This window comes from Drosophila eugracilis, unplaced genomic scaffold, assembly GCF_018153835.1.
Source record: "Drosophila eugracilis isolate 14026-0451.02 unplaced genomic scaffold, ASM1815383v1 contig_2171, whole genome shotgun sequence".
Taxonomy (NCBI): Eukaryota; Metazoa; Arthropoda; class Insecta; order Diptera; family Drosophilidae; genus Drosophila; species Drosophila eugracilis.
The window spans coordinates 195,430-335,606 of NW_024573057.1; the positions used below are offsets into that span (position 1 = coordinate 195,430).

The following is a 140,177-nucleotide window of genomic DNA, read 5'->3' on the forward strand; positions in this document are numbered from 1 at the left end:
TTAAATTTAACACCCAAAGCGATTCACTTTTTTATCTTAATATTTATGATGGGCCAAATTAATTTATAAAAATGCCACAGATTAACTTTTAACTTTAAACATTCTATATCTGTATAGCCGATTCCCTCTTTGGCTCCATTTATTTATTTTTTCCTGGTTGAGCTTCTGGTTGTGGCTTTTAGCTTTTAAAGAAACCTATCTCTGACCGAAAATAACATTGTGTACATTAAGCAACCGATCAAATTTGCACAAGGAGCGTCAAATTCCTGTTCTGAGTTCAACGCTTCATAATAAAGTTTACTTGCGAGGGATGTTCTGAATGGCTTGATTCTTGCATATAAAATCTCTCTTAAGCACTTTTTTTTATAACTGACTGACTTATACATACTTAGTCCGTCTTGACTTCCATCAATTTTAATTTCTTTAAAAAATATTATTTCCATTAAGTTGTTGTAATCTGTCTGACTCTAAGTTCGGTTATTAGTTTGAAAACGTCTACGGTAGAATTTTATTTATTCTATACGAGGTGTGTTCAAAAAGTAAGGTGACTTTTCAAATTTCTCGGGCTACATATTTTCGATTATCGATTTTTTTGTTTTGTTATATTGGTACACTCTTCCCTAACATCTGTACCAAGTTTCAATGGAACATCATCTTTTGTTTGGTTGTGAGAGGCGTAGAGTTACAAGCTATTTTGCGAGCTCGGCGATTTTTTGCTATCGAAAAATATGGATCAAAGGATTTGCATCAAATTTTGTGTAAAAAATAAAATTAAGTGCTCTGAAACACTTGAAATGTTGACAGTGGCATACGGTGAAACTGTTCTGAGTAAAAAAATGTGTACAAGTGGTACAAACTCTTCCAAGATGGCCGGGAAGATGCCAATGACCAGCCTCGTCTGGACGCCCAAGCACGTCAACAACTGATGAAAACGTTCAAGCAGTGACGAAAATTGTTTTGGAAAATCGTCGAATCACTATCAGAGAAGTTGCTGAAGATGTCGGTATATCGCTTGGCTCGTGCCATGAAATTTTTCAAACGTTTTGGGTATGAGTCGGTGTCAGCGAAGTTTGTTCCGAAATTGCTGAATTTTGACCAAAAGAACCGTCGCATGAGCATCGCTCAAGAGCTGTTGAATGACGTCAACGACGACCCAGATTTACTCAAAAGGGTCATAACTGGTGACGAATCATGGGTATACATTTTTTTTTTACACAAAATTTGATGCAAATCCTTTGATCCATATTTTTCGATAGCAAAAAATCGCCGAGCTCGCAAAATAGCTTGTAACTCTACGCCTCTCACAACCAAACAAAAGATGATGTTCCATTGAAACTTGGTACAGATGTTAGGGAAGAGTGTACCAATATAACAAAACAAAAAAATCGATAATCGAAAATATGTAGCCCGAGAAATTTGAAAAGTCACCTTACTTTTTGAACACACCTCGTATATAAGAGCTCCAGATTGAGTTTTCATTTTGCCACGCCCACTCTAACGCTCCCAAACCGCGAAAAACTGTGGAGTCTATAATATTAATAATAATGCCTTCGTTTGACCTTGTATAACTTATTTCTTGTAATATCTATCGATTTACCAAAGATATTTATGAATAAATTTAAGTTATAAGACCTCACATGGGCAGTGATGTCACTATCAGTTACTCAACATTCTTACTCCGACAATAGGTCGCCCTTAGGGAATTTTAACTAGCAAAATGAATATTTTAAAATTGTGTAAAACAGAAACGGGTATCTTATAGTCGCGGCACTCGACTATAGCGTTTCCTTTTGTTTTTGAATGGGATAGTTCTGCAATTTTCGTTTTTGGTCGAGTCAATACTTCTGATGCCATCTTGAGCCTTACTGCTCGCTCTCCTCTCCTGGGTAGATTTCGATCACCCTCGCTATGTTCATGTTGATGGTGGTGATTAGGACTAATTGACGAGCACAACGCTGCCGATATTGATGTTGGGTGTTGCCTTGGTCCACTTTGGTCGCTGCTGAAGACTTGTCAGGTATTGGGTCTATTGTTTCCAGAAGCCTTGAAACATCGATTGGATACTTTGCCAGTATCTCAAACGGCCCACAGGAATGTGGCCAAGATCCGCCTCCGAGATCATCGTAAATCGCCGGATTAGGGAATGGTTTGGTGACAGATAGTTGCTATCTGTATCCGATGGTGAATTTATCTGCACCACAAGCAAGGTGCACATTTGCTCATGTGCAAGTGTGCTGTTTGCAAGGACTCGTCGAAAATGCAGTTTAACGCATCGAACTGCTGATTCCCACTTTCCTCCCCAATGTGGAGCACGCGGGATAGCGTCATCATCATCAAGTTCGCTTCGCTCCAATGAAATTGGCATTTGTAGCCATATAAGATGCGCGGCTTGCGCACCTTTGCGTCCTTCAGTAGTATGGGTATAGCATAGTCGCATCCGGTGATCACGAATGGAAGTGCTTGCGTGATACGTATGCAGGATGGATCTGCCATACGTTGATGCATTGTGTGTTGTCTGCGTAATTTTGCGTATCAATTTTCGTGCGCCGAATATCGAGTATCGTTGCCGGATAATAACGAGGAGAGATGAGACCCCAGGATGCAGGTTGACATGGTGATCATGTTCTATGATCAAGTTAGTGATTCGATGAGCCTTTGGGAGCAACATTGGATATTTTGCATCTGCCGACAACTGTGAGTGTTGGATTCGTCCTCCCACTCTGAGCAGGTTGTCCTTGTCGAATATTGGTGAATGCTTTACCCTGGCCGCCTTTATCTCATCAAAGGTAAAAGAGGTTGTTTGTTTCGAAGATGGGTGTTTCAAGCGTTGGCAGTCAAAATTAGTTTCAACTGATAAGCTTATCCAGTCGTGACAATTACCTACGCAGGGTTCTGCTGGGTTCGATTTCGTATCCACATGTCGCCACGCTTGCTTAGCGGTGGTTTCGAGTATCTCTGAGGTAAGGTTCCCAACAAACGTCTTAATTTGGGCTGGTGAGTACAATAACCATGCGAGGACTGTCGTAGAATCGCTCCATGCATAGACCGTCACGTCCTTGTGTTTTAATCTAGTCTTGATGGATTGCAGAAGTTGGCTTAGAAGAAGTGAGCCGCAAAGTTCCAGGCTTGGCAGAGATTCTTGCTTTAAAGGTGCCAACTTTGTTTTTGCTGCAAGTGTGGCTACCGAAATGGTTCCATCGTCGTTAACCATTCGGCGGTTCACCACGGCTGCGTATGCTTTCGTGGATGCGTCAATTCGATCTTGTCACTATTGCTTTCGACTGTTAAAGGTTGTCCAAGTCAGTACGCCACTTGATCCACTTGTCGGCCAATTTGTTCGGTAGTTTGTCGTCGCAACTCAAATTCAACAGCCAGAGTTTTATTTAGTTATAGTATTTTGAAATTAACTACGATTGATGCCAATAGACCGAGGGGGTCGGATATGTGCAAGACATCCGACAACACTTGCCTCTTGATGCATTCTAAACTCTTTGTTAGATTCACATGTGTGTGTCCTTCATAGGGTGCCAATGCAGCGATAGAACCTTCACTGATGATTGTGAGAAATCTTTGTTATTCTCCGATTGAAATCATTTGGTATTTCATATCCTTTTCCCAAGCTGTAGCTTAGCACAGTACATCAGTTGGACAACTTCGTCCCGAACTCTGGATCTGAAGCTGTAAAAGGATGCTCCATGAATGCTTTCCAGTTTCCAGAAACTTCTCAGAGTGGCATCGACGTCGATTGTCGTTGTGAGTGCCATAGAATTGTTTGCTTGTGGTGAAAGCAGTGACGTGATAACCCATCCAAAAATTGCCGAAATGGCAATTAGCTTGCCTTTCTTGTCGTAGATTTTTTTTACAGTAATAAAACTCCAAGCATGCTCGCTGCCCAAAATAATATCGATTGGGCCACTTGTGCTGAATTGTGAATCTGTCAGTTGTAGATCGTTGAAGACTTGCAGTGCAGACACGTCGATGCTCTGCCTTTCCAACGATGAAGTGATCCCTCCAAGCACGTGAGTCTGGACTACCAGTCCAGATGAAATTCCCGTGACCAATATGAGGGATGGCGTGTAAACCAAAGACCGTTTTGAGCCAAAAGTAGTCGGCATGCTACCAAATTCGCGTTAGCATTGGGAACGTTGACCATAGCCGTGGGCAGGCTGCTTCTGTTGCATCCATGTCATTGTGTTGAGCTTGCAGTGCCTTGTGCTCCCACATATGCTGCAGGGCCTTCTGTTTGTGCTGCATTACTAATAGTCACCGTAAAAATGTTTTCATTTTGATTATTATGATCCTCACCAGTTTGAGCAATTGTGCCAGTAGCTTGTTGAGTACCTTGCAGGTTCAACAGTGAATGTTGCTGACCTTTACATAGTCTGCACTTGGACGTCGAATTGCACTTTCTGACCCCATGACCAGGTTTCAGACAATTGTAACAGAGAGTTTTCCTTATCAAATGAGATTCTTTGGCCTGTTTCCTCGATGGCAACCAAACCCCGCAAGAGTTCGTTTACGCCTTCTGACACCTTCCGCAATGTTGCTACATCGGACCTTGTTGTTGTTGGCAGCTTCATAAACTGCTCTATAAATTGTAGCGCTTGCTTTAGTGTGGTGAGGTGGCTCCATCTGTGGTTCGTAGTGTCACACTACGTGCGGGGAAAGATGTTGGTAGAAATTTTCGGATTAAGTGAGAGTAACAGAAGCAAGTGTCGGGCTCTTTCGGATCTAGGTTTTACCTCATACTCCGGGGTTTGGGTTACCGCCCGAGCTGTGGCAGCAGAATCGGTCTTTTCCGTTTTGGCAGCCTAGGTGATCAGAGGTGACAGTTTCTCTACGTTCTGCGCCACAAAAAAAGGAGAATAATACAGTCAGGAAGATTATTGCGGATCAGGGTGAGTTGTGGCAGAGATCGGAGTGTTCGGGGTCGAAAGAGTTCGGCAGAAATTGGCCGTCCACAAAAGGTTCCTGGCGAACGCCGTTTGTTCGTTCGAAATCGGTGGAAGTCGCCCCTAGCCGGAGTCTGGAAAACTGGATCGAGAAGGAGAAGGAGATTACAGCTCAGGGCCTCGGAAACAGCGATTGCATTTCGGCGGCGGAGGGAGAGGCCGCCGCATATCACCATTCCATTTGCTTAAACTCTAAGCCATAAGATTTTGCTTGGGATCTATTCTTTATTTGAGAGAGCGCGAGAGAACAATTTTTTGATCTCATTGTGAGGCGTCAGTCCGTCGCGGAACCATAAATTAAATAAATTACCGTAAAATCAAGCTAAGACTCAGAAGTGGAAAGAGAGGGAAATCCGCCATTTTCTTCCCGTGACCCCGCTCGCTTAAACTGGTGAAATTTTACGACCGGCTGTATTGAGGGGTAACCTGCAGGTCGGATAAGAAAAAAAAGAATGTTTAAGGCATAGGAAGAAAAGATCATTATGTAATTCGAGGTAACTAAAGTAAAGATAATAGTAAATTGAAGTTTCGAATGCCAGAAATCTAAGTGGAGTCTGAGCTCAGACCCAGTTAATTTCCAGTGCGCATCTCGTGGTTGAATTATTAATTGTTTTATTGATGTTTTTTTTATGTGTTGTCTTCTTATGAGTTTTCGTTGTGAGTTCATTTTTTTCCCTTCTAATAATCACTTAAATATAGCCGCGGACTTCACGACGAAAGCGCTTTCATCGAGTAAGTGGAAAAACAAGTAGCTTGGTTAAATAATAATTAATGCAGAGGAACAACGAATTAAGCTAACTCAGAAAAAATCTTTCTTTTCACACCAAAAACTGCCAGAGAAAAACAGTTATGCAAACGATCTGCTACTCCCCTTGCCTTTGGAAATTCGTAAAGTTCTCTATATATTTATACCCGTTACTCGTAGAGTAACAGGGCATACTAGATTCGTTGAAAAGTATGTAACAGATAGAAGGAAGCGTTTCCGACCCTATAAAGTATATATATTATTGAACAGGATCAATAGCGAAGTCGATTGAGCCATGTTCTTCTGTCCGTCCGTCCGTCCGTATTAACGCTGAGATCTCAGGAACTATAGCAGATATAAAGTTGAGATTAAGCATGAAGATTATTGCGGGACTGCGCAAGTTTATTTCAGCATCCCGCCCCGCCCACTCTAACGCCCACAAATCACAAAAAACTAAAATCCCTGAAATCACGGGAACTATTATAGCTAGAAAATTGAAATTCAGTATGTATAGTCTTGGGATGCGAGCGCATCTTTAAGTGGTACTATTATCCACACCCACCCATACGCCCACCAAGCTCAAAAGACGGTTTTCGTATTTTCAAGAAAATCTGATATCTCGGTAACTATAAGAGATAGAAAGTTCGCATTAAACATGTAGGTTTTTATGATGCTCCACATGCGAATTGTTCCATCTAGCCACGCCCACCCTAACGTCCACAAAACTCGAAAAACGAAAAATGCAAAAATCTAAAGAACTAAAAGAGCTGGAAAGTTAGGCTTAGGAATATGTATTTAAGATATGCCACTGCAACTTTCCACGAGTTTTCATTCGGCCACGCCCACTCTAACGCACACAAGCCGCGGAAAACTGTGGCGTCCATAATATTTTAGTGTATGTTTTCGTTTGACCTTGTATAACATACGAGGTGTGTTCAAAAAGTAAGGTGACTTTTCAAATTTCGCGGGCAACATATTTTCGATTATCGTTTTTTTTGTTTTGTTATATTGGTACACTCTTCCCTAACATCTGTACCAAGTTTCAATGGAACATCCTCTTTTGTTTGGTTGTGAGAGGCGTAAAGTTACAAGTTGTTTTGCGAGCTCGGCGATTTTTTGCTATCGAAAAATATGGATCAAAGGATTTGCATCAAATTTTGTGTAAAAAAATAAAATTAAGTGCTCTGAAACACTTGAAATGTTGACAGTGGCATACGGTGAAACTGTTCTGAGTAAAAAAATGTGTACAAGTGGTACAAACTCTTCCAAGATGGCCGGGAAGATGCCAATGACCAGCCTCGCTCTGGACGCCCAAGCACGTCAACAACTGATGAAAACGTTCAAGCAGTGACGAAAATTGTTTTGGAAAATCGTCGAATCACTATCAGAGAAGTTGCTGAAGATGTCGGTATATCGCTTGGCTCGTGCCATGAAATTTTTCAAACGTTTTGGGTATGAGTCGTGTGTCAGCGAAGTTTGTTCCGAAATTGCTGAATTTTGAGCAAAAGAACCGTCGCATGAGCATCGCTCAAGAGCTGTTGAATGACGTCAACGACGACCCAGATTTACTCAAAAGGGTCATAACTGGTGACGAATCATGGGTATATGGTTATGATATCGAAACCAAAGCCCAATCGTCCCAATGGAAGAGCCCAGACGAGCCAAGACCGAAAAAAGCAAAAAATCGCCGAGCTCGCAAAATAACTTGTAACTTTACGCCTCTCACAACCAAACAAAAGAGGATGTTCCATTGAAACTTGGTACAGATGTTAGGGAAGAGTGTACCAATATAACAAAACAAAAAAAACGATAATCGAAAATATGTTGCCCGCGAAATTTGAAAAGTCACCTTACTTTTTGAACACACCTCGTATTTATACATATCTATCGATTTACTAAAGATTTTTTAAATCGGAACATTATTTCGCTACTTATGAAGAAATTTAGGTTATAAGGCCTCACATGGGCAGTGACATCACTATCAGTTACTCAACATGCTTTTTCCGACAATAGATGGCGCTTGAGGAATTTCCAATAGCAAAATAGCAAAATAAATATTTTAAAATTGTGTAAAACAGTAACGGGTATCTTATAGTCGCGGCACTCGACTATAGCGTTTCCTCTTGTTTTTTCTTCAATTTAGTAAGTACATTTTTTTTTAAACTCCTATGGCACACATAAAAAGGTTCATTTATGTATTTTGGAAAAATTTGGTAATTTATATAAAAACAAAAAAACCCTCAGCTATTCAAGTTTCTTTTGTACATGATAAGTTTTATTTCTTAGTATGTTTAATTTTAAGATATGTGTTCGCATCCGTCATTTTTTTTTTAGCGTGTAACAAAATATTTATAATGTTTTAAAATCAAAAGCTTTTGCCGCAGCTAGGATGATTGCGTGATAGGGTATCTTGCCGTGATTGGGTTCGTTCTGACTTTGGGGATCATGGTGAATAAACGACCATTGGTAGGGTGGGCACTTCACGACCTCTAGGTCATCTGAAGAGTTAAGAGTGAGACTCGGCCAAGGTATCCGGGAAACCGATTTTTCTTTGCTTGTCTAGCACGCGAAAATTAGATTCCGTAATCATTTATGTTAGGCTAACACTAGGAACGATCGAAAGCATCCACACATCAGTCGACAAGCAGCCAGCCCGATATACCTCGTGTGCGCTCGGATCTTAAGGTAACACCTCAGCCTGAAATTTTGTTTTGATCTTAGCAGTCCGTTACAAAATGAATTCACTATGTGCCGTGGACGATTGTATCTTTCATTAAGTAGCTCCCTCGCTGTGTTGTAAGCTGCATCCTTAATAGTTAGATATCGCACCCAATTTGCAGCTTCGTCAATAAGAAGAGATTTCAAATGATAAAATTTTTGTGTATTTGTCAAATTCACATTGTAGTGAATCTTGCTCTCGTAAATGTCTTTGAAAGCTGGCCACCCCGAATAGTTGCCAGCGAACCTATTGATAAGAATTTTTGGCTACTCGCTTTGAGCTAATGCCTCTACCATTGGTGCAGTATCTGATTTTGGTATCTTGCAGGTCCCGACAAGCTTGCCGTGGCGCGATCTGGCGTCAACTGCTCGAACAATAGTTGTTGTTGTCGTATCAAATTGGTTATTGCGTCGTTGTTAATTTGCTGCCGTTCTCGCTGTTCACAGTGGATGGGCTAGGTCTTGTACCTCCTATCGCCGAAAGAAATGCATGCGCCCGTATATAATATTCCTCGTAGATTGCGTTGTCATGCTCCGGATCCACATAGCCATCTACCTCGTCTATACTGGCTATTTCATCTCCAAATCGAATGGATTCTTTCCATGTTGTGTTGAGATGCCAGTCGCAAATACACCTCCGTCGATGTGGCGTCCGATTGCCCAAGCCAAGCTTCGTAAGATATTGGCCTTGAGTCTGGCGCGTTCCATAACCAAAGCTTTTAATTTCTCCATTAAAGAACAATTACCGTGAGAACTAATGCACAGAAAACAGCTGAGATCTCAGGAACTATAAGAGATATGAAGTTGAGACTAAGCATGAAGATTCTTGAGGTCCATACGCTTATTTCAGCATCCTCCCACGCCAACTCTAACGCCACACAACACACGAAAAACTAAAATCACTTCAATCTCAGGAACTATTAGAGCTAGAAATTCAGTATGTCTAATATTGGGATGCCAGCGCATCTTATGGTGGTACCATTACCCGGCCACACCTACTCTTACGCCCACCAAGCTCAAAAGACGATTTTCGGATTTTCTAGATAAGCTAATATCTCGGTAACTAAATAGTAACTAGAAAGTTCGGATTAAGCATTTAGGTTTTTATGATGCTCCCAATGCGAATTGTTTCAAGCCACGCCTATAAAACCGGAAAACCCAAAAGTGCGAAACTGTACTGTAACTAGGCCCTAGTTTTCATCCGGCTATGCCCACTCTAACGTCTACAAATCGCGGAAAACTGTTTCGTCCATAATATTGTAATGTGTTCCTTCGTTTAAACTTGTATAACATACATTTGTCAATATCTATCGATTTACCAAAAGTTTTTCAAAGCGGAAAAATATTTCGCTATTAATGAAGAAATTTAGGTTATAGGGCCTCATATGGGCAGGTGACTCACCACTTATTCATAGTGTATACATTGATAGGTGGATCTTGGATCTATGGAAATAGAAGTTTAAGGTTGGCGATATGAGCTAAGACGAAATACTAATACTACTGCTTCAGTATGGTCCCTCCCTGCAGTCACGGTGCGTAGCAGCCGGGTGGCTAGTAAGCCAGGTCACGAGGTCGCTGATAATGATGGACCTAGTTGGCCTATGTATTTGTATGTTGAGATAGCATGATTAGGATGGAAGGAGAACTGCACTTCATATACTGGTGGCCTAGAGACTCAGTCAGTATGCAATTAAATATTTAGAATTATCGGCTGTTGCCGGAGTTTCATTAATAAGATTTTGTTCTTTATTCTTTGGATATCAAAAATGAACTAAACTTAAGGGCTAATACACTTTATAGCGGCCTCACCAATATGTAGAATTTTCCGACTATGTATGAGCTTCCGGCCAGACGCTGTTTAAGCATTGATCCTGCAATTAGTGCTATCTGACCCACTCGTTAATTGTTTCGGGTGTCTTCAGCTGTATTGCATGACCAGGTCGTTGAGGGTTGACCGAATAATTTTACATGAAAGGAAGGAAATCCCCATAATGGCCCCTTAAAAAAGGCCAAATATTTTAGGATTTTCCGTGTCTTCATCAAGACATCTACCTACAATCTTATTACCGTTTTTTGCAGATGAGTATAAGAATGCAGATCATGAGTCAATCGCACTGCGAATACCAGGTAGATCACCTGACACGGAAAATCCTTAAATATTTCGCCTTTTTTAAGGGGCCATAATGGGGATTTCCTTCCTTTCATGTAAAATTATTCGGTCAACCCTCAATGACCTGCTCATGCAATACAGCTGAAGACACTCGAAACACTCAGATCAGTTGAAGACAGCTGGACGCGTTTCACCAATGGGCCATGATCTGGAACATTTGCGTAAATGCAGACAAATGTGCTGGCCTGGAGTCAGCCTTAGCGGAAGTCCAATCAGAGCCCCTTCTGCATACAAGTACCTTGGTGTCACTTTGGACAAGACCCTCACATTTGGCAGGCACATTACTTGTATTCAACACTCCTACAGAAGCAAAGTATCTCGGATGGCTTGGTTTCTCACACCAAGCAACAATCTGGCACTTAGCTGTAATGTGAAAATATACAAGTCAATATTGGTGCCAAGTCTTTTCTACGGACTTCAGTTTATGGGATTGCGGCAAAATCCAACCTCAATAAAATCCGAGTTCTGCTATCTGGATATCTGGAGCTACGTGTTTTATCCGTAACAGAGACATCGAACGTGATCTCAAAGTACCACAAATTGGAGATAAGCTGCGGAAACTGGCTCAGAAATACATGGATAGACTTAATGGGCACCTCAATAGACTAGCCAGAAAACTTGGAACCGCTGCAATAAACAGCGTTGAACCAAACAACCGAATCAAAAGAAGACTTAAACGACACCACCCTCAAGACTTGCCGGACAGGATTTTGACAAAAAAATGTTACCTCACACATTAATATATAAATAAAACCAAAAATATCTTACGCTAAGTAACCCTTAGACTAAGTACTTAACTTTATAGAATCCGATTAGATCAAGCTGCCAATAGGGTAGCAGTGTGCTAGTTAACTAAGTTAACCGGGCGACGGCAATGACCGATCGTCATTGACACAGCGTCTGGCCGGAAGCCCGTGCATAGCCGGCAAGCACTACCCATTGGAGTGGCCGCTATGAGTCTCTTTTTTTTGTTAGCTTTAAGTTCAGTTCAATTTTGATGTTCACCGAATACAGAGCACAAGCTCATTCAATATAACTCCGGCAACCGCCGTTAACATTTTATCATTTACAAGCTGACTGAGTCTCTAGGTCAGCAGGTTAAGAAGGGCAGTCACCCTTCCATCCTAAACTTCGTAATTCACCATTAGAGGGAAATTTCTAACCGGACTTCTGTACCGAGACAGCGGCGAGGGAACCTCCACCGTGAACTTAAATAACTAACCAGACTTCTGCACGGAGACAGCAGCGAGGGAACCTCTACAATAAAAATAACTAATTGGCGCCCACGGTAAAATTACCCATCTAAGTCGGGGAAATCACGTAAGTGAGCACTTCTGTTCCAAAAAATTTTCCGGCATCTGCATTAGTAAAATATTTCAATACGCTATATTTTCTGCAGCTCTGTATTAGAGTTTCGTGTTAACATTTTTATAAATAAACGTACTCACTAATTTTTTGACAATTTTATTGGTGTAATTATAAGTGATATTATTTATGTTTTTCATTGTTTGCATTTTTTAAATTCTTTCAATAAATATCTTAGTGCCGAATAATATCGCCAATATAACTACCAGACTACATATTTAATACCCAGCCTAGACGCAAAGACGCCGCCGGGAAATAAATTTATTAATTGTACATTTAATTTACCCCTTATATGTAGTCGTCTTTTTACTTACACCTAAATTCTTTGTGTTAGCTTTGGAAAAATCTTGGGTTTGTTTTTGTTTCCATCGCTTACCCACTCCACTACGACACTCGAACTCGACACCGCGACGTTTGTATTCCGATTTTGTTAACTTCGCTTTTTTGACTTTCGGAACGGCAGCTTAGCCACCACGGGTCTTTACTGTGACAATTGTTGTTGTTTATATTTTTGTGTGCCATAGCGGAGACCCAGTCCCCGCGACCCCTTTCCCCTTGTCATTGCTTGGCAAAGCAACAGCTTTTTCAACGAGCTCTCGTCCATCGTTACCAAGCGGCATCTCAGCCTCCGCGGTGGAGATGGAGAGGTGGAGGCGAACCATGATAGGTATACCTTTGCATCATCATTTGCAAGAAGCCAGGAGGATAGGGAGAAAAGACAATTTCCTAAGGCGCAAGAGCGTCAGCAGGCCGCCCCTCAGGCTAATTCCCAATATAGTGGCGGTAAAAATCCCCATTTTACTAAGCAACACAAGGCACAAGTGCACCCTGCTCCACGCAGCGATAGGCACCGGGGACACACTCCAGAACCCATGGAAGTGGATCCATCATTGTATAAGATGATTAAACCATCACAAGCCCCGGCATACCAGAATAGGAGGCCGGCGACCTCCGATAGAGCCAACCTACAAAAAAGGCAAAGGGTAAACCACATTGCCCAGAGCATTGACAAAACTGGTGATACGTACACCACAGCGGCCTCTAGCGCGGCACAAGAAATCGATGAAGACGCTATCAACGAGTACGACTCGGATGCCACAAATTTTTTAGGGGAAGATCCCTGCTACGCGTCATCAGACGATGAGTAGCGGGGATTGACATGAGATTTCTAGTTGATACGGGCGCGGCCAAAAATTTCATCCGACCATACGAAGGACTGAAAGGCGTCCGCCCGGTAGAATCTCCATTCAAGTCTCATTCGATCCACGGAATCACCAATATCACGAAGAAATGCTTCGTGTCAATTTTCAACTTGAAGGCCACATTCTTCATTTTACCAAATTTGTCCTCTTTTGATGGAATCATCGGCCTTGACCTTTTAAAACAGGCAGGGGCGTCACTTTGTCTGGCCTCCGGTCAGCTCAAATGGGGCACAGAAGTAGAGAGCATCGACTTTCATACATGTCCCGATGTAAATTTTACTGAGGTGGACTGCTCAGATGCACCACCTTTGGTCAGAAAAGCATTTTTGAAAATGCTTAGCGACAGGAAAAAAACCTTCGCAGACCCCAATGAGGCCTTGTCCTACAATACGTCGGTGGTTGCCACCATCAGAACCATTGATGAGACGCCCATTTATGCCAAACTTTACCCATATCCAAGGGGGGCAGCTGATTTTGTAAATGGCGAAATCCAAGATCTGCTAAAAAATGGCATCATCCAAAAGTCGAAATCCCCCTACAATAACCCAATATGGGTTGTAGACAAAAATACCCGATCGATACCCCATGCCGAACATCTCGATGATATTAGGAAACTTAGGCAATGCCAAGTATTTCACAACCCTGGACTTGAAGTCCGGTCATCATCAGATCACGCTGGCAGAATGCGAAAAGACTTCCTTTTCCGTTAACGGAGGAAAGTACGAGTTTCGCAGAATGTCATTTGGATTAAAAAATGCAGCCAGCATTTTCCAAAGAACAATTGACGACATACTGCGAGAGCAGATTGGCAAATTTTGCTATGTCTATGTTGAAGATGTTATCGTCTTTTCAGAGGACGAAAACTCCCACATCCGGCACGTGGATTGGGCTCTCAAGAGCCTACACGATGCAAATATGAGGGTATCAACAGAAAAGTCACGATTTTTCAAGAAAAGCGTTAGCTTTTTAGGGTTCATAGTCACCAATAACGGGGCTACCACAGACCCAGAAAAAATAAAAGCCATTCAGGAATTCCCAGAGCCAAAGAACATATTCGAGGTCAGATCATTCCTTGGCTTGGCCAGCTATTATAGATGCTTCATAAAAGATTTTGCATCCATAGCTCGGCCCATCACTGATCTTTTGAAAAGGGAACTTGGAAGTGTCAGTAGACACAGATCCAGGAACATCCAGGTGCAGTTCAACGAGCCCCAACGGCTGGCTTTCCAAAAACTGCGTAACATTCTGGCTTCCGAGGATGTCATCCTCAGATACCCCGACTACCAGAAGGCATTTGATCTACCGACAAGAAGGGAGACCCATAACAATGATCTCTAGGACCTTAAAGGACAGGGAAGTTAACTACGCTACCAATGAAAGGGAGCTATTAGCTATAGTTTGGGCACTGGCCAAATTACGCCACAATTTGTATGCAGTCAAAGATATAAATATCTTTACTGACCACCAACCGTTGACCTTCGCAGTGTCGGAATCCAAGCCGAAAATCAAGAGGTGAAAAGCCCGCATCGACGAGAACGGCGCTAAAATTTTTTACAAGCCCGGCAAAGATAAGCTTGTTGCGAATGACCTCTCAAGACAGCAACTTAACGTTGTGGAAGAGGAAGAGGCTTTTTCTAGCGCAGCCACAATTCACAGTGAGCTGTCGCTAACCTATACCATTGAAACCACGGACAAGCCTTTGAATTGCTTCCAGAACCAGATAACTCTGGAGGAGGCACGCTGTCCGTTAAAACGCAGCTTCGTCCTCTTTGGAAACAAGAGACGACATGTGATTAACTTTTCCTGCAAAGAGTCATTACTTGATGAACTCGCAGATATAATCGTTCCTAAAGGCGTAAATGCCATTCATTGTGACTTGCACACGCTGGCAATGATACAGGACGAATTGGTTCGGCAGTTTCCAGCCACCAAATTTTGGCATTGCAAAAACCGTGTAACGGATATTTTTGCAGTTCCTGAGAGACGGGAAATCCTCACCGTCGAGCACAACAGGGCCCACAGATCGGCCCAGGAAAATGTTAAGCAGATACTCTCCGAGTACTACTTTCCAAAGATGGCCAAGCTAGCCACCGAGATTGTAGCTAACTGCAAAACATGTGCGAAAGCCAAGTACGATATGCACCCAAAGAAGCATGAGCTAGGCGAGACTCCGATCCCCTCTCATGTGAGAGAACTGCTACATATCGACATCTTTTCCACAGACAAGAAATACTTCCTCACTTGAATAGACAAGTTTTCGATGTTTGCAGTTGTGCAACATGTCCACTCTAGGACAATCGAGGATCTTAAACCGGCCATACTCCAAATCATGAACTTTTTCCCTAGGGCTAGAGTAGTCTATTGCGATATTGAACCTTCGTTAAATTCGCACACTATCTCAGCCATGCTTGACAATCATTTTGGTGTTAGCATTGCAAATGCCCCACCACTTCATAGCGTCCCAAACGGGCAGGTAGAGCGCTTTCACAGCACCCTCTTGGAGCTTGCTCGTTGCCTGAAAATCGACAAGGGGATAACCGATACTGTGGAAATTATTTCATTGGTAACCGCCAAATATAATAAATTAATTCACTCTGTCGTTAACAAACGGCCGGTCGACATCGTGCAAAAGCGCCCAGACGACCCACAGACGGACATCCAGAATAAGATCGTTAGGGCACGAAATACGCTCAGGGCCAGGGATAATCCCTCCCGACAATGCAGAACATTCGAAGTCGGCGAGAAAGTTTTGATTAAGTCAAACCGAAGGCTTGGCAATAAACTCACACCACTGTGTGAGGAAAAAGCTGTTGAAGCGGACCTGGGGACCACGGTCCTCATTAAGGGGAGGGTGGTCCACAAGGACAACATTAAATAATAATTCATTTTTTCTAATGTTTACACCTAGCCACTTGGCGTAAGTTTTCTTTTCCACATTTTTTCACCCCTAGCCACTTGGCATAAGTTTTATTCCATATTTTTTCACCCCTAGCCACTTGGCATAAGTTTTTTTCCATATTTTCTCACCCCTGTCCACTTGGTATAAATTTTTGTTATAATTGTGTTTTTTCTTCTTTATGCTTTGGTGGAGGGCTACAATATTTTAAACAAACACTACAATACATCCAATATTACAGGTTCGCATTCGTATCCCTGTTAGTCCTGCTTACCGTAACATCGGGGCACGTCTCGGACTACACACAGGCCAAATATATTCCTATCATTGATGGTAGAATTTTAGTTTGGGAAGAATTCGCGTTCGTGACACACTCGGCGAATCTCTCAGAATATAGGCGCGTGGTGGAAGAAACGGATGGCATGACCAGCAGGTTTCCCCAGTCACACATGCAGAAACTTTTGAGTGTCGATGCCGCTCATCTGCGTGACCTGCTCGACTCGTTGAGCATCCACCACAGAGTAGCTAGGAGTTTGGATTTCCTAGGAGCTGTGTTAAAGGTAGTGGCAGGAACGCCAGATGCAGAGTATTTCGAAAAAAATTAAACCTAATGAATTTCAATTAATAAATGCAAACAATAGGCAGATAAATATCAATAGTAAAGTACAAGACCAAATTAATAGTATTACTACCACCGTCAACCAACTTCTGAGGTCAGCCAAGGGAACACAAGTTGACACGAGGCATCTTTATGAGATGTTATTATCCCGAAATAGAGTATGGAGCTGCAAAACTTATTACTAGCGATAGCTCTAGCTACTACACTAGATCATGCAGACCTAGAAGATATATGGATAGAAGAGCCCTCAGATACCCCCATCAAAGACTTATTGTCCGTTGCTTCCGTTAAAGTATTACAGTCCGCTAACCTTTTGTATTTTGTCATTAAATTTCCAATAATCAAATCGTCATGTATTAAAATCACTGATTTTCCCGTGTCCCATCATGACACGATGCTCAGGCTGGAGGACAAAATAATAGCTGATTGCAATGGAGCAATTCACACGGTCAACAATTGCTCCACAACACCTGGAGCCACATTTTGCCAGCTGGCGTTAAGAAGGTCGTGCGCGCAAGAGCTCCACGCTGGAGGCATAGCGCACTGTGACAGCACAGCACACCCAGTTACTCACGTAGATGAAGGCATCATAATTGTAAACGATCGTCCGGCACCTGTGAGTGTGGATAATGGCACTTACATCCACGTACGAGGCACGCATCTCATTACCTTTACTGAGAGTGCCATGGTTAATGAAACCCGATATGTCAACAATGACAGGGCCCAGAAAAGGGTCCCAGGAGTAGCCAGCTCGCTCTCCCTGAACATTACTATGGAACACAACATCCTCAATCTTCCGTACCTTCACCGCTTGAGTGAGCGTAATCTGGAACACATCAAGAGAGTCGGAGAGATTATCAACAACTATCATTAACATCAGATAGTACTGATAGCAGGAGCAATATGCTGCGCGTTGATCTGCGTCGGTTTCACCTATCGGCGAGTCATCCAGGCCAGGAGAGCCACGGCCCAAATAGCAGATATGATCGCCCAAATAGGGTCGGCCGAGGGCGGCCTTAATCCTGAGGGGGGAGTAGTTAACTAAGTTAACCGGGCGACGGCAATGACCGATCATCCGAAAGTTCGCTCCGGCCAAATTGCTGACACAGCGTCTGGCCGGAAGCCCGTGCATATCCGGCAAGCACTACCCATTGGAGTGGCCGCTATGAGTCTCTTTTTTTGTTAGCTTTAAGTTCAGTTCAATTTTGATGTTCACCGAATAAAGAGCACAAGCTCATTCAATATAACTCCGGCAACCGCCGTTAACATTTTATCATTTACAAGCTGACTGAGTCTCTAGGCCAGCAGGTTAAAAAGGGCAGTCACCCTTCCATCCTAAACTTCGTAATTCACCATTAGAGGGAAATTACTAACCGGACTTCTGTACCGAGACAGCGGCGGGGGAACATCCACCGTGAACTTATATACTTAGAGGGAAATAACTAGCCAGACTTCTGCACGGAGACAGCAGCGAGGGAACCTCTACAATAAAAATAACTAATTTGCTAATCATAACAAAAACTTTCTACTTATTTTACATAAAAAAAAGTTAATTTGATCCTGCATTTTAGTGTGAATTTAATTCTCTCTAAGTTTTCCGTGTCAGGTCCTTAATAATACTAGGCTCCTAGCTACCTGGGGCTAAATACCGAAAAATTCGAGCATGGCGCGAATTAATTAGATTAAATTGGATTAAATGTCATATCTATAGCTAGCGTTAACACTTTTCGGTGTAGAGGCTCTGGCCAGCATTGTCGCCATTGTCAGTTTTTGAATTGCATTAATTATCTAATTATCGTAACGTGAATGTATTTCCATTTTTTCTTTATATCGGTAGGTTCTCATTTTAAGTGTTCGATTTTATACACAAAATTTTACATGCGTTAGTGTAATTTTAGTTTGCACAAAATGGAATTTAAGAAATTATTTTCGCGTTATAACCGAAATGCAGATGAAAACAAAAGGAAACGCTATAGTCGAGTGCCGCGACTATAAGATACCCTTTATTGTTTTACATAAAGCGCCACCTATTGTCAGAGAAAGCATGTTGAGTAACTGATAGTAACGTCACAAACCAACAATGTTCCGCTTTGAAGAACCTTCGGTAAATCGATGGATATTGACAATAATATGTTATACACGTTTAAGTGAAGGATCACACTATAATATTATGGACGCAACAGTTTTCCGCGATTTGTGAGAGTTAAAGTGGGCGTGGCCGAATGAAAACTAGGGGCAAGTTGCAGTGGCATCTCTTAAATACGTATACTTTCTAGCTCTAAAAGTTTTCGATATTTTTGCATGTTTGGTTTTTCGGGATTTGTGGGCGTTAGAGTGGGCGTGGCTTGACCGGAGAAAAAGAATTCGGATTCGCATAAAACCGTCTTTTGGCCAGTTCAAAACACGCTTCAAGTCGCAGTGGTATATCTTAAATTCTTATTATTAAGCACAACTTGTAAGCTTGATAGTTCCCAAGATTTTGGCATTTTTGGGGTTTTTCCGGGTCTTGTGGGCGTGGCTAGATATCTAAAAACTTCGCATTTGGGGCATCATAAAAACCTGAATGCTTAATCTGAACTTTCTGTAACTTATAGTTATCAGCAAAATGTGAAAACCTTCTTATGACCTGGTGGGCATAAGAGTGGGTGTGGCAGAATAATACCACCATAAGATGCGCTGGCATCACAAGTTATCTCTTAATCTTCTATCTCTAATAGTTCCTGAGATTTCCACGATTTTAATTTGCCGTGATTTGTGGGCGTTAAAGTATGCGTGGCAGGATGCTGCACTAAACTGGAGCTGCGTAGGGACCTCGAGAATCTGCCTGCTTAATCTCAATTTTGTATCTCGTATAGTCCCTCAGATCTTACCGTTTACACGGACAGACGAACTGACGGACATGGCTTAATCGACTTCGCTTTTGATACTGACCAACAATATTTATACTTTATAGGGTCAGAAACGCTTTCTTCTACTTGGTATATATATAAGTTAATTTTGTGTAACCTTTATACTATTATTTCTTACTTTCACTCAAGCCCGTTGGGGCAAGGATCCATTGATAACAGATTTGGTTTATTAGGTTTTTTCATTTATTTCACCTAAACCTGTTAAGGTAAAGGATAATATAAACAATGTTACAATTATTATTTATAATACATTTCCCCTAAACCTGTTAAGGTAAAGGATAGTTATAATTGATTTTACATTATTTAATTGTTACACATTTATTACCCCTAAACCTGTTAAGGTCAAGGATAGCATAAATGGTTTTACAATAATTATTTGTTACACAGCTATGGCTGCGGAGTACGATCTTAGACTAAACTAAATGTCCGATCCGGCTGCAGCTAGAAGTCTTCGTCCGGTCGCAGCGCTGTCGCCAAAGTGCCGGATCAGCATTTTTATCCAGTTGCTGACGATCACTCTGCGCGAGTGTTCTGGCCGGGAACCGTGGTATTGTCTCCAGAGTGCGGAGTCAACGGTTTCTTCGTTGCGCATGTTAACCACTTCTGACCGGGCTCCGGGTAATTGTACCCGGAGTGCAGAGTCGGCGGTTTCCCTATTCCGTGTGTTGGCCACCGGATGTGGCCCGCAACTCGGCAGTTTCCCAATTTGGGAACTGGGTGTGTTAACTTATATACTTTTTAATATGCCCTTTTACACTAAGAGTAAAGGGTATAATGAACTGAACTTAAGGGCTAACATCTCATGGTGGCCATTATCCGTCTACGCCCAATCGTACGCTCACCAAGCCGCGGAAAACTGTTGCGTCTGTAATATTAAAATATATGTCTTCGTTTGACCTTTTATACCATTTTTTGTCAATATCTATCGATTTATCAAAGATATTTAAAATCAGAGCAATTTTTCTCGATTTATTAAGCAGTGTAGCTTATAAGGACTCACATGGGCAGTGACAGTCAAAGGTGGAGCTTGGCCTATTTCCACTCGCAAAATGAATATTTTTATACCCGTTACTCATAGAGTAAAACAGGGTATATTAGATTTATTAAAACGTAGCGGGGATATTCCCAAATTAAAGAATGTTTTACCATGTTAGGGTTAAACAAGCCAGAAAATTAAGACTAGAATAAGAATCTCATGTAGTTACTTAAGACAATACTTTTAAAATAAAACCCGTTTTTATACAGAACTCAACGGTGAAGGTTGTTTTACCTTACTACGGATAACCCTTACAGTTTCCGACCGATTATTCACTCCCTTATTTTTTGCTACCAAAATTATTATTTTAAAATTGGATAAGACTTTCAGATATTTTACAGTCGCAGTTTGCGACTATATCTATGCTTCTTCTTTTTTGTAAATATTTTAATTGAATTGCACACATGAAAATTGACTAGTGCACACTCAAAACGTGCATCCAAGTTGATTGATGGAAAAAAGATAAAAAAAAGATAAAGATAAAACCTCGTGGCAAGTTGCAGTAGCATCGCCTTCATACATTTTTTTAAGCACAACATTGTAGCTCTTATAGTTTATAGAGTTTTATATTTTTGGTTTTTAGGGTTTTGTGGGCGTGGCTTGATCGAAAAAAAACAATTCGTATTGGGAGCATCATAAAAACCTAAATGCTTAATCCGAACTCTCTATAAATGCGAAAACCGTCTTTTGAGCTTTGTGGGCGTATGGGTGTATAATAGTACCACTATAAGATGCGCTGGCATCTAAAAATTAAACGGAAGGACAGACGGACCGACAGACGTGCCGACAGACGGGCCGACAGACGGACGGAATGGCTCAATCGACTTCGCTATTGATCCTGATCAAGAATATATATACTTTATAGGGTCGGAAACGCTTCCTTCTACCTGTTACATACTTTTCAACGAATCTAGTATACCCTTTTCTTCTACGAGTAACGGGTATAAAAACACTTGCGAAATTCTCTTGGAACGGTACAAAAGGAATTCGTTTTTGCATTGCATTGACACTGGGGATGCGTCTTATTTACCTGACTTAGCTCCATCAGATTACCATTTGTTCTCCAGTTTGGGACGCGGATTAGCCAACCAGCGCTTCGATTCCTTTTAAGACCTTAAGGATTGGTTAGAAGACTGGTTGGCGTTTAAGGAAATGGAATTCTTCTGGTGAGGAATTCAAAAATTGCCCGAAAGATGGAGAAAATGTGTGGTGATTAAGCAAAAATGATGCATCTTTGCTTAAATTGGCTACGGAAGAGACACAGCCTACGGCAATGCAGGTCTGGCAACTGTAGAAACTGTCACCAGAAGCATTCTCCTCTTCTTGTATGGAGTCGAATCGTATTGCACTCGTTCCGCATCCTGGTCCTGAAATGCCACCACACACCTCATATTTAGTTTCTGTAGCCTTACCCAAGCCACCATCTGTAGCTTTGTCGCCAAATAAAACCAATAACTTTTTGCTTGCCACCGCCATAATATATGTCAAAAACAGTTTTGGCGTATTATTACCATGACGGGCCTTACTCGATACGGTCTCTCAAGTTAACTTCGTCGCCTCTCGTATAGGAAATCAACTTCAACCTAAAACCCATCGCTCAACCATCTCCATATCAGGAATCGGCGAATCGTTGGCAATAATCTTTCGGTCTCAGCATTCGTTCGATATAGCTGCCGAAAAGCAGTTGCTTTGATACTCAAATAAAACACACAAAATTAAAAATGCTCGGCCTTTTCTTTAACACCCTTCCAGCAAAGCATTTTTTGTTAATGATACATTTTATAACTAATTATACCCGTTACTCATCGAGTAACAGGGTGTATTAGATTCGCTGAGTATGTAAAAGTATGTATTAGGTAGTAAGAAGCGTTTCCGACCCTATAAAGTATATATAAGTTGAAACTATTGATGGGTAACATATAAGTCGATTCAAAACTTGGTTGATTACCCTAGTTTTTTACATGCAATTTCAGCATAAACGCCTTTAGGGGCCGGGCATGGGTCCCATTGGGCCCTGGTATGGTGAGATATGCTAAGTTAAGGTCAGCACTTTGCTTTACGAGTGGTCGGCTTGCCGGCTGCACTAAATAATTTGGATTTCAATAAAAGAGCACAGAGCTCACAGATTAACTCCATCTAACGCTGTCTTTATTGAATTGGTTATTTTGCCTTAAGGACTAATATTGACGGAGAGAAGTTATCCCAACATATCCTAATCTTTTTGAGGAACGGCGCTAAGCACAAAGGGCCAGCGCACCACCCGGAGAACCGAATCTTCGCCAGTCCACCTAGAAGAGCAGCCAGCCACGTCGGCGTTGACGTCACCACCCCCTCCCAACGGACTGCGGCGTGGGACAACCTAGGGAATATTACTTAAATATTAATTTATATTCTTGATCAGTATCAATAGCGAAGTCGATTAGGCCATGACCGTCCGTACGTTTGTCCGTATGAACGCTGAGATTTTAAGAACTATAAGAGATACAAAGTTGAGATTAAGCAGGCAGATTCTTGAGGTTCCAACGCAGCGCAAGTTTATTAAAAAAACTAAAATCTTTAAAATCCCATTAAGTAAGTATAATCTTGCGATGCCAGCGCATCTTATGGTGGTTCCATTATCCGGCCACACCTACAGTTACGCCCACCAAGCTCGAAAGACGGTTTTCGCATTTTGTAGAAAAGCTGATAACTTGGAAACTATAAGTGCTAGAGAGATTAAACATGTAGGTTTTTATGATGCCCCTTATGCGAATTGTTTTTTTGCGATCAAGCTACGCCCGCAAAACCCAAAAAACCAAAAAGGCGAAAATCTCGGGAAATATAAGAGTTGTGCTTAAGAATACATATTTAAAAGATGCCAATGCAACTTGCCCCTAGTATGTATGTATTAGGTAGTAAGAAGCGTTTCCGACCCTATAAAGTATATATAAGTTGAAACTATTGATGGGTAACATATAAGTCGATTCAAAACTTGGTTGATTACCCTAGTTTTTTACATGCAATTTCAGCATAAACGCCTTTAGGGGCCGGGCATGGGTCCCATTGGGCCCTGGTATGGTGAGATATGCTAAGTTAAGGTCAGCACTTTGCTTTACGAGTGGTCGGCTTGCCGGCTGCACTAAATAATTTGGATTTCAATAAAAGAGCACAGAGCTCACAGATTAACTCCATCTAACGCTGTCTTTATTGAATTGGTTATTTTGCCTTAAGGACTAATATTGACGGAGAGAAGTTATCCCAACATATCCTAATCTTTTTGAGGAACGGCGCTAAGCACAAAGGGCCAGCGCACCACCCGGAGAACCGAATCTTCGCCAGTCCACCTAGAAGAGCAGCCAGCCACGTCGGCGTTGACGTCACCACCCCCCTCCCAACGGACTGCGGCGTGGGACAACCTAGGGAATATTACTTAAATATTAATTTATATTCTTGATCAGTATCAATAGCGAAGTCGATTAGGCCATGACCGTCCGTACGTTTGTCCGTATGAACGCTGAGATTTTAAGAACTATAAGAGATACAAAGTTGAGATTAAGCAGGCAGATTCTTGAGGTTCCAACGCAGCGCAAGTTTATTAAAAAAACTAAAATCTTTAAAATCCCATTAAGTAAGTATAATCTTGCGATGCCAGCGCATCTTATGGTGGTTCCATTATCCGGCCACACCTACAGTTACGCCCACCAAGCTCGAAAGACGGTTTTCGCATTTTGTAGAAAAGCTGATAACTTGGAAACTATAAGTGCTAGAGAGATTAAACATGTAGGTTTTTATGATGCCCCTTATGCGAATTGTTTTTTTGCGATCAAGCTACGCCCGCAAAACCCAAAAAACCAAAAAGGCGAAAATCTCGGGAAATATAAGAGTTGTGCTTAAGAATACATATTTAAAAGATGCCAATGCAACTTGCCCCTAGTTTTCCTCCGGCCACGCCTACTCTAACGCTCACAAACCGCGGAAAACTGTGGCGTCCATAATATTATAGTGTATGTCTTCGTTTGAGCTTGTATAACTTATTTCTGTTAATATCTATCGATTTACCAAAGATTTTTTAAATCGGAACATTGTTTCCCCATTTATGAAGAAATTTAGGTTATAAGGCCTCACACGGGCAGTGATTTCACTATCAGTTACTCAACATGCTCTCTCTGACATTAGGTGGCGCTTTGGGAATTTCCACTCGTAAAATTAATATTTAAAAATTGTGTAAAACAGCACTTGACTATAGCATTTCCTCTCGTTTTTTATTCGAAAGATTATCTTGTGGCATTACATTTTAAATATGATTTCTGGCATATGACCGCCACGGCTGGCACGGATATAGTCCAATCTGGAAGTCCAATTTTCGGTGACTGTAACGTTATGGGCATCATCGTTTTTGAAGATGTGCGGACCAAAGAGCCAGTTTTTATCGCTTCACTCAAAATGCGGCAGTTTTGTTTGTTGACGTAGCCATTCAACCAGAAGTGCGCTTCATCGATTTGGTCGACGTTATAAGGGACGTAGGGCGCAAAACGTATTCCGCTCAGAACCATTATTTTCGAAATAAAATTGAACGATTGGCAAAAGTTGTTCAGGCGTGATTCTATTCATAATAAAGTGCCATACCAAACTGAGAATAAATCACCTGACAGTAGTTAAATCGATCGCCATTATAAACAGTTATGCCAACTTAAAGCTCTATACCTCTAAAAAACCCCCCTCCTCTATCACTTCAAGTTACTGATAGCTCGTTGTTGTGTTGCAAACAACGCTCAATGCAGTAGATAAATACGTTTTTAATCTTTTCATCTGCAACCTAAAATAATTATTATACTTAACATAATAATTATATTTATACCCGTTACTCGTAGAGTAAAAGGGTATACTAGATTCGTTGAAAAGTATCTAACATGTAGAAGAAAGCAGATATATTCTTGATCAGGATAAATAACGAAGACGAATGAGCCATGTCCGTCTGTCTGTCCGTATGAACGCTGAGATCTCGGGAACTATAAGAGATACAAAATTGATATTAACCATGAAGATTCTTGAGGTCCCTACGCAGCGCAAGTTTATTACAGCATCCTGCCACGCCCACAAATCGCAAAACACTAAAATTGCTAAAATCTCAGGAACTATTGGAGCTAGAAAGTTGAAATTCAAAAAGTATAATCTTTAGAGGCCAGCACATCTTATAGTGGTACTACTATCCGGCCACACCCATCCATACGCCCACAAGGGTCAAAAGACGGTTTTCGGATTTTCTAGAAAAGCTGATATCTCGGTAACTATAAGACATAGAAAGTTCAGATTAAGCATGCAGGTTTTTATGATGCTCCCAATGCGAATTTTCCGATCAAGCCACGCCCACTCTAACGCCCACAAAACCCGAAAAACCAAAAATGCAAAAAGCTCAAAAACTATAAGAGCTACAAAATTTAGCTTAGGAACACGTATTTACGAAATGCCTCTGCAACTTGCCACGAAGTTGCATCCGGCCACTCCTACTCTACCGCCGACAAACCGCGGAAAACTGTCTATAATATTATTATGAATGCCTTCGGTTGACCTTGTATAACTTATTTCTTGTAATATCTATCGATTTATTAAAGATTTTTCAAATCGGAAAATTATTTCGCTATTTATAAAGAAATTAAAGTTATAAGGCCTCACATGGGCAGTGACGTCACTATAAGCATACTAAACATACTTCCTCTGACAATAGGTGGCGCCTTGTGAAATTCCACTAGCAAAATTTATATTTTAAAATTGTGTACAACTCGCGGCACTCGACTATAGCGTTTCCTTTATAACCTACATTTCTTCATAAATATCGAAATTATGTTCCAAATTGAAAAATCTTTGGTAAGTCATAGATATTGACAAAAACATGTTATACAAGAGCGTTAAGGTGGGCGTAGCCAGATGAAATCTAGTGTCGAATTGCAGTGGCATCTCCAAAATACGTGTTTCGAAGTTTAACTTTCTACCTCTCCCTCTACCTCTACGTGATTCGTACTGTTTAACAAATATAAAATTCCACTTTACTCTAAGAATAACGTATAACGTTATGTTCTCTGATTTCTATCTTTTTATTTAATTTAATTGCCCCCAAACAATTATTGCAACCTAAATTTATATGTGATGTTTGCAGCTACCCACTATGTGGGTATATATGTAGGGTATAAAAATAAATAGAAATAGAGGAAAAGTAAATTGGCGGCAGCTGAGGGCCTACGGCACTCTGCTGATAAGACGTCTTATCACTATAGAACTGTTTAGTTCGGAAATTGAACGTTTTCGTTTTATATAATCTTATAAGCTTTAAGCTACGCAATATTAAAATCCCCGAGCTTAAGGCGGATATATTCAGATGTTTGCTGGAATCCCAGCGTGAAGGTTTCTTAATCGGCTGGGTGTTTTCCAAAGACTTAAAGGACTAAACAAAATGGTAATCGACGAGTGGAAAGAGTGCGGCATTGCCACGAAATTTCCCACTTACCGCAACTCGGCGCTGATAACAACCCACAGCTGGCAAAAGGGAAAACGGCAGGATGATCGGGCCGAAGGACTCTGGCGCATTCACGATAATATATATGATTTCACCGAGTTCATTGACAAACACCCTGGTGGTCCTTTTTGGATTCGTGAGACGGTGGGCACAGACATAACGGAAGCTTTTGAAGCACATCATCTTACGACTGCTCCTCAGAAGATGATCGCTAAGTACAAGGTGAGGGATGCTGCAGAGCCAAGGATCTACACCCTGACCCTGGAGGAAGGCGGATTTTACAAAACTCTTAAGAAACGAGTTTGCGAAAAGCTGAAAACCGTAGATAAACAGCCAAAAAAAAAAAGTGACGTGAGTGAAAAAAATGGTCATTATTCCATATTCCTTATCATAAAGCTAAAGATCTCGAGCCAACATAACTTATTAGTAATCAATATTGAATAACATTTAATCACATGACGCACCACTGAAATAATTCTCATTACGAGCATGAATAACTTGATTGATTCATAGAATTAAAACTCCAATGAATTGATTTTTATTTAATTCGGTTTTATAACTATTATCTTATTTCATTGAAAAACATAACAAAGTTTTTGGTGTATCTACAAAAAATGTCTAATTAAGTTTTTTTAAAATAATATATATTAATCCATTTTTTCTATAGATCATACACCTGGGAGTCCTTGTGTCGCTCTTCCTCTTCGGCATTGTCAGTGCCAAGTATAATAGTTATTTAGCTCTGATCCTGGCAGGTGTTGCCCTTTGTTGGACGGTCATCGTGTCGCACAACTACTTCCATCGACGGGACAACTGGCAGATGTACACCTTCAACTTAGGTCTAATGAACTTTGCTGCGTGGCGTGTATCCCACGCACTGTCCCATCACATCTACCCCAATTCCTACTTCGATCTGGAGCTATCGATGTTCGAGCCCCTGCTGTGCTGGGTGCCTAATAGGCACATTAAGAGTAAGGTGATGCGGTATGCGTCCTGGGTTACGGAGCCGATTGCCTATGCCTTTGCCTTTTTTATTCAGATAGGCACACGGTAAGTGTTTAGTAAAAATGGTGATAGTAGTAAGTAGTCTTATCAGTTATAGTTTGATTGATTGATATTGCAGTATCTTCTACTCACTGCGCCACACTAACATCCTTTACTGGCATGATCTACTGCCGCTTAGTATACCAATCGCTATATACCTCGGAACTGGAGGATCTTTGGGGGTATGGATTTGTGTGCGCCAGTGGCTTGCGATGACATCGATCGCCAGCTTCACCTTCTGTGTAATTGGTTTGAATGCAGCGCATCACGATCCAGAAATCTATCACGAGGGCGATGCGATTCGCGTGGATCGTGACTGGGGTCTTTTTCAGGTGGACACGATCATTGACCGCGGTGATCTCAAGGGTTCGCAGTTTCTGGTGCTTACCCATTTTGGCGACCATGTGCTCCACCATCTCTTTCCTACTCTGGATCATGGACTTCTACCCGCTCTCTATCCCGCTCTGTACCAGACTCTGGACGAGTTCAAGGGTCACCTCCGCGAATGCAATCACATTGAGCATATAATCGGCCAGCATAAGCAACTACTACGCGTCGAGCCGAATCCCAGGGCTCCAGGGGAGAGAAAGCAGGCCTAATCTTGACTTTGGCTTAACTATAGTTATTAGAGTATAATTTATTTTTTTCTAAATTGTTTTGAATTACTGTGAGATTGAGCATTTCTTATCTGTTCTTGCGACAATAAATTAATAGGAATGATTTATTCAGGGTAGTTGTTAAATTTTTAGTTTAGCTGAGCAATGTTTATTTAAAACTATCGTTTCTGGACAATCACTGAATGTTTTGACAGAAACTTGGCTTATAAGAAATTCATAATTGGGATAATAGACAGATTGATAAATTTAATTGAATTGAGATCCACCTAAAAAGTCCAGGGGAGGTTCAACGGATGGCTCCTACGGAGACTTTTGGTCTGTTCGCTGTTGTCAAGTAGAGAGATGGCCAGCAGACTCGGATGGTTATGTATCCTCTGCATGTACAGGAAACTGTTCTCCAGGTGTAGCAGGTTTTCCGAGGTTTGTGGGCTTTCGAGTGGTGGCATCTCTAGAATTCTTGTATCTAGTCCTAACATTCCAGTTTATAATATTATATAATATTTATATATTAGATTCGTTGAAAAGTATGTAACAGATAGAAGGAAGCGCTTCCGACCCTATAAATTATATATATTCCTGATAAGTATTAATAGCAAAAGTCGATTAAGCCATGTCCGCCATTTCTTCCGTTGCGGGACCTACAAAACAAAACCTGAAACAAAATTCTTGACATGGCTAAATTTATAAATGGATTCCTTCAGCCTGGTCCAAACTTTTTAACGATAAAGGTTAGCGTAGGTGAATAGTTGAATTATTTATCACTGAGCCATTTCCAATTTATTTTTAAATTGTAAAATAAATATAATTAAACTGCTGCAATCGTTCTATATAGTCAAATATTAACAAGCTTGACCCTTCTATCCAGAATACTATAAAAACAAATATTTAAATGTAGCAAATATATACAAAAATTATTTAGACCATATATTTATCTATATCTATACTTGTGTATACCAGTAATTTTATGAAAAAATGTAAAGATTCGTGTGTACTTATCCAAAAGTCCAGAATGTTAGCAACGGACAAGGTGTGAGTAATAAATAAAGGAAATTCAAACACGTCCACCAATTTAGTCCGTTTTAAATTTGTCGGCAATATTCATTTGCTTCGTAATGGTTATCACGGAGAAGGCGAACTTTGCTACCTAATAGTGGGATTGCAAATTAGAAAATGTGCAGGCAAAATGAAATTGTATTTTTCCACAGGTACTTACGCTTATGTTGCTGCTCATAGATATCTGAAAGATGCCGCCGGCAATAAATACAATAGGCTGCTGCACATTTTGAAGGAAATATAGTAACGTTGTCTTGTAGCGGCGACTGGCATCCACCCAGTTAGACTGAAATATTGCGTGGGTCAGGGACTCGCAGTCCTCCATAATAAGGTTGCAGGTGTAGCAAAAAGGGAAAGTCTGCAGTAGAATGGTTATGACGAACATAAAGGATGCGATACCAGTCCAAATGTCCGAAAAGAAAAATACGTTGATCAGCGTGAGACCCAAAACTAGGCCGATCAGCAGAAACTGTGTAAATATAGTCCCAGAAATGACTGGCTTTATGATAGAGCAGTATCTGCTGGCCAAAGTAATTTTTAATTGTTTAAACTTTTCATGTTTGTTTGCCGTACCTCAAAATAAGCTTATGGTCAATGACGCATTTTACTAGTTCTTCGTAGCTTTCGGCCTCACTTAGGGTAACGTCAGATCGGAGACGACGGATCCGCTCCCTCAGCATATCTAGGTGGGCGCGAAGGATGAGGGTGTAGACTAGTGGATAAGTATCCGAAAGTTGATCCTGAAGCACAGCTCCGGACATCACTATGTACTCGAGGGTGGACGCCACCCAGAGTTTAAGCGTCCCGTCATGCCAGTCAATGAACGGATTATAAAGCTGCCAGGGTGGCCGGCCGCTAAGCACCGAGCTAAGGTAGGTGGAGCCCGCATAGCCACAGTAGACGAAGGTGAAAATGAGAAAGGCATGGTTGCTGCGTGCCACAACTCGGTGAATCTTTTCGCGCTCCTCCATGGTGGTGCAGCGAAGGTCTAAGTGATCTAGCAGGCTCTTGGCTTTGATAAGGCGCCAGAGCATAGAGTACGTAATGGCAACCTTCACCGAGGAGCCGTAGGCATTGATACAAACCTGGAGCGATGTGAGGAACTCACCCGGAGAAAAGGACTTAATCTGAGTCATGTAGCTGCCAAGAAATCCCAGTGGCAGATAAGTGGTGGACCACACGAACGTCATCAGCGTCCATGTTAGGTACAAATACCGCGACACGCCGTCTTTTGGAGGCAGCCACCCAATAAACTTCATGGCCCGATATAGGTAGATGCAGCCATCGCGAGACCTTTTTGGCTCTGTTAGCGGGGCGGGTCGTATTAACTTGAATACCATCTTGAAGGAAATACTCTAAAGACTTAAGGAACCAGCCTTATATAGACCAACAGCTTTCCAAAATTCTGACTTTTTTATAGATGAAGTTTTCAATAAGCTCAAAAAGTTTTTATTAAGTTTAAGACACTTTCTATTGTTTAATTATTTACTTGAGAATTTCTTTGGTGTACTACCGTGTGTTTAATAATCCATTGAGGGCACATCACTTTTTTCGACTTCCATTATTAGTTAAAACTGCATTCTTCGGTCTTTGTTGGTTACCACATGTTGGATTTCCGGTCTGCATAAATTATGAAAAAGTGCGCAAAAATGTCAGACGGGTTCTTTACAAAAAATTAAAAAACACGTTCCTCATATTCATATGAATTTCTGTTCAAATGCAACAAGGAGGATAAGGGAATACAGGTCGAGCCTGCCGCATATGGTAACCGATATATTTTTAAAAGCCAAAAACAAGAAACGCCAAACATTAAAATATCAATTTTGTCAGCAGAAACTTACGCCATATACAATTTTGGTAGCACCGCTTTTCGCGTTGAATTGACTATTGCGTGGTCGCCAGATGCTAAAACAAATTTGCGCTACCTAGGTATATTTGCAATCTGCATGGCTGATCCGAACTTGTTATCTCTTATAGATTAGACGAAGAGACAGACATGGAGAAGCTGGGTCGGCATTTGTTCGTCGTCAAGAATATATTTTTACGTTAGGTTAAGTTTTCATTACGAGTAACTGTATACATTTATTAAATTTCCTCTTGTTAGTCAGAGAGCGTGTGGACAAAAGTGTGCCACAGGCTTTGCATAAACATCCTTGAAGTGAAAGCGAGTCGAAATGCAACATGTTGTGTTGCGTATTGCGCGGGCAAAATCTCCTTGCAGCTTTAATGAAATATATGTTAGCCGAGTGTTATTAATATTGCTCAGGATGCCTGGCAGTTGACACATGTTTTGGATAACGCCTTTGTTGAGCGTACCTTCAATGTCTGCCTCAACTTCAGTTTTATGTTTAGCTTCAGCTTTGGTCTTTACCACTTTCTACCCACATCCCTTTTATTTTGTTTACTCCTGCAGGATTCCACACTTGAATACTTTTGCTCTACGGGTCAGTTATTTTTTCTTGTGTCGTGCTATTTTGCAAGCTTCACAGAACTTATCGGACGGTGAGCAGGTCGCACTTATACACTGACACATTGCACCATTTGAGTAGAATTTATGCGCTGCACAAGCCACGAGTGACTTAAAGCACAAGTCCTTTTGATCGGTCCTCCTGAATGTTATAGTGAGTCTAGCAAAATCAATTATCCCAAAAGTGAACACAGGAGCTGGTACCAAGGATTCAAGTGCCCGGCCTGGAGAGCTGCTAATTGAAGGCGGTGAGTGTCATTTGGATCGTTCTAGAGCACTCTTGATACGTGCGCCGTCATTTATTATCGCTTGACGTATTTATTTTAATTAACGGAAATTAGTGCCATGCGGCGCAGCTGTGCGAATTTGTTTGCAGAAGCTTACACATATTTTCGTGGCGTTTCATATGACCTATGGAAATGAGCTACCACGCCCACCTTTACCCATACACACGAATCCTAATGAATGCACACAACGCAGTTTTTGGGATGGCTGCAGCCTTCATGGTGCCCACGTAAAACGCAAAGCCCAGTGTGCTTATTCTGAGGACATTAGATTATTCTCTACGTATGTAGATTGTTTGTTAAAAAAACTCTTATTGATGAGATAAAGAACTCTTGCTAATCGCACCTATCATATACAGATTATGAAAATTATAATTTTTTATATATATATAGTCGAGTGCCGTGACTATAAGATACCTGTTACTGTTTTACACAATTTTAAAATATTAATTTTGCTAGTGGAAATTCATAAGGCGCCAACTAATGTCAGAGAAAGCATGTTGAGTAACTGATAGTAACATCACAAACCATGTGAGGCCTTATAAGCTAAATTTCTTCATAAATTGCGAAACAATGTTCCGCTTTGAAGAACCTTCGGTAAATCGATGGATATTGACAATAATATGTTATATAAGTTAAAGTGAAGGATCACACTATAATATTATGGACGCCACAGTTTTCCGCGATTTGTGAGAGTTAAAGTGGGCGTGGCCGAATGAAAACTAGGGGCAAGTTGCAGTGGCATCTCTTAAATACGTATACTTTCTAGCTCTAAAAGTTTCCGATATTTTTGCATATTTGGTTTTTCGGGATTTGTGGGCGTTAGAGTGGGAGTGGCTTGATCGGAGAAAAACAATTCGCATTGGGTGGCATCAGAAAAACCTACATGTCTAATCCATCTTTCTATCACTTATAGTTATCGAGATATCAGCTTTTCTAGAATATACGAAAACCGTCTTTTGGCCAGTTGAAAACACGTTTCAAGTCGCAGTGGTATATCTTAAATACTTAATCTTAAGCACAACTTTTTAGCTTGATAGTTCCCGAGAATTTTGCATTTTTGGTATAAGAGTGGGTGTGGCAGGATAATACCACCATAAGATGCGCTGGCATCACAAGTTATACTTTGTAGCTCTTATTCCCGAGATTTTTGCATTTTTGGTATTTCGGGTTTTGTGGGCGTTAGAGTGATTGTGGCTTGATTGCAAATCAAGCATTGGGAGCATCATAAAAACATACATGCTTAATCCGAACTTTCTATCTCTTATAGTTACCGAGATATCCGCTTTTCTAGAAAATGCGAAAACTTTTGAGCTTGGTTGGCGTATGGGTGGGTGTGACCGGATAATAGTACCACTTTAAGATGCGCTGGCATCTAAAGATTATACATACTGAATTTCAACTATCTAGATCTCATAGTTCCTGAGATTTCAGCGATTTTAGTTTTTTTGCGATTTGTGGGCGTTAGAGTGGGCGTGGCTGGATGTTGTATTAAACTTGCGATGCGTAGGGACCTCAAGAATCTTCATGGTTAATCTCAACTTTGTATCTCTTATACTTCCTGAGATCTCAGCGGACAGACGGTCAGACAGACGGACATGGCTCATTCGTCTTCGCTATTCATCCTGATAAAGACGCTTTCTACTACCTGTTACATACTTTTCAACGAACCTTGTAATCTATACGGGTATAACAAAAAAAAACGCTATGGTCGAGATCTGCGACTATATGATATCCTTATCAATTTTTGTAGCAGAAATTGACGCAGCGTCGCCTTGTGTCGAAAAACTTACCTTATATCCTACATTTCGTAAAAAATCCCGAAATATTATTCGGACATAAACAATTTCTGGTAAATCGGTAGGTATTCACAAAAAATGTTATATCAAGGTCAAGCTAAGACATACATTATGGACGCCAGTTTTCCGTGGTTATTGGGCTTTAGAGAGAACGAGACCGGATCAAAAACCACATTGAGCTGCAGTTGAATCTCAAGAACACGTGTGCTTAATCGTAACTTTCTTGCTCTTATAGTATTATAGATTATTGGGATTTATGGTTACCGCGTCTTTAGATGTTATAGTAGGCGTAGCCAAATGAAGAAAAAAAGTACACTTTGGTTGCACATTGAACTACATACTGGGATCTTATAGTTTTAGAAATCTCAGTGTTTCTACTAAAAGAGGAAATGGTTTTTCGAGCTTGGTGGGCATAAGAGTGGGTGTGGTCGGATAATGGTACCACCTTAAGGCGCGCTCCTATTTCAAGATTATACATGCCCAATACCAATTTTCTAGCTATAATATAATCAGCGAATTTAGTTCTTTGTGATTTGAGAGTGGGCGTAGCAGGACGCTGAAATAAACTTTCGCTGTGTAGTCATCTCAAGAACCTGAAATATTAATCGCAATTTTCTATCTTTTGTAGTTGTAGTTCCTGAGATCACAACAAGTACAGGTACAAAATTAAAGTTAATTTGTTAATGATTAATTCGCTTAATTTGTTTTTACGTATCAGTAAATATTGCACTTTATTTTTTTTAAATTAGTAAATCTATACTGATTTCTACATAAGATTAAATTTGAAGTTATTATTATTATTTAAGAATTAAAACCATAATTTCTTTTTATTCCCGTTATATTATTAGTACGTTAATCTTACATTTTTCGTTTCACCATAAATATTATTTTTTTTGTTAATATGAGTTTTTTTTAAATTAAGTGACATTTGAGCGTTAGAAATAGATGTCTTAAATTTACAGGTGACGGTATATGTAGGTGGCATATTTATTACGGAATTATATAATTCTCTTAGTATTATTAAAAAATTGGCATAGACGTAAATACATACATACGTAAAACATACATGTTTTAACTTTTTAACTTACAAGGTTATGAAAGTACTTCACAAATGGCAAACATTCGCGTTTATAAAACATTGTCTACGACTATCACTCATATGTATGTGTGTAGCAAGACAAATAAACAAGCTAGACATTCGCTTGCAGCAACATACAAACTTTTAATTAATTTCGGTTTGTGTGACCTGTAAGTATACTATGATACTGCTGCGAGAGGATTAGATTGTTTTGTTTACTTCTGTGAGTGTGGGTGTGAGTACATACACATACATGTGGAAACATAAACATTAGGTGATGGCTTGGTGGCAAAAATGGGTTGACCGATATTCAATTATTAAATTTGTCTTCCACTCTCAATATTTACACTGTCGACACGCATTTTTAAACTTAACAAGAGGAAACGCTATAGTCGAGTGCCGCGACTATAAGATACCCGTTACTGTTTTACAAAATTTTAAAATATTATTTTCCTAGTGGTAATTCACAAGGCGCCACCTATTGTCAGAGGAAGTATGTTGAGTATGCTTATAGTGACGTCACTGCCCATGTGAGGCCTTATAACATTAATTTCTTCATAAATAGCGAAATAATGTTCCGATTTGAAAAATCTTTAGTAAATCGATAGATATTAACAGAAATAAGTTACACAAGGTCAAACAAAGGCATTCATAATAATATTATAGACGCCACAGTTTTCCGCGGTTTGTGGGCGTTAGAGTGGGCGTGGCCAAATGCAACTTCGTGGCAAGTTGCAGAGGCATCTCCAAAATATGTGTTTTTAAGCAAAATTGTGTAGCTTTTATAGTTTTTGAGATTTTTGCATTTTTGGTTTTTCGGGTTTTGTGGGCGTTATAGTGGGCGTGGCTTGTTTGGAAAAAAACAATTCGCATTGGGAGCATAATAGAAACATACATGCTTAATCCGAACTTTCTATCACTTATAGTTACCGAGATATCAGCTTTTCTAGAAAATCCGAAAACCGTCTTTTGAGCCTTGTGGGCGTATGGGTGGGTGCGGCCGGATATTAGTACTACTTTAAGATGCGCTGTCATCTAAAGATTATACTTTCTGAATTTCAACTTTCTAACTGCAATAGTTCCTGAGATTTCAGCAATTTTAGTTTTTTTCGATTTGTGGGCGTTAGAGTGGGCGTGGCAGGATGCTGTAATAAACTTGCGCTGTCCCGGGACCTCAAGAATCTTCATGCTTAATCTCAACTTTGTTACTGCTATAGTTCCTGAGATCTCAGCGTTCATACGGACGGACTGACGGACGGACGGACGGACGGACGGACGGACGGACAGACGGACATGGCCCAATCGACTTCGCTATTGATCCTGATCAAGAATATATATACTTTATAGGGTCGCAAAAGCTTCCTTCTATCTGTTACATACTTTTCAACGAATCTAGTATACCCTTTTACTCTACGAGTAACGGGTATAAAAATGATTCGCTGAGTTACTGACCCCACATATGTATGTACATGCACTTACAGGGACTCTAAGTCCCGTATCGTCGCCGAATTGCATGCTCAGTCAGCCTAGACATCAACTTGGCCCACTCGGTCTGCCTGTTAGGCAACTTCTATTGGCAGACAGATAGACAGCAAGTGAAAGTAGTAAAAAAGAGCAACAACCGAAGTTGATTTAACAGCCCTTTATTATAGGGCCTAAATGCATACATGCTGTTCAATGTTAATATCTGCATGTGTATGTCGTATAAAACCTACTTGCAAGCAATCAATAGACGGTTTTTTATTGGCTTACCCAGCTGTGTGAATAAGCCTCCGTTGATGGGCTCGAAAAATTTCAGGGAAATCGTATTTCGACGTGTGATACTCAATACATAGAAACTTACAACAAATTGCCCAAATTAGAATAATTTTTCCTAACCTTTTATAAAAATGAGGTTATATGATTGCTTATATCTTTTCTGTTTAAAAAAAATTTTTATAGCTTTTTGTTTGCATTATTATTTTTAAAATGGTTAACAAAATGACGGGTATCCGATAGTCTCCCCACAAGTCTCCTACTTTTATTAAATTGCTAGATACAGTTACGGAAATCTTTTAGTCGCAATTCATGATGTGAACGTTCCACATTGTTTATTTTGGCTTCCACGAAAAGGTAGGAGATATATTTTATTTAAATTAATTTTTCAATGAACTATTTTTGGTGGAAACAAAATATTACTTTGATAGTATCAACGGTTGCTAGCTTGGCAAAGCAGGATGTGGGAGGGGTAGACGCAAAGTTTTATCAAGCAGGGGTAACAAAAATTTAGTAGGGTCAAAGTGAATGAATCGACCATATGGGCCGTTGGCTGAATGGTTTGTAAGCATGCGAGCCAGCAAAAACTCTGAGCTAGGTATGAGGGAAGGGAAGGGGTGACAATAATTCAATCTCAGTATATAATATATGAATCCCTGAAGGCATACACTGCTTTATGATTTAGGAAACTTGGAGGCAATCGATCGCCTAATGATAATGGTTTATACAATTGCAATCCTGCTCAAATCGCAATTCTTTCGTAGTCGCCACAACTTCCTTTTTAATGCCAGGACGACAGTCTGCTATCCAGAGCTCATCCGGTTGACTGTCTACCACCCACCACCAAAGCGTTCACGCAAAAGCAATTTCCTTGCCTTTTTACCCTACCGCTCATACATGCATACAAACGCATTCTTTCATGCACACACACATAAACGACAGCATACAAAATGCGAGTTGTAAGTAAGAAATCATTGCGGTTTGCCTTCATACTAATGAAAAAGGACAGAAGCCTTGTGAGCATACCCCTCTTTTTCGGCACCCAGGAGGCAAGAGATAGTTGACATTATAGATGTCGGTTGGCGGGGAAACCTACTCCAAGTAAAGGTATGGCAAAAGATTAGTTGCAAATTGCGGCTCAGTTTTGCGGCGGTCATCTGTATGTTGGCTTTCAACCAACTGACAATTAGATATCAATTTTCGGAACACCAATTCGCTTTACCTGCGAGTGGGGAGCGTTCATTAGAAGTCTGGCTATTGCGAGTAAACGCTTCGGCACGTGTCATTGGCAAAGTTCCGTTCACAAATGTGACGCAGTTTTGGCATCTTAGGGCCTAAGAGAGTTAGCACGGTACGGACGCTCTTAAGTTGGAAGTATCCTGGATGCGATGGAAAACAGCTTTCGAAACCGACGCCACCATACAAAGAGGTATCGAAAAGCCAGAGGCAGACTTTTGCTGCTGACCTCAAGGCTGGCGTGAGCTTTCGCTCAACTGCACTAGGCGCATGACCGGAAGCTCTCTTCCAGTGGCGAGCTTTTGCCGAAGGCGGACTGATTCCTAGACTCCGCCATTCGTCCTATCAGTCCACATCGTTTTCTCGTCGAAAGTTGTGCATGCTGCAAAAACAACGGAACCGCTCGCAGCCTTACTAACGACAATAACACATAGAACACAGGCAGACAATACAACACAATGACATCAGCAACCAGTATGAGGGGCTGAAGGTGAAGTTGAATGTGAAGTTGACGCTAAGGCTTTTCTGCGACCATAAGGCGTTTGAAATTACGAAGAGTTACCACAAGTTCAAGTTGTGTATTTTGCTCTTCTAGCGCCGTGTTTTGTGTGTTTTGTGCTCGGGAAAATTTGTGTTTCACATCGCTTCGGTGGCGGGGCAAGTAAAAGCCAACAGTGACAAAAAGTAAACGCGGAATCGGAAAAGGAAGCGGTAGAAAGCCAGCGAAACCAATAAATAAGCAGCAACAGTGTCAATTATAAAATATGCGGCTACATTGTCGTTTTGTTACCCCGTTGACCCAAATCGCATTTTGATCCGAGTAGTGCCGGGGTGTCAGTGCTGGCAGTGCCTTTAGAGGCACTCTCAAGTAAACGTCGCAAAATAAATACAAAAAGAACCAGCCATCGCTTCAGCATCCTTTACTAGATATATAGCTTTTGGATAACCATCCACAGTTGGCCGTTTCTTGCCTGTAAGTATGACACGCCTATCTTCATTTGCAGGCTGCCGAAGCTGGTTTTGTATTTCACGATTGATAATATAAATTATAAATGTTATCCTATTACAAGCTGTAGTGAATACGTATTTGTGATTGATTATTTGTTTTTTTCCTCTCTCTTTTTTATGATCAGGTAAAATTAAGAGAAACAGTAGCTTTGTTGCAATATTTATAAGAATCAAATTGGTGGCAATCTACTTAAAATTTGGGATCAAACCTCAACATTTAGCCTAGCATTACAGTATTCGCCTTTACATGCTTACATGGAGTCCTGAAATGACGAAATATAAGCAGATGAAAAATGCCAAGAAAAGCCTAATATTTGTTACCAATCCTCTGGTGACGGTCACTAATGGCGAACATTGTGTTCTCTATATGTAACGGGGCCGCGAAATCCTGTGTTCGAGCTTTTTTTTTTGCAGTGGCCGTGTTATACTCGTTGGATAGGTAAATGACTACGCCAGTCCTCATCGAACTTAAACTTAAAGCTAGTTTGATATTCTAAAGTGCGCATGCACATAAATAAATATATACTAAAAGAGGAAGGTGTGGAAGCGAAAGTCCTATGCCAATGCTGGATTGTTATCGGGCCAGTGGGGCTGCCGGCGATTTAAATAACAGATTACAATCATTTCGGGAAAAAAAAGTCGACGCTGATGCCACAGCAAAACACAATTTTAGTTCTGAGTCCGCAACTTGGCCGACTCCCTACCCAAATCACTGTAAAATTGCGTAGACTGGCTGGCATCCTGCTTAGCTTTTTAAATCCATTTTTATTCATTATAATTCATCACTCGATGAGGTCATTTTAAACAAGTTTCTAAAGCACACACACCAGAGTTGTAGGCCTCTTACCAGCTGATTCCTGGAAGTATTGCATTTGGCAAAGGATTCTGCATGATCGTGAATTTTGAATGTGCGTAATTTTACAGTTCGGCCCTACATATTCGAACCAATCGGGGCACTGCCAACTTTTAATTTGCAGTTTGTTCTTAATTTTTATGCAGTCTGGCCAGCTTATCTTCATGGCATTGTGTAAACTGGTATCTTATTCCTCTCTGTTTGAATGGAAATTCCAGTTCGAGTTTTTGACAAAAAACCTTCGGGCTCTAAGTAAATAAAAAAAATCCAGTAATGAGGTGTCCTATTCTAGCAAGAAAATGTTTCAAGAAAGTAAAGTCAATAAAATAGTACCTTACCCGACCAAATTTAAAGATTGGAAATTAAAATTGTGGCCCAGCACCAAAATCAAATGTGGGCTGAAGGAAAATAAAAGTTGCATTGCCTCCGTGGACCCAACTGTTCACACGCGCCGTCCAATAGCACTCTAGTATTTAGCGGGCGAGTTTTGAATTATTCAGGAAATTGGCTAATTATCAAAAGAGAATTGGTCCCTATCCTCGGATTTGTGATACTGTGACATGTGCCGTTGAATACATACATTTTATTAGCACTGATTAAATTATTAATAACATAGTCAGTCGCCTGCAAGATGGTATGTCGGCGAACGTTTTTTTCCGATAGAGGGTGTAATTTGCCCACCGCAGGGCACTGCTCAATCGGACACTTACATTCGGGCAGTGTTAGTTTAGGCCTAAGCAGAAAATCATTAGACGAAGTTGGCAAGTAATTGCCCACAATTAGGCTTTAACAGAACGCCCTTAGAGAGGCGCTATTCGACCCATACACACTGTGCAAAAAGAGCGAATCAGAACCCTAACAGGATTGAGGACCTGCGATTCTCTGGGGGAAAAAACTGAATGTAAATACGTTTCGTTGCTCGTTAACTAAGAATTGCCCTGCATGTTTGGTATGTTTTCTTTCTTTTTTTTAACTACCTGCTTCCTTTACTTATTAGTTTTATGAAGCCATTTTGACAGCAAACTAGGGTTAGCATTATTATATACACAAAGTAACACGTATAAAGAAGATTTTCCGACCCTGTAAAGTATATACATTCGTAAACAGGATCAATATCAGAGAGGATTTCGACATGTCCGTCTGTCCTTTTTTCCGTATGAACGTTAAGATTTTAGATACTAGAAGAGATAAAAAGTTGGGATTAAGCATGTAGACTCTTGAGAAGCCTACGCAGCTGAACCGTATTTCAGCGTTCTACTACGCCCTATCTAAAGCTCACAAAACTCGGAAAACCAAGCACACGAAGATCTCGGGAACTAGTAGAGTTAAAAATTTAGGATTCATCTAACTTAAATATTAAATTGTATTATTACACTATTTTTTTTGTCCATACCTATCAACTTACTGAAAAAAATTTCAAATATGAACATTTTTTAGAATTTATTAATCATGTTTTTCTGACAATAGCTGGTGCTGGGAAAATGATTCACTACGTCTGTCTGCTACCAATAGATTATTTTAAAATTGGATAAGAGAGTAACGGGAGTCTTATAGTGGCGGCACTCCCATGTAGACACGCCCACAAAACACGGAAAATCGGGAACTATAAGAGATAGAAAGTTAGGCTTCAGAATATGTATTTTAGAGAACCACTGTAGCTCGACGAGAGTTTTCATCAGGCCACTCCCACTTTAACGCCCATAAACCGCGGAAAACTGTGGCGTTCACATTATTATATTGAATGTCTTTGGTTGGCCATTGTTTTGTCAATATTTATCGATTTACCAAAGATTTTTTAAATCGGAACAATATCCCGCTATATATGAAGAAATTTAGGTTATAGACCTCACATGGAAAGTGGTGTTACCATAAGAACTTATGATTTTCTGATGAAATGCGGCTTTGGCCATTTCCAAAACAGTAATGGGTATTTTATAGTCGTGGCACTTGACTACAGCGTTTCTGCTTGTTGTTTTATTAGGAAAACTAAGCAGACTACAACTAAGATCATTTTAAAATATATTAAAAACTCTAAAAATACCCGAAGTAAAATTAATACAAATAATTAAAAAAAAATAATTTTGTTGGACTACATCGTTTCTGAATGAGTACACCTTTTAAGATGCTCATATAAATTTAATTTTATAATCTTTATTTTTACACGGTGCAACTGCAGTAGCTAACTAGTATAACTAACTACAAATGATACTAATGCATTTAAATATGCATTAAGGAAATACAAAAAAAAATAAGTAAATAAGTAAGTAAGTTGTCGCAAGTTAAATCGAAGTCAATATTCAAATTGGTCGTATTCCTGGGCCTTGCTATTAGATTATTTTTATTTAAAAGTTTTATAATTCAATTTCGCATCAATAAAAATTAATATGGTATAGATAAATTAAGTTTATGTAAAGTTCTTAAAGCACCCCATGAAACCTCTGTCATACGCTGACGCATTAGAAATCGACAGTCTAGAGATTTAGTTGTGACTCCTCGAGCGAACAAATTTCAACGAAGACAAAAACAATGGTCATGCGGAATGAGCACACTTTATCAAATCTTAAAAATGTTTCCTATCGCAGTCTGAACAAAATAGTGTAGGCAGGTCGTTAAAGAAGTGCTTGCAAAAATGTATCCATCGCTGTGTGTAATTAGGAGAAAGACGGAGCCCTTGTTTTGGCCTTCCGCAATGGGTTCACATCGAGAACCTTCAGACGATTCGGGAGCTTACTTAAAGTTGATATAGATATTCATTTAAGCAAATTAAAGGAAATATAATTATATTCGCCTGTATTATGTGATAAGCCTCCGATGGGCCGAATCAGGTGCGGCCGTATCAAATATGGGCATCGTCTCAAAATATTTTTACCCGTTACTCGTAGAGTAAAAGGGTATACTATTTTCGTTGAAAAGTATGTAACAGATAGAAGGAAACGTTTGCGACCCTATAAAGTATATATATTCTTGATCAGGATCAATAGCGAAGTCGATTGAGCCATGTCCGTCTGTCCATCCGTCCGTATGAACGCTGAGATCTCAGGAACTATAGCAGATACAAAGTTGAGATTAAGCATGAAGTTTCTTGAGGTCCCGGGACAGCGCAAGTTTATTACAGCATCCTGCCACGCCCACTCTAACGCCCACAAATCGCCAAAAACTAAAATTGCTGAAATCTCAGGAAGTATTGCAGTCGGCCACGCCCACTCTAACGCCTACAAGCCGCGGAAAACTGTGGCGTCTATAATATTATTATGAATGCCTTCGTTTGACCTTGTGTAACTTATTTCTGTTAATATCTATCGATTTACCGACGATTTTTCAAATCGGATGATTATTTCGCTATTTATAAAGAAATTAAGATTATAATGCCTTACATGGGCAGTGACGTCACTATAAGCATACTCAACATACTTCCTCTGACAATAGGTGGCGCATTGTGAATAAAAATAAAAAAATAAAATAATATTTTAAAATTTTGTAAAACAGTAACGGGTATCTTATACTCGCGGCACTCGACTATAGCGTTTCCTCTTGTTTTTTTCTTTGCTGGCGCATGTAATAAGAGCTCTTTGCGATAAAAGCATTCAATGCCCATACATATGTACATTCAAACTTGAATACGTATATACATAAATAAAAATATATGGCTTAGAGAATAAGCCAGCTTACTGAAATGTGGATGTTGACCGAGCCATCAATGGTAAAGGACTTCTTTTAGATGCTCTCCATTTTTATAATAATAGTACCCAGGGGCCTGTGGCGTTTTCCTAAGACTCTGGCTGAAAGTTTAAATTGCCGTTTGGTATACTAAAACCTGTAGTATCCCGGAAGCGGGCAGGATTGAATTGCTTAAACGAAGGGCAGCACCTGCACAATATCCTCGATTAAATTTCCAGAAGAAGTTTTCATCCCAATTTTGGCTACAAGAAGCAAATATAAGGAAGTTTTTTTGGACAGATTCTATACGGTCTTGGTGGACCGCGTACTGGGGATTCCAGACGCAAGATTCATGCTTTAAGATTGGACGAACGAGATATACAAATAAAGTTTTAGTAACGTAAATGTCATTGAATGCTTTCGACTATCTTTATTAACCATGGAAAAAATGTGGTCGGAAAATGTAAGTCGACTAGCTTAATTTTATCAAGGGCTACACCACATAGGGTGTAAGAGGTTATTATGGGCTTAGAGCCATTGAAGGTCATTACTTTACACTTAGAGCCGTTAAGATTTAATAAATTTGCAGATCACCAAAATTGAAAGTTTGTTTAGGTCAGATTGCAGGTTTCTCTGGTAGGCCGCACCTCTATATTAAATACAAAGTTTCACATCATCTGCGTACATTAAAATAAAAGAATTTTTTAAAGCAAGTTGAAGGTTATTTAAAAATAATGTGAAAGTAGCGCATCTAAATAGCTTCCCTAAGGGACACCAGATGAAGCATAAACCAGACCAGACATGATAATTTTGAATAAAACTCGTTGCGTTCTACCAGTCAGATAACTTTCAACCCACCAAAGAAGATTAAATGGGTGATTTACAGAATCAAATGCCTTACTAATGTCAGTGTAGAGGACATCTGTCTGAATACTTTTCAGGAAACCAGTGATCACGTAAGGTGTTCATTTTAATAAGTTTTTTGTTATGGGCCGCCGTTTCATAAATATATGGAGATATTACTGATCTACACTGGTGTTGCAAATGGGGCACAATGATTTTCTCAAAGAGTTTTGGAATTGCTGATACCAATTACAATTACCAGAATCCGAAGTTTTCCCTTTCTTGTGTAAAGGATTGATTAAAGATTCCTTCGAAACTTAACTTTTCCCTTTCAAACGAGAGGTAAAACAGTTAGAACAGTGAGAAGAGGATTGCACAGGGAAGACGCGCACAGCCACGAACGCCGTCAAGGCCCGGCGAAAAGGTCAGTTTAACGCTCTGAATATCATTAAGAACAGGTAGCGTGACGAGATTCGACTACGGAACACCGTAGACGAAAGGCTGATGACTTTCTGAACAAGTGGCGCTTGTCTTTTTGCTCAGTCTTTGATGTGGAGTGATTGCAGAGCATATGAGCTCTCACGAGCTTGTCGAAACGATACGCCATCCCAGTATCAGCAGTCGTTCTTAATTCCTAAAGTAAATTGCACGGCGGCAGATTGACTATCCATTGGCATTAAGATGAGCTGATAAAAATAAAACCCCTTTGGATTTAACAATTGATTTTTAATTTGCATAACATGACAATTGCGAATTATCTTTTGATAAGGATGCCGTAAACTTAATTAATTTTTGAAATAATCTTAACCCCATTGAATAATTGCAATGATATTGCGTTTTCCGTCCCAAGCTATAGCTCAAATTTTTCTCTGGAAAAGTGATTGATAATTTTTACTTATAAGTGGCTGTCGAGAACATTGGGCAAAATTAATTTAAATACCCCCTTGGCGACAAAACCTGATTCTTTTAAATGTCAATAAAGCCACATAAAATGAAATGAAATATAATATTCTAACCACAGGGAACTAAAAAAAAAGTTTTCCCGATATTTTCTTGTCCTACACTTTGTTGTGCTGCAGTCATGTGCAAAATTTATATGTCGCCCGGGAGGAAAAACAAGCGAATAAAAAGTCAGAGCCAGCAGAGAATGGAATCTCCCAAAATTAAATTAATTAATTAATTAAGTGGGAATGTTTCAGTCACTGGAGTTCCGACTTGGACACACAATCTTTTGAAGGGGTTTTTTTTAGAGGTTTAAAACTTTAAGTTGGCATTACTGTTCAAAATGGCGAGCGATTTAACAACTGTCAAGTTATTTATTCTCAGTTTGGCTCGGTTAATCATTATGAATAGACTCACGCCTGAACAACGCTTGCAAATAGTGAAATTTTATTTCGAAAATAATGGTTCTGTGCGGAATACGTATCGCGCACTACGGCCACTATATCATCGACAAAATCGTCCATCTGAGCATGGCTTGGACCTGTGAATTGGCCTCCAAGATCTTGTGTTTTAACTTTCCGTGGGGCTTGAACATTTGGAAGACAACATTTGCCGAGCTATTGCCGATATACGGCCACAAATATTGGAAAAGTGATCGAAAATTGGACGTCCAGATTGGACTACTTGTAATTGGGTCACACCAGCATTCGGAACAACAGCCGCGTAAGCTTTCAGGGATTAACTTACATTTTTGACTAGGACAGCTTCTCTAAAATATTGATGCCAGGTCTTGTAAGTCTATGTGTGATTATGAGATACCCTTTAATATGCTTACCAAATGAAAAACAATAATTTTGCTAGCGGAGTTTGACACAGCGTTAAAAAAATATACAACACATTAAAGATAACGTAAAACTGAAATGAATTTCAGAAGAAATCTTTATAAAAAGTGAAGCTGCAATAAAAGGAAAAAATGTTTTAAACACAACAAATTAAAATTTTATAATGCAACTTACACGTTTTATAAAGAAATATCTTCAAAATATTCAATGAAATTGTTTTTTTTTTATCGCACAATAAAAAAAAACAAAAGAATTGAATTTTAGGAAACACTTTTTTTTATACAAATTTGTCCTGCAATAAAAATAGAAACCGTTTTGAAGAAACAATTTTGAATTTTGTATTGCAATGTACACCTTCTTTTTTAAAAAAACTCACCCAAACTTAAAATGATATTACACACACTCACAACAATTTTTATACCTGTTATTCGTAGAGTAAAAAGGTATATTAGATTCGTTGAAAAGTATGTAACAAGTAGAAGAAAGCGTTTCCCTATAAAGTATATATATTCTTGATCAAGATTAATAGCGAATACGATTGAGACATGCTCGTCCGTCTGTCCGTCTGTCCGTTTGTCTGTCTGTCCGTATGAACGCTGAGATCTCAGGCACTATAAGAGATACAAAGTTAAGATTAAGCATGAAGATTATTGAGGTCCATAGGCAGCGCAAGTTTATTACCGCATCTTGCCGCAACAACTCCAATGCCCACAAATCACGAAAAACTAAAATCGCTTAAATCTCAGAAACTATTAGAGCTAGAAAGTTGAAATTCAGTACGTAAAATCTTGGGATGCCAGCTCATCTTATGGTGGTACTGTTATCTGGTCACACCCACTCTTACGCCCACCAAGTTCAAAATACGGTTTTCGCATTTTCTAGAAAATGGCTATCTCGGTAACTATAAGTGACAAAAGTTTGGATTAAACATGTAGGTTTTTATGATTCTCCCAATGCTAATTGTTTTTTTTTGCAATCAAGCCACGCCCACTCTAACGCCTACAAAACCCAAAACCAAAAATGCAAAAAACTCGGGAACTAAAAGAGCTAGAAAGTTAGGATTAAGAATACGTATTTTACGGTTGCCAGTGCAACTTCGTAAATAAACAAACGCATCACGTGACGAAGGAGGTAAAAAGTCAGGTTTCTTATTCGCCAGCATTTAAGTGAGAAGTCAAAAGCTTTGCCAGAGCAACGTAGTCAATTTCAATTTCCACTCCACTGCGAGGTGGACCCTTGAACTTTATACATCATTGTTTATTGGAATCATCGATGCACAGGGTGCGGTGTCCAAGAATTATGGCTAACAACTTCGGCAGGCTACTGCCAAAGCGAAAATGTTCCTAAAGGTGGCTCTTAAAAGTTGTGTCTGTACCAGCACCGGATCTTTTATGACTCCCTTTCAAATCGTTTGGAATAAGACATCACGCAAAGAAGCTGCATTGAATAGCAAAGCATTCGTTTAGGTGCACTCATTATTAAAAATTCAAGCTACAGACATGAAAACTTAAACGGTAGGTATTTCGTTCCACTTTTGGAAACCATATTATTACAGCTCCAGCCCAATCGCGAGCTTAGCAAATCTTTCCAAATGTAATTGAAAACCCCTAAAGTCAGCAAAGCTTATATTGAGCTACAGCCAATTTTGAGAGTATAGCTATTGATATTGTGAAAAGGCAGCAAGTCGCAAAAAAATGTTAAGTCAATAGTACAAAGGCTTATGTTTTAATTTTTTAAATAAAGAAATACTTTTTTAGAATTTATTTAAATGAAGGTAACGATAGAATTTGACGCAGACGTTCTTTATCTATCAACTCTATTTTTTGTGGTTGACAGTGTTAACACGGTCGAGCAACTAGTAACAGGGATGGAATTGAACCCGGCGCAGCACGCCGCCTTCGGTTGCACCGACTTTTTCTTGGTATTTCCCATATAGGGCGGTGGATGGGTGACATCAATAACGTGGCATGTGCAGGGGTTAAGTAAATGACGTGAAAGGTGGTGACGTAATAAATTTATTCATGACTACGTTTTTTTTAACGTTGCCAGAAAATCTGGAAACACTGTGTGGGATTAATATTTTTAAGGTACCTGCCAAATGCCCAAACGCACAGGGATCACACACATCATCATAAGTAAGTACATACTATGAAAAATATCTTCGAGGACCATCAATAATAGAATAGGGAAAAGTTTGGTAAGGATAAGCAATGAAGAAACTATATTAATTGTGCAGCGGAAGAATGGTCGGCTTATTTATCATTGAAGTAAAAATTTAAAATGCGTTTCAGTATATTGACGTTTTTTGACGCTGGGGTAAATTTGGTTTGCTACTTGCAAGTATGTACTATACTATTTTGGTTGCAAATTAGTTAATGCTTTCAAATTAACATTGAAACAGCCAAGACCCATTGTGCTTTTACAATTCTTTCTCATTAAAAATATATAGGGCGTTCACTTTTACTTGCTGGAGCCATAAAACGATAATATCATAGTTCTTGGCCATAACAACTATTATGTACAAGATTGTAAACAAAACAAAGAGCAGCTAAAACAGCCAAGGCACAATTGCAGTTTCTGCCCTAATATGGGCTAAAAGAAAGTTGAAAGTATCGACAAACAAATAAGCGAAATTTCATTTACTGCGTCTCGTAATACGTACATATGTATTGCATACTGCGCAAGCATGCATACATACGTACATATGTATGTATGTGGATCCGAAAGTGTGCGCGAATGTCGGCGTTCAAATGTACATACATATGTCAATGCCGCGGACGTCGAGTGAGCGTGAAACAAATGCCAGCTATAAAATCTCAACAAAAAGCGATGCCAAAGGGCGCCAGCGTATAGCAGGCGTGAGACTGGTGGCAACATTTTTTATTTGTGTTTGCGGAGCCATGGCGGCCAGTGTAGCCGCCACACCCTCGCACTCGTTCCAATGTCGATAAGCTGTGTAAACGCATGGTAGAAAGCTCTTTCTGGAAGGCAACATTTTCAGGGGCATAGAAAAAAATAACTAAATAAGGGGTAAGATGACAATTTGAAGATAAGCAAGGCATAGGAACATACTATAATATGAACTCTACAAATCGGATGCGTCCCAGAAAAATGTGGCCATCATGTTCTAGTCTGTCGAGTATGGATAATATTATTGTGATATTCGGTGATTTTTGTGTCTACCAAATGTAATTATATATATATTTATATTTTTGTGAATTTTTCAAAGTTAGCAAAAAAAAAAGAAGAGAGCTATAGTCGAGTTCTACGATACCCGTTACTGTTTTATGCAATTTTAGAATATTAATTATGCTAGTGGAAATTTCCACCTAAACCTAAGTTTCTTCATAAATACCGAAATAATGTTCCGATTTAAAAAATTTTTGATAAAGCGATAAATATTGATAAAAAATATAATATGGTATACAAGGTCAAACGAAGACATACACTATAATATTATGGACGCACAGTTTTCCGCGGTTTGTGGGCGTTACAGTGAGCGTGACCGGATGTTAACTATTTGGCAGAAAGAGAAACACAAATTTATTTAAGTCTCAAACAAATTGATTTTGCAGCCAATAGTTCAAAAGAAAGTTCAACCTCGGGAAAGGATATTTTTCAATGATCCACATTTCCTTGTCAGCACTGGCGACTCTACAGCATTACTCGTACAGTAAAATGGTATACTAGATTTGTTGAAAAGTATTTAACAGGTAAAAGGAAGCGTTTCCGACCGTATAAAGTACATGTATTTTTGATCAGGATCAATAGCGAAGTCGATTAAGCCATGTCCGTCTGTCCGTGCGTCTTTTCGCCCGCCCGTCCGTCTGTCCGTATGAACGCTGAGATCTCAGGAACTATAAGAGATACAAAGTTAAGATTAAGCATGAAGATTCTTGAGGTCCCTGCGCAGCGCAAGATCATCAGGATCATGCCAGGCCCACTCTAACGCCCACAAATCACGAAAAACTAAAATCGCTGAAATCACAATCTCTTACGCCCACCAAGCTTGAAAGACGTTTTTCACATTTTGTAGACAAGCTGATATCTCGGTAACTATAACTGATCGGTAACTAACTAACTGATAGTTTCGTTTAAGCATGTAAGTTTTTATGATTCCCCCTATGCGAATTGTTTTTTTCCATCGAGCCACGCCAACGCCCACAAAACCCGGAAAACCAAAAAAGCCAAAATCTCAGGAAGTATAAAGCTAGAAAGCTGTGCCTTAGAATACGTACTTACGAGATGATTCTGCAACTGGCTAAGAGTTTTCATCTGACCACGCCTACTTTGATACAAGCCACGAACAATTGTGGCGGCCATAATATTTTAGTGTGCATCTTTGTTTCACCTTGTATACATATTTGTCAATATCTATCGATTTACCAAAGATTTTTCAAATGGGAAAATGGAAATGGGAAAGGAACACATATGCTGATTTTATTGACAAATGAGTCCCACAAGATCAAGGCAAAAACACAGTAATAATGCTCTTACTTTCGGAACGTGACTGATTGGCAGAGCGCACCTACGAGCATCACCGATGTCCGACAGCATTGCAGCATCCGCGTAGAATCATAAATGATGAAAGGCCGAGGCATTATAAAGCGCTTCAGCAAACGAAGAGCAAATGAAATAGATGCAAAATAGCACAACCGCACTTAAACTTGGCATAAAATAAACGCTGCTGCTAGCTGCCACTTGCCGACAAACAGATAACATGTACAGATAAACATGTACCTACGTACATATGTACGTATGTACATGTATGTCGTCTGCAATTAATGTCCCTTGGAATTCCGTTGAAAGTGCTGGGATTAGAATCAAAACTAGCTAACCACACGATAGAAGAACCTTCCGCAGCATCATAATAATGCGACAACAGGCATGGCCAACAACACTGTCAGCCGATGCGAAATTTGGTCTATCTGCCGCCAGTCGACGCCATTGCAAATTGTTGCCCTAAGCGGATTATGCAATGTGAGGGACGTGTGCGGACTTGAAGCCGAATTCGGATTCGGTGGGCTAGTTGGCCTGCGTGACAGTTGACAGTTTGACGTGGCCCACAGACTGGAAAATCGAATAATTTTTGATGAATCAATGTCATACTGCTGAAAATCTGCGAACTGTCAGCACGGCTGCGGAGTTCTGGGTGGGCTTATCTTTTTTACCTTTTAAATATGAAATATGATATAACACGGTCGGAGCTTGACACAGTCACTACGTGCCAGCACAAGTTTATTTCACCATCCTGCCACGCCTGTTCTAACGCCCACAAATCATGGGAAGCTAAAATCACTGAAATCTTTGGAACTTTGGAACTTAGAGCTAGGAAGTTGGGATTAAGTATGTATAATATTAAGATGCCTGAAATCTCGGTTACTATAAGGGATAGAGATTTTGTATGATGCCCCCAATCCGAATTATTTTTTTCCCTTGTAGCCACGTTTACTCTAACGCCCACAAAACACAGAAAACCAAAAAGGCGAAAATCTGGGGAACTATAACAGCATTTAAGAGATGCCACTGCAGAACGACGTCAGTTTTCACCCGAACACGTATACCATAATATTTAATGTATGTCCTCGGTTGTCCTTGAATAACATTTATAATATCGATCTACCAAAAATTTTTTAAATTTATAAAGAAATATAGGTTATAAGGCCTAACATGGCCAGTGACGTCATAATGATTTAGTAAACATACTTTTTTGATAAAAGGTGGCGCTTTATCCATTTCAACTAGCAAAATGAACATGTTACAATTGTGTAAAGCACTAACGGGTATTTTAAAGTCGCTGCCCTCGACTATAGCGTTTCTTCTTGTTAGCTCAGGAATAAAAATCGCCATATCTTATCCTATTCTCCTTCGCATTGTTTTCTGGCCCAAGAAAGTGTTAAAGTGTATGTTCGATATTTTTTCAATCAAATTACCTATATGTCACGTATACGCAATGCCGTATGTACATATATAAGTAGTCTTTAAAAATGCTCACAAGCCCAAAGCAGCCGCGAAGTTAGAGCACTAAAAGATGAAGCCGACGGGGAGGTATCGAATACACACTTGCATCCACATTTATACGACATCCACATGCCCTTCTATGAATATGTGTGTAGTGGATAAGGTTCATTAAAGTTCATTCTTCTGCCGTTCTCACCGTCTGTTTCCACATTTATTCACATTAACCAAGTTTGTGCCCGGAATTTTTTCATCGTTTGGCGGCCTCTGCCATTTTTGCTGGGTGACGTCCCGCGCTTAAATTTTGATGAAGCAGGAAACGCCTGTATTAGTGAACAGTGCGAGGTTAAGCCAAAGGAAACAGGTCAAAGTGTACTTGGACATATTTCGAGAGTTCTTTAGAGATATTTAAAGCGTCGAGCAGTTTCATTAAAAAATATTTTAGTCGCCTCGAAAAATGTATATGCGAACCTATTAGTATGTTATTATTAAGTCTCTTCCCCCGCTACTAACGGCATAAAACTAAACGAATTGCGGAAATATACGATAAATAAAATCTGTTGAGCTATGCAAGGCTCGGGTTCCCAGCATTCCGCTACTCTTGTGTACATAAAATCTGGGCAGGCTGAAAAGGGATGTCAGATTGCCGACTCCTTTGAAGTTCTTGGTGGCGTACCTTTCATTTTAATCATAGTGCCCGCTTATGTGTGTTCAGCTTGTAAATAGCAACACCGAAGACATATGCCACTTTATGTCAATTATTTTGACAGCAAACAAGAGCAAGTATACAGGATGTCGACGCTATTGAAACACACAAGATAAAATAAGAGTACATCAGGTGGTTAGTATATTTTCGCTGTACTGATAAGTGGATAGCACTTTATTTCGTGCAGCTACCAAAAAAAAGTTTGAGTCGTTATACACAGTTTTTTAACAGGGAACATTAACATCGAAAACGATAAGAAAATTAAGAAAACTCCAAGCTATTGGCTATATTAATTCCAAGGCTCAACAAGCAAGGAAGAAGCCATTTATCAGTCAGGAAAATATTGCTGCTCGGTTGAAGTTTACAAAGGAGCACATACTTTTTTCGATTTCGTTATGGGAAGTTATCAAAATATAACATTTTTGGTTCAGATGGACGACAATTTGTGTGACAGCGACCAAATACAGAGTTGGAAATTAAGCACTAATAATAAGTAGCACAGCAATAATAAGTAGAATCTGCTGCACAAAATAAGCTGCGGCATGAGAAAAGGGTGAATTTTTTATTTTTTTTACATAAGTTTTTGTTTTTATGATTAAGAAAATCGTTTTAGTTTAATAAGCATGTTAATAAAAAAAAAATTTTTTTTTCGATATATTTTTTAGTTTAGCAGGAATAACGACTCAAACTTTTTTTTTGTAGCTGCAAGAAATAATCTGTAATCCACTGTATATACACAATCATACAAAAGAATGATATTTTTCAACGAATTTCGTCGTTGAAACATATTGATTTGTTGATTAATGACATATTTGTTTTAGCAGACAACATTTTTCGTTCGTCTTGAAAGTTTCTATTGCTTATCGCCAAATTATAAGTATTACTTGTAGTAAAAATTGATACAGTGATGGAAAAAATAATAGAAACGACTTTTCACTTTGGGTTTGAATACGTATTTTTAATAAGGAACGTGGTGATGAGTGGATATTTTTATTTTTTTTTTGATTTATATACATCTATCTTACATACTAAAAAACAAAAATGCAATTAACTTTATTCATTAAGCTAAAAAAATATATTTAAGTCAAATTTTATGTTTTTGACTTGGAAATAAAAATAGAAACGATGTGACTTATCGTCATCCAAATTGACTAGCTTATTAAAATTAACCATGAAATGTTTTCAGGTTTAATATTTTGTTGCATTACCGTGATTTTTCAAAAATTCCGGCACACCTACGAGGCATAGACTCCACAGAATTGGAGCATATTGCTGGCTTAATGGAGTACAACTCCTCCAGGACTTTCTCCCACAAATGCTCCTTATTTTTTGGCCTAAAACCACTTAAACGTTTAAGAATGCCCCTCAAATGCTCAATAGGGTTTCAGTCGGGTGACTAAGCTGACTAATCCATAACGCCGACTTAATTGTCCAGGATCCCCTTTTTAGCAAGCTACAATGTGTGTTTGGTATCGTTATCCTTAATAATTTCCCACTTCAAAGCCATTTCATCCTCGGCATATGTTAACATAACGTCCATCATTATGTTTAAATTGTCTGTAGCACAGATATTGTCCTGTATCCAATATAGATAGTGGACCAACACCTGAAGCAGAGAAACATCCCCATAGCAATATAATATATTATATGTTTATAACAAATAAATGACAGATAGGTTGAAGAAATTAATTTGTTACACCATTCGACTCGTCCGAGCCTACGCCCTCCATCCATTTCAGCTTTAGTGCGTAGTGGGAGGTTATTTCAATATGCGGTTCAATAAAATTACGGTCAATAATAAACACTGCCGCGGCTAATTGAGTATGAAAAAAAAGATGCGTGGTGGCGGTGGTGATAAGAGGGGAGCCGGTAATGGTGATTGCTCCATTAACTCAGTGTCCCTGTTGCGGTCAGCATTCATTAGACTCAGGCGGGTTCGGAAAAAAATGCAACATGACACATTAAAAGGCTTTGCTTTATCCACCTACCTTTTTTTCAAGAGTTTATTTCAATGCCGTTATTTGTTTCCGTTTACTCACTGGGTGGTGGTTAGTCGGCGCACATCTGTTACAATCGCTAATTTTTGAAAATCGATTTTATTTAAACCGTTTTCTTGATATTTTGTTTGGTCACCAGGTAGAACTCTGGCTACCGGCAAAGAGTCTGATCCAGCTGGGCACCAAGTTCTGACTTCCCTAACCAATTTTAAGTGCCTGCTGCAAAAATAAGCACTTGCCACATGCAAAATTATATTGGGTGCAACTAGCAATGCCGACATCATTCAGCTGTCAGACCAGATTGAGCCGAGCGGCACGGCTTGCCATCAACTTATTGAATTTAAGCCAATTTAGCAAGCAAGCACTTAGCAGACCACATAGCAGCACAATTGCCCTGAGCATCTTTCGTCCGAAATCTGATGTTCCATGTCCAAAGTCCGTGTGCCGGATCAAGTGGCGGACCAATTTTGGATGGCACTTCGCCCTCCTCAACTAAATCAAGATGTCTTGCTTCTCTCGACCGCTGGCCACCTGTCAAGTGCATGTTGATAAATTTCCCAGCTAATGGTGCCAGTAGCCCAAGGAAACGCGGTGGGGATTGAGCCTTTGTCGGATTGGGGTAAAAATCCAGCATGTAGATGTATAGGGCACTACAGAAATGCCAAATGCCGGTCGGTGGCAGGTTGCTACTTCCACCGTTAACTGAATTGGAAATCACAAAAATTGGTCATTCCGACACAATGAGCAGGTTAGCTCCTAGCGTACGACCTGCATCATCCATTAGTGGAAGCGATAAATGCTGGCGAAAGTGCACGGAGGGAAGCCCAGAAACAACATTCTTGGAAAATTCAATTGCGCATCTTTAAGGGATCGGCGCTAAAAGGCTTCTCTCGGAATCAACGAGGACAAACCGTAGAGCAATGTTGGGTTGAGTAAAGTACGGCAAAGTAAAGCAAAGTGGTACGTAGTTTGCCTGGCAAAAACACTGGCATTTGGCGTTATTCACTTTGCTTGCTTCGATGTGGTTCGAGGTTCCGGCTGTCTGACTGTTTAGAGAAACATAAAGTTTTAACCGCAACTCAACGAGGTAGTCTGGCGACAATTTAATGTGCTACTGTGCTAGAATTTTATGGCTATTCAAAAATCAACAGGAGGAGCGGTACATCAGCAGATAGTAGTGAAATCTGAGCTATACGATTATGCCGCTAGGCAGCCGAGTGCGCATAATTTCATTAAGTCCAAATTTCCAGCTTGGCTAGCTCACATGGGACCATGGCTGAAAGCAGGTTTATAAATAGATCGCTCCAGGTTAGAATCGAGTTTTATTTCGCAGTATAATTTCGATAAACATCAGCAGATAGTAGTGAAATCTGAGCTATACGATTATGCCGCTAGGCAGCCGAGTGCGCATAATTTCATTAAGTCCAAATTTCCAGCTTGGCTAGCTCACATGGGACCATGGCTGAAAGCAGGTTTATAAATAGATCGCTCCAGGTTAGAATCGAGTTTTATTTCGCAGTATAATTTCGATAAACCAGGCTATAGAGGGTGTGTACCCATTTCCACTAGCAAAATGAATATTTTAAAATTCTGTAAAACAGTAACGGTTATCTTATAGTGGCGGTACTCGACTGTAGCGTGTCCTCTTGTTTAATCTTACGGCGTATATACATATATCAAAGAAAAATGAAAATATCGTCGGTCTGCCTTATCCTTATTCTGTTTTTCATTCTTTTGCCGAAGCGATGAGGTACTGGAGCTCGAGCGGAAAGTGCACCTATTTATGGGACCTTAGAATATTTTCCCTGTGCCCTATTGCCGGCCACATAAATATAAATAAAATCATTACTGACATAAACGGAACTCATTCACAATTCAAATTAAATTGCCCGTGCTTCTTGGCCACTTTTGGTGGTAAAGGTTGTACAGCTCCAGGGTGCGCTCATGCATGAAAATGACCATGGATACGTCCAAATCGGGAAACGGAGAGGAAGATATAGAGGCTTGGCCAGAGTTGAGGACATTAAGAGTTCAGCTATTTGGGCATCAAACTTTCAACGAGGACAGAAATGCTCTTAATATGCCTCATTTTTAATAAATTTAATTTGGGTGTAGTTGGCTATAATAAGAGGGCATTTCATTCCCAAAGTGTGTAATCCGTTACTCGTAGAGTAAAAGGGTATACTAGATTCGTTGAAAAGTATGTAACAGATAGAAAGAAGCTTTTGCGACCCTATAAAGTATATATATTCTTGATCAGGATCAATAGCGAAGTCGATTGAGCCATGTCCGTCTGTCCGTCCGTCCGTCCGTCCGTCCGTCCGTCCGTATGAACGCTGAGATCTCAGGAACTATAGCAGATACAAAGTTGAGATTAAGCATGAAGATTCTTGAGGTCCCGGGACAGCGCAAGTTTATTACAGTATCCTGCCACGCCCACACGCCCATAAATCGCAAAAAACTAAAATTGCTGAAATCTCGAACTATTGCAGTTAGCAAGTTGAAATTCAGAAAGTATAATCTTTAGATTACAGCGCATCTTATAGTAGTACTACTATCCGGCCGCACCCACCCATACGCCCACAAGGCTCAAAAGACGGTTTTCGGATTTTCTAGAAAAGCTGATATCTCGGTAACTATAAGTGATAGAAAGTTCGGATTAAGCATGTAGGTTTCTATGATGCTCCCAATGCGAATTGTTTTTTTCCGATCAAGCCACGCCCACTCTAACGCCCACAAAACCTGAAAAACCAAAAATGCAAAAATCTCGAGCTATAAGCTATAAGAGCTACACAATTTTGCTTAGGAACACATATTTAGGAGATGCCTCTGCAACTTGCCACGAAGTTGCATTTGGCCACGCCCACTCTAACTCCCACAAACCGCGGAAAACTGTAGCGTCTATAATATTATTATGAATGCCTTTGTTTGACCTTGTATAACTTATTTCTGTTAATATCTATCGATTTACTAAAGATTTTTCAAATCAGAACATTATTTCGCTATTTATGAAGAAATTAAGGTTATAAGCCCTCACATGGGCAGTGACGTCACTATAAGCATACTCAACATACTTCCTCTGACAATAGGTGGCGCCTTGTGAATTTCCACTAGCAAAATAATATTTTAAAATTTTGTAAAACAGTAACGGGTATCTTATAGTCGCGGCACTCGACTATAGCGTTTCCTCTTGTTTTTATATGTATTTTATGATGCACGCCAGCCTCAGAAAGAAATGCTTATATAATTTTATTACTGCCGGAAACATGATCTTCTGGATGGGGGCAAGGCCCGCGGCTTATTAAGCGTTTTAAATGTCAGTCGAGAAGGCTTAAAAGGGATAACATGAAATCTATTCAAACCGGTAGCCAAAGGCGTTTGAGTTTCCAGTTCTGAGCACAGTGTGGGCAGAACAAAGCTTAATATGCTCATAATCAGATGAAGCCGCACATTAATTATGAATATGTATGTGTGTGAGCCCGTGGGCGCATGGTGGTTGCAGAGGATGGTTGCTAACATATGGACGACCTAAGCCTAATAAGCTTAGCTAAATAAAAAATGGCGGCGGATATTTGACCGTGGGACCATAAAAACTGAGAGGGACATGGAATCGATATCTCTGCCAATCAAGCTTTTAAGCAGTCAAGGTACTAATGCCACGTGCTACGAGAGCATATTAATAGATTTTTAATTTTCAGTGCGTAGTCTAGTATACGATCTTGCCGTTTCAATAGTTTAATATTTATTTAGTTAAAAGCCATTCCGGGATTCCAGGATAACAATATTGAGGGCTCACAGGGCGAAATTAAAATCGAGGATGAATGCTGCGTCCCCTGAAATAAAAACAAAGTAGGGAAAATAACTTATATATCTTAAGTGCATCTATACGCCTAGGCCCCACGGAGATGGGCTCTCGCTTTGGTTATCTTTTTTCTTTGGCTTTCTTTGTTTAATTTTATTCAAACCATTTTCAAGAGTGAACTTTGCCGGCCTGGTCTCTAAGCTGGGGTTGAGAAGAAGTCTGAATATTTATTTCATTCATTTTAATTCCCTGCAAAACTTTTTTGATGGAGACCGAGTCAAATAATTACTTTTTCGGATTAGACTAACGTGACCCTCTTTAATTATTTGGCTACAAATTTTGTTTGGCTTTGGATCCAAAAAATCCAATAATTAATTGAAATAGCGAGGCATAGAGCGCGAATATGCCATGTCTTAGGCGATACTGATTGCACTTGACATGTCTAACTCAGGAGACCATTATCACCGGAGCTATCTCAGGAATGTACGAGTAGCAAAAAACACGTGGGCGGCGTAATGGATACAGACATGGTCGTCCTATGCATTCATCACAAATGCGTTTCGTTCACTTTATTGAATCCTCTTCTGCACCAAATACCTATATTATATAATGCTAACGCTTAAATATTTAGTGAACTGTAAACATACGAATCAGAAAAAATCCTAAAGTTTTCTTTTAGCATGTAAATTTCTCTACCTTTTTCTGATGCCATCATAATATCAAGCAGTGGCCAGGGGGTGGCAATTTCCGCCCTCGTGTCCCTCCCTGCCTACCCCTTTGACTCCTATCCCGGGCTATCCTATTTTGCTACTTTGTTTACTCAAGGAAGCTTAGTTAGTAGACATAATGTTCATTAAAAGCTACTTGACTACCGCAACCTGCGATTTGAACTTGCTTTTTGTGGCTTGCTTATGCTGGCTAAAGCTCATCGCGCCCCTTGAGTTAGTTATTCCTAAATCTTTTTATCTTAAAGGGAAAAAATCGCATATTGCATTCGCTGAAAAGGATATAAGTAGAACTAATTGTCTCCGACCCTATAAAGTAAGTGTATTTATTATGTTATATTTTTTCTAAAGTGGACTAGCAAAGTTTTTCAGTTGTGGGTAGCCACATAAACAAATTAAAAGGATTCTTTTACCATTGGGCTTAGTACATTGAAATTAATTGCGATACTTTTGGGTAATGATCTTGTTAAGCCAAGCCCAATAGCATCATTTAAGAGAGTAGAACAACAAAAGGAATTCGAGCATGAGCTCTACTCGGCCATCAAGAATACTTTGCAATGTGACGTCAAAATAATTACGTGCAGAACAACGCTTGATAATAAAAATAAGTTATCTAGCTGGGCGAGCAGTGCTCTATGTTTTTCTGAACGGTTGATACGTGTTCAAGTGTTGACTTTTATAAATTGTTCACTTGTTACGTCCTTCCTACAGCCGGGTGGGTTCCTAGGGCTGGGGTCCTAGGGCTGGGACAGGTGAGAAAGTATAAGCGGGAGCTCTAATTGGTAAGCCATTAATATCAACGGCAGAACAAACCAGATAGAGAGCGGACGGTAGTCTTTTCTACAAACGGATTAAATAGCATTTAAAGCGCATTTGGGGGCTCAATCATTGAATTCAGCCTTAGACCTCGATATACATACCCTGAACGACCCCTGATCTTTCCAAACTGGTCGGCGGCGGATTTACATTTCCAGCCACGTACGACTGAGAATTAAAATAATTTTCGACTTTTCCCTACTCGGGCGCTGCGAACCACTGCTACTGCTGGCGTTGCGGTTGGCGGCCCTTTCCGCAATTAATGCCAACAGATTAATTTTACGCATGGTTGCGTTTAAAAAAGCAAATTCTAAGTTATTTTATCCAAGCACCAAGAAAATGGAACTTCTTCCTAATGAGTTGACATTAGCTGTTATGCTGGTCAGCTCTGGAACCCTAATTTGGTTGGAGCGTGGTAGGAACAGTCATTTCATAATCAAGCTGTTAAACACTCGGCTTCCTTTTGTTTCTTCGATAACTTTAACCATATTTTAAGCGACTGCAATTTGGTATTGATAGGCTTAAGGCAACAGATGGGCCAATAATAACTTTTACATCCAGCGACGAAGTTAAGGGGACGATAAATCTTGTGGCACTGGCGTGGCTTATTCCTGGCATCCTATGTGCTAAGATGTCAACTTCTGCCAACGCCATACAAAAATAAAAACCAATGCTGTGCGGCTTCGCAAGGTGTTTGGGGGCTTTTTCGTCCCAATGACCTCGACTCCTTTAGGTCGATACTAGCTATAAGTTATTCGCATTACACGGTAGTGTGGCGAGGAATGATTTATGTGTGTCTATCGTCCGGGAGACTATTTATTGAGCAAATAAATTAGTCCTCGTGTCATCGTTGTATCATTAGACCCGCAAGTCACACCAAGATTAAACCTATTCGGGAAATATTATGCAACTATCCTCGCAAGATACCCATTACATTTTATTTCTTTACCATGTCAAATTATTATCCGAAGTCTGAGTTTTAATAATTAAGCAAATTTTTAGCTACCGCATTTAAAAAGAGATAGTTATAGTAAAAATAATGTTAACGAAAAAAGCCGAAAGCCAGTTTGCAACTTGATACACAAAGCTTTTTAAACGTTTTAAATTTTATTTACTGATAGCATGCTTACAATAAACATGGATTTCTAGGAATATCTAAGTAAATAACAAAGTTGTAAGCGACATAAAATTAAAATATAAAATTGCGTATTAAATTTTAGGGGTCGAGGTCGAAATCTTCACCGTTCACTCGCGAGCACGCACACACATGCGGGTAGGCTTCGGCGCCGCGGCTGAACTTATTAGCAACAAAAGGTCATAAACAAACAAACATACATGGCCAATAAAAAAATTGTTGTAATAAGCCCCTGGCGAGCCTGGCACAGTTGACTGGAAACTAGACCGACTTGGGACTACACATTTTGGGCTATATGAAATATTTAATTTATTTTACTTAATTCCATACGCCAGATGTTAAAAAAATCTTTTCGTTCGGAGCTTAAACCGGAATTGCTGGTATGTTTAAAGGTAGCTCCTCAAGGGGCGCTCCTCTAGAAATAAATATTTATCTTCTTTTTATTAAAAAAAAAAAGCTATAATAGAATGCCGCTACAATAATTTAGCCGTTTCTGTTTTCTGTTTTTTTGTCAGAAAATGTTGAGTAACTGATAGTGACGTCAGTGCCCATGTGGGGCCTTATAACCTAAATTTCTTCATAAATAGCGAAACATTTTTCCGATTTGAAAAATCTTTGGTAGATCGATAGATATTAACAGAAAGAAGTTATACAAGGTTAAACGACGGCCCCAGTTTTCCGCGGCTTGTGGGCGTTAGAGGGCGTGGCCGGATGAAAACTAGGGGCCAGTTCCAGTGGCATCTCTCTAATATGTATTCTTAGGCACAACTTTCTTTTGGTTTTCCGGGTTTTGTGTGCGTTAGATTGGGCGTGGCTTCTTCGCAAAACAAAAAAAAAACAATTCGCATCATAAAAACAAAAAAATTAGAAGACAATGAGACATTTTCACGTTAACCTTTTAAAGTAATTAGGTTTGGTTAAATATTACAGTTGCCCACAATGAGTTGTTAAGGTGCTTTTAAGACGTACTGTTTATCCAATAAATGATTACACAAAAAAAAAACATAAAAACCTACATGCTTAATTCGAACTTTCTATCACTTATAGTTACCGAGATATAAGCTTTTATACAAAATGCGAAAACCGTCTTTTGAACTTGGTGGGCGTAAGAGTGGGTGTGATAAGATGCGCAGACATCCAAAGATTATACATACTGAATTTCAACTTTCTAGCTCTGAAATTTCAGCTTTCGTGATTTGTGGGCGTTAGAGTGGGCGTGGCATGATCCTGATGATTTTGCGCTGCGCAGGGACCTCAAGAATCTTCATGTTTAATCTTAACTTTGTATATCTTATAGTTCCTGAGATCTCAATGTTTACGCGGACGGACGGACGGACGGACGGACATGGCTTAGTCGACTTCGCTTTTGATACTGCTCAAGAATATATATACTTTATAGGTCCGAAACGCTTCCTTCTACCTTTTACAACCTCCTCAACGAATCGAATGTACCCTTTTACTCTACGGGTAACGGGTGTGAATATGCTAACAAAAACTGGCGCCGTATACAATTTTAAAAGCGCCATCTGTTGCTAGAGTCACAAAAGGGTAATTTAATAACTGACAGTGACGTAGATATTGACAAAAAAAACTAAGATTTAAATAAAAACAGAAACAATGTTTTGGACGCCCAAGTGAAAGACAGTTGAAGCAACCTTGACCTGAGGTGGTATTTTCGACAATTCTTTCTTAAGACAAATTCTCAAACTTTTATGTTCCTTTCGATCTTGAGCATTTAGTTTTAGATTACAAGTACATACTTTATAGTTTATACTATAGACTCTATAGTTGTAGTCTAACACCTAAGAGACATTAAATTTGTTCTGTTTAAAGTTTCAATATACGACGAGTGATAAGTTTCCCAGAGCTTCGTAGTTAAAAGTTTGGTGAGACCCGACGACAGTGGCGTGTAAGTTGACTTCCCCACAGTGCTGCCAACTTTTGACCAGCAAAAAAAGCAGTTTTGGCGGGGGAGAAAAAAAGCCAAAAAATAAATATTTTAAGTCCACAAAAAAACATAGGATAGGCGAATTGCCGATGACCAAAAAAAACAGAATCAAAATCCTTGGGAACACCAATTCTTTTTCAACTATTTCATTGCTGATAACCAAAAACCACTTCCACGCTTCCACAAAAAATCCAAATGAATTTTTCCCGCGTTAGCTTTCAAAAAAATTATTATTTTTTCCAGTTAAACTGCAATGATTTGTTGACAGAAAATATTATTATGCGTATGGTTATACCTGTGTTGACTCTGGAATTGACCATGCCCCATGCTTTATTTTAAAGTTTATCACGATAAAATGGCGGTATCATTTCGCCAGTTTATAGGTGTGGCTCGAGGGATTACCGCTGTGCTATACTTTTTAAATGAAAATTTTTATTATTTTATTTATTTTTATTTTTGTTAACGTTTATTATGTATTAATTGACTACGATTGGGCGGATACCTATTGATGTTTAAACACTTCAAAACTCTGTCTTATTGGCGTGTACATAAATGATTCATGGGCCCGATGAGCTGTCAATCACGAAACACTCCGACCACCCATGCCCACTATATCCTTTTGCGAAATTAGGCAATCAGAGAACCGTAGGAGCCATTGTAGTTAGGGCTTGAGAAGGGAAAACTCCAATCAAACTTTTCCAATAAATTCTTTAACCCAAACACAGTGAATAAGTCAAGCAATCGCGCAGGAAAAAAGGGTGTCATGCTGGGCACACTGGATTCTGAACGTTGTACAGTCAGCATCCGACACAATTAATGGCACGCTTTAAGCTCGCAGCCCGAAATGAGGCCCTAGAGTTTAGGATGAATAATATGCGGCTGAAAGAATGAATCGAGAATCAGGCTAGGCCGAGAAGTTTCCGGCAAAAGTGCGAAGTTTAACCATGCCGATTACACCGTGGAGACCACGTTGCGTAATCGTATTAATGGGTAAAACTTGAAACGAAAACAGTCAATCTACAGGCTTAACGAGGGAAGCGGTGATCAGAGCTTAGGTTACGTTTTTGTGCATAGTTTGATGCTCAACCGTCGAATATCTTCGGCAAGGTTATTGTTAATAAAATTGTCTCAGTCCCACATCCGCACATCACACATTGAATGTAAATGGATGTGGGCATACGTTGTTAGGCAAATCGACTTTATCTAAAATAAAAGTTCAGAGTTTAGGCGAACACATAAAAAACTCATGCACAGGTAAAGAGATGTTTTTCTTTATCCAGCCGGAGAGAGCTGGAGGCTCTGAATAGACGAGCTAGTTAAAATACACGAGGGCTTGGAAAGGACTGCATTTTAATTTCCCAGGAAACGTACGCTAAAGTCGAATTCCTTTCGAAAAACTATTTGTCTTCAGCTACAGGGTGCAAATCGACCCAAAGCCACGAAACCCTCTACTTACGGAGCATATTCCGGAATTCTGGATAAAATAAAATGAAATAAAAAGAGAAAACTTTTAATAAGGGAAAAAAATTAAGAAAACACTAAAAAAAAGCAGCAGATGTAGGAAGCAAAGTTAAATTTAGCAAATTTAGAGAGGAAACATACTCTCCTCACACTTTCAGAATAGGAGTCAGGACAATTCATTTATAACCAGTATCAGTATTTATGGGAATCAAACACCTAAAGTATAAATACTCAGCACATACCTTAATAATGTGGGCCAATTACTTTTAAAAAATCAAAAAATAGTTGGAGATAATGCCAAAAACAGGATAACTGGTGATAGGTTTCGGTCGTGCCTTGACTATCGTACGTCGTTTCAGAATAATTAGAATCGCTTTGGTGCAAGTTGATTTGGGCCTACAAAGCAGACTAATAATTAATTAAAATTTTTAATGCTCAGAGAAACTGGGAACCCGGCTCACACTGTACTCGCTCACCACAATCTTTGTTATTCACTTTCGGGATCTTGGAGCTGAAATTACAGAGGTACCATCGCGGACCGCAATAGAATAGCCGGGTAAGGAGTCCCTTAAATACCCTCCAAAATTCATCACCCATTAGCATCGCTTGGCTTAATGCAGGAGTTTGGCCTTAGTCCACTGTCGCCCATCACTGTGCCTGCTTTATAATTAAGATTAAAGTACATTCTTCGCTATGTGAATGTAGTGTGATTTGACTTCAGCCCATTCCCTTCCCTCCCGTTCCAGGACCCCTTTAAGACCGCTTGCTGTTTACTAGCGTGCAAGCTTGAAAACTCATTATTTTTTTGATGGAACTCAAGCTTTGTGCCATCTCCAGTTCAGAGCTGTGCCCTCCTTTATTTCTGCGGTAGTCTCTACGCAGACTCAGGTCCTAGTCCCAATTAAGTGAAGAGAATAATGTTGCGGTAGTGACGAGTTAAAGCATAATAATTCTTTCCTTTTATTTGGTATCCAACTCAACCTTGCCATGTTGCATTTGCGATGACTTTGTTATTCAAAGTGAAAAGTGAGTTGGAATGGGGCCGGCACATCAGGATGACAATATCAACAATATCTTTGCTTCTGATTTTAGGACATAAATATAAAGTGGCCTAGGTCGCTTGGCTAACCAATTCAAATTTAGCATTTAAATTTGTCCTGCTATCCGATAACGGGCAGGACTTTGAAGCATGCAGTTGTGGATAATCGAAATAGAGCACAGCAGCACGGCGACTGGCCACCCCGCCGCCCCCATCTACAACTCGTTTGCTCATAAATGCTTGTTTGGAGGAATTGCTTAGCTGGGATTTGCTTTATTTCCCACTGGCTCACACGCACGTGTGTGCTGTTCAAGGCATGCCATCCAACAACTTTTGCTGACTGGTTGTAACTTCTTATGCAGCCTCATGGTCTCTAAGGGAATTACGACTCTCCCATCGTATACCCAATATTACTCTGGTTATTACTACAACATACAACATCTTTTCACGGTACATACACTTCGAAGGATAGATACTTAACAGTCAATCAATATGTATGTACATATATGTTTTACAATTCTTTCGCTATGTTTTAATAACTTTTGAAGCCGAACACTGAAATGTAGTGATCTAGTATCGTAAAAAATCATATCAATCTAAAAGAAACGCTATAGTAAGATACCAGTTAACATTTTTGTAACACAATTTTAAAATATTCATTTAGCTAGTGGAAATGGAAAATGCGCCACCTTTTGTCAAAAAAGATGTCACTGTCTATATGAGGCGTTATAACCCACATTTCTTCATAAATAGTAAAGTAAAGTTCCGATTTATAACAACTTTGGTGAAACGATAGATGTTAACATGAAAGTTTTATATAAGGTCAAACGAAGACAGACATTATAACAGGGGTGCTTAAAATCGTCTTATGGCAGAGCATTTACTAACACAAATACAAGAAAGCGTGTAGATATTTAGTGGCGCTTTTGTGTTGGCTTGCAGCTGTGCACTGAGCGAAAGAAAAACACCTTCTTTCTTCTAGCCAATTCTTCACTCATTTCAACACTCACGTCGATGGTTCACTGCAAAATAAACTCCAAAGTGTAAACAGAAGTCACAAAGAATGAATACCAGTGCAGGTGCTCGCAGATGTTCTCAGAAAAAAACAATAACCAAATACATTGGAGTTGGCCACTTCGCCGCGAGCGCTCGAAGCTTATGGGCGAGCAAGTCCCTATGCTCCGAGCATTTACAAAAACAAATGAGCATTCAGAGCATAGGCGTTGAGCACCCCTGCATTATAATAGTATGGACAGTTTTCCGCGGTTTGTGGGTGTTATTGTGAACGAGACCGGATTTTTATATTTTGTGTTATGCGTCTATGTTGCCGGTTTAGCTTATTATAAGCTAGTTTCAGCATTTCTGAAACTGGAAAAGCTTGTAAAATATGCATTTAGCTTATAGCTTGAAATATAGCTTATTTTGTTATGTGCACTGTATATGATCGTGAATTTAATCTAATCTAATCGATAGTGTCATCGAAGATCGATATGTTGGCTGAAGTTTTACAACCAATCTTTTTGAGTTGTAAAATACTTTGTACGTACACCTTGCCAGAAAAAATACATGACTTGGCACTTCACCGAAACAAAAAATACCAGATCTTATAGCGTAACAACACTAGACGGAACGTGCATGAGTGTATGTTTTATTCTGTTGAGAAAATATGGCTTAGAACTAACCTTAACTTAATATATATTTGACCTTCCGCAGTATCACCTCCCTCTTTCTTTGGGATCGCTGATCGGAGTGTCTGTGGCGCCAAACTTAACGTAGCTTTAGACCACAATCAGTGTGGCCAGATATAAACAAAGTGTAAACCGCGAATACAATACTGAACGTAGGTGCGCCCTAGTGACACGCAATTCAAACTGACAGACTGACTATCGATACATATCAGACTACCTCATCCTTTCCGCGACATCTCCAGCCCCGTGAAGCAGCCGCATTCACCACATCCAGGACATCGTCAGTCCATACCGCCGCTTGTTTGGGCACTTCATCTACTCCAGTGAATACCTCCTTCATCGCAGACGGACACCAAGTTTCCTCGACGCAGGGGACCGTGGTGCTCGGACCATTTCCATTCTTGACGCACTGTACCAGCCTTTCCAAAGCGCTAAGCTGGGTTCACCGGACAGTTGAAGATCCATTCGACTCCTTTCAAAGATAGCTCGCCCAAGATCTTCTCCGGCTCGAAAACATCGTTGAATCCTCGGGACTCTCGATTGGCTCAAACGAAGTTTTTGGGCATCTGCATCGGCTGTGCCCTCCCCAACTTGCAAATGAGGCAGTCAGTCGCCACCTTCCGTAGCAGCCTCTGTAAGCTCGTTATCCAGAAGTTCTTCCATATCTCGCCTATGGTGTCATCCTGGTTCTGATTCCCAATCTTCTCGTGGTAGCAGCGTACTACCATCGCCGTCAGCGTGTGTCTGTCGGAAAGTATAATAGGGCGACGGGTTCTGTAGGGCACACATGCAGCGGCGTCGATCCTTCCCCTTAAACGCATGACATCATCGTCGTTGATATTCGGGGACATTCCTCGCAGTTGGCTACCATCTTTTGGGATCCTTCCCCTCTTGTTTCTCTTATCTCCGGAGAACAATTCTCTTTGTGCCCGCCGGATCAGTAGCCTTGGTGTATTCGTTTGCCGTGAGTGCGTACTTCTCACTATCGCTGTACTGTAAAAAACCCATTTTCAGACGTCGGTTGCTTCCGTGCTGCAACTACTACTCGAGGAACTCTTCGGCCAATCCTTCGGTTTTCGTAGGAATGCCGGTTCCCATAACCATCGCGACCCTTGACTTAAGTCGACATGACGTTGCGCCTGATTGCGTCGTCTGCCAGTGGGTATCTCCATTGGGATACTTCCGTCGACTGCAGGATTTCTGCCACCCGGTTTCCAACAAACTGCTTGTATCGCCGGTGGGTGCTGCTTATCCAGTGCAGCACGGTCTTAGAATCTGTCCAAAGTAAGCATCCGTTTATCTCTATACTATGTTCCTGTTTCACAGTGTTCATCAGCCGTGTCCCTAGCACGGGTGCATGAAGTTCCAGTCTCGAGATTGACATCGTCCTCATCGGAGCACATTTCGTTTTGGAACAAACGAAATATGCGTGCACATCGTCGTTTGCGTAGGTGTCCCGCCAATACGCCGTCGCAGGGAACGCCAACTGGCTGGAGTCCACGAAGACGTGACGCTCAAGTGCTCGTACTTGTCCAGTACCAAATTAGTAGCGTAGACACCGGAACTCTCTCATATATGTAGTTCATCTCTTGCCGCCAGCTATCAAAAGCTGCGGCTAGCTCGCATAGAAGCGGCTCATCCCAGGTGACTCCTCTCGGATTTGGTCCACTTTACGTTCTCGTTGGTGCCTAGCGGACTTAAGGCTCTGACCACTCTCTTCGATTAGTACTCATTTATGGCCAGGACCGCCCGGGAATCAGCGTGCGCGTACCTTGACGCGTTTTCGGTCTTCACGTACTACGCTGAGCATGGCAAACAAGCTGAAACAAGCTCTCGTAGATTTCCGGGTTCTTTCGGTCATCTCCATGCCTCCACGGGAATCTCTGAGCGCATCTGTCCTTTAGCTATATTAATACTTGATGGAACATCTCCTTTGAATTTTATCCTTTGCATAATCATAAATATAGCTCCCAATGATTTTTGGCACCCACATAAAAACATATTAAGGTTTCATGTTTTCTCTCATTTCCTTGTAGCATGTTTTTTTAGCATTTTTATACCCGTTACTCGTAGAGTAAAAGGGTATACTAGATTCGTTGAAAAGTATGTAACAGATAGAAGGAAGCTTTTGCGACCCTATAAAGTATATATATTCTTGATCCTGCCACGCCCACTCTAACGCCCACAAATCGCAAAAAGCTGAAATTGCTGAAATCTCAGGAACTATTGCAGATAGAAAGTTGAATTTCAGAAAGTATAATCTTTAGATGACAGCGCATCTTATAGTGGTACTACTATCCGGCCACACCCACCCATACGCCCACAAGGTTCAAAAGACCGTTTTCGGATTTTCTAGAAAAGCTGATATCTCGGTAACTATAAGAAATAGAAAGTTCGGATCAAGCATGTATGTTTCTATGATGCTCCCAATGCGAATTGTTTTTTTCCGATCACGCCACGCCCACTCTAACGCCCACAAAACCCGAAAAACCAAAAATGCAAAAAATCTCGAAAACTATAAAAGCTACACAATTTTGCTTAGGAACACGTATTTAGGAGATGCCTCTGCAACTTGCCACGAAGTTGCTTCCGGCCACGCCCACTCTAACGCCCACAAACCGCGGAAAACTGTGGAGTCTATAATATTATTATGAATGCCTTCGTTTGACCTTTTGTAACTTATTTCTGTTAATAGCTATCGATTTACAAAAGATTTTTCAAATCGGAACATTATTTCGCTATTTATGAAGAAATTAAGGTTATAAGGCTCCACATGGGCAGTGACGTCACTATAAGCATACTCAACATACTTCCTCTGACAATAGGTGGCGCCTTGTGAATTTCCACTAGCAAAATTAATATTTTAAAATTGTGTAAAACAGTAACGGGTATCTTATAGTCGCGGCACTCGACTATAGCGTTTCCTCTTGTTTTTTTTAAATTTGAACTTATTCTAGCTTAGTTTTTTCCAAAATCTAACTAACATATTTTGGACTAAGCGTACCCGTAGCCGAAAATTGAGAGCGAGATCAGGGCAAAAAAAAGATATCCGAGAACCGTTGCGCAAAAAAAAATATTTTTTTCTGCTCTGCTCTCGCTTTTAATTTTCGGGTACGGGTACGCATGGCACAAAATATTATTTTCTGCTATTGCTAAAGCTGTAGCTCTGAACTTTTCGCAGCTGGAAGCGGAGCAGAGTAGACCGTTTTCGTGTTTTCGTTGATAATGATCAAGAATATATATGCTTATAGGGTCAGAAACGCTTCCTTTACGAGTAACGGGTATATATTGAATCTATTATACCCTTTTACTTCACGAGTAACGGGTATTAAAATGGGAGCTCAAAAGGGGGGCTCAAAGTTAAAAGTATTGTGGATATAGGGTATGTGCCATATAGGGTATGGCTTTGGCAAGCGACCTGAATGTTCCAGAGCTACTTAGCGATTGGCAACTTCCCAGCCCCTACGTATAGCCAGTTAGCCCGCATTCTGGTTGATGCTGATCTTGATTTTGTGTCGCTTGGGGAGCAGTTTGCCTATACCGAGAGTTCTGCCTATACCGACGTAGATGTTAGTCCAATAGTCATGACTGTCCAACTGATGCGCCAAGGCCGCTTGGGTATGCGTAAAATCTTGTTATGCCATCATACACACACACACAAACACAATCGCGGGAGCATGGACTGAGACATTTGAGCTAGGCGTGGCCAATTCGATTTCTTTTATTGGAGGCGCATTGGTAAGCGCCCCAGTCTCAGCTTTGCCATTTGCCTGTAGTTTATATTGGTTGCCACTGTTTTGGTCTCCATATTTTGTGCCGTTTTCTCTCCCCTACCCCTGATTGAGTGCCCCTAATCCATTCTATACTCTGATCGGTTTTTGCAATACATACACAAACAAACAATTGTGTATAAAAATCCGTTGGGTGTTTTGCTCAGCTCAGGAAAAATATTGACGATAGAGCGCCTATAGCGCCCTGAGCCGCGGAAAACCCAAAAGCAAACACGTTCGGCCAGACGTTTTACTTTTTGTTGGAATTTTTATGTGGCCATCTATGGACGGCATTGGCTGTCTGTGCCTTATTTTGTGTTCGTTGCTTAGCTGTAAAAAACATTTTATGAGGTTGCATAAAATTTTGTGGTTTTCACGCCCATGCTTATTGTTCCCGCTGCAGCATATGCTGTTATGGTAGAGGACATTGTTGTCGATTGATTATATTTCCAGTCGAATCCCAGCTGTTTGGACGCCAGGGCAACGCATATCCATTGGGAACGCGTTGGTATTATTAATTAATAACAAAATAATTATATGTTTTTCCAACCTGTTACTTGCCTAAGAAATAGACTAGCAAAAGATGAAGGACTGTCCACAACAATTGACTTGCGCAATGAGCAACTAGTAGTTCATTTGACCTCGCGACAAGGACTATCATATTGTATTTACCATAAGCAGGTCTTGGGTATACTAAGATTCCAGGCACATGCCAGTATCTAATTTGAATAATTTTGCATTAGGCAACCCTATATATGTATGCCCCTAAAACTATAGTTCATCCAGTAGAAAGTCGCCCTTCTCGTTGGTTTAAAATGTCACTTAGTGTTACCCATGAGAATACGTTGAGTCTGAGAAATCAATTAATATTTCGTATATAACATAAGTCAATTGTTTTCAGTGCCCATCAAGAGTAAGAGAACGGGGCCCACCCCACCCCATATTTTGGGTGGCAGGTAAAATACATTATTATTTATTACGGTCATTAGAGCTTAATAGCGGTAATGATGTCCACCACACTACGGCATTGAGTGGAACCGGCTTCAGAGCAACGGACAACTCGCTGTGACGCAGATATCCGCCGCTTAATCGGAAGCGTAGGAAAACATTTGTAGCCGGACTACCTTTGTTCAGGCTGCTCCGTGTCCATGTTCGCGACCCGCACCCTGCGTTGAACCCTTTTAAATGGTAACTGGCATTATGGTGCTGTCCTTGATAATATTTTTCTTCGCCGGAACGGAAAGCGAAAACAACCTGCAGCTGAAATAAGAATAGATCGAAAAGAACAAATCCCGGCTGACAAGAATTTATAGTAACCTTAAGCAGTTATTATTGGGCCTGAAAGTGTTTGCCTGTGACAGTATTTCTTCCCGAACAAAAAGCCAGATAACCGGTTACCGCAAAAGCTCCGGAACCAGGCTGGAAAGAGGCGTATGGCGTATGGCTTGCACAATGTAAATTCAAGTGCATTTTTCACGCTCAAAAAATTTTGCCAAAAGATATTACTAAAAAGATTTCCAAAATAAATGTAGGCATGTAGAAGGATTTTACTGGGTAGAAGGGTATATTAGATTCGTTGCAAAGTATGTAACAAGTAAAAGGAACCGTTTTCGACCCTATGAAGTATATATATTATTGATCAGGATCAATAGCGGAGTCGATTGAGACATGTCCGTCCGTCTGTCCGTATGAACGCTGAGATCTCCGGAACTATAAGAGATACGAAGTTGAGAATTGAGCATGAAGATTCTTGAGGTCCCTACGTAGTGCAAGTTTATCTCAGCATCCTGCCACGCCCAATCGAACGCCCGCAAATCACGGAAAACTAAATTCGCTGACATTTCAGGAAGAGATAGTATGTTGGGATTAAGTATGTATAATTTTAAAATGCCGTCGCATATCATGGTGGTACCGTGACACACCCAGTTTTACGCCGACGGAAGACGGTTTTTGCTTTCTGTACAAAAGCTGATATTGTGTTAAAAATAAGTGATATAAATGTGGGATTACGCTTCTTAATGATGCCCTCAATGCGAATTGCTTTTTTCCATTTAGCCAAGTCCACAAAACCCGGAAGACCAAAAATGCAAAAATCTCGGGAACTATAAGAGCTAAAAAGATCTATAAGAACTTAGAAATACGTAATTTAGAGATGCCACTGCAGCCACGCCCACTATTACGCCCATAAATATTATAATGAATGTCTTCGTTTGACCTTGTATAACACTTTTTTGTTCATATCTATCGATCTATATCTATTTTTCCAATCAAAACATTGTTTCGCTATTTATGAAGAAAAGTAGGTTACAAGGTCACGGACAGACGGACGGACAGACTGACATGGCTTAATAGACTTCACTATCGGTAATGATCAAGAATATATATGCTTATTAGGGTCGGAAACGCTTCCTCTATGAGTAACGGGTATAAATCGAATCTTATATAATTTCAGATACAAATTATATGCACTTTCCCCATGTGCTGGGCGAAAATGTAATTGGTCTTGTAGTTGTGAAGTGCTTTGACAAATGCGCATGATTTCAGTAGTTTTCGTAATGTAGCGAAGCAAAACTTCTCCTTATGGCGTTCCCTTAGGACGACGTGTAAGTGTGCGAGGGTGCCTGTGTACCTGGATTTGCAATAGTCTCTCTAGTGCGCCTTATTCTTCAAAGCGCAGCGTTAATCATTATGCCGGCTGGCTGACTTGGGTGGTTAGAATGGGCTGAGTCGGGTGGAATAAGTAAAGAAGCAACATGAAATAAAAATTGGTAAAGACACGAAAATACAGCAGTCTATGATGGGTAGCGCAGAATGGTGGTTAGTGAATTGGTCGCTGGGTTTTGGGAACAAGCGTCGAGCGGAAACCGAACATCAAAAAACGAATTTCAGTAGGGAAACAGGGGAAGAAAGAAAATGAAAAGAACGAAAAGAAACGCTATAGTCGAGTGCTGCGACTGTAAGATACCCGTTCCACTTTTATATAACGTTAAAACTTTAATTTCGCTAGTGAAAGACGGCAAAGCGCCACCTTTTGTCATTGTTTAGCATTGTTTACTAACAGATGGTGGGGTCACTTTCATGTAAAACCTCATAGGCCTTATGGCGGGCGTGGCTAGATGGGAAAAAATAAATCGCATTTGGGGCATCATATGAACCTAAATGCTGAATATGAACTTTCTATAACTTGTAGTTACCGAAATATCAGCATTTCTACAAAATGCGAAAACCGTCTTCCTGAGATCTCAGCGTTCATACGGACAGACAGACTTGTCTTATTGGGCTTCGCTATTCATACTGATAAATAATATACATACTTTATAGGGTTGGAAAAGCTTCCTTATACCAGTTTCATACTTTTCAACGAATCTAATATACCCTCCCATTTACCCTTTAACGGGTATATAAACAACCCACGAAACGAACGGAAAATTGCCAAACTAAAACTTTGCTGCAGTCACGGACCAAAAAAAAACAGCAAATGGTGAACGACAAAGCAGGAGATCCTGTTGGGGAAGGTGGTTTTGGTGGCACAGATGTAGTGACACACACACATCCAAACAATACCTATAGCGATAGCTGGAAAAGTTTTGTTCTTTTTGGCTGTTACAACCGTTGCAAAGCACAAAACAATTTTCGAAAATTTTTACAATTTCTAAACTTAAATAAACATCTAGAATAGTTTTATTTTTATAATAACTGCTACGAGTTGTCGTTGCTGGCCAGAGTTCCTGAAAGACTATGCGCCCCTCTGCGAGCGCCCCAGCTATTGGCGTTTTAAATATTCTGTGGAATACACCTGCTAACTGTTCTGCCGACAACTTTGTCTCTCCTCCGGCAGTTTTAATTAAAGCCAAATGATCAGCCACAGCTTATTGCCCCCAAAAAGGGCTGCGAAGCGGAGGCTAGACCAGTTTCGGCAAGGAAACTGTTCTCGCAGTCACGCAATGACACAGAATAATTCAAATGCTGTCAATACACTTTTTAGCGGTAAATTAACAAGCGCAAAACTTAAAGTAATGCGTCGCAACGGACGTAACTTTATTGGGAGTCTGCCCGAGAGTATTGGGCTTAAATTGAAAAACTTTTGCCGCTTGCAAGTTTCTTTAGCTTTAAAATGTTGAGAACTAGTTCTAGGTAAGGATTTTCTGCATCCCTTAAGAAAGCGCGCAAGTTTGCCATACATACACCCACGGCGACTTCTGGATCTCTTGTCAATCCCTCCCTTTCAGATATGAGAACAAACAAGTTCAGAAATCGTTTTAAAATATTCATTTTGCTAGTGGAAATTCACAAGGCGCCACCTATTGTCAGAGAAAGCATGTTGAGTAAATGCCCATGTGAAGCCTTATAACTTAAATTTCTTCATAAATAGCGAAATAATGTTCTGATACGAAAAATCTTTGGCATACTAATTTATAGACACCACAGTTTTCCGCGGTTTGTGAGCGTTAGAGTGGGCGTAACCCGATGTAAACTCGTGCTAAGTTGCAGTGGCATCTCTTAACTACGTATTCTTAAGCCTAGCTTTCTAGCTCTTATAGGTCCCGAGATTTTGGAATTTTTGGTTTTCCGGGTTTTATGGGCGTTAGGCTAGTTGGGAAAAAAACAATTCTCATTTGGGGCATCATAAATAGAGCTACCAACTATAAAAATGCAGTGATGCCTTTCACCTAATGATAATGCACAGCTAATCAGAGTTGCCAACTTTACTCAAATTTCCAAATTTTCAATAAATTTTCATAATATCAATTTTAAGTTGAACAAGGACAACAATTTTGATGAAAATCGGTGTAGCCTTTTACGAGTCCATATATATAGATATAAAAGATATAAGATTGTTTGAATTGGTCAAATAAATTTTACAGATTTTTCCACAAAAACAGAAGAGATTATACAATTTGAAATTTAATAAATAATGCACAAAAATTTACGCGTATGTAAAGATATGAAAGTGCTTATAATTCAGGGTACTTTCCACAAGAGTTTTAAGTCTAAACTTGCATAACGTGCGGGCCAGACAATCAGTCAATTGTTTAAATTCGACATTACATTATACTTTTCCTGCTAATAACCAATGGTTTCCCTATATGCACACCAAACATTATTTGTCGGTCTAAGCTTGGGATGCTCTCTTTACCTGGTGTGTCAGCGTTCTTTAAGATCTAAATAGTCAAGCAGTGGTCCGAGCAGATAAAGTACATACATTTCTTACATTCGAGACACTTAACTATCGTTTTTATTGTTCGTTTTATTATCGTTAAAAAAATAACTGAGCTCGAATTTCGATTGAGATTTCATCCAACATTTAGATTCGTTTGCTGTCAGTTATTGGCAAAATACCTATATAAACATTTCAATTAGTTATTGCCATTTGCAATTACTGTCAAAAACAATACACGGCCGTTGGCTAAATCAGTGTGTGTACGCCATCATACTTTCACCGACTTGGATCAACGACAGCAATAACAGTATGGCCGGGCTCACAGCAGTGAGCATATTGGAGTGCGTTATGCAACAAACAGGAGCGAAGCTTTAGCCAGGGATCCTACCAGATGAGAGACCAAATAAAAGCTTAAAAATTAAGTATGAGGTCAGCCAAGAAAAGCAAAACAAAACGTTTCAAGGCACAAAGGGAACGCAAATGATTGTCGCTTGAAACTCGAGCAACTAACCTCATGACATCAGCTTTTTGGCTTTGCAACTTATTACAATTTTCATAGTAAGAAGGTACCACAACTAGGATGAACGCTTACGAGGGTGTGAGTGTGAAGTGCACACAAATGCGCATATGCAGTGTGGGAGTAGAATGAAAGGGAAGCAAAAACAAAAACAAAAATAATCTAAGGAGGGGAGGTGGTTGGCGAAGGCAAATGCCATGTCCTTCGGAGCTTGTCCTCGCAGTTGCAAAGGCAAAGTCAAAACTGCTGGGGGGTCTTTAGTTTTTATGGCACCATTGTGTCAAGATAATAATATACGTAGATGTGTATACGTGACTGCATTTAAGTGCATAGTTGTGTAGCATACACATTCGTACTGGCCCAGAGAGCACAGATACATAAAAAAGGATTCCTCTGACATGACATTTACTCTCCGAATTACTATAAACTGCTACATTTTGCTACGATGAGAACGAAGGAAGCAAAATAGCAGCAAATAACAACTAGCTGCCACCCACTAGCAAAATACTCACTCGGTTTTATCAATTTAAATGAATTGTACACGAGTGTGCCATAAATTCGGGTTGCATGACATTGGCTAATGTTTGTCCGTTGGACCGCTGGCGTTAATTAAATATCATGACATACTTGCGGGCTGCACTGAAAATCAGAAATGCAAAATCGTCGAGCTCAGAAAGCCACATAGTTCTGTAATTAAAATGAACGAACGCTGTTGCAATTCTGCGGCCAAATTTTATTTTTAATTTATGTATACAGCGCTTCGCAAAATTCGGATTCATTAGCGCTATTTGCGCGTCGAGATGAACTACGTCCAACAGCTGTGCTGGGCCAGCAATATACGCGACGTAAACATAAAATATATGTACAATATAATGCGATATCCATAAAGTTTGGTTTTAAAACAAAGGTCTGCTGTGGAGATACTAATTTTGACAAGACACAAAACTTTATTTGAGTTTTCAGTGCTCTTTGACTGTAGCTCGACGTGAGTTTTGACCAGGCCAATCCCACTTTTACGCACACAAACCGCGGAAAACTGTGGCGTTCATATTATTATATTCAATGTCTTCGTTTGACCATTTTTTGTCAATATCTATTAATTTACTTACTGGGCTCTCTAATACTCATGCTTTCTTGTACTCTACCCTCTGCTTCTTTTAGCTCGTATCGCAGGAAACGGAATAAGAAAAGACAAGGAACAAAAAAATTGAAAACGATTCATCATCTCCACCACGCTCGACTCTGGCATTGTTCTTCACAGAAGGCGGCGAAGAGGTAAAACAGCTACTACAGCAAATTGAATGTAATTTCATAAAAAGGCGAGTGTTCTTTTTCTTGCCAGCCATACAATACAAAATAGATACAGCCATACACGAACTAAATGTGCTAACACCCAGTGACATGAAAAATGATGAAGAGCATTAAGCTTTTGCCCGCACCCAGACGTTAGAGAAAAAAGACCTAAAGAAAATAGTGTGTAAGGAGCTGCAAATTTGCGAGACAAGCGAGGAGAAGGCAGGAGAATCGTAACACGCAGGACAACAGGCAACGTAAGAAAATATAAGCTAAAAGGCAGTGCAGTACATTGGACCAGCGTCATTTATCAGTGACGGATCGCCTGGCATCGCATCGTTCTAACTAGCACCATCAACGCCAACCCAGCGAGGCATATGTACCCGGAGATGCTGGCATTGTATGGTTTCCGCAGCTGAAAGGATTCTGGGAGTTCATTCAAAAAACCATTAACCCTAATAAGCAGCCACAAAAGCCAGCCAGACAATACGCTCAGTCCGCTTATCGATGAACAAGCCCTTATCGCGGCCTAGGACATAGGCTGTGGACAGTAGCCCTAGCCAAGGAGAGGCTGTAACAGGGAAGTCAGAGGCGAGAACAATGTCAATGGTTCCGCCACGGCTTCTGCTGCGTTTTCGGCGGCCCTTGCATCTGATGGAACTCTGCATTCTGCTGCTTTGCTTACCGACGCTGCTTCTGGCGACGACCCTTGAGCCAGGTGCGTTCAAATATTTACTATTATTTGCTACCCTCTAGCTCTAGAATATAATTAGGCCTGTTTAAGCCAAGCGAGTGCTCAGTAAATTTAAACGAAATTTATGCGAGCTGACAAGGCAAATCCGGTCAACTGACACTCCCGATAACCGGCATAAAGAATGCGGCCATTTATTTTAATATTTACAAAAAGCTAGCAAATCGTTTTAAACTGTGCCCTTTGTCACAGTCCATGGGCCCACAACTAAAGCCCCTTAATGTAGGGCGAAAGCCGCCTCGAAACTTTGCCAATTTACGGATTTATGGTGCTAGGAATTTTATTATCGTCTACGTCGCCGCATTTAATTTCACTGGGAGCGTTCTTACCGTGCACCTGCGCCATGAAATTTTGGCTGGAAATAATTTCAGTGATGGGAGAGGCGCGGTGGGTTAATATTATAGGTTGTGTATTCAAATGTTTGCAATTCATTCCGTAAATGGAATGCAGTTGAGCTTGGCGAATTAAATAGAGTTTGCGCCGAACGTAATCAGAGAAGTAAAAGGGGGACACTTTATGCCATTATCCAAATGCAGACAAGCAATTTAAAGCTTTCGGAAATGCCTTAAATGCTTTATCCGCAGCGCCTCGCGCTTGACCTTCCGCTAATTATCTTCAAAAAGGCGGCGCTTCCCAGTCCGAGCCACGCCCAAAGTACTCTCTTTGGTGCCCCCAAGTCTGTTTCCTTCCCCAAACTGTAGCGTACGTCACGTATACGCATCGTTAGAGTGTATAAGTTATGGCCAACACGTAACATTCACAAAAAATAAGGATAATCAAAAATACACAGGGGAGAGATTAGCACTCACCTTGTTGATGGGCGAGGAGTATTTGCTGCCCTTGCGGCTTCGGTTCTAACCTGGGGCGCCCCGTCAAGTTAAAGTCGCCGAGTTCGCCTTGTTGTATTTATTCTAGTTTTACACCTTACATGGCCAGCCCCTCCATTCATGAGGACACCTTATCAAATCGCCCTGTTCGCTCATTACGCAGTCCCCTAAGAAAACTGGGACACCCAAAAATAAACGCCGCTTGTAGGGCAGCGCAAAAATTGGAAATGCATGACTACGAATTGTGGCTAAAAAATTGGAGTTGGAAAAAACTTTTTATATTGACTTTTAAGGTGGAGAGAGCGCAGTGGGCCGGAAAGTGTGGTGTGAAAATATCTAAGGGATTCTTAGAAGAGAATGACAATTTCGTATCACGCAACACTTAAATTATTGGTTCAATTTGCTGCCTGATTTCTTCAGTTCTGTTAGGAGAAATGGTATTAGGTTCCCAAAGTATCATCTGTTGATTACATGGTCCTGATATGCCGGTTGTAAAGGGCTTTCACTGACTCATTTTTTCGGCCTTTTCGACAGCGCAGGACTTGAATAAAACACTACATTAAAAGCAAACGTCAAGCGGGGCAAATTTAGCTTAGAAGGATGTCGGACTATCCGTGTACCAGGCGCTTACCGACCTGCAAATTCCAGCAAAAAGGGGGGCGAACGGCTGACTTTTACCTGTTCATCTACGCTCGTTTCCCTTCTCAAGTGCAAATAAGTTTAAGTCTGTGGGATCGGTATGGTACTCCAAAGAATTCTGTTTTTTTCACAATCTTGCTCAGCGGTTTAAAAATTAAACTCGTAGGCCGTTCGAATAGCGGGAAGAAGATGCGAAATATTTCACGCGCAGGCTGAGACGGGGTTATGGTTGACTGGTTATTGTCATGGGTTATGGGTTACGGGATACGGCTAGCGGCAGACAGGCTCCGGGGAGTAAGCCAAGGAGCTTAAAAACAGCTAAGCACTCCAGCTGTCGGTTGGTAAAGAGCGCCGACATAAGCAGATTTAGGGTTTAACTCACACGCTAGCACTCCCAGTGCAAACATATTGGTTGGGTATTAAAATATTACGTATACGCCGCGCTAAACACCGAGGCGCGGACCAAGGCATGGCGTTGACTGCTGACAGCGACTGAGACAGAAAGATAATAATTTGAAACATGCCAAGGGCGCACAGCTACAGCTATATAGATATACAGCCATATAACTATATCGATACAGCTACAACAAAAACAATAATATCGCCGACAACAAGGAAAATAATGTATCGTGACTGTGGGCCATATAACTTAAGCCGTCGGAGGGGGTGAGCGAGAGATTGACAAGAAATATTTATTATTAATAATAAACATGCGAGAACGCCAGTCGCACTTGCTGACTTTATTATTTATCGCTTTTTAGCAGTTGGAAGGCATGATGACGAACAAAACGAAAACTTATGTATTGCCAGTTCTTGTTACTTTTGTTGCGGCATCCGGTTAGCCCAGAAATGGATTTTAAGCTAAAAGCCAAAGGCCGCAGTGGGTGTGGTGGCCCATTGCCTTGAACCTTCCTTTATCGCTTCTTGCGAAAGTTTTATTACAGTTGCCTACTTTCGAGGGTAATATAACTCACACGCCTAAGCCGCAGGCAGCTGACATGCGCACGTACCGCCTCGTCGGGAGTCAAACAGGATGCGTTGGAATACGCGAACCATTTTATTAGCAGTGCGTGTCCCCATCGCCACGCCTCTGATCACTTGACCTTAGTTCCTCAGCAGTTCCTGGAGAGCACGCTAGAAGTTCGTTGGCTTTGTATCTCGGCCGCTCCATTTAAATTCCTCTTAACATTTCCAATACATTTTCACTTGGCCTATGAGCCATGCATACAAATGCAGAGATAAGGAATGTGCTGTGTGTGTATTCAAGCACTTTATGCCTTCTCTCTTTAACACCAAAGCCGACCTGACTCATCCTAAAGTCGACTTTAGACGATTTGAGTCAAGTGGACTAGTCTTTGTCTGGCCTTGATTTGTGTACCCGAAACCATAAAATAAAAGCATATATATTTTTTAGAAAGTGTGGCCAATAGTGAATAGAAAATGCGGTGCGAGCAGACCATTATACTATATGAAGAATGTTCTAATACTTTATTTTTAATAATCAGCCAAACTGATGTATTCCGTTAATCAACAATGAAACATTAAATAATCATGACCAGACCGGAGTATCTCTTAGGGTTAATATCGTATGTATATCCCGTGACGGAATAAGTTAGCATGAAGTTGGTCAAAGTGAATCAATGCAGCGTGTCTGTGACGTCACTGCGGATTTTGGCTGCATAAATGTCGGACAATCCAAACACACATTTAAGAGCAGTGCTCTCAAAGATAACATACAAATACATACATATATCTTCGGCATCGAACACGCATGCCTAAAATATGAACTATAAAAATTTATGAGGCAATAAAGCTGTGACCTCGCTTCGCTGTGTTTTATAGCCGACAGCTAGAGGTGGGAAATGTGGCAACGCGCTTTTCTACAGTCAACGACATTGCCCATTTTGTGTTTCGATCCCTTTGTCAGTTTTTCAAAAAACAAATTGCACAGCGGCCAAGGGTAAGAGGGACCCCAAAGTAGTTTTTGAATTACGCTTGGTTGACTGATTGGAAAAATGTTCATCTGAGCACTCCTTCACAGCCGTGCACTTGAGCCGTTAATAAGTTAATAATTCACGATCCACACTTACTTCCTAACAGTTAAGCAGCTTTTCTGGAGCTAAAACATGAGTTCAAATGTGTAGAGGGTACATTTTCCTATACAGTAAAGGATTATGTATTTATATCGAATGAACAATATTTGTTATCAGATTACAAAAGAAAACGTTTTTTATAGGGTGTTAAATAAAAGGGCAAACTGGAAACATATAATTAAAAAAAATGCTAAGTTCGTAATTTAAAAGACTTGAGGTTAGATTCTTTTTGCATGATAGCGGTTGTCTTGCCTCATGTGAAGTTGCCTTTAACGGCACCCCACAGAAAGGGTTTAACTTTAAGGGCCTATGGCCGAGGCTGTGGCGAGCGGTTTTATTCTGAAATTGCTTAAATTAGCCTCACATTTCAGAATCTTAATCTTAATCTTAATATTACCGCAGTGTGCCCTCCTACAATTCACAAGACAATGAAAAGGCACTTTTTCGGGGGCATTCACATTACCGAAATCAGTAGGCCCGTCCTTCAAAGGGCCAAGAAATCCACACAAGATCGGATAACTTAGGATAACTACATTTTCCTACCAACAGTGATTCTACGTATCGATTACAATGTTCGACCGTCGACAGCGGTAAATTTTGAACTTGAAAGGCCAGGTTGCTCGATGCCGAGGCCTGTCGCATACCAACATTGACGGCGTACCACCCCAAACACTTTTCCTGATTGCATTCGAATGGCATTAATTGGATTTGGAGGGCAATGTGCGATTGCACTTTCTACTCTTAAATTGCTGTTGTCTAAAGCTTGGGGCTGCCCTTTAATTTCAGATCAAAAGTCAATACTGACGGATAATGACTGGAAGAAGTTATGGATGCGCGGCGGTATAAATGCCGACCTAAAATTGGAAAATAATCTCGACTCGAGCGACTCTCCAATGTTCGAAGACAGTGAGGTAAGTCTCATTGACAGATTGCCCTTGAGGTCCAATGTGAATCCAATGTACTGTTACTCGGTTCAAATTGAAATTGAATCGACTGCAAAAACAAGAGCTAAGCCTTCTTAGCCGTAGTAAGGACAATAGTCGGTTTCGTCAACAAAAAATGTACGGACGATAGCTGGGCCAACTGAGTCAGCGTTCGTCGGTAATACACTAATTACTAGCACGGCGAGTACGAGAGCGATTTGGATCTGGACCCTATTGACGAAACTAACTAATCTTTAGTGCTTATTTATAATTTATTCGCGCTGGCTTCGAATCTAATTATCCAAATTGCTGACTAATTGTGCGACTTCGGCGACTCGGTTCGGTATTAAGCACTAGCTCCTTCGTCGACGTAAAAAATGAACTTTTAACTTTTTTTCTTGTGTTCTTTCTTTCTTTCTATGCTGCTATCTACATTCCTTCTGCGATTCTCCCTTCCCTAATAGCTGATGGCGCACAACACAACCGTTCAGCTGGGTGGCACCGCCTTCCTGGTCTGCAAAGTCTCCGGCGTGGACAGAGTGGGTGTAAATTGGGTTTGTTTTTGTCACTCTAATTGTACCTCGTCGAACCAAGATGTCGTCGACGGCGACGACGTTCTTCTGTTTAGTTCTGTTCTGCCCTCAGTTAGGTTCTGTTCAACGTTCACGCGCTGCTTCTAAACTTAACCATAACACTGTACCACATTCCGCATTGTCCTCTCCTATCCTGTCCTTTCCTCTCCTAAGCCGCATATCCCACTTCCCAAGACCGAATCCACAAGTCCCCGCCATCCAACCTCGCACGACTTGCATGGATAAGTGCTTTATTTAGAGGCTGCAAAATTAAATACCATTCGAGCACAATGCATAGAAATGGGCAGGACCCGCCAGCACAGCTGCTGCTGCAATCCTATATGTATAAAGTATTTTTGTTTTTTTGCACCATTTCCCATTTGCGTTTTCGTTTTCATTTAATTTTCCTGTCTAATTATATGGTATTTTCATTTGCCTTTTTGTTTTACAAAAAGCGGCAAGCAAAAGTTTAATTTGTTTAGCAGTCAAGCACAAACAGCAGCCTAGCAAGAGCTTAATTTGTAGTTGAAAGCAAACGTTTGCAGGATGACTTTAAGCACATTTAGTTTGACCATCGGCTGTGCTAACAAGCAATTAACTCACTCACGCAACTCATATTGCTAAGCTAATATGGCACTTTGCAAATATAGCAAATAATTATGCATCGACTATTAAATAATGATAAGGTTCAAATGATCAGTTCAATGCCTTATATGGAGAATCGACATTTTTTATGATGCGTTTTTAAATATCTAAGAAAAAGTTCACTGCCTTTTATTTTGTTTTCCATGGTTGTTTTTATACCCGTTACTTGTAGAGTAAGAGGGTATATTAGATGCATTGAAAAATAATCAACAGTTAGAAGGAAGCGTTTCCGACCCTATAAAGTATTTTATTCTTGATAAGTATCAAAAGCGAAGTCGACTAAGCCATGTCAGTCTGTCCGTCCGTCCGTGCGTCCAACTGTCCGTCTGTCCGTGTGAACGCTGCGATCTCAGGAATTATAAGAGATATACAGTTAAGATTAAGCATGAAGATTCTTGAGGTCCCTACGCAGCGCACGTTTATTTAGCATCCTGCCACCACCACTCTAACGCCCACATATCACGGAAAACTTAGATCGCTGAAATCTCAGGAATTATTAGATCTAGAAAGCTGAGATTAAGTATGTATAATCTTGAGATGCCCTCGCATCTTATGGTGGTTTTATCCGGCCACACCCACTATTACGCCCATCAAGCTCGAAAGACGGCTTTCGCATTTTGTAGAAAAGAGTATATCTCTATAGCTATAAGTGATAGAAACTTCGGATTAAGCATGTAGGTTTTTATGATGCCCCAAGTGCGAATTGTTTTTTTTTACCATCTAGCCACGCTCACCCTAAAGCCTACAAAACCCGAAAAATCAAAAATACATTAAACCCCTGGAACTGTAAAAGCTATAAAATAAACTTATCTTAGAGATGTCATTGCAACTCGACAATCAGTTACTCAACATGCTTTCTCTGACAATAGGTGGCGCTTTGGGAATTTCCACTAGCAAAAGAAAAATTTCAAAATTGTGTAAAACAGTATCGGGTATGTAACAGGTAGAAGGAAGCGTTTCCGACCCTATAAGGTATATATATTCTTGATCAGGATCAATAACTGAATCGACTTAGCCATGGCCGTCTGTACGTCTAAGTGTCCTGCCGTCCGTCTGTCCGCTGAACGCTGAGATCCTAGGAACTATAAGAGATACAAAGTTGAGAGGAAGCATGAAGATTCTTTATGTGCCTAGGCAGTGCAAGTTAATCCTGTATTTTATTAAAGCTCACATGTGGAGTGACGTCGCAATCATTTACTCAAATTGCTTTCGCTGACAATAGGTGGCGCTTTATTAATTTCCACTAGCAAAATGAATATTATAAAATTGTGTAAAACGGTAACGGGTATCTTATAGTCGCGGCACTCGAATATAGCGTTTCTTCTTGTTTTTTTTAAATTACTTTTCGAAATACATTCGCATGTTTTACTAATTGCTTGAGCCGATCTGCTGTTTGCTGCTGACTGCCAACTTACAGCACTATTAATTATCTTTGTGTATGGTACTCGATTACCAATAATCCCGCTCGTTAATAATGCGGTTTCTACTGTCTTCGTCAACAGAATCAAATATCTTGGATCCGACGCCGGGACTGGCATATCTTGTCGTCAGGGGCCCAGCTCTACACGAACGACGAGCGCTTCGCGATACTGCACACACCGGGCTCCAACATGTGGACGCTGCAGATAAAGTTTGTGCAACGGCGGGATCACGGCATGTATGAGTGCCAGGTGAGTGTGATTTGGTGGTTACCAGAGGGTTGGGCCTGGAATGATGGCTCCATATTTTATGCATGCGGAGCAGTTAAAATAAACTAAAGTGCATTTGCATATGGTCTCATTTTTCCCCTTTGTGGAAACGATGTATTGAGGTTTTCGTGTTTTTGCTTTTCGCTGATGTTACGTCACAGCGATTTTTTCGCATGAGCTTGATTTAATTGTAAAATGCAAATGGACTTCAGTATGCAAAGGATCGATTTAAGGCACCTGTCCCCTGCCTTCTGGGCATCTGTTTTTGGCAGGGCTGCTTCCAGAGCAACTGAAATTCCACTCCGTTTGGTTACGATATGGACGTTGATTGGGATTGGACCTTCGAGCTGAGCGGCTAGCCGAAAAGTCGCCGGCAAATGCAGGAGCCCAGAACGAAAGTCTTGCAAATGCAAATATGGAAGGTCGCCTTTGGGGTCGGGGACAAAGAAAAACAGCTAAGAAGGGGTTTCATAGAAGGGAAGTCAACTAACCGAATAGCAACAAAGTTAGACTCTGCTGAAATGGACACTTGCCAGTGACTTTGTTTGCCACTCTATCTGCTTTGACCAGATGTACTGGCGAAGAGAAGAAGCGGAATGCAATTTCAGGAACGTAGCTTCAATTTCAAAATTGTTTGCATGTAATTTCAATATGAGAAGCCGCATGCCAGAGCAAGCCTGTCAGTCACCGAGTCAATGGGTCGGGCATTGGTAATGTCCCCTCCGGAGACCGGTCTCCGGACTGCGGAATCCGGTCCTCGGACTTCCAGCTCAGAGTCCCTGAATCTAAAGAATACGGAAGTTGAGCAGCAAACGAAAGCTGCATGCCAATATGCGGAAATTATTGTTTTCCTACGCCACTGCAGCACCGGATCCGGAGAACCTGCACCTGCAATGGCTGCTTGCCAGATATTTTGAGAAAGAGTTCTGAGCGTCCCAGCTCCACTTAAACAGAAGCCATTCGTCTTTGTTTCATTTTTGCGTGCCAAGTTGAAATTGTTTGATTTGCATTTCAATGAAAGCACCATTCCTTTCACTTGCAACGTTTTTCGAAACTGTCTGGACTTGGAGTGGGTCTTGCTTGCAGTTTACTGAAGCATTAAGTTTGGAGTTTATTACGAATACCAATCGCAATTGCCACACTTCCTCTTTCCACTTACTCCCCGATTTTCCGTTCTCCTTTTCTTCCGGACTCACTATTACTAATACCACCGCACAGGTCTCAACCCCGACTGGCATCATTTCGCACTTTGTGAATCTTCAAGTGGTCGTGCCGGAGGCGTTCATATTGGGATCCGGGGAATTGCATGTCGACATGGGCTCAACAATCAATTTGGTTTGCATTATTGAAAAGGTAAGTTGAGACGTGAACTGAAAGTCATCTTACCACTGATCCCATTGTCCGCTATCTCCTCTGCGAAACAGAGTCCTACACCACCGCAGTACGTGTACTGGCAGAAGAACGATCGGCTGATCAACTACGTCGACTCCCGGCGGGATATAACCATCGAGACAACCCCGGGACCCCGCACTCAAAGCCGTCTGATCATTCGCGAGCCTCAAATTACCGATTCCGGTAACTACACCTGCTCGGCTAGCAACACGGAGCCGGCGAGTATATACGTCTTTGTATCGAAGGGTGAGTCCTTTTTTTCGCGACTCCCGTTGGTTGACATGCAACCCACCTCCCGTCCAACCGACCGAGGGGCGCTGCCGTCTATCGTACGGCTCGGAACACGGGGATAGTACCGAGTGAAAAATGTTACAAACTACGAAATTAAGTGTGTGCCAAGTGGTTTAGTAAAGGAATTTTTAAGTTGGTAGGAGAAGAGTATTGGATGTAATGAGGTAGATGGCATTGTAACTCGAACATAATACCCTAGCTGGTTCATGAAGGGCAAAGTTCGAGCTGCAATGTCCTAAGGATAAGGGAATAGAGTTTCGAGTGGGCCTAGCGGGCACATTGATGTTTAAGCGACCTATTTAGGGCTTGGCTATCAATATCTCCGCTAATAAGATTGTTAATAAAGACAACGCCAAGCATTGTCCTACGGTTAGCAAGGGTCGGTAAGTTTATAAGTAATAGTCTATTTTTATAAGAGGAAAGATGTAAGTTTGCTTCCCAATTTTGGCAGCGAAGAGCAAATATGAGAACGTTTTTTTGAACACAAGATCCATACTCTAAGATCGGACGAACCAGAAAGATAATTAAAGTTTTAGTTACGTAAGGGTCGTTGAATTCTTTCGACTATCTTTTTATAAAACCTAGCACAAAGATAGAGGCTTTGTTAACCATGGAAAATATGTGGTCGGAAAATGTAAGTTTTGCATCCGATAGGAACCCTAAGTCGTCGACTAGCTTAATTTTATCAAGGGTTACACTTAGTGTATAAGAGGTTATTAAGAGGGTTATTACTTTACACTTTGAGCCGTTAAGATTTAGTAAATTTGGAGAGCACCAAAATTGAAAGGTGTTTAGGTCAGAATGTTGTTTTCCCTGGTAGGACGCATCTTTATATTGAATACAAAGTTTCACATCATCTGCGTACATTAAAATAAAAAACTTTTTTAAAGCAATTGGAAGGTCATTTATGAAGCATAATCCAGACCAGACAAGATATCTTTAAATAAAACACGTTGTGTTCTACCAGTCAGATAACTTTCAACCCACCTAAGAAGATCAAATGGGAAACCGATTAAGCCGAGTTTATGTACAAGAAGTAAGTGATTCACAGAGTTAAAAGCTTTACTAAAGTCAGTGTAGATGACATCTGTCTGAAGACTTTTTCGGAACCCAGTGATGACATAAGATGTTAATTCGATTAAGTTTGTTGTTGTAGACCGTCGTTTCATAAAACCATGCTGATATGGAGATATTACTGATGAAAGTGTCAGTCTATTTTCCCCGATAATCCTTTTCAAATGATGTTTCATGGATTTAACTCTAGCTTCCCAAATACCTCCGAAGTGAGATAAAGTGCCAATCTATCCTATCTTTTTCCAATTGCGCTGCAATCATCGTGTTTTCCTTGATTGCCTTAACTAGCTCTTGGTCTAACTTTTTTGAAGTTCCTACAAAATTTGTCCCTGCTTAGGAGGCCGCGCAGAGGCCGCGCTGCTTGCCTGCGCGGGTGGGTTATCTTTTAACCCCTGCGTCGGCACTCTTAGTGCAGCGTGATATTTTGGGTAGGCTCAAGTGGCCTACACTCACAGATTACAAGTGCTAACACTGCACCCTTGTTGGTTTTCAATAGCAGATCATACCTTATGGCTCTTAATCGGTTTACATTGTGACACTCGAAACATGACGTGCACTGAGCTCATAAATTCTTATATTTTATTAGTGTTCAACTGAACAGAAAGATTCCTTCCAAATAGGGGGAAACGTAGCCGTTTCAAACGAGAGATTAAACAGTTTGAGAAGAGGATTGCACATGGAAGACACACAGTACCTAAGCACGCAGCCGGGAACTCCGTCGGGGCCTGGGGAAAAGGTAGGGGTAACACTCTGAAGATCCTTAAGAATACCACTCTTAGATAGAAAAGGTCGAGTGACGAGGTTCGACTGCGGAACACCGTAGACATAAGGCTGACTAAGGGTTGTCGAAGGTGAATATGTGGTTTGAAAAAACTTGGTGAACATATCGGCTATTGGCTGATCAGTTCTCGCCGATGAGTTTTCAAACGTTGGTGCTGAAGGAAACGGTTTTGGTTTACGTTTAGTCTTAACTAAATTATAAAAATGTTTCGGATCCTGTGTAAATTGGGTCTTACAACGAGCTAGATAATTTTTATAACACTGAGCGTTAAGCACGGTAAAATTTGACCGAGCAACTAAGTATTGAGAGTAACTAAGCGGAGTTCTAGTTTTTAACTATTTTTTCTGAACCCTGAACTCGTAGAGTAAAAGGCTATACTAGATTTGTTGAAAAGTATGTAACAGGTAGAAGGAAACGTTCTCAGGAACAATAAGAGATACAAAGTTGAGATTAGGCATGAAGATTCATGAGGTCCCTATGCAGTGCAGTTTATTTCAGCAATTTATTTTAGCATCAGCAACGCCCACTCTAACGTCCACAAATCGCGGAAAACTAAAATCGCTGAAATCTCAGGAACTGTTAGGCTAAAAAGTTGAAATGAAGTATGTAGAATCTTGAGATCTTATGGTGGTACCATTATCCAGCCACATCCACTCTTACGCCCACCAAGCTTGACAGACGGTTTTCGCATTTTGAAGAAAAACTGATATCTCGGTAACTATAAGTGATAGAAAGTTCGGATTAACCATGTAGGTTTTTATGATGCCCCATATGCGAATTGTGTTTTCCCATCTAGCCACGCCCACCCTAACGCCCTGAAAACCCGAAAAACTAAAAATGCAAAAATCTCGGGAGCTAGTAATGGGGAATAAAAATGCCGAGCATGGTTGTTGGTACACATAATAGCATTCGGCTGTCTGTCACTAAACCAATTCTGGCTCTAATTCAAATTCAAATTTATCCCACTGACACCTGCAGGCGACAATATGGCGGCAATCTCGCGGCGCAAGACCTCCTCGGCCGATCGCTTGACGCACATATTTAGGTCGATGCTGGCGCCCTGTCTTTTGCTGAACACAGTTGTTGTGAGGTAAGTGGTCATATTTGTTATGTAAGTTCCAGTGACACGCACTTCCTATATATCATCCTCTCCACCAGATGTATCTTCCTGACCTAAGCTGACGTCCTCGTGGGCAGCGTTGGTGAGCAAAAGAACGACGACAAAGAAATCCTATTTAAGCTATTTCCGTGTTAGACCTATAGTATGCCGAAACAGAGTTAGTAACTGAATAGCACCAAGTCTAGGATAATTTATAAGCAAATCTCAGTGAAAGCTGAGAACTCAAGTGTAAAAATGAAGAATGTGTTTACATCCAGACAAGTTTAAATAACTATTTTTAGTTGCCATCTCATTTCTGATTGATTTTGTACATGCATTTATGTGTATCGCTCGGTTTACATTCCCCAAACTCCTTAGTTGCCATATCCAATGTTACGTATATGTGTAGTGCAGTTTGGCTGCTCGGTGAGTTGAAAGCTCAAACTTATTTCAAATGCCTTTATTCGACCAAGTTCTTTGCGACCCAGACGTTTTCCACCGGAAACGGAATTTGCATAACTAGCCATTTTGAGTCCATTTAATGAGGTATATAACTGATCAAAAGTAAGCATTAAAAACTATTATAACTGTTACTAATTGCTAATTAAAAAGTAAAAACATACAGCAGCGGGCACGACCAGCCCAAAAGGCAACATTGGCGAAATAAGCGTTAACGAACATAAGAGCGAAAACGTCTGCCTATATTAATTAATTATGTTATTAAGTTTGTAAATAGATTTTATTACAAATGGCAGAGGACGGACACGCACATACAAGCAGACAAAGTCCATGAAAAAATTTAAAAAGTGTAAATAAAAGGAAATTATACAACTTCAACAACATAAACCACACGGCATACTGTTGACTGAAAATGTGCAATATATTGGCCAGGGGCTCTGGCCGGGATGGAAATGAGGACGGTTGACGAGGTCGATTTGGAGAAGAGGGGTGCTAGTATGTTGATGGTTTATGGGCCTTGAAACTGTCAAACTCAAGCTGTAATTAGTTGCAAAAGCATAAAAGAGATAAGTCACCGTTGTTTCGTGGCAGAAACCCAGCTATAGGTTAAAATATAGGACAATGTAAATTCGTGAATCTGCCAAATTATAAAATTGAATAATAAATAATTTACAAGAAGATAGATAAAGAAAGACAATTGAAATCTCCATAGCGTAAGAGCCTCTCGAGCTCCTAAAACTCTCAACTTCGACCTGGCACTGGCACAGAATACTTTCGAAGGTTTCTATCGATGTCGTCGCATTTGATTCCTGGCCATGCTAATAAGCTTAAACATTTCAATCATGAAACCAAAATCTACGTAATGAATTATGTACAACTTCTCGACTGTTTATTATAGTTGGGCTGGCTCTACTAATAGTTGCAGGCTGCTAATACGACAAGATACAATATGAGAGTTTTGCTCGAATCCGAATTGATAAATTGTCAGACATATGCCAGAAATAGGCGGTAGTTGTACATTACAAACCAAAAACTGTTAAGAGATGATAATTGAAGTTTGAATAGATTCACTAGTGCAAAACCGCAGCAAAAATTCAAATCTAACACTAATAAGTATAAGTATTCATAATACAGAACACACTAAAACGACTTGATGTGTCTGCACTTGTAAGCTTATGTCCAAGCCCGTTGGACAATTTGAAAGCTAAATAAACGACGCATTTAGATTGTTTTCAGTGTTAAGCATTTCCACTGTAAATATTTACCGAAAACATACTTACATATATCGCTATTAGTGGCTCATAAATATTTAATAAAAATTACACATGGAAAAAATAACATCCGTAATAGGATATTGTACTCTTGGTGTGAAAACAGAGCAAAAATAAACGAAAAACCGATATAGAATGATTCAAATGTTTTAAAGTTAGATGGTCGAGCAATTAATTGTAAAATTTCAACTTGCAACAATTTAACGAACATGAATTTAATAATAGTGAAGATATTAATAATTCCAAAACAGAGTTACATTGTGGTTGCACGTACAGATAAATAGGATGAGGACAAGAGATTATTCAAATGCATCAATGCATCTGTAACAGTACGAATGCATTAAAATAAATCAAGTGATTATCATGGAAAATAAATGTAATTTAAATATTAACAATGCAATCTAGTCATTAGTTTCTTTCACGCTACAAGGGGTATTGAAGAATATTTCGGTAAGTTTTTGGAAAGTGTCTTAGGAATAAGCAATAAATCAGCAAACTTCCCTGCAAATGACAAATCAATGGCCATTGTGCAGACTGCTCGTCAACACGCCATAATTGGAATCCATTGTTGGCGCAACACACCCAATCGACTGCCTATTTGCCGACGTCGCAAGCTTTTCCGAAACGGCTCGCCAATTACTTTTTGGTATTTTCCCTAAGACTGGCAGTAACATTTTTCCAGCTCCTCGTCGTCGTTCATTTCGCGTCGAACAGGTTGCACTTGAGGACGCCCACGGACACCCGTGCACGCCAAGAAGTTCTTGCTCAAAGTTTGTTGGGTGTGTTTGTGAAATCAAATGCATTGAACGCTGCCGCCAGAGCCAAGGAGCAAACTTTTGTGGCCACCAAAGTTTTTGGCAAATCAAATGAACTCCGTGTAAATTTTCCAAGCACAAGTGCCAGTACGGGCCAGGGCCGATAGGTGGAGGCTCAAAAGAAAACATTGAACTCCAAAAGTAATGGAGAATTTCAACAAGAAATTATAGTGTCCACACACCAAGAGTCCTGCCAAACCATTTCAAGTGGGCCCGAACCGCAGCCAGTACCTCAAGGCGCATTTCTCCATTAAGGCAGCCAAATGGACGAAATTGGCTGTTGACAGTTCCGAGTTGAGTGTGCCGGAGGACTTTGACTTCGGGAGTATGAAAACTTTGCAATTTTTATTTTCGATTTGCAGTATTGATTAAAAAGTTTTGCAGGAAATTCCAAGTCTCAAGCCCTCTCAAAATCGTCGACAGCCTGCTACCTTTGACGAAACTGTGCGAATAAACCGGAGACATGTGTGCTATCCAAGTAAATAAGTTCATACTGGCTCTTTTTGATGCCATATTGCTTAGACACTCAAGTCTCATGGAGTAAAGGGTATACTAGATTCGTTGAAAACTATGTAACTGGTACAAGGAAGCATTTTCGAACCTATAAGGTATTTTTTGATCAGTATCAATAGCGAAGTCGATTAAGCCATGTCCGTCCGTTCGTGCGTCCGTCCGTTTTTTCTGTCTGTCTAACCGTCCGTCCATCTGTTCCACTGTCCGTTTGTCCGTGTGAACGCTGAGATCTCAGGAACTATAAAAGATACAAAGTTAAGATTAAGCATAAGGATTCTTAAGGTCTCTACACAGCGCAAGTTTATTTAGCATCCTGCCACCACCACCCTAACGCCCACATATTACGGAAAACTAAATTTGCTAAATCTGAGGGACTTTTAGAGCTAGAAAGTTGAAATTCAGTATGTAAGTTAACACACCCAGTTCCCAAATTGGGAAACTGCCGCGTTGCGGGCCACATCCGGTGGCCAACACACGGAATAGGGAAACTGCCGACTCTGCACTCCGGGGACAATCACCCGGAGCCCGGCCAGAAGTGGTCAACATGCGCAACGAAGAAACCGCCGACTCTGCACTCTGGGGGCAATCACCCAGAGCCCGATCAGAAGTGGCCAACACGCGCATTAGGGAAATCGTCGACTCCGCACTCTGGAGACAATCCCACGGTTCCCGGCCAGAACACTCGCGGAGCGAGTGATCGTCAGCACCTGGATAAAAACGCTGATCCGGAACTTTGGCGACAGCGCTGCGACCAGACAAAGACTTCTAGCTGCAGCCGGATCGGACATTTAGTTTAGTCTAAGATCGTACTCCGCTGCCATAGCTGTGTAACAAATAATTATTATAAAACCATTTATGCTATCCTTGACCTTAACAGGTTTAGGGGAAATAAATGTGTAACAATTTAATAATGTAAAATCAATTATAACTATCCCTTACCTTAACAGGTTTAGGGGAAATGTGTAATAATTAAATAATTGTAACACACTGTTTATATTATTCTTTACCTTAACAGGTTTAGGTGAAATAAATGAAAGAAACTTAATAAACCCAATCTCTTATAAATGGATCCTTGCCCCAACGGGCTTGAGTGAAAGTAAGAAATAATAATACAATAAAGGACACACTAAATTAACTTGTATAATCTGTGGATGTCACCGCATCTTATATTGGTACTCTCACTCTTACGCCTACCAAGCTCGAAAGACGATTTTTGCTTTTTGTAGAAAGACAGACATCTCGTTAACTATAAGTGATAAAAGTTTGGGAATAAGCGTGCAGTTTCTAATGACGCCCCAAATGCGTATTATTTTTACACCATCTGGCCACGCCCTCTCTAATGCCCTCTCTAGCGAAAAAACAAAAATGTGAAAATCTCGGGAGCTATAAAATCCAGAAAGTTAGGCTTAGGAATACGTATTTAAGAGATATCACTGCAGCTCGACTCGAGTTTTCATCCGTCCACGCCAACTCTAACGCCCACAAACCGCGAAAACTGTGGCGTCCACAGCATTATAACGTGTGTCTTCGTTTGACCTTGTATAACATAATTCTGCCAATATTTATCGAGTTATCGAAGATGTTTCAAATCGGAAAATTAATTCACTATTTATGAAGAAATGTAGGTTATAAGCCCTCACATGGACAGTGACGTCACCATCAGTCGAAACATGTGTAAGCTATCCAGTTAATCAGTTATTTAAAAATATATGTACATCATTTCAATACTTTTAATTTTTTCGAATACTTTACAGCATAAAAAGGCTGGGAAACTTCATGGCAAAGAATAATTATTAATTATTAAATGTGTTAACAGAGTACGGCACTCTAATATTCATTCTTGTTTCAATTTATTAGGGTACAAAAATGACTCGAAAGTATACGTCCACATCAATTAAAGTTAAAAGGGCGAAAACGCACACAATAAATTCACAAATAACGTGCAATAACTGTAATCAACACTCTTGCCAATTCCATGTGGTAAGAGCAAACAACAAAACAGCGAATAGAACGCAAAACAATCATTCAAATTGCGCATACGCTCCATGATCACAAAGTGCAACCCGTGTGCATATACTCTCCTTTGGTACGCAGGGGTTAAGCTGTCATGTTTTCCGCTGACATTAGAAATTATTGTGCATTTTCCAAATCTGTGCCACCCAAGCAGAGCAGAGCTCCGCATATTTCGCACCAGCTGTAATTGATTGGAAAGCTCGGTTCAACTCAGCTTATCTCCGTTCAGCCAAGCCAAGTCTGTCCTTGACCTGCCTCTTGCCTTTCTGTCGACACTTTTATTTGTATTTGCCCCCTGCACTTCGACAGTTACCCTTTCCATGCCCACAGCAATTGTTTAAAAGCTTTTGCAATGTTGTTAGCCACAATGTGGAAAAAGTTTTGCAGGCAGAAAAATGCGCGTATCTCGTATTTAGCACGTGATATTTATTACCTGTCGAGTGCACTCAAATCACTTGCAGTAGTTGTTCGGTCATCGGGCAGGGCATCGACTGGAAGTACAGTCTGGGTGGGGTAGCACACCGCTTTATAAAGGGCAGCAGTTGGCCAGCAAAAGCGTAGCCCTTCAGTGCTTTGATAAGCATAATTGATGATCCAACCCTGCAGAGAATTAAAAGAGAAATAAAAAATGGTAAGTGCAGGAAAGCGGGATAACTGCAGGAGAAGGATAAAAGCGGAAGGTTTTCTCCATTGAGTAAAGCCAAAAACCATTTACGAAGCTGACCATCCAAATAGGAAAAGGAATATTTTTTCACATATTTTATAGCACATTTGTATATTGAGTACCAGTGCTGAAAAGCACTGCCGGGCTATCCGAGGACTTCACTATTACGTTCATGCTGTATTTTACTTAGACACAGTCGCCCCTTTGGTCTCTGCTGCCTTGACCCGATGGGACCACTTGCCTAAGTGAAATATTAATTTAATTTTATGTTCCTGACATAATTATAAAGTTGCTGTCGATAATTTTGTAAGTCGCATCAAATAGAATGTGCTCCTTCCCTCGAAACAAGTGCAAAGACTAAATAACGAAAAAATTGACTTTATCAAGCAAATTATTTTGAAATTGGTTAGCGAAAGTTACGGGTATCTTTCTCGTTTTAAATACAAAACATATTGAGAATATTGTGTACAAAATTTAAGTTATTAAATGAATGCATAAATTTCACTGTAAGTATATAATTTCGTCAATTACTCCTTAAGACGAAAAGTGACCAAAAATATTGTATTCATTGCAAAACAACTAAAAAATGAAAAATTCGTCGAAAAAAAATATTATTTTTGCTATCGACAGATTCTAAGTAGGGTTATGTATATTCATCCACATACACAGACGCTTCAGTCAAGTGCAACATCTATCAGATGCCCGTTACTTTGTTATTCAATTTTAAAATAATAATTTTAACGTTTTATAATTGACGATGATGTCACTGACAATGTTAGGCCTTATAACTTATCTTTATACAGATTGGGTCTTCGCATTCTGTTGGCGTTAAACTGGGCTGGATGAATAAAGGACTTCTGCATGTCTTGAATATGCAGGACAGACAAAGCTAAATCAACTTGGCTAAATTTTCAAATCGGAACATTAATTCGCTATTTAATTTAATTAAGGTTATAAGGCCTCACATGAACAGTAACGTCTCCAGTTAGTAGACACGTTCTTGCAACAAAAGGTGGTGCTTTGTCCATTTCTACTAGTAAAATGAATATTTTAAGATTGTGTAAAACAGTAACGGGTATCGTACAGTCGACTATAGCGTTTCTTCGTGTTTTTTATTGGGTCAAAAAAGCTTTTTCCTACCTGTATATATTTTTCAACGACTCTTTTACACCCTTTACTCGAAAAAATAATATCCTCTATAGTAATAATAGTAGGTCTTATCATAACGAAGAAAACACCAAAGTGTCTTAAAAGTTTCTTAATATGATAATAAAGCGTGTAACTTATTTACTTTTCCTAGACTTTAATTTTTCTAACTCTTCGATTCGGAGTTGAAAAACGGACTGCCATCCTCGAATTCAATAATCAATAATCAAAGCTTAGGAATTTATCAGTGAAATTGATAAAGATAATGACTCAAGAGTTAAAAAATAGGATGATGCAACTTAACAATTAAATGTAAAATCTAAATTCGGCTGGAAATTGGAGTTTACATTAGCTGACTTCAGGGCTCGCTTCGGGCTGCGATGTTTACAATATCGGCTTGGATTGCAGCATCCGTTCGATGCGGACTGAGTGAAACTGATGTGGGTGGAAATAATTTGGAGGCGTAGTTGACAGAAATTTGTAAATTGGTTCTCGGCTTAAAGTTGTTTAAAAATTGGGCAAGAGCACCTAAATAATGTGTCATATAACTTGCCTGATACAAACGTTCTAAATTTACTAGTACTATATTCTGTAGAAATCATATGTGGTACACGGACGGACTATTATACTCTTGCCGAGATTAGTATACGTTCGGAAATCCTTTTGATTATAAATTAGTCAATTTCTGTTTGGATAGCGAATCCGTATTATTATGTCCACTCAGCTTCTAAAGCGTTTGTAATCTCTGCTTAAAATAAGAAGTAATTTTCTTGATCACATGCTTAATCAAAATGAAATTGATTTTTTTAATGTTTAATTCATTGACCTAAAATATTTAATATTTGGGTTTTGCTTAAAATGGATCTTAGCCTTATAGTTAGTGCCTGTGACTAATACGAGACTGCTTTGATATGCTTCATGAGAGAATAATTAGGAAAATGTAAACCAGCCTTTAATCTTTATAAATTAAAACTATTGCAGAGTAATTCGTTTGAAACATTCACGTTCAGGTAAATGCTTTACAAATAGCTTAAGTTTATTTCGTATTTTAATAAGCTTTCAACATGGGGATGGTATGTAATACCTATCTTTTACATTTTATGCTCATACGTTAGCAGCTCTGATATTGATAAAAGTAAAATTGCTTAACAATAAATTTAGTGATATTGATATAAGCCTTCGAAGGATATATCGACGGAAAAATGGGGATACTGACATATGTACGAAAGTGGTCTTAGCCAAAATCATTAATTTTAATGAACAGGATATTGAAGTGGATGCAATGGGAGCGTGTTCTCCTGCGGATAGAACCCACACATCGACTAATGAGCACCTAAAGGGCGCGGCCCCGCTACTAAAAGCTCGCATGTCGCTGAGGAGAACGTATTTGACACGCCAGGCATTAATGCCATGAAATGGGGGATGGCATTGGCTTGACATTTGTAATGACCTTAGCTAAATACGGGGTCACAATAAAGTACAATGGGTCCGTCTAAGACCGAACTTTCGATTTACAGTTATCGTAGTGATCTTTTCTGCCCCATTATATTGTATTATCTGAAGTCTCAAGTGGCTCGTTTACCTCCCCTAGAAGCGTGCTGGTTATGCCAGAAAGTTGCCATCATTCTAACGCTCGTCAGAAAACCGTCGAAATTCTTCACTTATAATGTGTTTCAGGGAATATAAACAATAGACCCCCAGTCGGATGAGCGAAATGCGAACGAGTGGGCTTCCTTATTATACCCGTTACTCGTAGAGTAAAAGGGTATAGTAGATTCGTTGATAAGTATGTAACAGTTAGAAGGAAGCGTTTCCGACCCTATAAAGTATATATATTCTTGATCAGGATGAATAGCGAAGACGATTGGACTATGTTTGTCTGTCTGTCAGTCTATCCGTCTGTTCGTCCGTCCGTCTTTCCGTCTGTCCGTCTGTCCGTCTGTCCGTTTGTCCATATGAACACTGAGATCTCAGGAACTATAAGAGATACAAAGTAGAGATTAACCATGAAGATTCTTGTGGTCCCTACACAGCGCAAGTTTGTTCAGCATACCGCCACGCCCACTCTAACGCCCACAAACCGCGAATTAAATAAAATTGCGGCATTTATAACATTATTATGAAAGCCTTCGTTTGACCTTGTATAACTTATTTCTGTTAATACCTATCGATTTGCCAAAGATTTTTTAAATCGGAACATTGTTTCCCCATTTATGAAGAAATTTAGGTGACGTCACTATCAGTTACTCAACATTCTTTCTCCGACAATAGGTGGCACCTTGTGAATTTCCACTAGCAAAATGAATATTTTAAATTTGGGTAAAACAGTAATGGGTATCTTATAGTCGCGGCACTCGACTATAGCGTTTCCTCTTGTTTGAACTGCATTAACGATGAGGACAAGCATAGGACTTGGAAGTCCATCTGAAGCCGCAGGTCATTTATTTTGGCATGCTGGCATGCAACATTCATAAATACTTTGCGACATGCAAGGGGTTCCCTAAAGGTTCTGTTTCAAAATGAAATATACAAAAACCCTGACTTACAGACGTTTGCTAACAACTTTCATACGTATGTACTTAGTACCAAGACACCCTCTTGCAATGGCGTTTTGAATTTCCGCTTCCAGCTATTTTAATATTATAAGCGAAGGCATTTTGTGGAGCGCTCAGCGAAAGCAGAGAAGCAGGAAACTGTGCTGCAGCTGGCGAAGTTCATACGCCGTGTGTGTCGAAAAATGAGTAAAAACAAATGCATATGCTAGCATGCTAGCAAAGCGACGGAGAATTATGAAAAAATATTAGGCCTTGGGGGGTTTTTCTTCGCTTTTACTCGTGCATATAAATTATTAGCCCGCTGGCCGTTTGTGTTTCATTTTCGCAATCGCAAAAAGTATTTCTCCACGTAATCAACTTCATCTTCATCCTGGCCATCATAACTCTTTCCAAAGCTCTCCCCGGCCAGTACAGCAGACTTATTCGGAGCATTACATGCTCCTGGGTCTTCCACTCCGGGCTTGCTCTAATTGCCAGTGCGAACTGTACTTTTATGTATGACGGAAAAAATCCAATTTGCTGTGATTTCCAGAACCGAGTCCTATAAAATTATTAAAAGCAGTTAGCTTGGCATCAGCACTAAACATTTCGTCACAAGTACCATAAATTCATTCTCGTTCTCGATCTGCTGACGACGTGGCTTGCTTTCCAGATAAGAGCGATATGACGTCGGCGAATCCCTTGTCTCAACTCAACCCAGAGTGACTCCACTTAGCGATGCTGTACTAGAACTGAACTATCGACAAACTGATCCGCTTTGCTGAGGTGTTAAATAAATATAAATATACCAAGAGCAAACGCTATAGTCGAGTGCCGCGACTATAAGATACCCGTTTCTATTTTACACAATTTTAATTAATAAAAAAAATATTAATTTTGCTAGTGGAAATTCACAAGGCGCCACCTATTGTCATAGGAAACATTTAACTGATAGTGACGTCACTGCCCATATGAGGCCTTATAGCCTTAATTTCTTCATAAATAGGGAAATAATGTTCCGATTTAAAAAATCTTTGGTAAATCGATAGGTATTAACAGAAATAAGTTAAACAAGGTCAAACGAAGGCATTCATAATAATATTATAGACGCCACAGTTCTCCGCGGTTTGTGGGCGTGGCCGGATGAGTGCCTTGTGGCAAGTTGAAGTGACATCTATTAAATACGTATTCTTAAGCACTTTGTAGCTCTTATAGTTTCCGAGATTTTAGCATTTTTGGCTTTTCGGGTTTTGTGAGCGTTAGAGTGGGCGTGGCTTTATCGGAAAAAAACAATTCGCATTGGGAGCATTATAAAAACCTACATACTTAATCCTTTCTGTCACTTATAGTTCACTAGCATCTAAAGATTATACATTCTGAATTTCTAGCTCTAATAGTTCCTGAAATTTCACCGATTTTAGTTTTTCGCGATTTGTGGGCGTTAGATTGGGCGTGGCAGGATGCTGTAATAAACTTGCGCTGCGTAGGGACCTCAGGAATCTTCATGCTTAATCTCATCTTTGTATATCTTATGGTTCCTGAGATTTCAGCGTTCATACGGACAGACGGGTAGGCCGACATGGCTCAATCGACTTCGCTATTGATCCTGATCAAGAATATGTATATATTTTTTATAGGGTCGGAAACGCTTCCTTCTAACTGTTACATACTTTTTAATTTTAATTAATTTAATCTACTTTCTAATCTAGTATACCCTATTTCTCTACGAGTATCGGGTATGAAAATAAATTTGTTTGAAACGGCGAAGTTTCCCAAAAGTGCCTAGTATGCTAGGTTTTGATTTTTGATCTATGTCGGAAGTCTGCATGTTCCGTTTCTTTGCCGCATAATTTAATATACGATATCCGTTACTGTTTTACACAATTTTAAAATATTTTTTTTGCTAGTGGAAATTGCCAAAGCGCCAACTATTGTCGGAGAGAGCATTTTATTAAGCCGAATTATTACAAGATTTTTTATAATGAAGAACACCGACCGAATAGTTTCGGTCTCAAACTGAACTCCGAGTTTAACCGTTCTTGAACGTGAACTGTAAAAAACTGATTTGATTTTAATTCTTAATTTTTAATGAAGCCTTGGTTTTCGGCTTTTACATTTCTTGTGTTCTCTGAGAGAACTTTCTTAATTCTTTAATTCTCTTGTATTCAAGTTCATTCATTTCTCTTGAATACAAGATTTCTCTTTCTAAATTTCCGTAACAGGACTGCTATTCTGGCCTTGATCGGCTGTGGAAAATTTCGGTATGAACGTTTAGTCTAAGACAGAGTCTGGTAATAACACTCTTTTGTTTTTCAATCTGCAGTGTGGGAAAGAATTTGGGCACTGCGATCTGTCTGGGTTTAGATATAAGTCTGGAAAAGTTTATGAATAAAGTGGAGGTGACGAAGTTATTACAGATATGTCACTATATATATATATATATATTATATGTAAATCCAGCGATACTGTGACGAATTAGGGTCTTAGTCAAGAAACTGATAAACAAAGTTATCGAAACAAAAATTTTGACTGGAAATGGACTGTGGGCTAAATTTGGAGAATCCATGCTTCTCATATGGGCAGCTCTATGTGGCCTTCTTGCGGGTCGGAAAATCCTCTGATTTATTTGTATACGCACATGACGGGAAAACACAAAACATTGTAAATCCTAATACACTTCAATAATTGTTAAATAGAAATCTAAACGAAAATTGTTTTATTTATTTTATTTTTCCCGCCCGTGGAGAATAAGTCAAGATTGAGAATCGGAGCGCGCAGGGCGACGTTCGCCTTTTTCATTGAAAGGCATGCGTTCCGAGCGAAGAGAGTTGGGCGGGCTGGTAAGGCCAAGAGAAAGCCAGATGATGAAAAGTGAAGCAAATCAGTAAGTAAACAGAGACCCTTGCTACTTATTTACTCGTGTTAAAACTAGAAGAGACCATACCCTATATTAAGATATTACATCGTCTTTTATTCGGCTTCAGATTGCCTTCTCTTGAAAATTCACCATACATTGGGGCTGGAAACACGTTCGTCAGCGCGTGCCGACGCCCAATAAACTTCACGCAAACGCTCGAGTCCCTCAAAGAAGTGAGATATTACGCTGACGAGACAAATGTATGCAATAAACATTTTTCGACTCACGCGCACCCACTACTCTTAGCGGACACCGTGTCGACGTCTATGACGGTGTAAAAAATGGCAGTCGGCTGGTGGTGAATTTTGCTTGCCTCTGGCGCAATTATTAAAATTGAGTGGAATTTGAAAGCTCAAAATGAGGCATTTGGATGGCTTCTTTGGGGACAAAAACGCTGCCTAGATAGTGGTACATCCAGAAAAAATGGTACGTCTTCTCGTACCAGCGTGGAGGGAATCGAACTTCTAACGAACTTGGGCTCTCGTTCAACCCCCTGAATTTGGGCGTTCATTGGTCCTTGACTTTTCGGGTTGGTTCTTCTCATTTAATTTGCGAAGGAATCCGCTGATAAACTGGCGGCAAATATTGGCTTGCGATTTCCCATACCATTTAACACGTAGGCTACAAAGGAATACTATTTCCTTCCTCAGAAACCTCAGCGTTAATTATTTGTTTCGGAAGGAGAGGAATCATCTATAATCAATTATATAACAAACTTTACCAAGTGCTTGTCAATTCACTGAATGGCCTTATTGAGTTATTCTTTCGGCATAAATTTATTTCAGGTCGTGCAGGCCCCCTTTTTTGCCTTTTCGTTAACTTGGCCCAATATTTTATGTTTTTTACTGCACCGCTAGGAAATTAGCTTGCAAATGTAACTTGTGCTCCCAAATAAAAGCTTAAGATATGAACAGAGAAAGTTTTGTGATTGCCATTCTTGGCAGATCCACAATTTCCGAGGATTTAAGCCATTATTAAAAAATTCTTGGCCAAGGACCAGTTGGAAATAAGATGTTGCCAAAGCACCAGTAGCTTAGACATCCTGCCAATGCCAAATTCGTTTTTCCTAACTTGGCATCTAAAATAAAATACATAAATCCACTAGTCAAGTCTCTATCTTCTCCTGTCTGCTATTCCTATTCTTATGGCCCATTGGCTTGCAAACTAATTGAATATTCATGCAGTTTTCTCCTCCAAAGCACAAACGTAACGGAATTATAGTATGTTGCATCCCAAGAGCTTAACTCTTTTGTTTATCTAATATTATATATGTCGCCTTTATTGCTCCACTAAAACTCTTTTGCCTTTGATCAGCAGCCTTAATTGGAAAAGAAAATGGAAAATTAATATGTCCTTTCTGCTCATTCAGTAAATAATTAAAAGTGAAAGCTTCTATCCAACGTACAGATAAATTTATCTTTGGCCAAAGACTGCCCGGACTGAAACATCATCTACTTCTGTATTTTTGCTCGTTACGAAGAGAAAACGAAGTTTCATCCTTTGTGTAGTTTGCGAATTCACAATTCACATTTCTTCAGCAGACCGAGATATACTGCAGCTATAAGCACTCCTTCCTGGGAATTTATTTGGTTGAGGCCTACAAAGTAGGTATTCTGCATCCAACGTGGGCAGGAATGTTCCAAGGTGTTGAGGACCGCACATGTCCATTGGCTCTTGAGAACCGATGGCCCATATCAAATGTAACTAGCACTGGAACACTACGATCCCAAAAAGAATAGAATAAGTTAGAATAACTTCGCAGGCAATCGCTTTTTGTAGCATAGTGGAGAATAATATGCGAGAACAAACAAAAAACAAAGAAAAAGTCCGTAAAATGTGCGAGAAACGTTCGCTTTGTGGCACTCTCTGGAGGATGTGCAGTCAGTAGTCATTGCACACACACCGCCGGTCAGCGAAGCAAATAAAGAAAAAGTAGTTGACGAAGCTTTAACCTCGAAGGATGCAAAATACTCGAGTTTAACTCGACGAATGCCGAGAAGGATTGGGAAAGGGGATGGAGCTATTGATTGAATTCAAAAAAGTAAGCTGCATTATATGCACAAGCCAGCACTAATTGACGGGCACACGAAGGCATTGCCCACACGCACCTATGCCAAATCAACTTTCCAAATCCTTGGTGCCACCGCCAGGATACTGGCACCCTTACTTTTTGCCTATGGTCTGAATAACTTAATAAAAAGGTAGCATGAAAGGATGGCCAGTAGCCGATGGTTTGGTGGAGTATTAGTTAGCATCAATCTGGGCAAACAAAGAGTACAGCATACATATTCAGACCCATGCGCTATGCGCAAATTACTGGTGGGTGGATGGGCGTTGAGATCAGCCAATCAAGTCTCTATTTAAACAGGCAAAGATACATTTTAAAAAAGCAGTATAGCTGCATTGCTGTAGCTTTGTGACAGGCCTGCAAAAAGTTTTTTATTGGGCCTGAAAATGATGAAAGGAAAAACCGAATCAAAAAGTTAAGCAGTCTGCAAAACTGCCTTTTCAAACCGCTGATCAGATCTCAGTGGCCGGTTGCTAGTTGCAGGTAGCAGAGCCACAGAACGATGCAAAATGCAATGCCCAGTTATCATTAGACGAAGCATGCATTTCCATTCAGCCACAATAACCATCTCGGCTGAGTGCCGGGCTTTGTGGTCCATTTACGTCAACAGTTCCATTCATGCTATTCACAGAGAGACAGAGAAGGAGCTCCGGGAGTTTGCTGAGCATTTTGGGATAAATATATAGATAAAATTGAACTGGGATTTGGGGATTGCACAAAAGTAACTGAGCAAATTTCCGCAGATAGTTCAGCAGGAGGGGCTGCTCCTACTGCTATAGTACCCAAAGATGTGCCAGTAACCGGGCCAATTTGATGCTGATGTCAGCTTCAGATCCAGACTGAAGGTTGTCAAATTTTACCCAAAGACTCTTCTTAGGTGGCTAAAGTGCGTTCAATTTAAAGTACGTTCATAAACCAGCCCATCGCCATGTTCGATAATTAAAGACAAGGGCAGACCAGCAGCGCTAGCTTACACCGGAAAGTCATCGACAAATGACTTTGTAACACAGAATAAAAACACATCTTTTGCACTGCTCCAAAGGTGAACACTCTCTGTACCCATGCGTCCATGTTGCTTACGGTTCTTCAACTGGTCGTGCTCCGATACATGTTAATAAAATTACTGTTACTAGTATAAATAAAAATAAAGAACACAGATTCGCTGTCCTTTCGTTTGTAAAACAGAAGGAAAGCCCATAAGGTACATAACAATCTGTAACCAACTGGTGGAGCTTATGTTTATACCCGTTACTCGCAGAATAAAAGGGTATCAAGTATTTTTAAACTTTATATATGCATAATAATTATACAGTATAATTTGCTTAGCTGCCTCGAGTACTTTGCACGCAACTTCGAGGCAGCTATCTTAAAAATGCAGCTATCTTAACTTTAATTTTTGAACAAACAAAAAGTTTACCTATAGCTCAAATAAAGTACATATAAATTTTGTATCTTTTTTAGCCAAATTATATTTTCATTTCAATGTCTAAATTAGTGTTAACAAAATATTAATACATATTTGAATTTGTAGTTTATATTTTCATTGTTAATTCTTAAAATAGTCTGTTATTATTTTTGCCATACTGCATACAAATTATTTAAGAAAATTTGCTTAGTTCTCAATAGATGGCTAACTTACATGATTTTCATAGAAAACCATAAAAAATTCTGCCGATATGAGGCGCTTAAGTGCAGAAGGCTGCTAAGTTGGGTGCATCAAACGAAATTATTTTCATACTAAAGTGACCATGATGCAGAAAAATGAAAATATCAGGCAGCTATGTTGACGATGCAGCTAAGTACCGAGGCAGCTAAGCAAATTATACTGTAATAATATAACAATAAAAATGTTGGTATTCGTAGGCATTGGAATCGCAATCACAAATTTTTACTACATTTTCGGTCAGGGGACACTCAGTACATGTATCCTGGTCGTTATCCCCAGTTCTACCTTAAACTCCACCCAATTTATTTATCGAGTTGAGCAGACGTGGCGGGACTGCTTTGAATTGATATATTGCCGGCTCTGCTCCTGACATTTATGTGTTTATAGGTGGCTAGTTGAACAGTATGGCAAAACGCCCTTATGGTAATGGAACTTTTCTATAATTATTCTTAGTGGAAAAATTATTTACAGGACCTGGACAGTTTGGAATAAAGCATTTCAAAAGTAGGTAAAGCTGGCTTGTCCCCACATCACAAGAAGTAAGGCCACGGATTTCTTCCTCGCCTATCGGAACCCCATTACTCTGTTAACTAGTTCCAAAACTGTTTATGTTTATATAACATGCTTATTAACTGACGGTAACTTAGCTTCCAATAAAAGCTATTATACCTTTAATTAATTAACATTTAAATAAATAACATTTTAATATTCCCATTTAAAAGGTATTGGTATAGTACAATTTTAAATGTGGAGATTTTCCAGTTTGTTAATATAAGATTGACCTTGGATGCAGAAAAATGTCTTTTTTTCTTATTGTTTCGAAGGTCTTTGCTTCGCGGAAGACGTTTCTTGTATAAATGCGGTTTCAAATAAATTTTAAAATACTTTTTTAGTTTTAATAACAGCAATTTGAAGAAATGTTAATTAAAAAGGTTGGAATCCACAGGCGTAAAATATTGTACTTTTTATTACCCTACTCGAAGAGTAAATAGTCGAGTCGATCTGACCATGACCATCTCCGTTCATCCAGCTCATAGACAACCTAGTTTACGGAAGAGATTCTGGATCTATGTCTAAAATGGCAAAACTTATAATGTTTTACGCAGAGAGGTACATATGTCTTAGAATGGTAACTGTTACTAACTGGTAACTAACTAACTGGTTTATTTAGTGGTTGTGACGAATCTCCGCCTGAAGTGTCTACTGATAAGAATTCCTAATATATATCTTGTAGTTAAGATCAAAATTAAAGATTTTTTTATAAGAAGCTTCTTTCATAAAAACTACAAAGGTATTTATACCCGTTACTCGGAGAATATGTAACTGGTAGAAGCAAGCGAGCCTATTCTTGATCAGTATCAATAGCGATGTCGATTAACCCATGTCCGTCTGTCTATTCGAACGCTGAGATATTGAGGAACTATAATAAGCGAAAGTTTATTTCAGCATCCTGCCACGCCCACTCTAACACCCAATATAAACTAAAATCTGTGAGATCTGAGGAACTATTAGAGCTAAAAAGTTGGGATTATGCATGCTTACTTAAAATGGTATCGAATTTTAAGGTGGTGCCATTTCCGGCCACGCCCACTCTTCCGCCAACCATGCTCAAAACACGGTTTTCGATTTCTGTAGGAACGCTGAGATCTCGGTAACTATAAGTGATATATTCATTATGTGGTTGCTAATGATGCCCTTAATAGGTATTATATTTTTCCCCATCCGGCTATGTCTTCTACCCCAAAAAAAACGCGGAAACCAAAAAGGAAGAATTTTTAACCCAAACCATCCTAATATCGAATGGTCTAATGATCGACAGATTTCTTGTTCTTATATACGAAATTAAAGCTGAGTTAATTTAAATTAATTTTTTAAGCTTTTTAAATGAAATTATTACAATAAAATTTAGCTAATTTAATATGTTTCGCCCCAACTATAAGATACCCGTTACTGTATTACACAATTTTAAAATATTCAGTTTGCTAGTGGAAGTTCCCCAAGCGCCACCTATTGTCGGAGAAAGCGTGTTGAGTAACTTATAGTGACGTCACTTAACTTAAATTTCTTCATAAAAAGCGAAATGATGTTCCGATTTAAAAAATGTTTGGTAAATCGATAGAGACTGACAGAAATAAGTTATATAAGGTCAAACGAAATCATACTCTATTATATTATGGATGCCACAGTTTTCCGCGGTTTGTGGACGTTAGAGTGGGCGTGGCAGGATGCTGTAATAAAGTGGAGCTGTGTAGGGACCTCAAGAATCTTCATGGTTAATCTCAACTTTGTATCTCTTATGGATTCGGCAGGTAATGACTTGTATCAATATATCAGTGTGTTAAAAAGGTACTTTATTTTTTTTTTTTTTTTGTTTTGTTATATTGATTCCTGAGATCTCAGGCAAGTTACAATTTTTTACGGACAGACGGGCATGTTTTGCCACCATATTCAGGATCTGTGACTTTTTTGTTCAAATAAGATAATTGAAAAATTTAAAAAATTAAAAAAAAAATGAATTTGAAGGTCACCTTACTTTTTTTACTTTATAGGGTCGCAAACGCTTCCTTCTACCTGTTACATACTTTTCAACGAATCTAGTATACCCTTTTTTCTACGAGTAACGGGTATAGAAGGTAGAGTCTTTAAATTGTTTTTAACAATTTTATTAACAATAAAAAAAATATAATAAATAATAAAAACTTGTAAAAAATTTGCATCTGTTACTTATTTTCCAAAAAGCAATGAACTTGTTTTCCCCGAAACTTTTAGGATATGCTACCAAAGTTAAATAATTACTTGAATTTATATAAATCCTCATTTTAATGTATTGAGATCAGTTGTTCTCATCTAGAACAGTTCTGAAGCTTTACGCTTATCACTGCTTTAATAATTTGATAATGCCTAAAGGTGTGCTTTATTTTTATACCCGTTACTCGTAGAATGGGGGCGCTTTGTTAGTTTCCAGTAGCAAAATGAATATTTTAAAAAGAGTTTAGCATAATTTAGCAGTGCGTTGAATCCTTAAATGGTAGTCTTATTTTGCACTTTTCCAAGCATCCGATGCAATTTTCATATTTCTTAATGAGCCTTGTTTTTTTTTTACACCGATTTGCTTGCTGAGTTGTAGGCTTGACCGGGAGAGAAGGTCTTTTCGACGGACATCGCTTAATCTACTTCTCTACTGATACTGAATTGGGAATATATATACTTTATAGAATCGGAAACGCTTCCTTCTACCTGTTACATACTTTTAAACGAATCTAATTAACCCTTTTATTAGAACTAAGAGTATTTAATTGCTGTAAAATAAATAAACCGAAACAGTTCAGTTTCCAAATTGTATTCCGAGCTTAAATCAAAACAAAAGCAACTACGCAACAAAAACACGCCCAATGCAAGAAGTACAAGCTTAACAACAAAAGCTTAGAACTACAGCAGTTCTACAAGCTCATGCGAAACAAGAAGAACTGCTTATAAACCCGCCGCTTCTCATTCGTCTTTGTCTTTGGCTGGTTAGCCCAACATCCTCCCCCGTTGAAGGCTGGCCCTTCAACAAAGGCCTTAAGGGGCAGCAGATACAGCCTAGACACCGCACACCTTGTCGTTCCAACAGCTGTCTTTAGTACGACAAAACGGTTTTTAAAGACCGCTCTCGTTGATCAAAACGCTGCAGCTGCACGCCTCATCGTTGCCCTTATTGTTCCCTTATGCTTCACGAACTTATCCTCGGGATCGATCTCCTTGTTCTCCACGTTTCCTTTTACATTGATATGTGAGACTTCAGACAAACATTAACCGATGCTCCATCCGTAGTGAATTCATGGCCATTCACTGCTACAGATCATTAGGACCGATAAAGCTGAAGTTCACCAAAATGTTAAGCAACTAAAAGTTTTTAATTTTTGTAGAATAAATAAACCGGTGCAGTTCAATTTGCAAATATTATTCCGAGCTCAAATCAAAACAAAATTAACTCTGCAACAGAACCACGCTGAATACAAGAAAAACAAGCTTAACAACAAAAGTTTCGATCTACAGCAGTTCTACCAAAAGGTAGAATGAATAAACCGGTGCAGTTCCATGATCTTCAGCAGTTCTACCAAAAGGTCCCAAAAGCGCATGCTCTACAAAATAACTGTAGATCGCATGCGAAAATGGAAGAACCTAAACAAAATATAAACTGCTGATACGCCCGCCGCTGCTCATCCTGCTTTGTCTTTGGCTGCTTGGCCCAACAGGTATAAATAGTTTAAAATTGGGAGGACCCGCACCTGTCCAAATGTTATGATAAATTTGATTTATCAGACACGTAAGAACATATTGCTGGCCAAATTTGGTGTAACTAGGTGAAATTTGTACGTATTGCAGCGCACTCAAATTTAAGAACGAACGGCCAGGGATATGTTGCGCTAGTGGAAAAGTCAAACTCCCAGAATTTCATTCACCACCAGAACCACTCTCATCGTTACTTTCCGCGTAACAAATGATTAAAAATTTTTTTGACTGGAAAATTCAAAGATGAAGACGAATGTTGCCACGTAGCCCAATGATTCCGACGGATTCGAATTGAAACGTTTGCAGTTCCCGGTGCGGCTTGCCTTGGCAATGACTATCAACAAAGCACAAGGACAATCATTGCAAGTGTGTGGACTAAATTTGGAGAATCCATGCTTCTTAGATGGGCAGCTAAGTGGCCGACTCGCGCGTCGGAAAATCTTTTGATTTATTCTTTTACGCACCTGATAGAAAAACAAGAAACAGTGTATATTCCAAAGCACTTCAATAAATGTTGAATAGAAATCTGAACGAAAACTGTTTTATATATTTTATTTTGCCCGCGCATGGTACATAAGCCTTAGAAGACTATGTCAAGCTTGAGAAGCGGAGCGAAGCGAGGTTAGTTATTATTATAAATACCCTATGTTACAATATAATAAAAATTAATTAGATATGAAGAGTTGTAGCTAGCTAATGGTCCGATCAAGGGTATAGAGAAAAACATTATTTAAGATCAAACCAAAACGTAAACCTTAATATTATCATCTCTAGAATTTGGTTTCCTAGTTACATTTCTACTAATAGACTCACATGGCTCGATCGACTCTGCTATTGGTCCTGTTCAAGAATTGTATACTTTATAGTGACATTAAGTTATTTTCAATATAATTCATATAATTATTTTTAGATTACCGGTAGTATTGTATACTCGTACACTTTGGGTACACAGATAGTGATACTTTGTATATGTGACTTACGTGAATTTTGAAGATTTATTTGACTAGCAAAGGGTCATTGTAAGAGGGGTCCCAGGCAATGCAAAACACAAAAAACAAATTCACAAAAATTCACGTTTATTAATATATGACATATGCAAATAGCGTCCCGCGTTTGATGCAACGTTCGCGACTGCCTTTGCTCTCTTCCCGCTTTCGATTCGATGGGTAGGTCGCTTAGCCACTTAGCCGAAGTAAGCCATTTCACCAACTTGACGGCCAAAACTGCGCCACTCAGCTCCGTTCTAGGTATAGTCAAGGGCCTTGTGGGAGTCACCCTTGACTTCGAGGCCAACAGTGAGCTATAGCATGCTCCGCCCTCGCACTCCAGCCTTAGGTAGACCGTGGCCGCATAAGATGTCGATGAACCGTCGCAGAACGCGTGAAGCTGAGCTGACACTATACATCCAGGGGAATAATGAATCCATCGGTCTATGCTTATGTCGTCGATCCTTAGCAACCTGTCCCGAAACGTTCGCCACCGTTCTACGAGGGCGGTCGGAACCTCGTCGTCCCAATCCAGCGTCGACTGAGTGCCATCCGCATGCACTTTCTTTGCCATGGTTACCTCCTTTAAGATCAGCTTTCCCACGATGATGACTGGTGCGATGAGACCCAGTGGATCGAACAGCCTAACTATGCTCGATAGAATCATCCGTTTGGTGAACCTAGCTGGAATCTCAAAATTGACCTGATATTTAAAACAGTCCTTATTCGGGAGCCAATACATCCCTAACGCCTTGATAGGATCCGTAGTGTCCCAGTTTAAAGGAGTCCGGCTGCACTGGCTCCGCAGGAATCGAGAGCAACTTGTGTCCGCTTATCCCTTGCCTCCTCCAACGTGTGACCTCCGGAAAGAATGTCATCCACATTTATTTCGCTCATCAACACCTCTTCCGCCTTGGGTAACGAACGTTTGTCTTTCGCCAACTGCTGGATGACCCTGATGGCCGTGAATGGTGCAGACGCCTTACCAAAAGTTAACGTTGACAAGGCGAAAACGCTGATTGACCCATCCGCCGCCCGCCATAAAATCCGCTGGTATTGGGCGTCTTCCGGATGAACATCTATACAAGGATACATCTTCTGGATATCCGCTGCAAAAACGAAACGATATTTCCGCCAATTTAGTATGACGTGCGACATGTCGTTCTGAAGGGCTGGCCCAGTCCACAACACGTCGTTTAGAGATCTTCCGTTGCTAGTTCTTGCGGAGGCGTCGAATACGATTCTTTGCTTAAGGGACTGCGGCTCCTTCTTAAAGACCGCATGATGCGGCAGCACGCAGGAATCCACATGCCTACCCGTAGAAGTACGCATCAGCAAACTGCTTTCACTGCCCACCGCCGGCGCTATCTGCTTGAGGGCAAAGTACTCCTCGATCTCCTCGCTATATTTAATCCACCGCTCCGGAGTGCTGGACAGACGCCGTTCCAACTGCAAGAACCTATTCAGCGCCATCTGATGCGATCTTCCCAGAACCATAGTTGGATCCATGTAAGTTTTGAAGGACAACCGTACCACGTACCGGCCATCCGATCGCCGAATATGTGTCTTCTGAAAGAAGGCTTCGCACCAGAGGTCCCCCTCCGATGTGAGAGAATGCTCCGGAACGGCCTCCACCTCGCAGAAACGCTTGAGCAATGCCTTGGTTTCCAAGAGCACCCGATGACACCGTACCTGGGTCGCTTCCCGCACTCCGTCCGCCAAACCAGATAGAATTCACCCAAGGTGAGTGTTCTGAGCTATAGGCTCGCCGGGCAGCCCGATCCTGGTGTCCGGCAACATGATTTGCGCCAACAGGTCCACACCCCTGATGAGGTTGACTTGCTTCAATCGTGAGAAGTTTGGATCCGCTAGCGGGAGCCCTCGTATATGGTCCCAACGCCGAGGCATGAAGCCGCGACAAGGAAGAGATAAAGTAACCGAATTGAGGACATAAGCGGAATCAACGTCTACTGAAAAGTTAGGGTTAACATTACGACATATTTCAAAATTGGCAGTATACTTGCACCGACCACCGCCCCCAAGACCCATCCCAAAAATAGATGTTCGGGTGCCAGATCGCTTCAGATGCAAGGACTGTACCACGTGCTCCGAGACAATGGATGTCTCCGATCCTTGGTCGACCAGGGCGTTTATGACAGCGTGCTGTCCGTTAACCGGGTTCCGCACGGTGATACGAGCAGTGGCGAGAAGGACATTTCTCGAAGACAGATCCGATGACCCGTAAGATACACCGGGGTTCTGGTCTCCCTGTCTGCAGGTGCACTAGGAGTCGGCGCCACATGATGCGGCGGCACACCGCTCGGCGACTGGCTATGAGCCAAAACAGGGAAATGGAACAATGTGTGATGACGCTGCCACAAACTTGACAGCCTTTATTACTCGTGAAGCGCGAAAGGGCATGCGCCTTACTTAGACAATTGATTCATAATTTAGCCCTGCTTACTAAGTCCTTCCTCTGGTAGCAGTCTAAGGCCAAAAACGTTGAGCAACGACGCAGAATATGGTCGCCGCCGCAGTGGTAACAGGCGCCGCTAGGGCACCTAGCGTGCTTCTGTCCTGGGCCAGTAGCGGAGTCGAACGACGAGCCTCTCAATCGCATCTATTACAACCAGCCGATCGTTTAAAAATGACTCCAACTCTCTGTAGGATGGAACTGTGGAACAACTTCCCTGATGGTGCTCCCAAGCGTTGTGGGTCTCCTTTGGTAGCCGACGGACAGACAGACGGATGGACGGACTGACGGACATGGCTCAATCGACAGCGCTATTGATCCTGAGCAAGAATATATATACTTTCTGGGGTCGGAAACTCTTTCTTCTACCTCTTACATACTTTTCATACCTCTTACCCTTTTACTCTACGAGTAACGGGTATAAAAAGTGGAGGCGTGATAAGACTTTGACATTAGCAGTGAGTGTAAATGTGAAAAAAATAAAAATAAAAAGTTCCTAAAAGTTCCCATAAGAGCATAAAAACATTTAACTAACGTTAAGTTAAACTGGAACTTAGTGCCAACATCAAAAATAAAGTGCCAAATTCAAGACAGACATCTCCAAGCCAAGACTAAAAAACAACAAACCAAAAATTGAAACCAGAAAGAAGACGGCATTAGAAGGAAGGACGATCTCAGCAAAAACCACTGCGTCAATAACAACTGCGTCAACAACAACTGCGTCAGCAACAACAGCAGCAACAACAAAAGCAACAGCAACAAAAGCAGCAGCAACAACAACAGCAGCAGTAGAAGACGAAAGCGGCAACAACAAGGAGCAGCAGCTAAGTCAATTAAAAAAAAAAATTTTTTTTATACATATACATATACTATTTAAATACGCACATACATATATTATAAAAAAAATTAAGAAAACGCAAAGGTTGGCAATAACAATATTGTAAACAGATTTTTTAAATTGCTATATAGATAAAATGTTGTCCGAAAAAACGATTCTGTTTCTGTCACAGCAGGCCGAAATCACGTTGGAAGTTAGAAAGTTGGAAACAAAACCAACGATAAATTCCAACGAATTCGCAAAGCTAGAGGAGTTAAGGAGTATTTTCGCTTGTAATCATACAAGTTTATTGAAGATCGGCGTTGTCGATCACGATTATTTTAACATTTTATTTATTTTAACTCAAAACAGTATAATTTGATTATGATGGTTTTGGCGCAACTAAAAATTAAATATGAAAGGTCGATAGGTAATCCCATTGATTGATTATTGCATTGATAATGCCCAATAAAAACCCTGAGAAAATGGGTAGTTCAGGGAAAGATTTGAAATTTGCCATTCAGCAAAAAATAGTGCCCAATGAAAACCCTGAAAATATGGGTAGTTTGGAGACACAAATAAATTCTAAAAATGCGAGTGACAGCGCACATAAAATAGAGCTGTCATTCCATAATATTGTTGGGCAACTAAGATGTTATCTAGAGGAAACATCGAAACTTATAGACAGTAGCCCAGATTTCCTTAGTATAAGGAAAATAAAATAGAATTTCTTTGGAATAAGGTGGTTAACATAATCGAACAAGTTAACACCTATTTTTAAAGTTCGGTGTTCGATGAAGAAATAAGCGAACTGGAATTCGACAAACAAAATATTTTAACAGCCATCAATAATCGACTCACCGGAATAAATAATATTTCTGAAGTGTCGACAGTGGTTAAGGTAGAAGACTTACCAACCCTGCCAAAAATTCAAATTCACAAATTCAAATTCTTTGGAAATTCCAAAGAATGGGATTTGTTTAATAAGCTATTCACAGAGCTCATTCAAACAAGAGAGGATCTCAGTCCTTCCCTTAAATTCAATTATTTAAAGGCAGCATTAAAAGCAGAAGCCAGGAATGTGGTTACCCATTTGTTGCTTGGATCTGGAGAAAACTATCAAACAACTTGGGATTTCTTAACCAAGCGGTATGAGAATAAAAGAAAAATTTTCTCAGACCACATAAATAGGCTTATGGACATGCCAAATTTGAATTTGGAATCCAGTAAGCAGATAATTAATTAATTAATGAAGATGTGGATGCAATTTTCGCGCACATTATCCTTCGAAAATTTAACAAGGAGTCAATTAATCTTTACGAAAGCCATGTCAAAAAGACAAAATTCAATCACTGTTTGATGTCATGGACTTTTTAGAACAAAGGCTCAACTCAATTTCTTCATTTTCACAGGAAAACAACCCTGTTAAGAAAATGGTAACAAATATTACTTCTCACAAAAATGATAGTGAAAATTGTGCGTGTTGCAAGTTACCGGGGCATTATTTAATTCAATGCCATAAATTTAAAATAATGAGCCCGCAGAAAGATCTGACTGAGCAAGAAAAAATCGGATTTGCCTGAGATGTCTTAGGCATCCATTTGAAAAAAATGTACAAGCGAGCAACTTTGCTTGACTTGTAACAAGCCCCACCATACATTACTTCACTTTACACGGCATAAACAGGAAAAAGTGAATACCTGTAGGACAACAGAGCAAGCGTTGTTAGCCACTGCCCTGGTCCAGGTAAAGTCGAGGAATGGGGGGTTTGAGATATTAAGGGCTTTGATTGACAGTGGGTCGCAAAGTACAATTATATCTGAGGAAGCTTCACAAATTTTGCAATTACCTAGAATTGAAAGTTATATCCAAATTAGTGGTGTTTCCACCACTAAAAAATGCATTTCTAAGCATAAAGTGAATTTTAAAATAAAAGAAATGGAAGCAAAGGTAATTTAACAGTAGATGCAATTATTCTTCCAAAGTTGATTAAGGCACTACCAGTTCAATTATTAAATATAGACACTTCCAGGTGGAATAAATTCCGGCTTGCTGATCCAGAATTTAATAAACCAGGTAGAGTGGACCTTATTATAGGAGCAAATTTATATTCTCACATTTTTAAAAGTGGGTTAAAGAAAGTAGACGGGCTCCTAAGTCAAAATACCGAATTCGGTTGGATTGTATCAGGCTGCACAAGATCTAAGGGCAACAATACGATAGTTGCAACGATGATCGAGTCCAAAGATTTGGAGAGATTTTGGGAATTAGAAAAGAATGATAGCAATGAAAGAAACCGAATTTTGCGAAAACAATTTTATTAAAACTATCACGAGAGATTCCGTGGTAGATATATTGTTAGGATTCCATTTAAGGACGATACATCCTTAGGGGAATCAAATCCACAAGCAATGGCACGGCTCATTAACATGGAAAAGAAATTTCAGCGAAATGAAAAATTAAGAGATGCTTACAAAAAGTTTATGACGCAATATATGGATCTCGGTCATATGATCGAATCCAAAAAGAGGGAAAATATTACTTACCTTATCAAGCTGGACTTAGGGATTCCAGCTTAACCACTAAATTAAGAGTAGTGTTTGACGCTTCGGCCAAAACTAGTAATAATAAAAGTCTCAATGACATTATTTGGATTGGACCCGAGTTCAAAAAGATATCTTTAACATAATTTTAAATTGGCGTAAATGGGAATACGTCATATCAGCGGACATCGAAAAAATGTACCGGCAGATATTCATTGATGAAAAAGATCAAGAATATCAATATATATTATGGAGAGATTCTCCTAACGATAAAATAAAGTCTTACAAATTAACAACAATAACATATGGGACTGCATCTGCTCCATATTTAGCTACTAGAGTTCTAGTAGACATAGCCGATATATGCAAAAATGAAGCACTCGGAAAGATAATTAGAAACAACTTTTATATGGACGATCTCACGACAGGTGCCAATTCAATAGAAGAAGCGATAAATATAATACAAAATATTTCTTGCGAATTCATGTCAGTTAATTTGAATTTAAGAAAACGGATTTCGAACAAACCAGAGATATTAGAAGTTGTAGAAGATACAGGGGACAACAAGATAATATCTATCAAAGATAAAACATTGGGACTTCAATGGGAACCCCAAAAAGATGACTTTAAGTTTGAGGTCAACTTAGGGAGTAAAAAAAAGGAAAATAAACGTACTGTTCTCTCAATTTTATCAAAAATTTATGTTCCCTTAACCAGTAACCATTACAGGGAAGCTTTTTATACAAAAACTCTGGCTTTCACAAAATAGCTGGGATCAGGAATTATCAATTGATGATACCCAAGAATGGTCAAGTTATAAAGAAAAACTGGAATTGCTAGGAAAAATCAGAATACCAAGATGGATTCAAAGCAGATCCAATTCTTTTATTGAACTCCATGGGTTTGCCGATGCATCTGAAAAAGCATAAGCCGCCGTAGTATATGCAAAGGTAGGAAAGCTGGTTACGATAGAAGCTAGCAAAAGCAGGGTAAACCCAATTAAGAATAGGAAAACGATTCCAAGACTAGAGCTCATCTTCTTGGTAAGCTACTACAAAAAATTAAGGAGTCGATTGATAATGCGGCTAAAATATACGCATGGAGTGACTCTACCATTAAGTTGGCTTGGATCAAAGGTGGTCACAGCAAAATCAAATTTATTAAGCATAGGACCGATGACATTCGAAAGTATACAGAAGTAAAATGGAATCACGTCAGATCTGAAGATAATCCAGCTGACTCGGCTTCAAGAGGAATTCCCTCAAGCGAGCTAATAAATTTTGATCTTTGGTGGAATGGACCAAGTTGGCTGAAAGAATTAAAAGAGAATTGGCCACCTCAATTAAATGCTGAAGAAGAAGAAATAAGTGTAATTATTTATGTATTCACAAATTAAAAAGAATAATGTGTTATATATTCCGATTTGTTAATATAAAAACAAGAAATAAGTCGTATCCGCGTTGCTTAACAGCTAAGGAATTACAGTACGCTGAAACAATAATAATAATAATTAAAAAAGAGCAAGAATTCCAAATTGGTTCAGAGCTCAACTGTTTGCTTAACAAAAAAGAAATTAAAATTAATTCGAAAACCTTAAGCTTGCATCCATTCCTTGATCAAAATAATATTATCAGAGTAGGCGGCACATTACAAAATTCCAATGCCAGATTCGAAGTGAAGCATTCAATTATTATCGATAAAGGTCACGTTTCTTCGTTAATTATAGAAAATGCTCATAAGGAAACCTTGCATGGCGGAATAAATTTATTGATAATGCATATTTAGCGAAAATATTGGATCTTTGGATTAAGGAATTTACTAAAGAAAAAATTAAATGAATGCATTAAATCTGCAAGATATCGCCATATTACCGCACAACAATTAATGGGAAATTTACCCAAATATAGGGTAACAATGGCATACCCGTTTTTAAATACAGAAATTGATTACCCAGGGCCTTAGTATATAAGATGTTCCAAAAATAGAGGTCAGTAAACATATAAAGGATAGGTAGCGGTATTTGTGTGTATGGCAATAAATGCGATACAATTGGAAATTGCAAGTGATTTAACTTCTGACGCCTTCTTAGCAGCGCTCAGGAGATTTATCGCAAGAAGAGAAAATTGTGCCAGTATCTACAATGAAACCGACAATGAAACAAATTTTGTGTGTGGCAAAGGCAATACAAAAAAATTCTTCATATTTCAAGATGATTACAAAAGGTAATCATAAAGGGAATGAGAAAGGTTTGTGAAAGGCTTCATAGCTTCGAAGAGAAATGTAGTCTAGTTTTGGATAATATGCAAAGCCAATTATCGGAACTAGAAAACAACAATAAATTGCTTATGATGTAGCTAAGATCCAGAAGCAAGCGTGCTCCGTTCGAGTTCATGGGTACATTATATCATATTTTATGTGGCATAATGGATGAGGATGACAGAGAACAATTAGAAGAAAATATGAAGAATTTTTAGACAACCAGAATAATATAGGTAAACTAGTTCAGAAGCAAACATCAGTGGTTGATTCAATTACTAAACTATTAAAAAGAACAACCGAAGATGTTAACGCAAATTTTAGGAGTATGCAAGTTAGAATTGATAACATGACGGAAGTTCTTAAAGAAAATTATTATGTATATAAGGAATCGATAAAGTTCTTTATGATAACAAAGCAACTGAGCTCCCTGATTGAGGAAGGTGAGAAGGTGCAGGCAGGTATAATTAGCCTTTTAATCGATATTAATCATGGTCGGCTAAATACAAATATTCTTCGGCCAAACTAACTGAAAAAGGAGATAGCGAAAATTCAGGAAAGTCTTTCGGAAAATCTATTAATTCCGAGGAACCGGTCAGGGACAGAGCTTACTCTGTTAACAGCCAGGAGATTGTTTCTCGACGAAAAACTAATCATTAGCGCTAAGGTACCTCTGTTTAGTAGGCATCCGTCTAAATTATTCAGACTCATTCCGGTGGCAATTAGGAATGAAGATCAGATGATCATGGTGCATACAGCTTCCGAATATTTAATTTATAATTTTGAGATTGATTCTTATCATATAATGATGGAAGCAACCTTAAATCAGTGCCAGAAATGGCAACCGAATAAAAGGATATGCGAAGGAAGTTGGCCCGGGAATTCTGCGAATGACAACGCATGTGAGATTCAGCCGCTGAAGCCAAATAGAGCAGCGAATTGTATTTATAAAGAAATAGTGGATTCTAAAAGTTACTGAGTAGAGTTGGTTGTTTAAAGTTCCGATTAATACCAAAGTCAGACTGTAATGTACTGGCTCTCAAATACAGTTATTTCACCTGCCTCAGCAAGGGGTGCTTAATCTGGAGTGCTTAATGCTTAAGTATTGCGCCATATTGTACAGCACGGACCGACGATAAGATCTTAGTTGCCCATCATAATATTCAATCTGAAAGCGAGGAAACGCTGTCAACATCATATATAGGAGATATCAATGAAGTTCCAAAGATTATTTGGGATCCGCTAAAACTAACAACATTAAATCATACTGTTGAAATTGAACGATTAAATAATGAAATTAAATACACGAAAGAACATCATTACAACTTAGTAATTATGATAATTTTAATAATATATTTTGTACGAAAATGTGCTGTTAGACAAAGACTGCAAGCAATAACCTTTCCCGGTCCATTGCCAGTCGTATACATGTTAACAATTAAAATCAAACAAAATAAATACAAAAATATAAAAAAAAAATTAATAAATAACATTAAAAAATATATACTATATATAAAAACATAAAAATAAATACAGTCCACTATATCGTTGTTTTAAGAACAAAGTCATGTACGAAAAGCCATTAAAAAATTAAAAATAAAGAATATACATATAGTAAAGTTAAAACAATTATAAATAATGTTTGAGACGTAACTGTAAAGCGGGGCCTAATCTTGCTGGCCCTTGTCAGAATGTTCACACGTGAACACGTACATACTCGTATATATATAATATAAGAATGTTATGTAAACATCAAACCGCTGCAGTACTGTACTGTTAAGCATCTGTATGCATATCTATAAGTTGATAACCGCTTCTCGGACATTAAGTATACCTGCGATATGGGCCCTCCTGCATATCTATAAGTTGATATCACCTTCTCGGACATTAAGTATACCTGCGATATGGGACCTCTTGCGAGTGGCCACCACATTGTTTTTTAGATAATGATATCGGACAGCGGAAATTCCCCGCTTGTACCTGCGTTGGGATATTTATAAATAAGTGTCTAGTCGATATTACTGTTAGCTACCTAAGTTAGGAAATAAGTAAGTTATAGAAATAAATCAATTTGAAATATCAACTCAACAAATGTAGACGTTTGCTTCATTTGCAGCCTCTCTTACAGCAACTTCTGTACACTACTCAGATTGGCGTTGTTGTGAATTAGGCTAGTGAAGGCATCATAATAGCTAGGCCAATCGCCACACGCGCCGGAGAACTTCGGAACCGACATCTGGGGCATGTTCAGCCGCACTTCCGCATCGGCGCCCCCAGACACTGGCGGCGGAGGCGCACAAGCCTCTGGTCCAAGTTGGTCCAAATCCTCCGCGAAATAGGATTTGCAATAGGCATCCATGTAACGCTCCTCGAACTCCGACTGGAAATATTTCGTGGCATAGGCCGACACAGAAAATCCTTCCAGGTTCACGATCACTGAATCAGTCTTCCTAAACGCGCTTCGTAGGGTAGGGCCGATTCTTCAGGTAAATCCTCGTTTTCCTCAATTGCGAATCCTTTTTAAAATTTTGCAACAGGGATTTCACGGACTGAAATCGATTTGCCTGCAAGTTAACCAACTGCTCCAAAGTGGGAGCATCCGATCCCGCTTTCATGTTGACCAGTGTAAAACCGAAATTCGCGCGCATCTCACCACCCCAAATAATAATTTAATAGAAAAAAACAGTCAGCAGATTTTATTTCACACAAAACTTGTCTACTTACTCATGTACGAGTATACCAGAATCCACCCCAAGACGAAGTGAAGATCAACGACCGTCTCCAAAGTTCAAAAAACTGTCGTCTTGCGCCTACAGTGGATCCAAGCTTATTTCGTGCAAGAAAAAATCGAATTTTATATTTGATACTGCTACTAAACCAGCAGAGATATCAAAAAAATTAGTATTAAGAAAAAAAATGGATTTAAAGTCCTGTTTAGGTTACTCCGTTAAAGTGTTGAATGCTTGTGCGTAATGCCTTTTTTTAGTTTTTGTTGAAAATTCTTTTTTTTAATAGTAAAACTTTTATTTTTAATAATATTTTAAATACTGTTTAAATTTTTTGATATCTCTGCTGGTTTAGTAGCAGTATCAAATATAAACTTCGATTTTTTCTTGCACGAAATAAGCTTGGATCCACTGTATGACATATGCAAATGGCGTCCCGCGTAAGATGCAACGTGCGCGTTCTCTCGCTTGCCGAAGACGACTGCCTTTGCTCTCTTCCCGCTTTCGTTCTCGCTCCCACGCATCGTCCCAAATTGCGAGAGCGATCAGCTGATTGCTCTCCGCTCACCGATTGAACTTTAAGGCACGATTTATCCCCTAAAATTTAGATATTTAAATAAACAAAAATGTATACGTATAATATTATAAAAACATAACACTACAAAATTTATTTCAACTTTTTATCTTCAATGGTTGATTTTTAAAAATTAAACGAAACGAAATTTTGGGTTGTTTCTGCCCCAATATTCTGCCCCTTTTCTATTAGAGCCACCTTCAGCTCGGCCTTTGTTTTTAACGCGCCTGTCCAGCTCTACCCACAAATCTTCAATGGGATTGAGGAGGATGCGGAAGAGTATGTTGGACGTTATGTGCGACCCCACATCATAAGCCGTTTAAGGGAGCTTCTTCTTTGGAAAGCGCAAAACACACCGGACGACCCAAGGCTTTGACCGCTTTGTATATACAGTCGGCACATAATTTATTCGTACACCCATGAGTTGGAAGTTTATTCCTTAATATCTCGAAAAATACGTAACGGAAATTAAAATGTAATATCTCAAATAAAAGATACACATTTCGAGAATTTATTTTAAACATAAAATTAACAAGTTTTAAATTTAATACTACATAATTTCCTTAATAACACAAAAAAGTCATTTTTTTACGCACAAAAATTATTCGTACACTTCTCATTCTCGACTTCTATTCCTGAATCCAACGGTAATCCGCGATTCTTTTTATACCCGTTACTCGTAGAGTAAAAGGGTATACTAGATTCGTTGAAAAGTATGTAACAGATAGAAGGAAGCTTTTGCGACCCTATAAAGTATATATATTCTTGATCAGGATCAATAGCGAAGTCGATTGAGCCATGTCCGTCTGTCCGTCCGTCCGTCCGTCCGTCCGTCCGTCCGTCCGTATGAACGCTGAGATCTCAGGAACTATAGCAGATACAAAGCTGAGATTAAGCATGAAGATTCTTGAGGTCCCGGGACAGCGCAAGTTTATTACAGCATCCTGCCACGCCCACTCTAACGCCCACAAATCGCAAAAAACTAGAATTCCTGAAATCTCAGGAACTACTGGAGCTAGAAAGTTGAAATTCAGAACGTAGAATCTTTAGATGCCAGCGCTTCTTAAAGTGGTTTTACTATCCGGCCACACCCACCCATACGCCCACAAGGCTCAAAAGACGGTTTTCGGATTTTCTAGAAAAGCTGATATCTCGGTAACTATAATTGTTAGAAAGTTCGGATTAGGCATGTAGGTTTTTATGTGAATTGTTTTTTTCCGATCAAGCCACGCCCTCTCTAACGCCCACAAAACCCAAAAAACCAAAAATGCAAAAATCTCATAAGAGCTACATAATTTTGCTTAGAAACACCTATTAAAGATATGCCTCTACAACTTGGGACGAAGTTGCATCCGGCCACGCCTACTCTAACGCCCACAAACCGCGGAAAACTGTGGCGTCTATAATATTATTATGAAAGCCTTCGTTTGACCTTGTGTAACTTATTTCTGTTAATATCTATCGATTTACCAAAGATTTTTCAAATCGGAACATTATTTTTTTAAGAAATTAAGGTTATAAGGCCTCACATGGGCAGTGACGTCACTATAAGCATACTTCAAAATACTTCCTTAGACAAAATGTTGCGCCTTGTGAATTTCCACTAGCAAAATAATATTTTAAAATTTTGTAAAATATTAACGGGTATCTTATGGTCGCGGCACTCGACTATAGCTTTTCCTCTTGTTTTTGCTGTAATTGGACGAAATGGGTCGGGGTCAAGATTTATCCTTAAATTTTCGAAAAACTATAATAAAATTATATTTATTTATTATATAAATTTGTGGAAATATTGTAAAGTCACCTTCCATAATGCGAAGTTTTATAAAAAAAAAACGTATTCACTGGAGAATTTGCAGTAGAACATAGAAAATCTGATAGGAACCACATATTGACACCACGGGAGGAGCATAAAGTAGTAAATACACCATTACAAAATCCCAGAATAACATCTACAACAATTCTTAAAACCCTAGAGAACTCAGAAAAAAAAATTTGTTCCCAAACCATCCGGAACACCCTGCACAATGCTGGTATACATAGTAGAGTTGTTCGTAAAAACCCTTCGATTTCTGATTACAACAAAAAATGTGTTTGGAGATCGCAAAAGTGCATATAAGCAAGCCGGAATTGTTTTGAGAAAACGTTATACTTATTGACAAATCAAAAATTAAAAAATTTCGACGCGGCGGTCCTTTTAAAGTATGTCATAATAAGTCATGAAGGAAAAAACTTGATACCAACTTTTAAGCACGTTGGCCAGAATGTGATGGTTTATGGGTGTACAGCTGCAGGTGAAGTGGGTCGAATGGTCTTTTTGGAAGATAAAATTAATAAATTTATGTATAAAGACATGTCGAATTTAGTGCAATAGTGGCTTTTATATCACTGCAAGGAGCGAAAACCGACTCTACAATCACCAGATTTGAACCACATAGAACATTTATGGGATATCCTCCAGAAAAGGACAACATATCCTCGAAGGAATCCCTAAAAACCGCACTAATACCTGAATGGGATTCAACTGATGCTGACGAGACGAGCAACTTTATAAAAATCATGTGTCGACGTTTAAAAGCTTCCATTAGGGCCAACGAAGGACCCACTAAAGATTAAAGTCCTTAAATCTTTGGAATTGTTGTTTTTTTCAATACGAATAATTTTTGTGCATAAAAAAATGACTTTTTTGTGTTATTAAGGAAATTATTTAGTATTAAAGTTAAAACTTGTTAATTTTATATTTAAAATATATTCTCGAAATGTGTATCTTTCATTTGAGATATTACATTTTAATTTCCGTTACGTATTTTTCGAGATATTAGGCAATAAACTTGCAACTCATGGGTGTGCGAATAAGTTATGTACATAGAAGCAATCGGTAAAACATGCAAAGCAATGTTTAATTCTGGTCTGTACAGTTTCTGTATGAATTTTATATTATATATCTATATCGTGATATAACATTGTGCTAAAGTTCTTATTACTAAAACAGCAGTAGACTTTTACTAACAACAAATCTATAGATATAACCAATTTAACCCATTCCATTTTGCTGATAATATTTGTATGTTGAAGCGTATCCGTATCATTAATTGTTTATTTTGACTTCTCACATTATTGTACAAAACCTTTCGAATACCAGTTCTGAATTTCGCTTTGTGAAATTAAGCACATACCGCAACTAATCTTATTTTAGTTTTATTGTTCACGGAGCATTTTTCCATTTCGGATGCGATTTAATTTCATGTCAAACATAAGCTCTACCCTTTCTTTTTCGGCGATTTTTATGTATTGATTGCCCTGAACAACTCGCACGCACTCGCATCATCGCTTGACAAATTGTTTATTTTGGCATTTAAGTTCTGCTTTTTTAATGCTTTGCATTTTACTTTTATCTCGGTTTGGGGTTGGCCAATCGATGGCATTAGTGAAAAATCAATTGAGCGATGGTAGCAATCAAAACTGTAAGCCATGAAACCAAAACCACACATCAGTTGTGCCTCTTGTTGTTTGTTGGTTTAGGTCGTGTGTGGGTGCCTGAGTCTCTGTTTGTATTGGTGTTGGTGGGGTGACATGTATGTGTCTGTTTGCGCTGGGACTTAAATAACCTTAGACAGGCTGTTAAAGTATAAAATTTTTATTAAATTTGTCACCCCTGCCTGTTTTCAACGTGAGCCTTCTATAAAATAATTTCATGAAATGAATACATTTTTGTACTAATTGTTTAATAAAACAATTACAATTCCTTCTCAGTGAAAAGAACTGCAGTAAAACGTTTCTTTTAATTGATTTAATATTAGTTTTATACGGTTTTTTTTATTTCATAATATAATAATTCATATTAGTCACAGAATAATCACAGTGTAGAATGCATTTATCAGATCTGTGGTGCCAATTAACTTAACGTAGGTGCCAATTAACTTAACGTAGGTGCCAAGAATTTCTTTGACCTGCAATGAAAAACGAAATTAAATGCACACTTTCGGTTTCCATTATCTACTTTGTCATCGTGTAATTTATGCTTTAAATATTTTTTCATGCACTTGGCAGTGCCAAAAGAGGCGGGGGAAAGGCCATTTGCTTCAAGTTTTCCACTTCTTTATTATCTGGTCGCGTTTTAGTTTCTGTTTCAGTTTGTAGTTTCGTTTTCGGTTTCTGCTTTTGTCGCTGCTTTTACTAAATTACGTGCAAGTATTTTTTATGTGCATTTCAGTTGATTTGCTCGGTGAAAATTCTGGCTGCGTATTACCGAAAAAGAGTACTACTTTCAGTGAAATTAAATCAGCGAATGGCGTTGAAAGTTTACGAAAAATAGAGTTTAGTGATCCTTCGATCCGGGCTTTGGGAAAACTTCTTTCTTTCTTTCCTGACTCTAGTTCCCTTTAATCTCTTTAGAGACTTGTAATTTATTTCACGTAAAACAGAACCACGGTCCGCAGGGGTATGTGATCTTGACGCAACTGTTTTTCTGGACCCCCACCGAACTAACATGTTCCCGCGTACTTAACATTAATTTCACTTTCTTTCGTACTCGCATAAAACTGCGCAGAAAAGAATGAACTTTAATAGTGGGAAAAGGGGGAGGGGGAAAAGTTTGATATCAACCTAATTAGTCACGTAGTTGTTATGTTTGTTTTAATGCGACGATGTATGCGTTCATATTGCCCCATTATGAGGGTGTGGCAGTCACAGTAGAATTGGCCGCAGCTGCAGATGTTATAAAATAAACAAATTATAGGCAACGAGGATAAAGTGCCTGACAAATGCGCCTAACTTGAAATTAACATTATTGCTTCACCGCGGCAACCATTAGGGGCAATGCAATGCTGCGTAAGGAACAGTTGCTACCGCTTATCGCATTCGCACCCACAAAGTGGTCAGAAGCGAACGTCTAAAATAATTTAAATTTGTAATTATCATCATAATTATGAACAGCAGAGGAATGCCCGTCGTTGATGTGGGAACCTCTGGTGCTGCAAAGACGCTAAGTAGTCAGGGAAGCGATAGTGTAGATCGGATCCACTACATTCGAGATCCCAAAGACCAAATTTCCAGCTCCGGATCCCACAGACTAACAGATAGCTGGAAGATTTATGCACTCACCAAGGGAGAACTTTCACGAAAGTTCACAGACCACAGGCCCCTGCCAACAAACGTTAGAGCTCTACGTGAGGTAGATGCGTGACCGACCCTGCCCCTCAGAAAGAGGATTTGGGTCGGTCTGAAAGTAAAATTGGTGACTGCCGAGGAGACATGAAAATCTCTCAACGCTGGGAAACGGGTCCCAATCGGAGATGCATTTCCAGCTAGAGCCTGCTACTTAAAAGACATTTGCATGCGACAAGTTAAAACGTGCATGACGAACAGAAGAAATTATGTGGAAGCTTTGGCGAGGTGTTTGAATCACTGCTGTGACCTTGTGCCAGAAAATTTGTTTGAGACTACGCCACCTCGCTTGTTGGTAAGCAATTCTTTGAATTCCTCACCACCCAGCCAAGTTGGAGCTATAAATTATGCCGTGAAGTTTGACATGGATGGAACTTCACAAAAAAACAATCTTTAATGTGGTAATTAATACATATTATATTAATAATATTTCTTTGAGTGATTGTCATGTTAACTGAGCCTGAGAGAGGCTCGCTGCTAACGTCCTGTTTCGTGCTGAGGGTTGCAAATGGGCGAAAGCTAAATGGCATTTTAGCCATTTCCATCCACGGCGCTGACGGCGCTCGCCTAACGAAAACCGGCTACCACTACTCTGTTGGTTGGCCATTTTTCAAAAGGCTTCAAATGAAATGCTCAGCAGACATTTACCTTAGAGATTTCCTGGGTGTCAAACAGAAATATAAAACGCCACCGCCTAAATTGAGTGGCCTGAGGACCGTGTGCCGTGTGCCAAAAGAATGTTCTGAATAACTAAACCGCTTTAGTTGGTTTCCACGATAGATGAAGGGCTTAACATGTAGCCCGAATCCAACGAACTTGAAATAAAAGACAGCAACTTAAGCACTAAGGTAGTGAAATAATTTTTCTAATCGAAAGTTGCGACGTACGCTTAACAACATGGTCGTAACGGAGCCAAAACCGGCAAAAAATAACGAAAAAGCCAAACGACACGCTGCGCTTATAAAAAGACAATAAAAAGTGGCATAAACTCGGCCGAGGAAAAAGTCAACAAGCGCCAGCGATAAATGACAGTGGCGGGTCAAAATCAAATCACGGCCAAAGTGGAAAACAACAATGCCAAAGCAGCATTATTGACAATTTATGTGGACTTGACAATTACACTGGTATACTGGGCTCCTCTTCTCTCATTTTATTTTTTTCTGGTCCACTACTGACCACGGCTGGCTGTTGCTTTTTATCGGTAGCTGGTTTCTGTTATTAACCGTTGATTGTCGGTGGTTGCCAAAAGATTGGTGGTGGGCTTGGTACCTCAGCCCATACGCGACGTACAAATATAATATATTGGAGTGGGAGTGAGTTGAATGGCTGTGTCGATGTGTGGGTGTGATTTAGGCGGGAAAGTGCTTTATAAGTGCCATTCCATTAAATAAAAACCAGCCGATTCAGCAAAATGAAAGTAGTTTGTTCTACGCCTGACGACATTAAATATAATATCGAAATAAAAACTTATTTACACAGCCAGAAGCAACGGCCGCTCCACACTACGCATAATGCGAAATTACATGCTCTCGTTTCTCCCTAAACGTCACTAGCAAATCCAAATTAGCTTTAGAAACCTAAAATCGTCAGCAACGTCGAGTAGGATTTATTTACCAGTGCTTATCAGTAATTTATGAGATAACGTTTTTTCAGTTATGATATATTTGGATATCTGGTCGGTTTATATATCGGTATATATTCTGAATTTATTTTTGGAATTAAGACTAAAAGCTTTTAAAAAATGTTAAAATCAAATTTAATATTCTTATTAAGGTTTAGACATATTTTTGTTTTTAAGCCTTTATTAAGCTACTGGGAATTTTAATCTCTGAAGTATATATTGTGTATATTCAGGTAAATGTTTGCTGTTGTGTCGGTTTGTGTCATTCTCACCGAAACGTTATCTTAGTCTTGGTCTGTATTTGATTTTCTTTGGCCTTGATCTAAATAACCGAGAAAATGTGTAATTTCTATTTAATATGAATGGGTTGTAAAAAGATATGGTCAAAGCAGCGAACAAAGAAAACTGAGTAAGTTATTTAGAAGCCTTTAAATAGGTTTGCCTTTCTATGCCGATTTTCTTTTGCTCTTTTCTACATTAAGTCCAATAGAAAGACCAGTTCAACGTACATGGTTTGGCAGAGAATGTCCGCGGAAAAGATAATAAATGAAATGTTAGGAAAGCAGACAATAAAGGCCCAAAATATAATGGTCTGGCTCTATTTCAGATTGCTTGTCTGTTGGCTGCTCGAACAAAGTCTGGCTCTGTGAACCAAGTTTCTTCTCGTATTCCATCTTTAGAATTGACCCACAAACACAAACCAAATTTATAACAGTTTTGCGAACCTAAAAAAGTCAAGTAACTATTCCCATTTGGTTGATGCTCCTCTGAATTTCCCAACGCAAGAAAATGTATCTGTAGTATGTAAATACAGTCAGACTTTCATAACTCAAACTTCCTCAAGTCGCTTTTCTATTATTAGGCTCGAACTAAACTGATTGAATGTAGTTTTAGCGACTATTCCACATTTTTAAGCGCACACCAAATTAATGTATAATAATATTTTATTAGGCATTTTTACATGTGCGGATCGATGCCGTATCACCTTCCTCTTGATAAACTTGTGCACATGTATTTATTTCATGGCTTTGTAATATGCATTATAAAATATCATTTTATAATATAAAATCTTTGCTCTCAAAGATCACAAATTTTTTCGATAGAATAGGATTTGCCGACTGATTAAACAACGGCAAGTTGCGCTGGCATCTCCAGAACATAAGTGGTCTATATGTGTTACTTGTTTAAACGAGTTGGTTAAGACTTGTGTAGCGCTACTATCCGATGCCCTTTATTCTATTAACCAAATTCAAAACAATTCTGCCAAAAAAAAATATATAGTAATTAAATATATTTAAATCTCTAATTTGTTACTAACTTAGAAAATAATATTTTGATTCAAAAAATTTCGTAAATCGTTATTTATTGAAAAAATATATTTAAAGTCAACCTAAAAAGTTAACTGAAGGCTGGAGAGGCCTAATGCTCATTCCTAACTTTTTACCTCTTACGTGAGGGGCAGACGAACATGCTGAAATCGATTTGGCAATTGACCCTGTTCAAGCATAATAACACTTTATAAGGTCTAAAAACATTCCATCTACCTGATACGTAATTCTCAACGAAATCAATATACTCTTAAATACTATAATAAATAAAATTTAAAGCCTAAAAGAATATCTTTCGATTCATACAACTAGAGTCATTTTATAATTTCAATTTATTCGAGCTTTGAATTTGCTTTGGTTTTTTCAAAGTTAATTATTCTTTTCTGACTTTGCTTAAATTTGGTTTTCGACCAATGTATTGCCTTTTATATTTATTGTATTTATTGTGTTGTATATACCCGTTACTCGTAGAGTAAAAGGGTATACTAGATATGTTGAAAAGTATGTAACAGGTAGAAGGAATGTTTTTAGACCTTATAAAGTGTTATTATGGTTGAATCAAGCCACGCCCAATCTAACGCCCACAAAACCCGAAAAACCAAAAATTCAAAAATCTCGGGAACTATAAGAGCTACAAAGTTTTGCTTAAGAATACGTATTTAAGAGATACCTCTGCAACTTGCCACAAAGTTGCATCCGGCTACGTTCACTTTAACGCCCGCAAACCGCGGAAAACTGGGGCGTCTAAAATATTATTATAAATACCTTCGTTTGACCTTGTATAACTTATTTCTTTTGATATCTATCGATTTAACAAAGATTTTTTAAATCGAAACATTATTTCGCTATTTATAAAGAAATTTAGGTTATAAGACCTCACATGGGCAGTGACGTCATCATCAGTTACTCAACATGCTTTCTCTGACAATAGGTAAATGAATATTTTAAAATTGTGTAAAACAGTAACGGGTATCTTATAGTCGCGGCTCTCGACTATAGCGTTTCCTCTTGTTTTTATTTAATAATGAAGTGAATTTAGTGAGATGTCTAAGATAGGAAGACAAAGAAGAAAAGGTATTTGTACAAAATTAAAATCATATCCAAAAATCGAAATCGAATATACTAACTACTATATAAATCCCAGGGAGAGGAATCCCTTACAGTATACACTGTAGAACCTGAAGATGTATAACTTTGGAGTTTGTCAATGCCTATAGACCTATAATACATGTTTTAATATCCGTCCATTTTTGTACCCGTTGCTCTTATAGTGGTACTATTATCCGGCCACTCCCACCCATACGCCCAAAAGGCTCAACAGACGGTTTTCTCATTTTCTAGAAAAGCTGATATCTCGGTAACTATAAAAGATAGAAAGTTCGGATTAAGCATGTAGGTTTTTATGATGCACCAAATGTGAATTAATTTTTTCCCATCTAGCCACGCCCACTCTAACGCCCACAAAACCTGAAAACACAAAAATGCAAAAATCTCGGGACCTATAAGAACTAGAAAGCTGGGCTTAAGAATACGTATTTAAGAGATGCCACTGCAACTTGTCAAGAGCTTTCATCCGGCCACGCCCACTCTAACCCCTACAAACGGCGAAAATATTATTATGAGTGCCTTCGTTTGACCTTGTATTTTGATTTCCCAGAGATTTTTTAAATCGGAACATTATTTCGCTATTTATGAAGAAATTGGGCCTATAGGGCTTATATGGTTTTCTATGAATTACTCAACATGCCTTCTCTGACAATAGGTGGCGCCATTTGAATATCCACTAGCAAAATTAATATTTTAAATTTGTGTAAAACAGTAACGCGGCACTCGACTATAGCGTTTCCTCTTGTTTAAGTTGGAATGGTCCATGTAAGGATACTATTTAATGTTCTACCAAAGCTTTAAAACGCTCATACGGATAGGTAGACTTTTTAGGTTCGGAATTTGCTTTTCCCTGCAGGGCTGAACATATTTAAATGGAAGTTAAAAGATTATAAAACTTTGTCTTATAATCCTGGATTTGATTCAGTTCCCAAAGAAATCTTAAGGTTTAACTATCCATTATTTTAAAACAATTTACGCTATCATGATTTTTATAATATGGTTGGTGGTTATAATACAGTACAGTTATTTTGATTCCCTAATTATTTATGTAAACTTTTTTCCAATCTTTCTATCTGGGCGGTTCAGTTTTATAAATTACCTGCAACGAATAAACAGTTTGGGACAATTTGGAACAATTATTAAACGAATCACATTACAAAAGGGTTGGTCATAAATTAGTTTTCTTCAACCATAAATGTGTAACTTTTTTTGTAAAATTTTTGTCGCCACAGATTTCAAAACAAACCAGGACTTTTACGTGTAATTTTCAAAACGCATATGCAAACAAGGTTCTTCCCCAAACCAAAAAAAGCCCTTTACGAAATTATACATTTCTATCTTAGCGTATTACTATAATTAATAATAATTTTAACCATCTTATTTCTGTACTTGACTTCGTTCATATACAACAATGCTAAAAACCGAAACCAAAAAAACATTGACAAAATACTTAAATAATAGCCCGTCCCAGGGCACAGACGAGAAGGTCAGCCTTCTAGTTGCTCAAGAAAACTTGATAGAAGCCTGTTTTTTCATTATAAATCGAAAATGAGAACTGTTCAGCCCTCTTCGCTTTGAAAAGAGGGCAACTGAGATGAAAAGAACTATAAGAAGCTGGAAGAACATGAATAAATAAAAATAAATGCAGCATTCCCACTTAAGAGATGAGCATGCAATTTAAATGAGAATTTAAAGCACAAAACTGTTCAACAAGCGAGATGCCGCGACACAAAAGTCATTGTCCCCAAGAGGTATCGGTGAGGGGCAGGGTGATGTTTCGAGCATTCCATTTGACCAGCGAACGGATCATTTTGATGCGGTCACTACGGAGACAATAAGCGACTGTTTGAGGCCTGAATCCTCTAAATGAATCTTCAATTATTAAATTGATTACCATTAAAAATTGAGAATTAAGTACAGTTTGAGTTTTCGACATAATTGCAGCTGATTTCTGTTAAGGGGCGGTCAAAGTGCACTGTCATCAGATTTAGGTCGGGTGAGGGGCAATTGTTCTGCTGTATTTCCTTTGGGAATAATAAAATGGACAGTCAGTCAGTTCTTTTGGGCTCTGGAGAACCAATGAAGCCGAGCCACAGTGGGTGATTTACCTAATGTAGGTGGAAAATAGTTAGTATAAGTTAGTATTTGTCTACCATAATTTCCAAAAATATAACCATGAACTTTAAGTTGTAAAGATTTTAATATAATAATAAATTAAATTTGTAAAGTGATTCAGTTAGTGATACACAATGAATAATAAAAGTAAGTCACTAAAAACTAGTTCCACATTATTATCATGATTAATTATTATGATTATTTTAACGTTATTGCAAAGTAAGTTAACACGAACAAACTATATAAATATGTATAAATTTAGTTTAGTGGGATTCCATCAAAATCGGTAAATATTGAAGTACTCAAAACTTACATAAATCGTAATCGTGGTGGAACACATTAAGGATGTGCAAATAAGCAATTCCCAGTTTAATTTCATTTAATGTTCACGACGACCATCGTCTAGCAGACTTGGCAAATTCGGTTTGTATTATATTGTTTTGCTGTTGATTCTGTTGGTGCTGTTGACAAACTGGAAATGGAAATGTTCAACTATTGAATTTGGTTTATCATCAATTTTATTGTCACTAGGCATTTACGAGCGATTATTTTGAATGTTGTTGGTCTTTATCGTTCTGCTCTGACTACTGATGTTGTTGCTATAGGCGGACAACAATGGCTTCTATCGTGCCTATAGCATTTAAATTATAGTTTGGCAAAACGGCAAATTTGATTTATTGGTCAGGAGGTTTTTGACCATTATACTAAGCATATTATTTCGATGTAATATCTGCGGCGTTGTTAAAGCCCTTGGTTTAATCTTTATAATTATTTGAATTCCATTGGAAACAGTTCTCTCAGTTGGCTTTGCTCTTGCTCGGTCCTCGGGCTGATTGCTCGGCCCTAATACTTTTACGCCAGAAGCTCGAAATACTTATCTAAATGCCATAAATCAATAATCTTAAAGCAAATACGATTAATCTCCCATGCCCAAATGCTATGCAAAAAGTATGGATTAAATCATTTTGTTATCTCTCTTGTATTAAAATTATATCAATTAAACATTAATTGCTTTATGCTTCCTCTCTGCTATACGAACTCGAAAAAAGTTAGCAATTATTTGTGTGCATTTTAACTTGTCTAAAGTATCCAGTATTTTACACTTTAGAAGCGAAAAGTTTCTGGATGCCCCAAACTGGCCGCAACTCGGTACCCCACCCATCCTCACAACTTTCTGTTCTGTGCCTTCTGTTTCTCTGCATTCAGGGGATTGCGGTTAAAAATGCGCTCAAACATCTATATAAATACGTGAAACAAAATTTGAAATAATCTTTATATTTAATATCAATATTACAAAACTAATAGTGTAGATTTTTTGAATGTAACGTGGAAACAAAATGTTATTTTTCCAGCGATGCATTTGAGGCCCATAATCAAACACGCAACGTTCCATCATCGAAAGGTAAAATGCGTGCTCGCCGTGCGTGGCTGCATATTAATCTCTGCTTATTAACTGTATGTTGAGGGGTAGGGGTTTTCCAGGCGTGTTCTCAAATAAATCGAGGTTCAATAAGACAGTTAAAAATTTTTGCTGATTTTACCATTATTTTGTTATACCTACACTGCAGAGTCCACTGAAACAAAAAACGAAATTAAACAAACAAAAATTAAAATCCTATAAGCCCCTTCTATTTTTTTAATATTAACCAAAGAGCTTGCATGGTTTATTGATTTATAGCTCTCATATATCTTTGCAGACCGACAAGGATCAATTTGCCTGTTGATCCTGACTAAAAATATCTGCTGCACTTCTGCTGATTATGCGAGAACACGGAATAAGTGTACGCAGTGCTATTGATTTGAAACTAGAACATATTACCAATATTATGGATTCAAGATGCATCATGGAAGCCCAAAACGATAGACGCATGTGCAGCAGCAGCGACAGAGGTGTCTTTAACATCATCGAAACGTAAGTAGACAGAGAGGCTGCTCTAACGATTGCCCCGGGCGGAGATTGTTAACCCGATTATCAAAGAGCACTCGGCTCCACTTGTGCGGTCTTTTCAGACTCTTGCTGTCAGCATCTCCATTTGTCTACATCTGGAATGGATTGCAATGGAGTGCAGCATCGTCGAAGCGTGTGCATTTTACTTCTACTGAAACGCGCATTCTTGCAGGAATTTAACTCAGCAAATGATGTTGTGTGCCGAAGTTTCCTGTTGCAGTTTAACCAGCATTTAACGTAAGCGAATTTATACGAAAGACCAACTGACAGTTTTCCTGGTCGACTTCCTGCTCTGTAGATGGCATCTCATTACACACGGGGTGCTGCGGATGAGATGACTCCTCCAGCTACTCCTGCACATCTTAGGTCTTTGCCTTTTCGGCTGACCCAGCATGTAGGCTCTGTGGGTACTCATACCTAGCGAAACTTCTAAAAATGGATAATTGATTCCGCACTCAAGATTCATTTGATCATTCGAGAGTGCGGTGCCTGCGAAAACCCAAACAACCGAATCAAACCAAATCAGTAATGCATTTTAAATATACACCAACTCCTCTTTACGCCTCTATGGCTAGAAATCCAATTACCAATAGTCCCTCCGAATGCAGCAGCCACCAGGCCGAGGACAATGGTCTGGCTAACCTGTTTTTATTGACAAATGGAAATGTCAAAATGAAAAATTAACCAAAAATCAACAGCTACATCAGTGGCATCGGTTGAGGGCAGCACCATCAAAAGGCTGCAAATAGCTAGTGACAATTGAAAATGTCAAAATCCACGAGCCAAACCCAAGTGTCGAGAGCTAAAAGGCCATCTGACAAACATCACTTGAAAAAATTAATATATGCCTATATTTTCAAGTTTGCTTTTAGTAATTAAGTCCGTCTTGAAGGGCGGTTAGAACAAGGTATAGAGTTGAACTTTTCTTTTGATTAAAATAAAAAAAAAAATGTTTTGATTTGCCATTTATTTTTTTAGTGCACATTCGGCCACTGCGGGCGGGTGTAATGTAGCTGAACCCTCCTCCAGGGCAGTATGTAACACGAGACGCGGTAGCACAGTCCGCCGCGGCAGAGATATACCATTGGCGGCATAACAGCATCAACCAGTAGTTCTCATCATTAGCCAACGATTGCCGAAGAACGCAATATTTGAATGCGAGTGTCGCCGGTTCTGTTTTTGCAGTCTCTTGATAAATGATAAAATAATTGATGATTTGTAAATGGAGTTTTTCCTAAACTGCCCACCATCAATGTGCACCGCTTTCTGGGAATCTTCTGAAGCGTAGAAAAATAGAAAAATATTTTAAGTATTATTGCAAGGAAAGGATGTTCAAGCCAGGCCCAATAAATCTCTTTATAAGCAAGGTGAACAAGTGATTAAATTATTAAAATGAAAGTCTTGGTATTTAATTAATAAGATCATTTAAGAAGGACAACTATCGACCATACTAATTTAAAACTTCAAAGAGCATTTCGTTTTCGTTTAAGATGAAAACCCGCATATTTAAGACTTGTGACATTGCCTGGCTGCGAAGTCAGTGAGAATAAATTCAAAACAACGAATTTTTCTACTTGACCACCTGTCTGGTGTTCTGTGGCTCGCAAAGACGTTGGTAAGACGGCCAAATAGTATACAATATAATTTTGGTCGGGGTAATGCTGGCAGCAACAGAGCAACTTGTTTCTGTTTCTACAGTTTTCTGACTGTCACAGTGTAATAAGTCAGCTTGCAGATGCAATTCAGCATTAGTTTTATATTTAATAGCTTATAAAAATTAATTGAGCTCTTGACTTGTTGACGCTTTTTAATTACATGATAAAGGAGAAAAGCGATAGAATTGAAAGTATATGAAATTGCTCCGGACAAAGTCATGTAGTCATGTGAAATCTCTATGCAAAATGTGTAGAAACTTCAATGAGAGCTCAGCTTTTAAGCAAATGTTCAAATCTGGAGCTGGAAGGAAGCCAGAAAAACCTTGATACGCAAATATTTGCATAACACTTCATATATTCGGTAAACTCAAAAACAGCAGAAGACAAAGAAAGTGTTGATATTCACACAGCAAGTCAGTCATACCCACATTTCATTTAGCAAAATGCTGCAAATCTAAGCAGCAAAAGCAACACCAGAAGCAGAAACATACTCAATGTTGCTTATTTTCAGAGGCAAAATAAAATCAACATAGACGGTAAATTCTTTAATTGAATTCACCGCAGATGCGCTTAAGTTTCTAGTAATTTAGCAAAGCAACCCATTCGCTTTCCCATCCGTACGACTTCGGCTGTGTGTATCGGTATCTGTAACTTTGGAGAGTATCTCTATCTCTATCTCTATCTCTATCTCTATCTCTATCCGAAGGAGACTTGCCGAACTCTTTTTCATATGGGCTTTATTGTCGTCGTAGTACAAACAACAACAATTTCAGCACCAACCAGGATAAGCATGGCACAGTTGCGTTGAGAATGAGATGTGTGCGCTTTTCCAAGAGCGTGTGTGTGCGCTCTTTCTGTAACTATGCATTAAATTGAAAACAGCAAAGAAAGTGCTCCACAGACGGCAGTTTCCCGGTCGTTTGGATTGCAGTTGTTATGGGTTCTAGATTTCCCCCAGGCCCAATTATGCTGCTGCCACCGACTGTGCTTTCGTTTAACAATTGTCCATCTATATGGCCAAGTCCATTGCTCAATGTTCGATAATGCAGTTGATATTTAAGATGCCTGCGAGGGATACAACCGCGTGTCTGGATGTCAAAGGTCGCAGCCGTTTGCATGCCAGGAATTGCACAAGCTTTTTGGCTTTTGT

General features: G+C 39.5%; 4 protein-coding genes across 12 annotated transcripts; 2 read left to right on the plus strand and 2 right to left on the minus strand.

Moving 5' to 3' along the window:
- The first annotated feature begins 26,940 nt into the window (after positions 1-26,940).
- Positions 26,941-28,870, plus strand: LOC108110365 (cytochrome b5-related protein). 2 transcript variants are annotated; one of them, XM_017219418.2, is made up of 4 exons: positions 26,941-27,246; positions 27,304-27,453; positions 27,770-28,152; positions 28,226-28,870. In XM_017219418.2, exons 1-4 carry the CDS (start codon positions 27,040-27,042, stop codon positions 28,743-28,745), a joined length of 1,260 nt encoding a protein of 419 aa, XP_017074907.1. In that variant the 5' UTR covers positions 26,941-27,039; the 3' UTR covers positions 28,746-28,870. The 2 variants fall into 2 exon arrangements, with proteins under 2 accessions (XP_017074907.1, XP_017074906.1); XM_017219417.2 differs by having other exon boundaries at positions 26,942-27,453.
- A 445-nt stretch (positions 28,871-29,315) lies between these two features.
- On the minus strand, positions 29,316-31,156 carry LOC108110339 (odorant receptor 42b). Its single transcript, XM_017219370.1, has 3 exons — positions 30,390-31,156; positions 29,977-30,334; positions 29,316-29,907 (listed from the first exon to the last, which is right to left on the minus strand). Exons 1-3 carry the CDS (start codon positions 31,154-31,156, stop codon positions 29,833-29,835), a joined length of 1,200 nt encoding a protein of 399 aa, XP_017074859.1. The 3' UTR covers positions 29,316-29,832.
- Positions 31,157-38,798: 7,642 nt separating this feature from the next.
- LOC108110362 (hemicentin-2) lies at positions 38,799-93,505 on the plus strand. Of its 8 annotated transcripts, XM_017219409.2 has the most exons (10): positions 38,799-39,408; positions 78,465-78,578; positions 78,646-79,314; positions 83,693-83,817; positions 84,294-84,383; positions 86,549-86,716; positions 87,953-88,087; positions 88,159-88,372; positions 91,251-91,362; positions 91,431-93,505. In XM_017219409.2, exons 3-10 carry the CDS (start codon positions 79,197-79,199, stop codon positions 91,447-91,449), a joined length of 981 nt encoding a protein of 326 aa, XP_017074898.1. In that variant the 5' UTR covers positions 38,799-39,408; positions 78,465-78,578; positions 78,646-79,196; the 3' UTR covers positions 91,450-93,505. The 8 variants fall into 8 exon arrangements, with proteins under 8 accessions (XP_017074898.1, XP_017074899.1, XP_017074900.1 ...); XM_017219410.2 differs by having other exon boundaries at positions 78,465-79,314; positions 84,294-84,374; XM_017219411.2 differs by having other exon boundaries at positions 78,465-79,314; positions 84,294-84,368.
- A 33,906-nt stretch (positions 93,506-127,411) lies between these two features.
- On the minus strand, positions 127,412-127,578 carry LOC108110344. Its single transcript, XM_017219374.1, is given in 2 exon segments — positions 127,412-127,455; positions 127,458-127,578. Coding segments are annotated over 2 exon segments (165 nt in total).
- Positions 127,579-140,177: the final 12,599 nt, after the last annotated feature.

What these genes read in the sequence shown, in the direction of transcription:
- LOC108110365 (XM_017219417.2), top strand. Translation starts at nt 27,040, where the DNA reads ATGGTAATCGACGAGTGGAAAGAGTGCGGCATTGCCACGAAATTTCCC. An exon ending in AGCCAAAAAAAAAAAGTGAC is followed by an intron (nt 27,454 to 27,769) that starts GTGAGTGAAAAA and finishes TTTTTTCTATAG; the next exon opens with ATCATACACCTGGGAGTCCT. An exon ending in TTTATTCAGATAGGCACACG is followed by an intron (nt 28,153 to 28,225) that starts GTAAGTGTTTAG and finishes TTGATATTGCAG; the next exon opens with TATCTTCTACTCACTGCGCC.
- LOC108110339 (XM_017219370.1), bottom strand. Translation starts at nt 31,156, where the DNA reads ATGGTATTCAAGTTAATACGACCCGCCCCGCTAACAGAGCCAAAAAGG. An exon ending in GACCATAAGCTTATTTTGAG is followed by an intron (nt 30,335 to 30,389) that starts GTACGGCAAACA and finishes TTTGGCCAGCAG; the next exon opens with ATACTGCTCTATCATAAAGC. An exon ending in CTATGAGCAGCAACATAAGC is followed by an intron (nt 29,908 to 29,976) that starts GTAAGTACCTGT and finishes TCCCACTATTAG; the next exon opens with GTAGCAAAGTTCGCCTTCTC.
- LOC108110362 (XM_017219409.2), top strand. Translation starts at nt 79,197, where the DNA reads ATGTCAATGGTTCCGCCACGGCTTCTGCTGCGTTTTCGGCGGCCCTTG. An exon ending in CAATGTTCGAAGACAGTGAG is followed by an intron (nt 83,818 to 84,293) that starts GTAAGTCTCATT and finishes CTTCCCTAATAG; the next exon opens with CTGATGGCGCACAACACAAC. An exon ending in ACGGCATGTATGAGTGCCAG is followed by an intron (nt 86,717 to 87,952) that starts GTGAGTGTGATT and finishes ACCACCGCACAG; the next exon opens with GTCTCAACCCCGACTGGCAT.